The 127,323-nt window shown below is 37.6% G+C and overlaps 4 protein-coding genes across 4 annotated transcripts; 1 reads left to right on the plus strand and 3 right to left on the minus strand.

The window, feature by feature from the left end:
* Positions 1–156: 156 nt before the first annotated feature.
* Positions 157–6,499, minus strand: LOC117343230 (creatine transporter-like). Its single transcript, XM_033905569.1, has 4 exons — positions 6,264–6,499; positions 2,896–3,072; positions 2,438–2,569; positions 157–321 (listed from the first exon to the last, which is right to left on the minus strand). Exons 1-4 carry the CDS (start codon positions 6,283–6,285, stop codon positions 173–175), a joined length of 480 nt encoding a protein of 159 aa, XP_033761460.1. The 5' UTR covers positions 6,286–6,499; the 3' UTR covers positions 157–172.
* Positions 6,500–51,097: 44,598 nt separating this feature from the next.
* Positions 51,098–62,350, minus strand: LOC117343826 (guanine nucleotide-binding protein G(i) subunit alpha-like). The gene is made up of 8 exons (XM_033906346.1): positions 61,864–62,350; positions 59,430–59,472; positions 58,490–58,631; positions 55,683–55,834; positions 55,332–55,460; positions 54,495–54,624; positions 52,826–52,979; positions 51,098–52,089 (listed from the first exon to the last, which is right to left on the minus strand). The coding sequence occupies exons 1-8, from the start codon at positions 61,994–61,996 to the stop codon at positions 51,902–51,904; spliced, it is 1,071 nt and encodes a 356-aa protein (XP_033762237.1). The 5' UTR covers positions 61,997–62,350; the 3' UTR covers positions 51,098–51,901.
* A 15,172-nt stretch (positions 62,351–77,522) lies between these two features.
* Positions 77,523–86,422, minus strand: LOC117343142 (phospholipase A and acyltransferase 3-like). The gene is made up of 4 exons (XM_033905461.1): positions 85,159–86,422; positions 79,457–79,661; positions 78,945–79,056; positions 77,523–77,799 (listed from the first exon to the last, which is right to left on the minus strand). Exons 2-4 carry the CDS (start codon positions 79,659–79,661, stop codon positions 77,562–77,564), a joined length of 555 nt encoding a protein of 184 aa, XP_033761352.1. The 5' UTR covers positions 85,159–86,422; the 3' UTR covers positions 77,523–77,561.
* A 9,274-nt stretch (positions 86,423–95,696) lies between these two features.
* Positions 95,697–124,194, plus strand: LOC117343249. The gene is made up of 10 exons (XM_033905593.1): positions 95,697–96,316; positions 105,527–105,730; positions 111,399–111,574; positions 111,914–111,970; positions 114,742–114,863; positions 116,212–116,516; positions 117,749–117,834; positions 118,517–118,611; positions 121,287–121,375; positions 122,776–124,194. Exons 1-10 carry the CDS (start codon positions 95,975–95,977, stop codon positions 122,860–122,862), a joined length of 1,563 nt encoding a protein of 520 aa, XP_033761484.1. The 5' UTR covers positions 95,697–95,974; the 3' UTR covers positions 122,863–124,194.
* The last annotated feature ends 3,129 nt before the right edge of the window (positions 124,195–127,323 follow it).

Here is a 127,323-nt window from a genome sequence, read left to right on the forward strand (position 1 = left end):
CCGACACGAGTAGGGAGCGTTAAACAGCACATCCCAAATGTTTACTATGAGGTCACATGGGCGGATCTCTAACCGACTGAGCTATTATCGGCTAATGCTAGCAAATGTATATATAAAGTCTGTGCATTTATTCAAAATTCCAAAACAAGGCGGTTGGGTATACTAACGCTAGTTACCTGAGTGTATTCCAATCATTGTTGCAGCTAGACCAAGGAAGAATAGATGTTAAACTTAAAACGAAGTAGTAGGCAGCCCACGCTAGTACCATAATATAGTAGATGTTGCAGAAGGCAGTCGTGATCACATTTGCTATTCCAATGCCTAAAAAAAGCCATGTTGTGAGCTCTTGTTTCTCTAATATGCCACAAAAAGAAAATCTCTGACGCATGTAATTGAAGGAAAAACAAAGGAAAACACAGAACATATGATAATGAGACAGACAAACAAACAGAATATTATGAAAGTCTATTAGTGATACACGTTATAACACCAAAAATACCGTTATTGCGGAAATAAAGCCACTTGTTTGCGTTACAACGCAGCAAAACGAAGTTATAACGCAAAAAACCGGAAGCAATAACATAAAAAATATATCTTTCGAAACACGACGACGTGTTTCGAAAGATATATTTTGTATGTTATTGCTTCCGGTTTTTTGCGTGTCGACACTTTTTTCTGCACTTGTCCCTTCGGACAAGTGATAAGATAAATTCACTTGTCCGAATGACATAATCACTTGTCCTACATGTGTTTCTACTTTCCATCTGTTATGTGTAAACAGCGAGATGATTTAGAAATAGAGGTAAGCACTGCAAGCCATAATTTCGACTCATAATAATTACTAACAACAATAAAACAGCAAGAAAGTATTATTACAAGGTATTTAAGTTTTACTAAACCATCCTTTTTTTACCTAAAAGCAGATGAATGAAGTACTTTAAAATAATTAACTTTCATCAAGAACTGTTCGACTAAACTATAAACAAACTTGCTACTGTGAAAACATTAAAACATGTCACCATTTTCTAGGGCACGGCAGTCTGCTTCATCTGTAGCCTCCTTAATTATATCAAAACTGATTCATTTTTATTACGATTCCAGCAGACGGTATCTGTCGTAGTATCAATGCTCTCACATGTACAGCATTCGCATGCGTTTCAAACAATCTTACGATACCGATTATATGTTTTCGAGAGCCCTCGGAAGTCTACCATCATTTCTATGTAGTTCCGAATGAAGCTTTAATAAGCATGATCAACTAACTTCCGTTCGATGGTTAACACAATTTAAAGGAGTTTTTACTCATTTTACAGTGAGTATTGAATCAGTTTTGACTTCAGAATATAACATAAATAAAACACAAAGACAGATTTGTTACTTGTCCCGTCGGACAAGTACTTTAATGACTTCACTTGTCCGACATCAATTTCGTCTGGTACCTGACAATCGGACAAGCGTTAATGTCGACCCCTGTCACGTAGTAATGCAAATTATCTCGTAATGACATCAATCGAAACGCGTAACAACGCGAAAAAAATCACGTAATAAAGTAAATTAAAACACATTATAACGCAATAAATGCACGTAATAACGTTAAACGCAACACGTAATCACATTAATACGTGTTTTATTATTGTTATTGGTTATGTGTTTGATGCCTATATAAACTTACGAATAAGAGGCATTTACACATTCTGAGACGATAGATAAGATTAACCGAAACAGACGTGTACTATCAATTCTGATTTAGAAACAAAGAAATGTTATCTATACCAGCCAATTCAGACAAAGTTGTTATTAGCATTTTCAGAAGAACATAATATCATGTAGGTGATTTCGTACAAGGCTAATCAAAAACCATAACATGGACTCCTAATATGTGCGAAATAGCTCTTAAGTTCGTTTCAAATTTCGTTATTACGTGTTTTACCTACTTGTTAAAAACTTACGTTAAATATTGTAATACGGTTTTTTTCCGCGTTGTGACGTGTTCTTTCACGTTATTACGTGTTTTAATTAACGTTATTATGTGTATCAATTTACATTATTGCGTGTATTTTTATTTTCGCGTTATTACGAGTATACATTTATGTTATTATGTGCTTTTGCGTTATACCGTGTTTCAATTTACGTTATTTCGTGGCTTTTTCTTTGCGTTATTACGTTTTTTTTCTATGTTACGCCTTCTATGTAGCGTTATAACGGGTGTTTCGATTTTTCATGGCTTTAGCTACGTAATGATGTGCTTTTCGCGTTATAACGTGTATCAACAATATTTTATCTTATAGAAACTCATAGGCTTTCGTAGAATATCGACATGCAAAAGCAGCCGCACTTTTAATTTCCGACGAAATTGATTTCCCTTTCATTATCACCTACTATTTAAAACATAACATATAGTTTCAAATGTAATGAGTCTTAAACATTTATCATTTACCTTGGAATAGGGGACATATTTTCCACGCCTGAAAGCCCGACAAACTCATATATTGTCCGAGGCCCAACTCCAGCATAAACACTGGTACCCCTCCCATCACGATGAAGGTAAGGAATGGAATGAGGAAAGCACCTAAAACTCAAGTATCTTCATTAAACTGAAACCACAATTCTAACTCAAAATCAATAATACGAAACTAATATGATTAAAAAGGGCTTTAGTGCAAACCATCCTTACACTGAAGATATCACAGTTTATTTATCATCAACACAAATATGATTTTTTAAAAATCCGTTAAACTTTTATAATATTCTATCTAAAACAATTTAACTTTACATTAAAGGTAAAAAATGCCAATGAACATTTTATTAAAAAATAGTCAAGTAAAAGTGATTGTAGATTGACATTCAATATTAGAATATAAATGAAATGTGTGATAAAGTTTCGATTTCATTCACCTCCTCCATTTTTGTAGCACAGATATGGAAACCTCCACAGATTGCCCAGACCTACTGACATCCCAACACATGTAAGAATAAAGTCCAAATTATTTGACCATGTCTCCCGTGGGTGACTTCGCTTCAATTCAGTCCCTTCAATGAATTTCTCGACGATTGATTCTTTGTCGGTATCATCTGAGTAATGTCAAAAAAAACAATGCCGATTAGAAAGGAGGACCGAATGAAAGTTAGTTTCTATTTCACGGGAATTTCGCAATATAATATGAATTTTAGTTTAAGGAGAGTCAGATGAAAAAAAAATCCGGCTGTCATGGCTAGGATTATGGTTAGTTCATATTCAGATGAATTATCCATGAACAACAACATACCTAATTTCAGGAGGTCATTGTTTTTAATTTGTTCCAAATCGTATACAATTGTTAGCAGATACGCCAGAATAGCCAGTCAGATAAAACATCGCCGATATAACGCTTCAGTTTATCCACATCAGGGCATGAAGTGATGTATATTTCGTTTCCTCACATAATTGGCCTGTTAAATCATTATCACTGTTGCGCGTAGATTTCGTGATATTTATATCAATACCCATAATACGACAATTTGGGCGTAAGTTATCATTATAAACCGCGGATTTATCTAGTCGATTTGTATGATTAATCTAACATACAAATGTATCAAATTGATTAATTGTAATATTTTCATCTACCAGTAAACAACGAACTATTCGTTGGGGTCAATAAATGGCTAATAAAACATTAATGATAAACGAAAGCGTGTCGACGTCAACACAATAATCTCAGCAATGGTTCCAATCAAGGTGTTATTGATATAAAGTACAGCGCATACTTTCATAAAAATCTGTACCAAATAGTATAAGGACTTCGCGGTTTCCTCTTTGATGACATTTCATGATTGAACTAATTCCTCTGAGGTATCTCGAATGCTGTCTATTACATAATTGTCTTCTCTTTTTTAATGGCGGGATATGGGATATGAGATTCGAGAACCATGTATGGGATCTTTGTTACATAATACCTTGATAGCCGCAAGCTCAGATAGGACAGGGTTTTCGATCCATATTTACGTATTTGCACAATTTTGGGAATCCAGCGGAACGCGAACTTTAGTTACGGATATAAATAATACATTTGTAAAGCAGTATGGTCGTATTCCATTTACCCTTACCTAATCGAGGCACAGTAAAAGTCTGGGCTAAAATACAGATAAGATATCATGTTACACCAGTGATTCACAAAGTAAAGCAGATAGATCGCCATGGTCCATAGGCGCGCTGTGCGCTGTGAATGGATTATATATTCAACAAATACCACATTAAAAAAGTGAAATTGACATATTTAATATAAATTTACACTACGCATCCACGCATGTCTGTTGTCGAAACTGCAGTTCATTATCTTTCAAATAGGATCAAGAGAAATTATACCCCTAACCCTAACTTTCGGGTTGCTAAGCAGTGGTTCTAGCTTATGAGGTTTCCGGACTTATAACAATGTTAAGTTCGTGTTACCAGTGATAGTCAGCCTAGTAAATGCGAACTACTTTTTTTTCAATGCCCCGATACCAGCGCACCAGAATACCACTTTTAAAGAATATGAATTTAGTTGTTTTGGTATATCAAACAAAATTAGACCTTGTAAAAAAAATGGCTAGATAGATAGATACAAAAATAAACACGGGGATTCATTTCAATAAAAACATATGTCTCGTTTTACTATCATTTAGCATCATCAGGGATATTTCATTCCTGAATAAGACTTAAAGATTTTGAGATGTTTTTACAAAAACCCACCCCACCCCCTTTCATCAAAACCTTCAAATAAATAGGATATTGACCAGAATTCGTTTTTTCGTATTTGAAATATATATCTATTTTCGTAGTTTCTAAACATTAGTAGTGTTTTCACGAGTATAGTCAATATCTTTTCTCTATTTTCCTCATATCCATCAACTTTGTCGTCAAACTACCTTTCCATTATATGCAATATTACATGTACATTAAGCTAATTCATTTTATCTTACAGACTCTAAGTAAAATACCTTTGGATAGATATCCATCATATAACTTTCCTGATAATTACTGCGACTGACACTGAATCACAAGCATTGTATGATTTGAAAGTGAATTTTAGTTAATGTTAGTAAATATAATGGATTGTGTTTTGTATTTTTATAGATTCCTCGCTATTTTGAAGTCTGAATTAACAAAAGTGCGCTTGTTTTGTAGCCCAGCACAGATTAGTAACTGAATAAGGTATTATTCACTATATTTGTGCATTAACATGTGTTGATAAACTACTTCGTTACAAGAGAATAACTTGCCGTTTTGTTATAAAGTTATAAGCTTAGTGTATAAAACACTAATCAGTACAAATAGACATGACGTCTGCTCTTTTGCTGGATAACTCCGGTCGGCAAAACATCGCGAATTATCATGAGCTTGATGCAGAAAGATGCTCAAAGGAAGGACTGGTCCTACGGGTTCCATTTAAGGTCTCACACAACTAATTATTTCACTATATGTTATTACCAATGACTCCATCTCCTCAATCGCTCATTTGAAGTTCAAATGTTGTGAAACTTATAACAAATTAAAGTTTGAAGATTTCCCTACTAGAAAAAGATGTTGAATTGCATATAAGAGCATATCATCCTAACCCTAACCCCAACGTTGGCCCAACGTGAGCTTGCTGTCTGGGACTCGTTTTGCCAACAAAATATTATATGTTTTAGATTTAAGGTTCTTCTTAAAAATCTCGAGTTTTTAATATTTATTATCTGTTTTAATATTTATTATCTGTTTTATTTTGTTAAATGTCAAGAAGCGCCATACTTCTATGTATGTATTTTGTTAAATTTCATTAGAAAATTGTTCATTGTTATTAATATCTTTCGATACGAATTGGGAGTAGGATAGAAAAACAGAAGTGTCAAAATGTCAAAATGTCGATGAGGATGTGGAAGACAATCATACCTAGAAACTGAAAATCACATAAACGGTATGGCTTTGGCAAAGTTTATATGCGAAAATATATAGACTGATATATATGTGAAGCTGTAGTTGAATTAAGGACATATTTAGATATGTTTCAGTGCATAAGTGCAAATGTTTGAATTAAGCGTTTACTTACTTACCACGCTTCAGTTATGTTCATATGAATATGGTCACTGGTCTTATCCTCTTTGTACTTTTTATGATTATGTATACTAGGCTTGTTATAGTCGTATTGGAAATGAACATGGTACACCCTCACAGGCTGTCTATTGATAGCAAATGGCAAAACAAATAAACAAATGTTGTAAACAATATTATATGTGCTTATTATTAGTAAATATTACAGTCTTACCTGCTTTCTCTCCTCCCTCCATAATGAATTGTGAAGTAGAATGGTTTCTTCAGGACAAGATCAATTAGATGATGATCGTTTATGATGATACACTGCAGTTTGATGAACACCTCGAATGAGGGGATCTTAGTCAGACAAAACGTCTCGCTTTCCAGATTTAAAGGGAGAAACATTTATCAACTGGTCTATCAGACATCATAGTATACATTAATGTAAAATGTTTATTCAACATTAACACTAACGCGTATAAACTAGTGAACTCAGACATGTCTTTCAATATCTTATCTTGTGCGCACTTTGAGCAATCATTATTACAATAAACCTCCTTTTACGTCATATCTCTATTTGCAATCAGACGTATTTTATGATGCAAGACAGATTTACAAAAAGTAGGTTAATGTGTACCCAACGATTTAATAGTTAGCCCATCAAAACGTTCTACATGAAGCCAAATCAGCATGTGTCATCGAAATGACTCGGTCTGTATACCATTAATAAAACAAGTAGAGCTACAAAGCCGGATTTCCCCATCTAATTTACATGAAGCACCGTACAAGTTATTCTGCCAACAGGCAAATACGTTCAAGATAAAGGTTTATGATATACAGGGCGTCAGTATAGAACGCAATATCGATCTCCTTAACATCGTTAGTAGGAATTGGTAAATGCGTCATATGATTGTTCTTATTTTCATTTGTAAAACCGTTCTACTTTGCAACGAAATGAATACCCCTTATCGATCCCCTTAAGCCCAAGGTGTAATGTCATGCCGAATGCAGCTGAGTGCTTCACTTTGAATTTAACTTAAATTCGACCAAAATATCAAATGCACACAATTTTCAGTAACTTACATTGGTTTAACATCCTTATACATCAGTTCCTCATGTTATTCTTTTGTCGTGTGTTAATGGTTTAAAAATAAGAGACGGCCCAAAAGCGGTCGTGATAGCCAACCCAGAGGTGGAGGGCGAGTGATAAAGTGTCGAGACACCTTAACCACTCGGTCACCGCTGCCTTTGATTGTTCGACAACTCTCTCAGCAATACTAATTATAATCGTAGACCAGTTTGACATTCCGTTTTGAAACAGCTCTAAGGTAGATTGTCTTTTTCTGTTCCACGTCGATGAATCATCCCATTTTCTAGTGCTACACCTTGTTGATATACTAGGAATAGGGGCTAATATATTTCATTCTTGACGCACGTGGTTTAATTTTATACTATCTGAATTATAAATTAATGATTAAAACGTCATCCGATCAATATCATCCTTGGATTATGACCAGGTCGAAACTGATCACTTTTTCAAACTGATCCCACTCTAAACCGGCGAAATCTCCATGTTCCACTATGCTATATTCAAAGGCAAATTTCATTTAGGATCAGTTAAGATCAAAACACAGATGTGTTGTGCAAGATGACGGAATAGATATATAATATAATACATTGTACATATATAATATGCCGACAATGACAGGTGTAGTCTACGATCACGCGAGTGAGGTACGTAAATGCGTCCGTGTATAAGCTTGACAAGGTGTAGACTACGCCGATTGTGGTCACGCACGGCCGAAAACCAACTTCGGGACGAGGTGACATAAACACCTTCGCTTAGAGAAATCAGCTCGTCACGTACATTCACAACACTCCTCCTTGTTCCGATTCAGCTGCAGATGCTGATGCTAATATCACATTCCATATTAAACCGTTTTAATATGGAATGTAATATTAGCATCAGCATCTGCAGCTGAATCGGAACAATAAGGTCAACCCAAATGCCATTGCATAACAAACTTCAACGACTGCCCTCTGACGGCGCATCCGCCACGGGTGGGGAAAAGTACACACTGAAACATAGTCACCAATCTCAATCTATATGAGAACTACCGACAGGACCCCGATCCTCATTCAATAGAGCAAACCCTGCTCTCCGTCCTCCAGATGCACCTTCAATGATACCTTCACCATAGTCAACAGTGGCAATACGCATACAGCATTCGATTCCAGAAGGAGCCGACAATGACCCATGGTCCCTCTGGATAGGGACGTCTGGCGGAGCCCCAAGCACGCCAGCCATCATACTGCAGAGCAGTCTTTGAAGTAGGAGCAACCCCAGCGCAGCGCAGCTGCTCTGATCTACGCAAAAGGGCGCTGTATAGAACCGAACTTCGTATGAAGCCAAACTCGAACTATGATAGCATGCATTTGCTGCCTGGCCATGAATCATGATCATTAACGAGTGTGAGACAACTTTCTCTTTTCCTTTATCATTCAACGAATGTTCTCTCAAAGGTTGAGCCACATTAGACTGATAGGCGGGCACCACAAGCAGGACAGCACTAGATTCTAAAGCCAAACCCAATTGAACACCTATTGACTTTCAGATCATCTGGCAGGTCTGACCTGTTACTGTACTAACTACGTCGTTGGTAACAGTATCAAGAGGTTCAGAAATGACAAACTCGCGACAATGCCAAAGCCAAAATATACCCTTGTCAATAGCCTGGAGGGCCCATGTCACGACACAGACCTACAGTAGCGAGACCTAATACCCACAACGTCAAAGCGTATAGAAGTTATTCCTTCCAGCTGTTCATTTAAACAACTTGTTCCTGGCAGTTAGTCACTTCTATCAGTTAGCATCATCCCTATACATATTCCAGAAGGGATGTTATAATGAAACAAGGACCACCCACCAAACAACATAGGATTTACATCAACCTCAGCGGCAGCATCTTGGGAGTACATGTAGGGATCATCGGTGAAAAAAAAAGAAAAAAAAACCCCAACCTGGGCCTCCGAACACGAGTCGTCCAGGACATCATCACATGCGAAGCCCTTCTGCGATGCAACTATATAACAAAAGTCCCCTTCTCGGACCTTCTCAAAACAGGGATTCCGACAGGTAATCCCCTCCGGTGACTCTATGCAACATAGACTCACCTAAAACATCGGCATCCTTCGGAGCCTTTATCATGACGGGACTCTGCCCCCGCGCTATCCCAATCCAAATTACAGGGCATTTGTTTTGGTGAGGTCAGTGAACCGTCTGAGTTAGGGGAGATGTCCAAGGAGGATCTCCTGTGCTTAATCAATACTATAAGGGCGTCAATCTCGGCTATGATGTCTTCAAAATCTTCACCCGTGCGGAGAGCTATATGAACAATTTCGGCATTCATATTTATCCGATATGAATAAATGTACGAGCCCATGTTCAAAACAACACATCTAACCGTGTACTGGCTTTCGGCTATCACACAAACGTGCAGCTATAAATCGCTATCACTAAGTGGATCGCTGTAAAGGCACTGCTTATACAATGAAAAATACCCGTTTACTCTGACACTAATGTTGTGCAAGATGACGGAATAGATATATAATATACAACAATGTATAATATGCCGACAATTACAGGTGTAGTCTACGATCCCGCGAGTGAGGTACGTAAATGCGTCCGTGTTCAAGATTGACCAGGTGAAGACTACACCGATAGTGGTCACGCACGGCCGAACATAAACTTCGAGACGGGGTGACATAAACACCTTCGCTTAGAGAAGTCAGCTCGTCACGTACTTTCACAACAGTGAAGGTGTGATGTTGTTACAAGATTAACCAATCACAGTCATTCACTAATTACAAGGTTACGAATTAGGGTCCCGGGGTTGAGAGTATATTAAGAGCTAAGATACCCTAGGTTCTTCAGTCTACACCTGCCTCCTGAAGGTAGTAGTGACATTGATGGCATCTTTTATTCAGGCCATTTACCACATTTCAGTGATTGAGGTTCAGGCTAAGGGTGGTCGCCCAACCAGAGGGTCTCAGAGACAGGTTTCAAATCTTTCTGAATTTCTAATACCAGCTCAGGCTAACCGCTCCATTTTGGAGCGCTTCCAACAGATCCACATGTCTTGGGCTAAATTGACAGCTCAAGCCTTGCTGAAGCATTGCCGTGCCAGAGTTTCGGAACTTTTAGGTATAATTAGGGCCCACAACTTTAGTAAGAATATGATCAATTCTTTTTCGGACTCTTCTTTGGATTGGGCATGAACAAATTCCTCTAATCCCACTCCAGTCTCTACTTCTCCTCCATTCTTTTCTTCTCCTCGTCCACCTCCTTCCCACTCTAATCCTAACCAAACTGACACCTTCCAAACTCCTAATCGCAGCCGCACCCTGGCTTCCTGCAGCCAAACTGACAACCATAGCATCACCACGGGTAACCGTTTTACCTCCCTTTCACCTCCTCCCGCCCCGAGTACGCCTTAGCGTAAGCGGGACTCATCTTCTCCTTCGCCTACTAACACGTCCCACAAGTCTTGCTGGAATCCTAACGTTAAACCACTTCAAATCCCTATCAAAACCCGCACTCCTAACCCTCTAACCGCAGTGAGATGCAATTATGTCACAAATTCGTGGTTACATTTTTTAACATTAATAACTGTTTATTTTTTATTCATTACTATTTAAACACGATACATTTTTATTATTTAATGTTTGCTATTTACTTTTTTTCGTAATATTAAGACGATTTTACTCTAACCATAGTGAGATGCAATTATGTAACGAATTTGAATTCGTGACATAATTGCATTTAATGTGAATTCGTTACATAATTGCACATGGTCAGAGTTAGATTTTTAAACATTAATCACTGTGTTTTATTTGTTTAAAACACGATATATTACTTTTATTTAATGTTTGCTGTCGTTCGGTCTCTTTGCAATATCAAGACGATTTCACTCTTACTCGGTGAGATGGAATTATGTAACGAATTTGAATACGTTACATAATTGCATTTTACCGCGGTTAGAGTGAAAAAGGTTAAATATTGCAAAGAAAACGAATTCGAATTCGTTACATAATTGCACATGATCAGGGTTTGGCCAAAACAATTCATTTTAAGTATATATAGACAGTATTTCGTATTTACATTTTTATTTTATTTATTTATGGCAGATCTATGCAATATTAGCACTTATGGCAATAACCTATATAGTGCCGTTATATTGGTGTTGTGCAACCTGACGCCTATTTGGCGAAAATGATAATCGAGTTATCTCCCTTGTTAAATGAAGAAAACTTTGTGAAGATCAGACAGAGAGTTATCAGGCTAAGTTTATCAAAAATTTACTTGCTGAAATACTTTATTTCTTCAATATTCAGATGCAATACATTTCAATAATGTGTACCGGTTGATGGCACCGGATCGTTGTTCAATACATGAAATGGCGTGGTCGGCCATATTTCTTCATATCTCGCGATCGTATATTATATATTTGAGACCGCTGATGATAGTCAAACAAATCTTCAAGCCATCGGGATGAAATATCTGGCTAAACAATTTTGAGATTCAGTTCAACTGTAGCATATTTTGTCGCACCGTGCTTATATTTAAATCAAACGCCAATGGTCGATTCGTCCCAATCACACCATGTTGGGCCGAGTTGTCTTTTATTCAAATTGGGTCTTTGTCGGACTTGCCCGATGGTATCACGTAAAGGGTCGAGTTCTCTTTTATTGAAATTAGGTCAAGGAAATCGACCGCCTGATAAAAAACGACGACATTGATTTTGCGCACATCAACAAGTAAATATATGCTAATGCATTGGTATACTTACCACCAATTCAACTCACATACCATTTTTTCAAATACATACATGTACTTCGGACTTTTACATCAATTTCAAACATTTAAATCGGGCTTTGTGTAAAACTTTTTCGATATTTAGACCGAACGGAATGGAATATACATATAATGAATAAATATATTAGTGAAATTAATGTCATCAGCATTGTGTTTACAGTGTATGTCTTTCAAGTTCATTTGGATCAGATATATTTGTTAATGTCACATTCCCTCTGGGGAAGGGGTAACTTTTACTATAGTTTATATAGGAAATTCATATATTTTAGCATAATGAGTTTCATTTTCATTGGAAATTGGCTAGCATTTGGTCAGGGCTAACTTTCCTAAATGACATGTTATCAGAGAGTGTCGAGGTCAAGTATAAAAATCTCAAATTGAGTAAATTGTTTCATCTCATATGACGAACATGATACACTGAAATAGAATGTTCAAGTTTTATGATCATCAGATGAAAATTGATAGAGATATGGCACTGGTATACTTGTACCACTGGTATATGAAACACTTTCCAAGACAATCAATTACGTGTGTGTCCACCCCTGGCATCAGTCTCTTACTCTCCTTAACATTAACCCCATCAAGGTGTTTATTTGAATAATAATACCTTTGAATGATATTGTTCCGCTCCTGCATAAAGGTCTCCGTGAGTTGAGCGACGGGACGTTGACGCACGTTTTAGAGCTTTGCTCAAGTGACCTTTGTCGTCGTCTGTCTTGCGTAAACTTTTCATTCTTCTTCTGAATAACCAAAAATCCTAGAGTACTGACATTGGGCCTGTAGCATGCTGGGATTAAGGGTTGCCAAGTTTGATGAAATGGATGTCCTTGGCCTTCATTCACAGGTCTCAAATTTTCTAAAACCTTTAAATGACTTATTCCTGATAAACAAAAGGCCCTCAGACCCAAAAATAGGTATGTAGCATGCTGGGATAAAGGGCTACAAAGTTAGGTTCAAATGGACGACCTTGACCTTCATTCAATGTCATAAGGGTGAAATATGCCAAAATCTTTAAACAACTTTTTTCTTGATAACCAAGAGGCCCAGAGATCTGACATTGGGTTTGAAGCATTCATTGGTAAAGGGCTATAACGGTTGTTCAAATGATTGACATTGACCCTCATTCAAGTCCACAGGGGTCAAAAATGCTTAAGATTTAAAACAACTTCTTCTTCATAACCAACAGGCCCAGATACCTGATATTGGGTTTGTAGTATTGATGGTTAAGGGGATATGAGGATTGCTCAAATAAATGACCTTAACCTTCATTCAATGTCCTTTGATTAAAATATCCTAAAACATATCAAAACTTAGATGACCATTAAGGCACATGGGCCTGTTGTTAACCCTACTGTCTAGCTCGTCCCACAAATGCTTGATTGGGGACATATTTGGACTGTATGGTGGAAATCAAGAACTGCAACGTTGATGGATAAAAGGAAGAACGTGTGGTCTAAAGACCTGATCCCTATATCTTAGTGTTGTGAGATTACCATGGATAACCACGAGAGGTGTTTTCACGCCTTGGGATATCCCTCGCCATATCATAACAGACCGTCCGGGACTCCCCGAATCTGTCACTTTCCGCTACGCCAGCGTGAGAATATCGCTCGCAACGACATCGGTAGCATATGCTGATATTTTCACGTTGCGACGCAAAGCGCTGACATCAGCTCCTGGGCGGTCACCCTATCTTCCTGTGGCTCTGAGACACCCAACTAAATGAGATATTGTTGTCTCTTGCACACCAAATTGCTGGGCTACATGACCCTGTATTATCAGAGCGATGACCCCAGCCCCATCGAATACACTTAATCGGGGCATTTCGCTGTACAATCCCTTCATAAAGAAATGATTGTAACTTATCTGTAATGTTCAAATGTTCGATTTTTAGTAATTTACCAGCACAAATGACGCAAGAGTACTCCGGATGCACGCTTTCTTGAAAAAGCTGCTGAAAGCATGCAACGTTGAGTCAGGGTTGACTTAATTTTAACTTCATTTTCACGCAGGATGTAGCTCATTGTGAAATTAAATTGAATGAAGACCACCTGTTTAAAAGTTATATTAGAAAAACAGAACATGCGTTTCTTGTTTCCGCTAGTACAGTATATACATTTAAGAACAATGAGTCGTGAAAAAGCCATTTGTATATTGACACCAACTCCCTCTCAGTGCATCGTTTAAAAAGATGTTCCAATTGTCCTGTTCAAGTATCGGTGCATTGGCAGTCATGTTTAATTGGGGGAATTTAGGAGGCAACTGCCTGCTAGTTTTTTTCTGAATTCTATTAAAACTTGGATTATCATTGTTGTATTGTTCTTTTCAGCTTTGCAGAAAGTCCTCGATGAATGCCTGGCCAAAAGGGTGCCCGTCATTGCCGTCGTATGTGTTATTGGAACTACAGAGCATGGAGCCGTGGACTCAGTCGATGCTATTCTGAACCTTCGAGCAGAGTATCGGACCAAGGCGAGTAACAATTATGCTATTTCAATCATTAGTACAATCAAGTTATTGGTAATAAAGTACCACTAAATGACCTACTTAAATATCTACTGAAAGGATAAAGAAACGCAATCCGAAACTGAAAAAGAAAATATGTTTTATTATGTCTGATTAAACTTCATTTACATTACATCTTTATATAATTCAAAATCTCATAGTAGCAATTTCAAACATACTGAACACAACTTGCCATTTGGGATGAATAAAAGATTATGATCCGCATATCTGGTCATGGCATTAGAAAAATCATTAATTATAGTAGTGATAATCAAATAATTTTCGATGTTTTATAACAAACCAAAAATAACTAAATCGGTATTACTCAATCCGTATAGAATTAATCCTGGTATATTTCACCCGCTTTGCCACCCGTATCCATGGAAACTAATAAAGAATGAAGTGTAGTAAGGGGCGATAACGGAGTTATCGTTCCTTACGGAACGTAATGTATTACGAGCTAATTCGCCTATTTTGCCGGATATAATAGCGATTTGAGGACAGACAAATTGGCTCATACAATTCGGTTGATACTTTGAACGATTGTAAAACTCGGCTCGATCTAGGTCTGGACGATCTGGTATCCCTGTGGGAATCGTATTTATGAGATGTTTTGGGTCAAACATGCCATTCGTCATTTTGACCGGTAGCTTCTGTTTAACCGGTCTTTAAAGATCAGCGCTTTAATGAAAAATTCTGAAACTCAAAACATAACAAGTAGAGAGGATTCTAAAGAAAATGGAATCTTTAGTTTTTCTATATCTTTCATAGAACGGCCACAATAGGGTTTTGAAAAAGGGTCGTATTTTATCGAGAGTTGGCGGATGGTACGTCACCAGTGACGTAACCAAGTATGTGTGGAATGTAGTGTATTGAAGGACGGAACGTAATGTACATGCGGCTAATTCAGACCACTTTGCCGGAGCTAACTGAAAAGCGACTCTATACATTTTGATAAAACTTTCCACACTTATAAAACTCGGTGTGATCTACATGTATGTCCAGGCATATCCCGTATATCTGGGAATAATCTAGTTATGGAAATATTTTGGGTACAAACACGCCAAAATCGACACTTTGACTGCTGGTTTAAGTTATTTTTCTCTGTCGTGTCCGTGATGCAACAGTTTCCGCTTAGGTCACACGGGTACTGCACTGGGGAACCCCCGCCTGGGGAATTCCCGCCTTTTTACACCAGAATCCTACGTCATTCTATTTTCAGTAACAGTGTGTATTTGTGATTTTCTAAATCTCAACATACTACTATTTATCCTCGTATCATATATAAAGTACCCGTTTCATGTGTTACATGTATTTACTCGGGGAAAACAGCTACAAACGAGAGAAACGCATTCTCCAAAGGGACTTGGATCAGGTGAAACACAAGCTGATTGGCCGGTCGTGTTGCGCAAGTCGTTAACACACTTTTGGGTGTAGATTTGACCTCTACCCCTGAACCGGATGTATACAATCGGTATTTGTTGACATATGTTGACAGATATCTCCTGATAATGTCCAACATTATGTGTTGAACTTTTATATTTTGTTTCTCAGATTTTGGTCTTGACCAGGTGAAATAGAAAGTTGTAAATGCAATTTTGGGAATTTATTATGAATTTTAATATTACAATGAAACATATAGCGAAGCTAATTGTGAACTCGGTCCCAATATATGATGTTATAACCAGAAGTAATGTTTAGGATTTTGTGTACACTTGTGGAATTGTTTTTTTAGTATTAATACTCAAGAGGTATTTTAAACTTAGCAAAAGAAATACTTTATTAATTTTAAAATATAATGAATGGCAGTAAAAGCAACGAAATTCATTAATTATTTAATATTCTACCATGTTTGCTATGCAACGACAGTTTTAATTGGTTAAAAACCATGATTATTTTCCAGTAATACACGCACGTGTCAATAATAGACGTTTGTGAGTCACGGCTGTTACAATGTTATGTATCTAATATTCACCCAATGAGTAATACGGTTACTGTAGCCGAGTGGACTAATGGTTAGACTTCTTCTATTTTTTATCAAGACGCGAGTTCGAATCCTACGAAGGCCTATTTTTTTATCCTTTTTTTTTTAATTTTCAAAATCAATGCCATATGATAGATGTTTTTGATTGTAGTACTGTAGTGCCTGTAAAGAAATACAAATGTATATATTTTATCAACAAAATAATGCAATACTCAAGAAATAAATTACAAGGTTTTTCCGGGGTTTCTTTGCCGTTTTTCTATATAGATCTCAGAACTAAACAGTACATGGTAGGGGTTTCTTTGCCGTTTTTCTATATAGATCTCAGAACTAAACAGTACATGGTAGAATAGAAATAATCAACTTTGACCTGCGGCCTTCGTTATTAATTTAATTGCAAAATATCCTCGTCCTCGTTGTATATCCTGCAACAATACACGAATCATCGTTAATTATTTCTTAACTATCGTGGTAATGAGATCTCAGGATTCCGATGGATAAATTGACAATAGAATATTATAAAGAATGAAGTGTGGTAACGGAACTTATTAATTTTCGAAGATTTTAGTTATTGTCCAATTGCAATGAAATTTAAATTTGGTATGTAGGTACATCATGGGACACTGGTTACTCTTGTATAACCTCACTTAACAATAATCATATTTTACCGAAAAGGTCTCCATTTTCTAGCCTCTGATTGGTCCAAATCCTTTAGATATTGTTTGATTTTAATGAAATAGGGGTATTATGGGACAGCAAATTAAACTTAATGGGTTTCATTTTCTTGGCAACAACACAGTTTTACTTATTTTTTTAACGTCCTATAAAATGCCAGGATCATTTAAGGGCGTGCTTGGTTTTCGTGGTGGAGGAAAGCTGGAGTACCCGGAGAAAAACCACCGACCTAGAGTCAAAACAAGGTATCTGCCCCTTGTTTGTTTCGAACTCACAACCCAGAGGTGAAGGGCTAGTGATAAAGTGTCGGGACACCTTAACCACTCGGCTACGGCGGCCCACAACACAAGGTCTTATCTTATTGGTCGAAATGTAGATAGAGAGCGATTTTGATGAAAACTGCTGGAACAGAGTTATCGCCCCTCACTACACTTCATTCTTTCTGTGACATCCTTCAGGTGTCACCCCACTTGTAAAGGAAGCTTTTTTCTGCGATGAAACAACTATTTTAAATTGATTTTCACAAAAAAGGTATGTAAACATTGTAAATCAATTTGTTATAGCAGGACATTCATATTTTTTAATGAAATGGGATTAGCTGACAGTTTAAATCTTGACATGATATGTGACTATTTATTGATCAGCTGAATTTGTTGGTTTGTTTTCTTTGTTTGCTGTGTTTATCACCACATACTCATGAACAGTCATGATCATTTTGAGGCTGTAGTAGTAGTTGGTGACTAGATCAATGAACAATATACTGTAGCAAAACTCGATTGGGATGAACGGCGGCGACAAGGTAGATCAATTGTTAGAGCATCCAGCTAGTATTCGGGAGTACCGGTTCGAACAACGATCTGGCCGTGCATTTTCCCTCTCCTATTACAACACAGGCCATGAACTCATGCTTAGATGCCAATTGATGTATCATAATAAATTAAAGCGCCATATTCCAAGAAACTGTAAAATAATGAAAAGTATTATACACTGGTTACCTCAAAACCTTTAATTTCCTTGTGCCAGTATTAACTTTTAAGTTTTAGTGAGGGTTTTATATGTCGCATAAGTAAAATTTAAATGCAAGTGAGAAAATTAACATTAAAGTGGGGAAATTAAAGGTAATTTTAGGAAATTAAACGTTTCGGGGTTAGTAGTGTTATTAGATTACCATTACATAATTAAAGGGACATCACGGTAAACCCATTTTTATTTTGTATTTTTTTATATTATTGGGTATATCTTTAAAACAAATATCCTTATGAACAGTAACCATTCGAATTTGATGATATATGTACATAAAAAACATCAATTATTAATTATAAAAAGGTTATCACAATTCGTTGATCAATAGTCTGAATATGCTAATTTTGTGACATATACGATAAACGCATGCGCACAACAAACTAAAACACATGGAAACAAAAATGGCTTCCAATGTGAATCGACTGCGGTTGGAAACGATAACAGCTTCCGCAATGAAGAGAATAATGGGAAAATGGATCAAACATAATCCTAGAATTAAACTGGGGAAGCAGTACAATACAGTTCAAACATGAAAACAGCAGTAATACGGACGCTGCTAGTATTCTGCTTGATTGCTGAAGAGTAGGTCATGGCAATCTCGGTAATACACAAACTCGGTAGTAGTTCCACAAACTCTGTAATATTTATACAGTCTGTACCAGAACATCGCTACTGTCACTATACTATATGTACAGTGTTTACACTTATTTACACATAAATATGTGCGCCGGAATATATACAGAACGTGTTATTTAACATTTAAACCACTGTATAATATCGTTATCCCAGATGGAATATTTCGCCTTGTAAACTATCGAGTGTTTGTGTTGCCGCGATTTCAAAACAGTCACGTGATGATCTAAAAATAATTTCCGCGCTAAATTTAGAGGGGGATTCCCAACTAAATCAAGTGGTCAAGCTGGACATAGGGATCGACTGTAAACATTTGGACAGCACAGAAACATAACTGGAAAGGAACAAAACACGTATATTCAATGAAAATTACAACGTCTTTACCGTGATGTCCCTTTAAGGAACTTGACATGAGTGTTCATCAAGTTTATGGGGTAAGTACCCTAAGTCGCCATAGACGACTGAATGAAGTTCGGCAAGGAAAAAGCTGCGTATGGAGATGGTTTGGGTTTAGGGAAATAAACTTTGCTTAAAATTGATATCATTGGGTAATGGGAAATCAGTTCTGTATAACGACTGGGTCTGTCACGCCTAGGGGCCTGTTAAACTCCAAATACTGTGAATTAGCAAATTAGTTGAAATAGGACTCTTTTGTAGAAATATAGCGTTTGCAATAATAACGGAAATATACAGATTAGCTATACATGCCCTTTGGTGTTTTTATGTATTTTTTGTGTGTTTTGTTTTTATTATTTTTTGTTTGTTTTGTATTTATTTATTTTTTTCATGTTTGTGTTATATTTCAGACTTGAGTAATAGTACCAAATTGTGTTAATTTAAGGTCTGTGTATTCAATTAAAATATTTAACAAAAATGGTTCGTTGCATGCTGTACTCTGAGGCTGATGCGACGGCTTCAGTTAATAGAATTGAATAATGTTGAAATGGCCCTTCGTAGACGTTCCACCTTTTCTATGCGCCTTACTTTTTTTTACAGATTTTATGTTACAGGGCCTAAATTTTTACCTACTGGCAGACGCAGCGCGAGGTGGGTACTATACGACCATAATAAGAAATCCAGCTGAAGATGACCAGTTGCTACCATCAATTCCCATCAATGACTGAAAGACGTTGACACTGTGACCGTTGATCCACACAAAACATGATACTGTCCATATCCAGCAGGAGGTCTGTGTCATAGGTAATAATGTTTGAAGGATTTGGCCACTGTCACCGTTCCTATCCAGCTAGAAGTCTTTGTTATTAGAAAGGTGAAATTTGACGGCTTTAACCAACTCGGATTGTTCTCATACAGCAGGGAATCTGTTATAGATAAGGTAAAATTTGAATGACATGACCATTGAGACCGTTCTTATCCAGCCAGATATATGTTTTATACGTAAGCTTAAGTTTGAAAGAAATGGACACTGACACTTTTCAACGGGAAGTATTTGTTATAAGTAAGGTAAAGTTTAAAGAACGTCGGCGCTGTGACATGAGATGTGTGCTAAATATAAAGCAGAATCTCTTATCATCATATCGTATAACATCTTTTTCCTTTCTCTGTCTGTTTGTGTTTATTACTGCTTCCTTTACAATAACAAAACCCATAGTTCTAATAACTGCTATGTATGAATATCAATAATGTTGTGCTGGTCTGTACATTACATTGTACCCAGCAGCATATTATCAAATTGAACCATTTGCGTATCATTGATGGGCTAACGTGGTGATAGTTTGAAATAATTATGGCATCAGTTCTAGATATATTTTTGGGGTCTGCACCACATTTTCTACTGATAGATATGTTTACTACGTGACAGAGAGATAAAAAAAAGGGGGTCACCGGATACATTTAGGATAGTTTCAGAAAGGTTGAGAAATGGAAATATGAATATGGAGGCATTTTCTTATTTCATTCCTTTAATAGTTTTTTGAAGTCTTCTTGAAATCTAATTTTGTTCGCTACTATCCAGGCCAAAAAGAGTGGTGGATATACGTTTATATCACAATTGTTATAAAATAAATAAATTTACATTACAATTAAATATATTAGTATAGGTTGAGCACGATATTTTTTTCTAAATGCAATAATGATATTCCACTTCAAATCTAAAAGATACAACTAGAAGCTTAAACTTTTCAGGGTTGGTTATAGCATCAAGTAATTAACTTTTGGTTTTATTTAGAAATATACAACAACATACTCTGGTTTTAAATTAATCATAATTACTCTTTGTCGGCGCAGTAGTATCAAGTCAAGTAATGTTTGCTTTTGTTTTATTTAAGTCTCATTGACTTTCGTCCGCGCCTTCTATTGACTGCACCGGCCATTTGTTTCCTTCTCGAAACTTTTAATCTTTTCCTATAAGGAGCGACAATTTTCAGGTCAGATGTGGACCTATCTTCCTATTCATTTTGATTTGAATATTTATCGTTCAAGGCTGTTGACGCCTTTCGTCTTAAGGAAAAGTATTATATTGATGATATTAATGGTTGCTGTTGTCGATGAAGTAAACGACGAATATTTTGCGGTGGAATACTTATGTACACTATCATTTTCACAATTTCATACTCTTATTGTTTAATGAAGGATAGGAAAGATGAAATTGTCTCTGGCTTTCTCTACTGATATGCTGCATAGCGCATCTTACCTGAATACCAATTGTTTTGGACTTGAAACATCGAAGCCAGGAGCGGCATCCGCTGCCAAAAATGCTTCAAGATTAACCTTATGTAAACGTTTAACTACTGTTGAAAACAAAGCATAATCAATAAAAGCATCTGATGAAAAAACTCATGATGAAAGTATAAAAGATGTATGTCTGTTGTGATCAAAGAGAATGTAAAGAAGGGTTTTGATGAAAATTGATTTGCATGGCATCACATCATCACGCGGAAATCGACGTCGATAATAAAGGGTTTGAAACTTAAGGAAACAAGGAGATGGACACCTTAACTCGTTTTTCTCTAAGAAGTTTCCTATACAATGTTATTTACACAGTAATATTCCAATACCAACCAAAGTCTCATACTTTATTTTGTTTACTACGCATGTGGATTTATGTTGCGACACATTCTGTTGCTCATTAGTGTATTCATGTACAATATACAGTGTTGAACTTTGTTGCAATTTTAACATTCCGATGAATTCACTATGTTTACAGGCTACGCATTGTGTCTGCACTGCCTGGCGCGAAGGCTGCATTTAGTATTTTTCAGTGGTTTTGGTAGTTTTCATGTTTGAATTGATGAAATATAGTGCAACAACATCAACTAGTACTAGCTTTGAAAAGATTTTTACGAATAAGGTAAGTTACGCATATGTATTCTACATCTCTTTGTCACCGCATTCTTGATTGAAGCCGGGATGCGTTGGCATGGCAATGATGGAGGTCGTGGTTTCAATATATATATATTAAATCTACATGTTTCTGAATGTCTTTGAAAAGTATTTATATATCATATTGAGTAAATTGCGATGCGTTGCATTCTTGTAGTGATGTTCATTCGTTTCCATGCCGCCTTTGACACTAAAACACTGAATAATTGCAATATCGGGACATAACTATCAACACCGATCGTAGTTTTTCCAAAAGTGCAACCTTGTATCCAACTTATACAATGATAAAACGAGGCATTTGGGATAGGAAATCAACTCATTAATGTAGATTTTGCTGTGCGCCTGAGTGTTTTAGCGACAAATGAGGGAAAGTTCGATAATATGGTAAAAAAATCAGATGCATAAGAATTTTGGGTGAATATTGATATACACTTTCAATTGATTATAAATGCCCCGTTGAACAAAAAGTGATTTAGTGGTAGCACATATCTAACGGTGTTAATGTTGTTGCATTTACCAGTCACTTGACCTCAATAAATATGCAACTGCCCTGAAAGGCCCGTTGTTATACAGAAGGCGATGTGTACTTTTATTTCAAATTCTTATTGTGCACGTACAGCATTGTAAATCAGTGAATAAAGTAACTAGTAAAGTAGTAAAGGTACTGATATACCATGGCGACAATATTAACAGTGATGCGCTATTGGAATGGCATTTGCAATATCAAGAGACCTACATCAAATATTATACCATGACTTCGAATTCGAATCGTCAATGCGACAGTTACGGAATATAGAAGTCTCTGACAGATTCTTCTTATTTTAATCAACGGATATTTTCTGTTCGCATACATTTTGCAGGTCATAGGGCTTCACAGTTCTGGCTATGGGCGTATCCTAGGACAATCAGTGTTCGGTGCCAAGTTGTTCTACAGTGCTTGGCTAACAGTGGCCAAACCATATGACAACTTCGTGTGCATCCCTTTGATCCCCATTGATGAAGCATACGAGGAAGAAATAGGGAAACAGTTCATCCGAGAGAGAATTCTTGGAAAATCCTATGAAGACCTTTCGCTGGTATGTACTACTATGCATAATTCGTAATTGTTATAAAAATATACATCTTCAGTCGATTAAAAGATAATATAATTGGATAATCACTGTCAATTCAAATACTTATAGACAACCCACATTGATACATTATTACTGGTCTACGTTTCAACGTTAGTTGAACATTCTTACAACTGTGGAAATCGTTGAATTATATTATGGGAGCCTGAAGTTGGTTCCGAGTTCCGAGTTCCGAGTTCCGTTTAAGAAAAACTGAAATACTATGAATTAGCTTTATTGATTAAGGTCCCAGTTCCGAGTTCCGTTTAAGAAAAACTGAAATACTATGTATTAGCTTTATTGATTAAGGTCCCAGTTCCGAGTTCCATTTAAGAAAAACTGAAATACTATGAATTAGTTTTATTGATTAAGGTCCCAGTTCCGAGTTCCGTTTAAGAAAAACTGAAATACTATGTATTAGCTTTATTGATTAAGGTCCCAGTTCCGAGTTCCGTTTAAGAAAAACGGAACTGGGAACCAGTTCCGAGTTCCGTTTAACCAGTTCCGAGTTGCGTTTAAGAAAAACAGAACTCGGAACCAGTTCCGTTTAAGTTAAACTGAAATACTATGAATGAGCTTTATTGATGAAGGTCCCAGTTCCGAGTTCCGTTTAAGAAAAACTGAAATACTATGTATTAGATTTATTGATTAAGGTCCCAGTTCCGAGTTCCGTTTAAGATAAACGGAACTAGGAACCAGTTCCGAGTTCCGTTTAAGTAAAACGGAACGCGGAACCAGTTCCTAGTTCCGTTTAACCAATTCCGAGTTCCGTTTAAGGTAATGTAGGTATGTAGAAGAATTACGGGTTTTGGTCCCAGTTCCGAGTTCTGTTAAAGAAAAACTGAAATATTAAGTATTAGCTTTATTGGTTTTGGTCCCAGTTCCGAGTTCCGTTTAAGATAAACGGTACTAGGAACCAGCTCCTAGTTCCGTTTAAGAAAATATTGCATGCGTTGTAACTTCTGGGGAAAAGGATAACAACACGACTGGTGTTGTAAAATTACGAGACATTGTTGTGTTGTAACCTCCAAGAGAGAATGTTGCAACGCAGTTTTCGTTCATGGTACATTTCTTTTTATTTTTACCCTTTCCTAAATTACAAGTAGCTTGTTAAAGCAGCTTTCTAGATATCGCGAAATATGGGTCCATGGAGGGATATATGAGTTTTTATTTGTAGTTAATATATCTATATGTGTGAAGTTAAAGTACACAAACAAAGCAATAACTGAAAAGTGTATTTCATACACCATTTTGTTTATTCAATATGGCTTCTACTTGTTGAGGTGAAATGTCTATATGACGACTGGGAAAAAATCTATAATTGGTATTACTGAAGTTTTATTCAACACAAATAAAAAAAATACAATTTCATTGAATAATATTGAACAGTTTTTTCATTGGTACCTGGAAACATAGAAATACGCGGGGTAGCAGGAAACTTCTAAGGAGCTGTTGCCAAAGGCCTTCCTTGTTATTCGCTGTCAATGATTAGACTAAATGATTAGATTAAATCTACAATTTGTGATATCACTAATTCGAATATATGGTTTAACGATATCATGAATTCTAATTTATGATATCATTTAATGAATAAGTTCGTATTGATATCACTTTATTCCTTGAATTAATGATATCAGTAATGGAATTATTCATATAAATAAATCGAATAAATGATAACCATTAATTATGTCTCCCCCGTAAGTTTCGGAGAGACATATTGCTTTGTTCCCGCGAGGAGGGGATGCTTGGGCTTGCATTTGAGTTTTGTAAGTCAGAGCTCACATTATCTGCTACTGAAAATATTAAATTTATTCGTACGTTTGTTTCCGTGCGATAACTTGTATTCTTGTTAACAAATCGTCTCCATTTTTTTTTTTTTTTTTTTATTTATTTATTTTATTTTTCAAGTTTTTCAGCATAGTAAAATACAAAAATATAACCCATATACGTTTGTCTTAAACGGAACTGGGACCAAAGCCCGTAATTCTTCTACATACCTACATTACCTTAAACGAAACTCGGAATTGGTTCCGAGTTCCGTTTTACTTAAACGGAACTCAGAACTGGGACCAAGTCCCGTAAAGTTTATGCATAGTAGTTCGTTTGTCTTAAACGGAACTCGGAACTGGGACCAAAACCCGTAATTCTTCTACATACCTACATTACCTTAAACGGAACTCGGAATTGGTTAAACGAAACTAAGAACTGGTTCCGAGTTCCGTTTTACTTAAGCTAATACATAGTATTTCTGTTTTTCTTAAACGGAACTAGGAACTGGCACCAAAACCCGTAAAGCTTATCATTGATGTTCCATTTTTCTTAAACGGAACTCGGAACTGAGACTTTAATCAATAAAGCTAATACATAGTATTTCAGTTTTTCTTTAATGGAACTCGGAACTGGTTCCCAGTTCCGTTTTACTTAAACGGAACTCGAAACTGGTTCCTAGTTCTGTTTTTCTTAAACGGAACTCGGAACTGGTTCCCAGTTCCGTTTTACTTAAACGGAACTCGGAACTCGGAACTCGGAACCAACTTCAGGCTCCCAAAAAATTCATTTACCTTAAGGTTGAACAAATCTTTTGACCTTAAGGTAAATAAAATCTGTTGACCTTAACGTAAATAAACTTTTGACATTATCGCCATAATGGCAAAAAGGTAAATAAAATCATAATTGTTATATACACTTATATTTCTGAATATAAACAATTTAAGAAGTATGCACAGGGAAAATAAGGAAAGATTGGATTAGTCCATTATGTTCAGGGTACAGTTTGAATCGTGACTTTGGGTGTATTTTATCCTTAAGGTCAAGAGATTGACCTTAAGGTCAACTAATGTTTTTTTACCTTAAGGTCAAATCATTTGACCTTATGCACAAAATCACATAATGTCAAAACAATAGTTGACCTTAAGGTAAAAAGATGTGATCTTAAGTGTTTTGAGTATTTTATGATAGAATGGCGTTCCCTGAAGACTTGTCAGTGGTGTAAGGGTCATCATATATCTGTTTCATTCCCTTAAGACTTGTCAGTAATCCTACGGCCATCATATATCTGGTTCGTTCCCTAAAGACTGGTCAGTAATCCTAGGGCAATCATATATCTGTTTCGTTCCCTTAAGACTTGTCAGTGATGTTAGGGCCATCATAGATCTGGTTCGTTCCCTTAAGACTTGTCAGTAATCCTAGGGCCATTATATATCTGGTTCGTTCCCTTAAGACTTGTCAGTAATCCTAGGGCCATCATATATCTGTTTCGTTCCCTTAAGACTTGTCAGTGATGTTAGGGCTATCATAGATCTGGTTCGTTCCCTTAAGACTTGTCAGTAATCCAAGGGCCATCATATATCTGGTTCGTTCCCTTAAGACTTGTCAGTGATGTTAGGGCTATCATAGATCTGGTTCGTTCCTTTAGACTTGTCAGTAATCCTAGGACCATCATATATCTGGTTCGTTCCCTTAAGACTTGTCAGTGATGTTAGGGCTATCATATATCTGGTTCGTTCCTTTAGACTTGTCAGTAATCCTAGGGCATCATATATCTAGTTCGTTCCCTTAAGACTTGTCAGTAATCCTAGGGCAGTAATATATTTGTTTCGTTCCCTTAAGACTTGTCAGTTATCCTAGGACCATCATATATCTAGTTCGTTCCCTTAAGACTTGTCAGTAATCCTAGGACCATCATATATCTGTTTCGTTCCATTAAGGTTTGTCAGTAATCCTAGGACCATCATATATCTAGTTCGTTCCCTTAAGACTTGTCAGTAATCCTAGGACCATTATATATCTGTTTCATTCCCTTAAGACTTGTCAGTAATCCTACGGCCATCATATATCTGGTTCGTTCCCTAAAGACTGGTCAGTAATCCTAGGGCAATCATATATCTGTTTCGTTCCCTTAAGACTTGTCAGTGATGTTAGGGCCATCATAGATCTGGTTCGTTCCCTTAAGACTTGTCAGTAATCCTAGGGCCATTATATATCTGGTTCGTTCCCTTAAGACTTGTCAGTAATCCTAGGGCCATCATATATCTGTTTCGTTCCCTTAAGACTTGTCAGTGATGTTAGGGCTATCATAGATCTGGTTCGTTCCCTTAAGACTTGTCAGTAATCCAAGGGCCATCATATATCTGGTTCGTTCCCTTAAGACTTGTCAGTGATGTTAGGGCTATCATAGATCTGGTTCGTTCCTTTAGACTTGTCAGTAATCCTAGGACCATCATATATCTGGTTCGTTCCCTTAAGACTTGTCAGTGATGTTAGGGCTATCATATATCTGGTTCGTTCCTTTAGACTTGTCAGTAATCCTAGGGCATCATATATCTAGTTCGTTCCCTTAAGACTTGTCAGTAATCCTAGGGCAGTAATATATTTGTTTCGTTCCCTTAAGACTTGTCAGTTATCCTAGGACCATCATATATCTAGTTCGTTCCCTTAAGACTTGTCAGTAATCCTAGGACCATCATATATCTGTTTCGTTCCATTAAGGTTTGTCAGTAATCCTAGGACCATCATATATCTAGTTCGTTCCCTTAAGACTTGTCAGTAATCCTAGGACCATTATATATCTGTTTCATTCCCTTAAGACTTGTCAGTAATCCTACGGCCATCATATATCTGGTTCGTTCCCTAAAGACTGGTCAGTAATCCTAGGGCAATCATATATCTGTTTCGTTCCCTTAAGACTTGTCAGTGATGTTAGGGCCATCATAGATCTGGTTCGTTCCCTTAAGACTTGTCAGTGATCCTAGGACCATCATATATCTTGTTCGTTCTCTTTAGACTTATCAGTGATGTTAGGGCCATCATATATCTGGTTCGTTTCCTTAAGACTTGTCAGTAATGTAAGGGCCATCATATATCTGGTTCGTTCCCTTAAGACTTGTCAGTAATCCTAGGGCCATCATATATCTGGTTCGTTCCCTTAAGACTTGTCAGTGATGTTAGGGCTATCATAGATCTGGTTCGTTCCTTTAGACTTGTCAGTAATCCTAGGGCATCATATATCTAGTTCGTTCCCTTAAGACTTGTCAGTAATCCTAGGGCAGTAATATATTTGTTTCGTTCCCTTAAGACTTGTCAGTTATCCTAGGACCATCATATATCTAGTTCGTTCCCTTAAGACTTGTCAGTAATCCTAGGACCATCATATATCTGTTTCGTTCCATTAAGGTTTGTCAGTAATCCTAGGACCATCATATATCTAGTTCGTTCCCTTAAGACTTGTCAGTAATCCTAGGACCATCATATATCTAGTTCGTTCCCTTAAGACTTGTCAGTAATCCTAGGACCATCATATATCTAGTTCGTTCCCTTAAGACTTGTCTGTTATCCTAGGACCATCATATATCTAGTTCGTTCCCTTAAGACTTGTCAGTAATCCTAGGGCCATCATATATCTGGTTCGTTCCCTTAAGACTTGTCTGTTATCCTAGGACCATCATATATCTAGTTCGTTCCCTTAAGACTTGTCAGTAATCCTAGGACCATCATATATCTGGTTCGTTCCCTTAAGACTTGTCAGTAATCCTAGGGCCATCATATATCTGTTTCATTCCCTTAAGACTGATCATTAATCCTAGGGCCATCATATATCTGTTTCGTTCCCTTAAAACATGTCAGTAATCCTAGGGCGACCATATAGCTGTTTCGTTCCCTTAAGACTTGTCAGTAATCCTAGGACCATCATATATCTAGTTCGTTCCCTTAAGACTTGTCAGTAATCCTAGGACCATCATATATCTGTTTCGTTCCATTAAGGTTTGTCAGTAATCCTAGGACCATCATATATCTAGTTCGTTCCCTTAAGACTTGTCAGTAATCCTAGGACCATCATATATCTGGTTCGTTCCCTTAAGACTTGTCAGTAATCCTAGGACCATCATATATCTGGTTCGTTTCCTTAAGACTTGTCAGTAATCCTAGGACCATTATATATCTAGTTCGTTCCCTTAAGACTTGTCAGTAATCCTAGGACCATCATATATCTAGTTCGTTCCCTTAAGACTTGTCAGTAATCCTAGGACCATCATATATCTAGTTCGTTCCCTTAAGACTTGTCAGTAATCCTAGGACCATCATTTATCTAGTTCGTTCCCTTAAGGCTTGTCAGTAATCCTAGGGCCATTATATATCTGGTTCGTTCCCTTAAGACTTGTCTGTTATCCTAGGACCATCATATATCTGGTTCGTTCCCTTAAGACTTGTCAGTAATCCTAGGACCATCATATATCTGGTTCGTTCCCTTAAGACTTGTCAGTGATGTTAGGGCTATCATAGATCTGGTTCGTTCCCTTAAGACTTGTCAGTAATCCTAGGGCCATTATATATCTGGTTCGTTCCCTTAAGACTTGTCAGTGATCCTAGGGCCATCATATATCTGGTTCGTTCCCTTAAGACTTGTCAGTGATGTTAGGGCTATCATAGATCTGGTTCGTTCCTTTAGACTTGTCAGTAATCCTAGGACCATCATATATCTGCTTCGTTCCCTTAAGACTTGTCAGTGATGTTAGGGCTATCATATATCTGGTTCGTTCCTTTAGACTTGTCAGTAATCCTAGGGCATCATATATCTAGTTCGTTCCCTTAAGACTTGTCAGTAATCCTAGGGCAGTAATATATTTGTTTCGTTCCCTTAAGACTTGTCAGTTATCCTAGGACCATCATATATCTAGTTCGTTCCCTTAAGACTTGTCAGTAATCCTAGGACCATCATATATCTGTTTCGTTCCATTAAGGTTTGTCAGTAATCCTAGGACCATCATATATCTAGTTCGTTCCCTTAAGACTTGTCAGTAATCCTAGGACCATTATATATCTGTTTCATTCCCTTAAGACTTGTCAGTAATCCTACGGCCATCATATATCTGGTTCGTTCCCTAAAGACTGGTCAGTAATCCTAGGGCAATCATATATCTGTTTCGTTCCCTTAAGACTTGTCAGTGATGTTAGGGCCATCATAGATCTGGTTCGTTCCCTTAAGACTTGTCAGTGATCCTAGGGCCATCATATATCTTGTTCGTTCTCTTTAGACTTATCAGTGAAGTTAGGGCCATCATATATCTGGTTCGTTTCCTTAAGACTTGTCAGTAATGTAAGGGCCATCATATATCTGGTTCGTTCCCTTAAGACTTGTCAGTAATCCTAGGGCCATCATATATCTGTTTCGTTCCCTTAAGACTTGTCAGTAATCCAAGGGCCATCATATATCTGGTTCGTTCCCTTAAGACTTGTCAGTGATGTTAGGGCTATCATAGATCTGGTTCGTTCCTTTAGACTTGTCAGTAATCCTAGGGCATCATATATCTAGTTCGTTCCCTTAAGACTTGTCAGTAATCCTAGGGCAGTAATATATTTGTTTCGTTCCCTTAAGACTTGTCAGTAATCCTAGGGCCATCATATATCTGTTTCATTCCCTTAAGACTGATCATTAATCCTAGGGCCATCATATATCTGTTTCGTTCCCTTAAAACATGTCAGTAATCCTAGGGCGATCATATATCTGTTTCGTTCCCTTAAGACTTGTCAGTAATCCTAGGACCATCATATATCTAGTTCGTTCCCTTAAGACTTGTCAGTAATCCTAGGACCATCATATATCTGTTTCGTTCCATTAAGGTTTGTCAGTAATCCTAGGACCATCATATATCTAGTTCGTTCCCTTAAGACTTGTCAGTAATCCTAGGACCATCATATATCTGGTTCGTTCCCTTAAGACTTGTCAGTAATCCTAGGACCATCATATATCTGGTTCGTTCACTTAAGACTTGTCAGTAATCCTAGGACCATTATATATCTAGTTCGTTCCCTTAAGACTTGTCAGTAATCCTAGGACCATCATATATCTAGTTCGTTCCCTTAAGACTTGTCAGTAATCCTAGGACCATCATATATCTAGTTCGTTCCCTTAAGACTTGTCAGTAATCCTAGGACCATCATATATCTAGTTCGTTCCCTTAAGGCTTGTCAGTAATCCTAGGGCCATTATATATCTGGTTCGTTCCCTTAAGACTTGTCTGTTATCCTAGGACCATCATATATCTGGTTCGTTCCCTTAAGACTTGTCAGTAATCCTAGGACCATCATATATCTGGTTCGTTCCCTTAAGACTTGTCAGTGATGTTAGGGCTATCATAGATCTGGTTCGTTCCCTTAAGACTTGTCAGTAATCCTAGGGCCATTATATATCTGGTTCGTTCCCTTAAGACTTGTCAGTGATCCTAGGGCCATCATATATCTGGTTCGTTCCCTTAAGACTTGTCAGTGATGTTAGGGCTATCATAGATCTGGTTCGTTCCTTTAGACTTGTCAGTAATCCTAGGACCATCATATATCTGCTTCGTTCCCTTAAGACTTGTCAGTGATGTTAGGGCTATCATATATCTGGTTCGTTCCTTTAGACTTGTCAGTAATCCTAGGGCATCATATATCTAGTTCGTTCCCTTAAGACTTGTCAGTAATCCTAGGGCAGTAATATATTTGTTTCGTTCCCTTAAGACTTGTCAGTTATCCTAGGACCATCATATATCTAGTTCGTTCCCTTAAGACTTGTCAGTAATCCTAGGACCATCATATATCTGTTTCGTTCCATTAAGGTTTGTCAGTAATCCTAGGACCATCATATATCTAGTTCGTTCCCTTAAGACTTGTTAGTAATCCTAGGACCATTATATATCTGTTTCATTCCCTTAAGACTTGTCAGTAATCCTACGGCCATCATATATCTGGTTCGTTCCCTTAAGACTTGTCAGTAATCCTAGGACCATTATATATCTGTTTCATTCCCTTAAGACTTGTCAGTAATCCTACGGCCATCATATATCTGGTTCGTTCCCTAAAGACTGGTCAGTAATCCTAGGGCAATCATATATCTGTTTCGTTCCCTTAAGACTTGTCAGTGATGTTAGGGCCATCATATATCTGGTTCGTTCCCTTAAGACTTGTCAGTGATCCTAGGGCCATCATATATCTTGTTCGTTCTCTTTAGACTTATCAGTGATGTTAGGGCCATCATATATCTGGTTCGTTTCCTTAAGACTTGTCAGTAATGTAAGGGCCATCATATATCTGGTTCGTTCCCTTAAGACTTGTCAGTAATCCTAGGGCCATCATATATCTGTTTCGTTCCCTTAAGACTTGTCAGTAATCCAAGGGCCATCATATATCTGGTTCGTTCCCTTAAGACTTGTCAGTGATGTTAGGGCTATCATAGATCTGGTTCGTTCCTTTAGACTTGTCAGTAATCCTAGGGCATCATATATCTAGTTCGTTCCCTTAAGACTTGTCAGTAATCCTAGGGCAGTAATATATTTGTTTCGTTCCCTTAAGACTTGTCAGTTATCCTAGGACCATCATATATCTAGTTCGTTCCCTTAAGACTTGTCAGTAATCCTAGGACCATCATATATCTGTTTCGTTCCATTAAGGTTTGTCAGTAATCCTAGGACCATCATATATCTAGTTCGTTCCCTTAAGACTTGTCAGTAATCCTAGGACCATCATATATCTAGTTCGTTCCCTTAAGACTTGTCAGTAATCCTAGGACCATCATATATCTAGTTCGTTCCCTTAAGACTTGTCAGTAATCCTAGGGCCATCATATATCTGGTTCGTTCCCTTAAGACTTGTCTGTTATCCTAGGACCATCATATATCTAGTTCGTTCCCTTAAGACTTGTCTGTTATCCTAGGACCATCATATATCTAGTTCGTTCCCTTAAGACTTGTCAGTAATCCTAGGGCCATCATATATCTGGTTCGTTCCCTTAAGACTTGTCTGTTATCCTAGGACCATCATATATCTAGTTCGTTCCCTTAAGACTTGTCAGTAATCCTAGGACCATCATATATCTGGTTCGTTCCCTTAAGACTTGTCAGTAATCCTAGGGCCATCATATATCTGTTTCATTCCCTTAAGACTGATCATTAATCCTAGGGCCATCATATATCTGTTTCGTTCCCTTAAAACATGTCAGTAATCCTAGGGCGACCATATAGCTGTTTCGTTCCCTTAAGACTTGTCAGTAATCCTAGGACCATCATATATCTAGTTCGTTCCCTTAAGACTTGTCAGTAATCCTAGGACCATCATATATCTGTTTCGTTCCATTAAGGTTTGTCAGTAATCCTAGGACCATCATATATCTAGTTCGTTCCCTTAAGACTTGTCAGTAATCCTAGGACCATCATATATCTGGTTCGTTCCCTTAAGACTTGTCAGTAATCCTAGGACCATCATATATCTGGTTCGTTCCCTTAAGACTTGTCAGTAATCCTAGGACCATTATATATCTAGTTCGTTCCCTTAAGACTTGTCAGTAATCCTAGGACCATCATATATCTAGTTCGTTCCCTTAAGACTTGTCAGTAATCCTAGGACCATTATATATCTGTTTCATTCCCTTAAGACTTGTCAGTAATCCTACGGCCATCATATATCTGGTTCGTTCCCTAAAGACTGGTCAGTAATCCTAGGGCAATCATATATCTGTTTCGTTCCCTTAAGACTTGTCAGTGATGTTAGGGCCATCATAGATCTGGTTCGTTCCCTTAAGACTTGTCAGTGATCCTAGGGCCATCATATATCTTGTTCGTTCTCTTTAGACTTATCAGTGAAGTTAGGGCCATCATATATCTGGTTCGTTTCCTTAAGACTTGTCAGTAATGTAAGGGCCATCATATATCTGGTTCGTTCCCTTAAGACTTGTCAGTAATCCTAGGGCCATCATATATCTGTTTCGTTCCCTTAAGACTTGTCAGTAATCCAAGGGCCATCATATATCTGGTTCGTTCCCTTAAGACTTGTCAGTGATGTTAGGGCTATCATAGATCTGGTTCGTTCCTTTAGACTTGTCAGTAATCCTAGGGCATCATATATCTAGTTCGTTCCCTTAAGACTTGTCAGTAATCCTAGGGCAGTAATATATTTGTTTCGTTCCCTTAAGACTTGTCAGTAATCCTAGGGCCATCATATATCTGTTTCATTCCCTTAAGACTGATCATTAATCCTAGGGCCATCATATATCTGTTTCGTTCCCTTAAAACATGTCAGTAATCCTAGGGCGACCATATAGCTGTTTCGTTCTCTTAAGACTTGTCAGTAATCCTAGGACCATCATATATCTAGTTCGTTCCCTTAAGACTTGTCAGTAATCCTAGGACCATCATATATCTGTTTCGTTCCATTAAGGTTTGTCAGTAATCCTAGGACCATCATATATCTAGTTCGTTCCCTTAAGACTTGTCAGTAATCCTAGGACCATCATATATCTGGTTCGTTCCCTTAAGACTTGTCAGTAATCCTAGGACCATCATATATCTGGTTCGTTCACTTAAGACTTGTCAGTAATCCTAGGACCATTATATATCTAGTTCGTTCCCTTAAGACTTGTCAGTAATCCTAGGACCATCATATATCTAGTTCGTTCCCTTAAGACTTGTCAGTAATCCTAGGACCATCATATATCTAGTTCGTTCCCTTAAGACTTGTCAGTAATCCTAGGACCATCATATATCTAGTTCGTTCCCTTAAGGCTTGTCAGTGATGTTAGGGCTATCATAGATCTGGTTCGTTCCCTTAAGACTTGTCAGTAATCCTAGGGCCATTATATATCTGGTTCGTTCCCTTAAGACTTGTCAGTGATCCTAGGGCCATCATATATCTGGTTCGTTCCCTTAAGACTTGTCAGTGATGTTAGGGCTATCATAGATCTGGTTCGTTCCTTTAGACTTGTCAGTAATCCTAGGGGCCATTATATATCTGGTTCGTTCCCTTAAGACTTGTCTGTTATCCTAGGACCATCATATATCTGGTTCGTTCCCTTAAGACTTGTCAGTAATCCTAGGACCATCATATATCTGGTTCGTTCCCTTAAGACTTGTCAGTGATGTTAGGGCTATCATAGATCTGGTTCGTTCCCTTAAGACTTGTCAGTAATCCTAGGGCCATTATATATCTGGTTCGTTCCCTTAAGACTTGTCAGTGATCCTAGGGCCATCATATATCTGGTTCGTTCCCTTAAGACTTGTCAGTGATGTTAGGGCTATCATAGATCTGGTTCGTTCCTTTAGACTTGTCAGTAATCCTAGGACCATCATATATCTGCTTCGTTCCCTTAAGACTTGTCAGTGATGTTAGGGCTATCATATATCTGGTTCGTTCCTTTAGACTTGTCAGTAATCCTAGGGCATCATATATCTAGTTCGTTCCCTTAAGACTTGTCAGTAATCCTAGGGCAGTAATATATTTGTTTCGTTCCCTTAAGACTTGTCAGTTATCCTAGGACCATCATATATCTAGTTCGTTCCCTTAAGACTTGTCAGTAATCCTAGGACCATCATATATCTGTTTCGTTCCATTAAGGTTTGTCAGTAATCCTAGGACCATCATATATCTAGTTCGTTCCCTTAAGACTTGTTAGTAATCCTAGGACCATTATATATCTGTTTCATTCCCTTAAGACTTGTCAGTAATCCTACGGCCATCATATATCTGGTTCGTTCCCTTAAGACTTGTCAGTAATCCTAGGACCATTATATATCTGTTTCATTCCCTTAAGACTTGTCAGTAATCCTACGGCCATCATATATCTGGTTCGTTCCCTAAAGACTGGTCAGTAATCCTAGGGCAATCATATATCTGTTTCGTTCCCTTAAGACTTGTCAGTGATGTTAGGGCCATCATAGATCTGGTTCGTTCCCTTAAGACTTGTCAGTGATCCTAGGGCCATCATATATCTTGTTCGTTCTCTTTAGACTTATCAGTGATGTTAGGGCCATCATATATCTGGTTCGTTTCCTTAAGACTTGTCAGTAATGTAAGGGCCATCATATATCTGGTTCGTTCCCTTAAGACTTGTCAGTAATCCTAGGGCCATCATATATCTGTTTCGTTCCCTTAAGACTTGTCAGTAATCCAAGGGCCATCATATATCTGGTTCGTTCCCTTAAGACTTGTCAGTGATGTTAGGGCTATCATAGATCTGGTTCGTTCCTTTAGACTTGTCAGTAATCCTAGGGCATCATATATCTAGTTCGTTCCCTTAAGACTTGTCAGTAATCCTAGGGCAGTAATATATTTGTTTCGTTCCCTTAAGACTTGTCAGTTATCCTAGGACCATCATATATCTAGTTCGTTCCCTTAAGACTTGTCAGTAATCCTAGGACCATCATATATCTGTTTCGTTCCATTAAGGTTTGTCAGTAATCCTAGGACCATCATATATCTAGTTCGTTCCCTTAAGACTTGTCAGTAATCCTAGGACCATCATATATCTAGTTCGTTCCCTTAAGACTTGTCAGTAATCCTAGGACCATCATATATCTAGTTCGTTCCCTTAAGACTTGTCAGTAATCCTAGGGCCATCATATATCTGGTTCGTTCCCTTAAGACTTGTCTGTTATCCTAGGACCATCATATATCTAGTTCGTTCCCTTAAGACTTGTCTGTTATCCTAGGACCATCATATATCTAGTTCGTTCCCTTAAGACTTGTCAGTAATCCTAGGGCCATCATATATCTGGTTCGTTCCCTTAAGACTTGTCTGTTATCCTAGGACCATCATATATCTAGTTCGTTCCCTTAAGACTTGTCAGTAATCCTAGGACCATCATATATCTGGTTCGTTCCCTTAAGACTTGTCAGTAATCCTAGGGCCATCATATATCTGTTTCATTCCCTTAAGACTGATCATTAATCCTAGGGCCATCATATATCTGTTTCGTTCCCTTAAAACATGTCAGTAATCCTAGGGCGACCATATAGCTGTTTCGTTCCCTTAAGACTTGTCAGTAATCCTAGGACCATCATATATCTAGTTCGTTCCCTTAAGACTTGTCAGTAATCCTAGGACCATCATATATCTGTTTCGTTCCATTAAGGTTTGTCAGTAATCCTAGGACCATCATATATCTAGTTCGTTCCCTTAAGACTTGTCAGTAATCCTAGGACCATCATATATCTGGTTCGTTCCCTGAAGACTTGTCAGTAATCCTAGGACCATCATATATCTGGTTCGTTCCCTTAAGACTTGTCAGTAATCCTAGGACCATTATATATCTAGTTCGTTCCCTTAAGACTTGTCAGTAATCCTAGGACCATCATATATCTAGTTCGGTCCCTTAAGACTTGTCAGTAATCCTAAGACCATCATATATCTAGTTCGTTCCCTTAAGACTTGTCAGTAATCCTAGGACCATCATATATCTAGTTCGTTCCCTTAAGGCTTGTCAGTAATCCTAGGGCTATTATATATCTGGTTCGTTCCCTTAAGACTTGTCTGTTATCCTAGGACCATCATATATCTGGTTCGTTCCCTTAAGACTTGTCAGTAATCCTAGGACCATCATATATCTGGTTCGTTCCCTTAAGACTTGTCAGTAATCCTAGGACCATCATATATCTGGTTCGTTCCCTTAAGACTTGTCAGTAATCCTAGGACCATCATATATCTAGTTCGTTCCCTTAAGACTTGTCAGTAATCCTAGGGCCATCATATATCTGGTTCGTTCCCTTAAGACTTGTCAGTAATCCAAGGGCCATCATATATCTGGTTCGTTCCCTTAAGACTTGTCAGTAATCCTAGGACCATCATATATCTAGTTCGTTCCCTTAAGACTTGTCAGTGATGTTAGGGCCATCATATATCTAGTTCGTTCCCTTAAGACTTGTCAGTAATCCTAGGGCCATCATATATCTGGTTCGTTCCCTTAAGACTTGTCAGTAATCCTAGGACCATTATATATCTGGTTCGTTCCCTTAAGACTTGTCAGTAATCCTAGGACCATCATATATCTAGTTCGTTCCCTTAAGACTTGTCAGTAATCCTAGGGCCATCATATATCTGGTTCGTTCCCTTAAGACTTGTCAGTAATCCAAGGGCCATCATATATCTGGTTCGTTCCCTTAAGACTTGTCAGTAATGTTAGGGCCATCATATATCTGGTTCGTTCCCTTAAGACTTGTCAGTAATCCTAGGGCCATCATATATCTGGTTCGTTCCCTTAAGACTTGTCAGTAATCCTAGGACCATTATATATCTGGTTCGTTCCCTTAAGACTTGTCAGTAATCCTAGGGCCATCATATATCTGCTTCGTTCCCTTAAGACTTGTCAGTAATCCTAGGGCCATCATAGATCTGGTTCGTTCCCTTAAGACTTGTCAGTAATCCTAGGGCCATCATATATCTGGTTCGTTCCCTTAAGACTTGTCAGTAATCCTAGGGCAATCATATATCTGTTTCGTTCCCTTAAGACTTGTCAGTAATCCTAGGGCAATCATATATCTAGTTCGTTCCCTTAAGACTTGTCAGTAATCCTAGGGCCATCATATATCTAGTTCGTTCCCTTAAGACTTGTCAGTAATCCTAGGGCCATCATATATCTAGTTCGTTCCCTTAAGACTTGTCAGTAATCCTAGGGCTATTATATATCTGGTTCGTTCCCTTAAGACTTGTCAGTAATCCTAGGGCAATCATATATCTAGTTCGTTCCCTTAAGACTTGTCAGTAATCCTAGGGCCATCATATATCTGGTTCGTTCCCTTAAGACTTGTCAGTAATCCTAGGGCTATTATATATCTGGTTCGTTCCCTTAAGACTTGTCAGTAATCCTAGGGCAATCATATATCTAGTTCGTTCCCTTAAGACTTGTCAGTGATGTTAGGGCCATCATATATCTAGTTCGTTCCCTTAAGACTTGTCAGTAATCCTAGGGCCATCATATATCTGGTTCGTTCCCTTAAGACTTGTCAGTAATCCTAGGGCTATTATATATCTGGTTCGTTCCCTTAAGACTTGTCAGTAATCCTAGGGCAATCATATATCTAGTTCGTTCCCTTAAGACTTGTCAGTAATCCTAGGGCCATCATATATCTAGTTCGTTCCCTTAAGACTTGTCAGTAATCCTAGGGCATCATATATCTAGTTCGTTCCCTTAAGACTTGTCAGTAATCCTAGGGCCATCATATATCTGTTTCGTTCCCTTAAGACTTGTCTGTTATCCTAGGACCATCATATATCTGTTTCGTTCCCTTAAAACATGTCATTAATCCTATGACCATCATATATCTAGTTCGTTCCCTTAAGACTTGTCAGTAATCCTAGGGTCATCATATATCTAGTTCGTTCACTTAAGACTTGTCAGTAATCCTAGGACCATTATATATCTGTTTCGTTCCCTTAAGACTTGTCAGTAATCCTAGGACCATCATATATCTAGTTCGTTCCCTTAAGACTTGTCAGTAATCCTAGGACCATCATATATCTGTTTCGTTCCATTAAGGTTTGTCAGTAATCCTAGGACCATCATATATCTAGTTCGTTCCCTTAAGACTTGTCAGTAATCCTAGGACCATCATATATCTGGTTCGTTCCCTTAAGACTTGTCAGTAATCCTAGGACCATCATATATCTGGTTCGTTCCCTTAAGACTTGTCAGTAATCCTAGGACCATTATATATCTGGTTCGTTCCCTTAAGACTTGTCAGTAATCCTAGGACCATTATATATCTAGTTCGTTCCCTTAAGACTTGTCAGTAATCCTAGGACCATCATATATCTAGTTCGTTCCCTTAAGACTTGTCAGTAATCCTAGGACCATCATATATCTAGTTCGTTCCCTTAAGACTTGTCAGTAATCCTAGGACCATCATATATCTAGTTCGTTCCCTTAAGGCTTGTCAGTAATCCTAGGGCTATTATATATCTGGTTCGTTCCCTTAAGACTTGTCAGTAATCCTAGGACCATCATATATCTAGTTCGTTCCCTTAAGACTTGTCAGTAATCCTAGGACCATCATATATCTAGTTCGTTCCCTTAAGACTTGTCAGTAATCCTAGGACCATCATATATCTAGTTCGTTCCCTTAAGGCTTGTCAGTAATCCTAGGGCTATTATATATCTGGTTCGTTCCCTTAAGACTTGTCTGTTATCCTAGGACCATCATATATCTGGTTCGTTCCCTTAAGACTTGTCAGTAATCCTAGGACCATCATATATCTGGTTCGTTCCCTTAAGACTTGTCAGTAATCCTAGGACCATCATATATCTGGTTCGTTCCCTTAAGACTTGTCAGTAATCCTAGGACCATCATATATCTAGTTCGTTCCCTTAAGACTTGTCAGTAATCCTAGGGCCATCATATATCTGGTTCGTTCCCTTAAGACTTGTCAGTAATCCAAGGGCCATCATATATCTGGTTCGTTCCCTTAAGACTTGTCAGTAATCCTAGGACCATCATATATCTAGTTCGTTCCCTTAAGACTTGTCAGTGATGTTAGGGCCATCATATATCTAGTTCGTTCCCTTAAGACTTGTCAGTAATCCTAGGGCCATCATATATCTGGTTCGTTCCCTTAAGACTTGTCAGTAATCCTAGGACCATTATATATCTGGTTCGTTCCCTTAAGACTTGTCAGTAATCCTAGGACCATCATATATCTAGTTCGTTCCCTTAAGACTTGTCAGTAATCCTAGGGCCATCATATATCTGGTTCGTTCCCTTAAGACTTGTCAGTAATCCAAGGGCCATCATATATCTGGTTCGTTCCCTTAAGACTTGTCAGTAATGTTAGGGCCATCATATATCTGGTTCGTTCCCTTAAGACTTGTCAGTAATCCTAGGGCCATCATATATCTGGTTCGTTCCCTAAAGACTGGTCAGTAATCCTAGGGCAATCATATATCTGTTTCGTTCCCTTAAGACTTGTCAGTGATGTTAGGGCCATCATAGATCTGGTTCGTTCCCTTAAGACTTGTCAGTGATCCTAGGGCCATCATATATCTTGTTCGTTCTCTTTAGACTTATCAGTGATGTTAGGGCCATCATATATCTGGTTCGTTTCCTTAAGACTTGTCAGTAATGTAAGGGCCATCATATATCTGGTTCGTTCCCTTAAGACTTGTCAGTATTCCTAGGGCCATCATATATCTGTTTCGTTCCCTTAAGACTTGTCAGTAATCCAAGGGCCATCATATATCTGGTTCGTTCCCTTAAGACTTGTCAGTGATGTTAGGGCTATCATAGATCTGGTTCGTTCCTTTAGACTTGTCAGTAATCCTAGGGCATCATATATCTAGTTCGTTCCCTTAAGACTTGTCAGTAATCCTAGGGCAGTAATATATTTGTTTCGTTCCCTTAAGACTTGTCAGTTATCCTAGGACCATCATATATCTAGTTCGTTCCCTTAAGACTTGTCAGTAATCCTAGGACCATCATATATCTGTTTCGTTCCATTAAGGTTTGTCAGTAATCCTAGGACCATCATATATCTAGTTCGTTCCCTTAAGACTTGTCAGTAATCCTAGGACCATCATATATCTAGTTCGTTCCCTTAAGACTTGTCAGTAATCCTAGGACCATCATATATCTAGTTCGTTCCCTTAAGACTTGTCAGTAATCCTAGGGCCATCATATATCTGGTTCGTTCCCTTAAGACTTGTCTGTTATCCTAGGACCATCATATATCTAGTTCGTTCCCTTAAGACTTGTCTGTTATCCTAGGACCATCATATATCTAGTTCGTTCCCTTAAGACTTGTCAGTAATCCTAGGGCCATCATATATCTGGTTCGTTCCCTTAAGACTTGTCTGTTATCCTAGGACCATCATATATCTAGTTCGTTCCCTTAAGACTTGTCAGTAATCCTAGGGCGACCATATAGCTGTTTCGTTCCCTTAAGACTTGTCAGTAATCCTAGGACCATCATATATCTAGTTCGTTCCCTTAAGACTTGTCAGTAATCCTAGGACCATCATATATCTGTTTCGTTCCATTAAGGTTTGTCAGTAATCCTAGGACCATCATATTTCTAGTTCGTTCCCTTAAGACTTGTCAGTAATCCTAGGACCATCATATATCTGGTTCGTTCCCTTAAGACTTGTCAGTAATCCTAGGACCATCATATATCTGGTTCGTTCCCTTAAGACTTGTCAGTAATCCTAGGACCATTATATATCTAGTTCGTTCCCTTAAGACTTGTCAGTAATCCTAGGACCATCATATATCTAGTTCGGTCCCTTAAGACTTGTCAGTAATCCTAAGACCATCATATATCTAGTTCGTTCCCTTAAGACTTGTCAGTAATCCTAGGACCATCATATATCTAGTTCGTTCCCCTTAAGGCTTGTCAGTAATCCTAGGGCTATTATATATCTGGTTCGTTCCCTTAAGACTTGTCTGTTATCCTAGGACCATCATATATCTGGTTCGTTCCCTTAAGACTTGTCAGTAATCCTAGGACCATCATATATCTGGTTCGTTCCCTTAAGACTTGTCAGTAATCCTAGGACCATCATATATCTGGTTCGTTCCCTTAAGACTTGTCAGTAATCCTAGGACCATCATATATCTAGTTCGTTCCCTTAAGACTTGTCAGTAATCCTAGGGCCATCATATATCTGGTTCGTTCCCTTAAGACTTGTCAGTAATCCAAGGGCCATCATATATCTGGTTCGTTCCCTTAAGACTTGTCAGTAATCCTAGGACCATCATATATCTAGTTCGTTCCCTTAAGACTTGTCAGTGATGTTAGGGCCATCATATATCTAGTTCGTTCCTTTAAGACTTGTCAGTAATCCTAGGGCCATCATATATCTGGTTCGTTCCCTTAAGACTTGTCAGTAATCCTAGGACCATTATATATCTGGTTCGTTCCCTTAAGACTTGTCAGTAATCCTAGGACCATCATATATCTAGTTCGTTCCCTTAAGACTTGTCAGTAATCCTAGGGCCATCATATATCTGGTTCGTTCCCTTAAGACTTGTCAGTAATCCAAGGGCCATCATATATCTGGTTCGTTCCCTTAAGACTTGTCAGTAATGTTAGGGCCATCATATATCTGGTTCGTTCCCTTAAGACTTGTCAGTAATCCTAGGGCCATCATATATCTGGTTCGTTCCCTTAAGACTTGTCAGTAATCCTAGGACCATTATATATCTGGTTCGTTCCCTTAAGACTTGTCAGTAATCCTAGGGCCATCATATATCTGCTTCGTTCCCTTAAGACTTGTCAGTAATCCTAGGGCCATCATAGATCTGGTTCGTTCCCTTAAGACTTGTCAGTAATCCTAGGGCCATCATATATCTGGTTCGTTCCCTTAAGACTTGTCAGTAATCCTAGGGCAATCATATATCTGTTTCGTTCCCTTAAGACTTGTCAGTAATCCTAGGGCAATCATATATCTAGTTCGTTCCCTTAAGACTTGTCAGTAATCCTAGGGCCATCATATATCTAGTTCGTTCCCTTAAGACTTGTCAGTAATCCTAGGGCCATCATATATCTAGTTCGTTCCCTTAAGACTTGTCAGTAATCCTAGGGCTATTATATATCTGGTTCGTTCCCTTAAGACTTGTCAGTAATCCTAGGGCAATCATATATCTAGTTCGTTCCCTTAAGACTTGTCAGTAATCCTAGGGCCATCATATATCTGGTTCGTTCCCTTAAGACTTGTCAGTAATCCTAGGGCTATTATATATCTGGTTCGTTCCCTTAAGACTTGTCAGTAATCCTAGGGCAATCATATATCTAGTTCGTTCCCTTAAGACTTGTCAGTGATGTTAGGGCCATCATATATCTAGTTCGTTCCCTTAAGACTTGTCAGTAATCCTAGGGCCATCATATATCTGGTTCGTTCCCTTAAGACTTGTCAGTAATCCTAGGGCTATTATATATCTGGTTCGTTCCCTTAAGACTTGTCAGTAATCCTAGGGCAATCATATATCTAGTTCGTTCCCTTAAGACTTGTCAGTAATCCTAGGGCCATCATATATCTAGTTCGTTCCCTTAAGACTTGTCAGTAATCCTAGGGCATCATATATCTAGTTCGTTCCCTTAAGACTTGTCAGTAATCCTAGGGCCATCATATATCTGTTTCGTTCCCTTAAGACTTGTCTGTTATCCTAGGGCCATCATATATCTGGTTCGTTCCCTTAAGACTTGTCAGTAATCCTAGGGCCATCATATATCTGTTTCGTTCCCTTAAAACATGTCAGTAATCCTAGGGCGACCATATAGCTGTTTCGTTCCCTTAAGACTTGTCAGTAATCCTAGGACCATCATATATCTAGTTCGTTCCCTTAAGACTTGTCAGTAATCCTAGGACCATCATATATCTGTTTCGTTCCATTAAGGTTTGTCAGTAATCCTAGGACCATCATATATCTGGTTCGTTCCCTTAAGACTTGTCAGTAATCCTAGGGCCATCATAGATCTGGTTCGTTCCCTTAAGACTTGTCAGTAATCCTAGGGCCATCATAGATCTGGTTCGTTCCCTTAAGACTTGTCAGTAATCCTAGGGCCATCATATATCTGGTTCGTTCCCTTAAGACTTGTCAGTAATCCTAGGACCATCATATATCTGGTTCGTTCCCTTAAGACTTGTCAGTAATCCTAGGACCATCATATATCTAGTTCGTTCCCTTAAGACTTGTCAGTAATCCTAGGGCCATTATATATCTGGTTCGTTCCCTTAAGACTTGTCAGTAATCCTAGGGCCATCATATATCTGGTTCGTTCCCTTAAGACTTGTCAGTAATCCTAGGACCATTATATATCTGGTTCGTTCCCTTAAGACTTGTCAGTAATCCTAGGACCATCATATATCTAGTTCGTTCCCTTAAGACTTGTCAGTAATCCTAGGGCCATCATATATCTGGTTCGTTCCCTTAAGACTTGTCAGTAATCCAAGGGCCATCATATATCTGGTTCGTTCCCTTAAGACTTGTCAGTAATGTTAGGGCCATCATATATCTGGTTCGTTCCCTTAAGACTTGTCAGTAATCCTAGGGCCATCATATATCTGGTTCGTTCCCTTAAGACTTGTCAGTAATCCTAGGACCATTATATATCTGGTTCGTTCCCTTAAGACTTGTCAGTAATCCTAGGGCCATCATATATCTGGTTCGTTCCCTTAAGACTTGTCAGTAATCCTAGGGCCATCATAGATCTGGTTCGTTCCCTTAAGACTTGTCAGTAATCCTAGGGCCATCATATATCTGGTTCGTTCCCTTAAGACTTGTCAGTAATCCTAGGGCAATCATATATCTGTTTCGTTCCCTTAAGACTTGTCAGTAATCCTAGGGCAATCATATATCTAGTTCGTTCCCTTAAGACTTGTCAGTAATCCTAGGGCCATCATATATCTAGTTCGTTCCCTTAAGACTTGTCAGTAATCCTAGGGCCATCATATATCTAGTTCGTTCCCTTAAGACTTGTCAGTAATCCTAGGGCTATTATATATCTGGTTCGTTCCCTTAAGACTTGTCAGTAATCCTAGGGCAATCATATATCTAGTTCGTTCCCTTAAGACTTGTCAGTAATCCTAGGGCCATCATATATCTAGTTCGTTCCCTTAAGACTTGTCAGTAATCCTAGGGCCATCATATATCTAGTTCGTTCCCTTAAGACTTGTCAGTAATCCTAGGGCCATCATATATCTGGTTCGTTCCCTTAAGACTTGTCAGTAATCCTAGGGCTATTATATATCTGGTTCGTTCCCTTAAGACTTGTCAGTAATCCTAGGGCAATCATATATCTAGTTCGTTCCCTTAAGACTTGTCAGTGATGTTAGGGCCATCATAGATCTGGTTCGTTCTCTTTAGACTTGTCAGTGATTTTATGGCCATCATATATCTAGTTCGTTCACTTAAGACTTGTCAGTAATCCTAGAGCCATCATATATCTGGTTCGTTTCCTTAAGACTTGTCAGTAATCCTAGGACCATTATATATCTGTTTCGTTCCCTTAAGACTTGTCAGTGATGTTAGGGCCATCATATATCTGTTTTGTTTCCTTAAGACTTGTCAGTAATCCTAGGGTCATCATATATCTGGTTCGTTCCCTTAAGACTTGTCAGTAATCCAAGGGCCATCATATATCTGGTTCGTTCCCTTAAGACTTGTCAGTGATCCTAGGGCAATCATATATTTGTTTCGTTCCCTTAAGACTTGTCAGTGATCCTAGGGCCATCATATATCTTGTTCGTTCTCTTTAGACTTGTCAGTGATGTTAGGGCCATCATATATCTGTTTTGTTTCCTTAAGACTTGTCAGTAATCCAAGGGCCATCATATATCTGGTTCGTTCCCTTAAGACTTGTCAGTGATATTAGGGCTATCATAGATCTGGTTCGTTCCCTTTAGACTTGTCAGTGATATGAGGGCTATCATATATCTGGTTCGTTCCCTTAAGACTTGTTAGTAATCCTAGGGCATCATATATCTAGTTCGTTCCCTTAACACTTGTCAGTGATCCTAGGGCCATCATAGATCTGGTTCGTTCCCTTAAGACTTGTCAGTAATCCAAGGGCCATCATATATCTGGTTCGTTCCCTTAAGACTTGTCTGTTATCCTAGGGCCATCATATATCTAGTTCGTTCCCTTAAGACTTGTCAGTCATCCTAGGGCCATGATATATCTGTTTTGTTTCCTTAAGACTTGTCAGTAATCCTAGGGCCATCATATATCTGGTTCGTTCCCTTAAGACTTGTCAGTAATCCTAGGACCATCATATATCTGGTTCGTTCCCTTAAGACTTGTTAGTAATCCTAGGGCCATCATAGATCTGGTTCGTTCCCTTAAGACTTGTCAGTGATATTAGGGCAATCATAGATCTGGTTCGTTCCCTTAAGACTTGTCAGTGATGTTAGGGCCATCATATATCTGGTTCGTTCCCTTAAGACTTGTCAGTAATCCTAGGGCCATCATATATCTGTTTTGTTTCCTTAAGACTTGTCAGTAATCCTATGACCATCATATATCTGGTTCGTTCCCTTAAGACTTGTTAGTAATCCTAGGACCATTATATATCTGGTTCGTTCCCTTAAGACTTGTCAGTAATCCTATGACCATCATATATCTAGTTCGTTCCCTTAAGACTTGTCAGTAATCCTATGACCATCATAGATCTAGTTCGTTCCCTTAAGACTTGTTAGTAATCCTAGGACCATTATATATCTGGTTCGTTCCCTTAAGACTTGTCTGTTATCCTATGACCATCATATATCTAGTTCGTTCCCTTAAGACTTGTCAGTAATCCTAGGACCATCATATATCTGGTTCGTTCCCTTAAGACTTGTCAGTAATCCTAGGACCATCATATATCTGGTTCGTTCCCTTAAGACTTGTCAGTAATCCTAGGACCATCATATATCTAGTTCGTTCCCTTAAGACTTGTCAGTAATCCTAGGGCCATTATATATCTGGTTCGTTCCCTTAAGACTTGTCAGTAATCCTAGGGCCATCATATATCTGGTTCGTTCCCTTAAGACTTGTCAGTAATCCTAGGACCATTATATATCTGGTTCGTTCCCTTAAGACTTGTCAGTAATCCTAGGACCATCATATATCTAGTTCGTTCCCTTAAGACTTGTCAGTAATCCTAGGGCCATCATATATCTGGTTCGTTCCCTTAAGACTTGTCAGTAATCCAAGGGCCATCATATATCTGGTTCGTTCCCTTAAGACTTGTCAGTAATGTTAGGGCCATCATATATCTGGTTCGTTCCCTTAAGACTTGTCAGTAATCCTAGGGCCATCATATATCTGGTTCGTTCCCTTAAGACTTGTCAGTAATCCTAGGACCATTATATATCTGGTTCGTTCCCTTAAGACTTGTCAGTAATCCTAGGGCCATCATATATCTGGTTCGTTCCCTTAAGACTTGTCAGTAATCCTAGGGCCATCATATATCTGGTTCGTTCCCTTAAGACTTGTCAGTAATCCTAGGGCCATCATATATCTGGTTCGTTCCCTTAAGACTTGTCAGTAATCCTAGGGCAATCATATATCTGTTTCGTTCCCTTAAGACTTGTCAGTAATCCTAGGGCAATCATATATCTAGTTCGTTCCCTTAAGACTTGTCAGTAATCCTAGGGCCATCATATATCTAGTTCGTTCCCTTAAGACTTGTCAGTAATCCTAGGGCCATCATATATCTAGTTCGTTCCCTTAAGACTTGTCAGTAATCCTAGGGCTATTATATATCTGGTTCGTTCCCTTAAGACTTGTCAGTAATCCTAGGGCAATCATATATCTAGTTCGTTCCCTTAAGACTTGTCAGTAATCCTAGGGCCATCATATATCTAGTTCGTTCCCTTAAGACTTGTCAGTAATCCTAGGGCCATCATATATCTAGTTCGTTCCCTTAAGACTTGTCAGTAATCCTAGGGCCATCATATATCTGGTTCGTTCCCTTAAGACTTGTCAGTAATCCTAGGGCTATTATATATCTGGTTCGTTCCCTTAAGACTTGTCAGTAATCCTAGGGCAATCATATATCTAGTTCGTTCCCTTAAGACTTGTCAGTGATGTTAGGGCCATCATAGATCTGGTTCGTTCTCTTTAGACTTGTCAGTGATTTTATGGCCATCATATATCTAGTTCGTTCACTTAAGACTTGTCAGTAATCCTAGAGCCATCATATATCTGGTTCGTTTCCTTAAGACTTGTCAGTAATCCTAGGACCATTATATATCTGTTTCGTTCCCTTAAGACTTGTCAGTGATGTTAGGGCCATCATATATCTGTTTTGTTTCCTTAAGACTTGTCAGTAATCCTAGGGTCATCATATATCTGGTTCGTTCCCTTAAGACTTGTCAGTAATCCAAGGGCCATCATATATCTGGTTCGTTCCCTTAAGACTTGTCAGTGATCCTAGGGCAATCATATATTTGTTTCGTTCCCTTAAGACTTGTCAGTGATCCTAGGGCCATCATATATCTTGTTCGTTCTCTTTAGACTTGTCAGTGATGTTAGGGCCATCATATATCTGTTTTGTTTCCTTAAGACTTGTCAGTAATCCAAGGGCCATCATATATCTGGTTCGTTCCCTTAAGACTTGTCAGTGATATTAGGGCTATCATAGATCTGGTTCGTTCCCTTTAGACTTGTCAGTGATATGAGGGCTATCATATATCTGGTTCGTTCCCTTAAGACTTGTTAGTAATCCTAGGGCATCATATATCTAGTTCGTTCCCTAAAGACTTGTTAGTAATCCTAGGGCATCATATATCTAGTTCGTTCCCTTAACACTTGTCAGTGATCCTAGGGCCATCATAGATCTGGTTCGTTCCCTTAAGACTTGTCAGTAATCCAAGGGCCATCATATATCTGGTTCGTTCCCTTAAGACTTGTCTGTTATCCTAGGGCCATCATATATCTAGTTCGTTCCCTTAAGACTTGTCAGTAATCCTAGGGCCATGATATATCTGTTTTGTTTCCTTAAGACTTGTCAGTAATCCTAGGGCCATCATATATTTGGTTCGTTCCCTTAAGACTTGTCAGTAATCCTAGGACCATCATATATCTGGTTCGTTCCCTTAAGACTTGTTAGTAATCCTAGGGCCATCATAGATCTGGTTCGTTCCCTTAAGACTTGTCAGTGATATTAGGGCAATCATAGATCTGGTTCGTTCCCTTAAGACTTGTCAGTGATGTTAGGGCCATCATATATCTGGTTCGTTCCCTTAAGACTTGTCAGTAATCCTAGGGCCATCATATATCTGTTTTGTTTCCTTAAGACTTGTCAGTAATCCTATGACCATCATATATCTGGTTCGTTCCCTTAAGACTTGTTAGTAATCCTAGGACCATTATATATCTGGTTCGTTCCCTTAAGACTTGTCAGTAATCATATGACCATCATATATCTAGTTCGTTCCCTTAAGACTTGTCAGTAATCCTATGACCATCATAGATCTAGTTCGTTCCCTTAAGACTTGTTAGTAATCCTAGGACCATTATATATCTGGTTCGTTCCCTTAAGACTTGTCTGTTATCCTATGACCATCATATATCTAGTTCGTTCCCTTAAGACTTGTCAGTAATCCTAGGACCATTATATATCTGGTTCGTTCCCTTAAGACTTGTCAGTAATCCTAGGACCATTATATATCTGTTTCGTTCCATTAAGGTTTGTCAGTAATCCAAGGGCCATTATATATCTGGTTCGTTTCCTTAAGACTTGTCTGTTATCCTAGGACCATTATATATCTGTTTCGTTCCCTTAAGACTTGTCAGTAATCCTAGGGCCATCATATATCTGGTTCGTTCCCTTAAGACTTGTCTGTTATCCTAGGACCATCATATATCTAGTTCGTTCCCTTAAGACTTGTCAGTAATCCAAGGGCCATCATATATCTGTTTCGTTCCCTTAAGACTTGTCAGTAATCCTAGGGCCATCATATATCTGGTTCGTTCCCTAAAGACTTGTCAGTGATCCTAGGGCCATCATTGAGCTGTTGCGGTCTCTTTAGACTGGTCAGTGATGCTAGATGCACTATATAGTATTCAGTGTAAGTGACTGATCAGTAGGTCCAAGTTCTAGAAATGTCGAAATCAAAAGATGCAATGACGTCATTTGCACCATTTTGGAACCAACGAATATAATCAAAGAAAAAGAAAATTACAGTTTTAATATTTTACCTATCTATCATATCATTTTTGTTTACGATCACTATGATCACGAGAGGCTGTATTTGGTTATAGAACCTTACCTGTACATTACCTGATTGCCATTCACGAGCGAAGGTTGATGACCAAGTAATATTCACATTGTTCTGTAAATATCGTGAAAATTTAACCAATGGGAAAGAGTAGGACACACGAAACCAACGAATTACAATAGATACCACACAACAAACATAATTACCACGCGATATCAATGAATAATTATACTAAAACAATGACTCGTTTACATTATTAACGGTGTATTTTGATTGAATTTGGTTCTAAAGGACCAATACATGGCACAATAATACGTACACACAACATTTAGTTCATGTGTTATCGTTCATGATCAATTGATTCCTTTTATCTTCTACAAAGATAGAAGAACTATTTTTAGGATTTCTTACATGACAACTTCGAAACCCCTATTTCCCTGTTGAAGCTTATCGTATTTTAAACGAATGAAAACAATGAACTGATGATTTTACTCTAGACATGTCTGATGTCATGCCGAACAATTTATTTGGTACAGTTAAATATCATTAAAATAGACGTTTCTTCGGTACATCCTGTATACTCGTGTCTCTCCTAGACAGATGCTGGGAATACAAACTGAGAACAGCGTGTGAAATAGTTCCCTCGGAATTTCATTTCGTTTAATTACAATTTCCTCAATTCGAGTGAAAAGATACGAGAACAGTAATTGGTTATACATCACTCGGAACCCCTTCATCCATTTAACAGACTATATATAATTAAATAAATTTCTGTCGCATTAAAAAATGCCGAGTTACACTCTTCATTCACCAGTGCGACACCGCCGTTCTCGAATCACATGATAATGGATGCTCCCCGGCAGTACGTCAGATGCAGGATTATGTCACTCTTTCCCTTACATCAGAGAGCTCGAATTGTCCTCAAGTTACAAGTTTCAGTATATACAGTGGTGTCGCAACATGTTTTGAATGATACTACATTACTCAGACACACGGTGCCTAAGTCTTGTCGATAATCGTGGGTAATGACTTTGCTTGCATGACAGAAACGTCCATACTTTGTACGTCACACAAGTTCAGTACACTGCCCTCACATGAGAGTGACGTCTTTGATTCGTTGCTGTAGTATATCACATGAGATGAACATCTTTGATTCGTTAGTGTAGTATATCACATGAGATGAACGTCTTTGATTCGATGCTGTAGTGAATCACATGAGAGAGACATTTTTGATTCGATGCTGTAGTATATCACATGAGAGAGACATTTTTGATTCGTTGCTGTAGTATATCACATGAGAGAGACGTCTTTGAGTTGACTTTGTAGTATGATATCTATGGCTGCAGTGAAAACAACCTGAATATTGTTTGTGTCTGTGGCGCATGTGAAATGTGAGTACACCACTTTGTCTTTGTTTCTGTTCAATTTCTCGTATTTCTTCCTCACAAATCTAGCAGCCTGCTCGAACTCGTTTTCGCCTGTAGATTATAGTAATTAAAAGATGGTTAATGCAAAATTTCACCACAAAAAAAAAGACGGCAAATATATTGATGAAAGGGACTTCCCCTAAACCTCACTGTACGTTCTTGAACATAAATGTTCCTTAGTAAATTATTACAGAAATAACGGCAACCTCATTAATTAATTAACGCACGGTTGTTATCAACTTGTCATAAAACCTAACATTGATGTAGCCATAGTAACGAGCGGTTGTTATCAACTTGTCATAAAACCTAACATTGATGTAGCCATAGTAACGAGCGATTGTTAAGAACTTGTCATAAAACCTAATATTGATGTAACCATATAGTAACTGCCGGTTGTTTCAACATGGCATAGCCATAGTAACACCCATAAATGTATCCATACAAAATTATTGTGAATTAATGCAAATATTATTCCATTTTAAATATCTAACAACACTAACTAAATCCTAGTGAAAGCAGTCTGGCAATGAATAAATAGACTGTAAATATCATGCCTTTTAATAAATGCAATGCATGCACTATGAAATAGTCCAATCTACAACATTTACACGGAGTTTACGAAAACCTAGTTTTTCTTGTGTGGAAATCAAATTATTATTTTATAACAAATTACATTTACAATTAATGAGACATCTTTCAGATATCCGTGATATTCTTACAAATCAAACGAGAAATCATCCCACATTTTATCCCATTTACACCATCATAAAAGATAAGAAAATATAACCTGTGTATTCTGGGAAGAATGTGGAAAGGTGCGACGATTCCAACTTGTTCTCGAACAGATCTTTCTTGTTGAGGAAGAGGATGATAGAAGTGTCCGCGAACCACCTGTTGTTACAGATTGAATCAAATAGATTCATACTCTCAGCCATACGACTCTGCATAATAAAAATACACATGTCTTACTTCACAATGATCTGAAACCTGGTGTAAGCCATATGACTCCGCGTGTTATAGATTACAAATGTCTTATTGCGCAATAATCTAAAATCTGGGGTAAGCCGTGTAGCTGTGTGTGTAATACAATTACAAATGGCTTACTGCACAATGATTGAAAACATGGTGTAAGGCATACGGTTGTAAAACCATACTGTTAACGGTACACTTATTCGTGTATGATAAAGATATTCATTTTTTCATACAATGCGCAATACAATACTTCTTTCCATATCTAATTTATAATGTAAATTGACTGTACTATCTATCAGTCTATCTGAGAATATCTGTCTGCTTCATCATGTCAAAACCATACGACAAGCTCACCATGTCAGAACCACACGACAAATTCATCATGTCAAAACCATACGACAAATTCACCATGTCAAAACTATACGACCAACTCGCCTCGTCAAAACCATACGACAAACTCACCTCGTCAAAACAATAAGCTAACTCACCTCGTCAAAACCATACGACAAACTCACCATGCCAAAACCATACGACAAACTCACCATGTCAAAACCATACGACAAACTCACCTCGTCAAAACCAGACGACAAACTCACCTCGTCAAAACCATACGACAAACTCACCTCGTCAAAACCATACGACAAACTCACTATGTCAAAACAATAAGCTAGCTCATTATGTCAAAACAATAGGCTAACTCATTATGTCAAAACCACACGACAAACTCATGTCAAAACAATAGGCTAACTCATTATATCAAAAACATACGACCAACTCATCATGTCAAAACAATAGGCTAACTCATATCAAAAACATACGACAAACTCACCTCGTCAAAACCATACGACAAACTCATCATGTCAAAACAATACGACAAACTCATCATGTCAAAACAATAGGCTAACTCATTATATCAAAAACATACAACTAACTCCATATGTCAAAACAATAGGCTTACTCATTGTGTCAAAACCATACGACAGATTCTACATGTCAAAACAATAGGCTTATGTCAAAACCATACGAAAAAGTCATGCCAATACCATACGACGAACTCCTCATGCAAAACCAGAGCTAAGCTCAATTTTTAAAAACCATAAATTAACTCACCATGACAAAATCTTTCGACGAATTCCACATACAAAACCATATGACCATGTCGAGGTATAATCATTATGCGACCTTCAACACCCCACCCCCACTTCTCCCCCTCTTCACGGTCTTCATTGCATATTATTTGATTCGTAATAGGCAAAAAGGTTTGGGTTTCCACTTTTTGCCTTTGAGCGTTCGCCCTTGGTTCTGTCCCTTAGTGTGTTTGGCAATGTGCTTCAGTGAGGTAGCACTCTGAAGTTTTTTTCGCCTTATCTTTAACTAACACAAGCATACTGCATGCTCCCAAAACACAGATGATTACACACCAGACGCATTTAACTCACACATAGGGGAGGCCACCAATAAAAGTTCACTTCTCATGTACTTACGACAGATTCGTCCTCGCGCAGAGTAAGGTCGTATTCGTTCATAGCAACAATGAAAAATAAAGCAGTCACGTCCTCGAAACAGTTGATCCATTTTTTTCTTTCCGATCGCTGACCTCCAACATCGATCAAGCTGAAATAGTATTTCTTAAGTATATAGGACAAAACGACTTTATTATATAATTAACTTAAAATATTTCAGTATAAATCTGTTTGATGTGGCACTGTTTGGTGACTAGTACGATATTCTTTCCCGCAACTAGATAATTGCATGTGTCAATTATATTGCTTTTACAGCAAAATCCCAACGGTGGATTTAGAGAGATGTCAAAAGATCGCTATTACAGACCTTGTTTTACAGCAAAATCACATCCGTGGAAATAGATAGATGTCAATAAATCGCTATTACATACATTATTTTACAGAAAAATCACAATGGTGGAAATAGAGATGTCAATAACTCGCTATTACAGACATTATTTTACAGCAAAATCACAATGGTGTAAATAGAGAAACTACAGAATACACTGCGATATATATTAAGATGGAGACACTCGCATGCCATTGAAGTGTTAACACATAAGTCCACTTCTACCAACTGATGCTTTGTCTTAGAATTTGACAATGTCAGTATCCTACTATAGAAATACATACGCGTATCACATAAAAGTGTTTACTGTTGTGCTTCATCAATCTGTGTATTTTAACAGGGACGAATCCAGGAACTGATGTGCCGAAGGGGCAAAGATTTTTGTTTCTACTTCTAAGATTTCGTAGACTTTACAATGTTCCAACCTCCTTTATTTCCTTTAAAAGACAATCACATGACCTTATACTAACCGGAAGTTGAAGTGCCGGAAGCTGAATGCCGTCTCTACGATTCCGGTAGTGATGACCCTAGTCCGAAGGACATCCTGTTCTGTTGGGACGTAACCTGGCATTGTTATCCGGTCCAGAGCGTCCAGGTAACTTGTTACAAAAGAGACGTAAAACATATCAATAGTTGTCAGTTATGATAAAAAATTAACGCATTACCTCGTCAACAGTTAACAAAAAATCTTAAAAAGGGCAAAAAAGAAATCACTACCGAAATATGTTCAAACAGCTTCCTTCTCTTGATTCAGAGAACTATAACACAATATCATACATTGTAATATTTTTTTATAGATTTTTTAATGCACAAACACTTACTATTCCGCGGAATCGTTGAGTTGGTATTCCCTAGAGCGACTGAAACATTCCCGAACACCTGAATCATTCCAGAGTCTTTTGAAGGCCCCACTCAATTCCAGGAAATGATCTTCATCGTCTACCATGTACGTCATAACCTGTCTGGCGTCATCCTGTAGTAGACTTGACTTTTTTACAACAATTGCAAAACTTTAATTGACACGCTTGTTAGCCCGGACGGGATCGCGCGAGGGTCTTGCTGTGGGAGGAAACAGGAGTACCCGGGGAAAACCCACGCGGCCGTAAATTTGGATATAATTCCAACTTTATATATATATATATCGTTCATACCATCTTCTCGTCTGCTTATATTTAATGTTCGCCTTCAATACTAAAGAGTATAGAATGTCAAGTAGAATTCTGCATGGCGTGATTGATAGTGATCATTTCCTTTTATTGTAACAATAAAACAAAGTAGATCAACTTGTTAAATGATTTTTAAGGATAAACAAGAGCCAAGAATGATGATGGTGGTTTACAATTCTGGCTTATTGTGCTGGAAAGAGGCTTCCGTGGTATTAATGTGTTAGGAATGACAGAGTATGTATATTTGGATCATTTGAAATATCTGTAGTTGGGGATGAACGAACCAGTGACGTGTTCCTTGGTCTAGAGGGATGGGATATTTATATTTACAAATCCGCATGAAGGTTGTGAAGGTTGGCCATTGCAGTTTTTGTATCATGTCTGTTATGGCACTTGTTATTGACATACCTTGCTTCTTATCGTTAAACTTTCTTTAATTGCTTTTCGTAATGCGTTTTTGCGTGACTTTCAGTCTAAAGAGCACAATTTTAATTTGGTTTGACCATGGCTTTTTATCTTAACTTTCGGGTTGTGTTTCAAAACTCATACCTAACCGGTAAACATGTGTTTGGTATAATGAGGTCGTCTTGTTTATTCCATTTGAGGGTATTTTGCCGTGTGAGATCTTTGTTTTCTATTTCTTTGAGTTGGCAGACTATATTCTGATATCATCAATGATAGTGTTTGATTAGATTGTTAGTATTATTATTTATCCGGATGGAGCTTCATGAGTAAATCCATTTCCTAGTTCCAGCGTTGAAGTCTTTTCACCTACATTCTAGGTCACAGGGGTCAAATATGTTAAAATCTTTAAATGATTCCTCCTGAATAACCAAGAGGCCCCGAAACCTCATATTCTGTCTGTAGAATGCTGCGGTAATGGACTAGGAAGTTTGTTCAAAGGAATGTCCATTAATTGATTTCAAGGTCACTGGGGTCAAATATGCTAAAATCTTTAAATGGCTCTCTATAACCGAGAGACCCACGAACCTAATAAATGGTATATAGCATAGTGCAATGAAGACTACCAAGCCTGTCAAATGAATGACCTTCGCCTACACGCAAGATTACAAAGCTCAAATATGCTAGAATCTTTAACTGGCATAGTTTCAATAATCAAAACCCCCGGAGATCCGATATTGTGCCTACAGCATTCCCGGGAGAAGGGCTATTACGTCTGTTCAAATAAATGACACTGATCTACTTTCAAGGTCACAGGGATCATGTATGCTAAAATCATTAACTGGTTTTTTTTCCTGAAATAACCATGAAGTCAAGGGACCTGATAATGAGTGTGTAGCATTCCGGGGTAAAGGGCTACCAATTCTGTCAAATGAATGACCTTGGCCTTCAATCATTCAAGGTCTAAGGAGTTAAATATGTTAAAATGTTCAAACGAATACTCAATAAGCAATGCCAAAGCCCCGGGGACCTGATTTGGAATTTTTGGCAGGTTGGAGTCAAAAACTATCAATTAAGTATCATAATTGTCCGAATGACCTTGACATACATTCAAGTTCGGGGTGTGGAGTGGGTTCAAATATGCTAAAATCTTTTAATACCATTCTCAATAACTAAGAGGCTCAGAGACCTGATATGTGGTTTGCTGAATGCTTGGGTGAACAGCTACATACTTTGTTGTTATGAATGACCTTGATCGACTTTCAAGGTCACAGATGTCTAATGTGTCAAAATGTTTAAACGACGACTTCTTAAAAACCGATGGACCTGGAGATCTGATATTCGGCGATAATGTATGCTGTATTTAAGGTCCAAACAATAATTCTAAATGAATAAATCTAACCTTCTCATATCTTTCAATCAAGTAATTGTCAGGTTAGCATCTGCATTAATGCATTATGCATGTTTGTTGACCCTACACCAAGAAGGAAACTAGTCGAGGGATGATATCCTGTTGGTTCACAATAATATTTCCGTAAAGTAATTTAAACTTTCTATGATAAATGTAAAACTGGTTCATTTAAGATGTTGTTAAACCTAAGAAGATTAAATGAAAAATTCATAATTTTATATTTTATCATAGAATTTGGCACGAGTACTTGTTTCCAGAAATCGGAGACGTCATGTACACCGTACAGAGGTGTTTTCTTGTCATCGCATTGGACTATAGTATATACAGAGGTGGTCTCCATTCGGAATACCTTTTACAACAGTTTCTACGGAACCGACAGACGTAGGTGGGGTGTTCCGATTGTGAGAGTAGAGGGGTGGGAGGGGGTGGGGTTGGGATTTGGGTTGTAGTGATCGCAATGTAATCTGGGATACAATGACTACATTATTTATGACACTATACATCAACATGTACTACATATGATACAGAATCAAATCTATTACTACATTTAATGACTCAGAAATAATCACGCACCGGGTGTATCACCCGAAAATCTCAAATTGTTTAAACATATATTTCAATATATTTGTATCTTTGGGAAATCACGTACCTGCCTATTCGAGTCAGCAAAGTTGATGCCGAGTTCCCCCATAGCCCTGATTATAGCAATAAGAGAGACACACGTATTACTGTAGACAACGGATTTATATAGGAGACATTCCTCTTTGGAGTAGCCATCCTCGTGTATGATCCTGAAATGAGAAAATTTTGTAAAATTAAGCGGCAACCATAACTGTTTTCAATGATTATCACTATAATGCGAGCAAAGAGAAAACACCGATGCGTCAAAACTATTCATACATCCTTAAACTACTACAATGTACAGTACGTGACGGGTTATGTGTCCTTTATCACCATAAGTGACCATAAGGGTCACGGGCCTTTGAACTATCGAAAGTTACGTATCATTAGCCAACGATATGCTACAGAGAGAAGTATGTTAAATATACAAACAGAATATCTATCTGTATGTTACACGTGGCCTGAATGTTATAGAGCCCTACATATATGCTGGAATTGCATTAAAATGATAAAATACTGATGTCAGAAAAATAAAATAAATAAACAACTAGCTAATCATTCGTGTCGACCCGGGGTATTAATCTCAATTAATGGTATTTGTAAAGCAATCATGAATCGTGCCCCCCCCCCCACCGTCATATATGTTTCTCGGAAAAGTGTCATTGACAGCCTTCTTGTGATAAAGTGTTATACTTCTAAGCCTTGTGTGTTAACTGAAGCCATGAGCCCGTGACAACATACGCCAACCCCATTCGGCTAACCTCGGCCGATTCCGGTACCCTTCATCTAACAGATGGAGTTACGGAATCGGCCGAGATGTGACGAGTGACGCCAACCCATATCTGAAAACCACTCGGGCCTTTCCTCATATCACGGAAAGGCCCGAGTGCTTTTACGTGTTTTTCCGAAGATATGACGGAAAGGCCCGAGTGGTTTTCAGATTGACGCCCACCGGAAGCATTACTTACTTCATCTGCTTGACCACCGTGCTTTTCCCAGATTCCCCGGATCCTGTAGAAAAAAAAAGATCAAATCTTAAAGTAAACTTATTATGATTCTCCAGTCCATGAAGATATTCTTCCATCATTAATTATATATATATATTATTTACCATCAAACGAGTATCTGGATTCTGTCAATTCTGCGTGCTAGTGTATTGTATTAATCTGTGTCCGCCCATCACCGGACGTTGCTTTGATGTTTAGTTTAAAAAGAATAAAAGGATAAGTTGGACGTAATCAACACATTTTAATTTTAGAATTATGGATAGTTATAAAATGATTCATACTTCATTCGTGCCTTTGTCAAAAATTATTTCAAATCTAATTTAATTTGACACCTAGTACTAATGAACAGTTTTAGAACTAATCAAAATTATTGAAGATCTGAAAATATATCTTATTACAAAACACAAACTTAGCCTTGTTTTGATAATACAGAATACGTTCAACAATTATGACCTTATGCTTAAGAGAATCCAGTGCAACATGTTGCCCATTATCTGGAATATTTTGAAATACACACATGTACTTTATTTAATTCATTATTCCTGGATTAGTCATCCTATTCAGCTGTCGCGGAGTGTTCATGTAAAACAAAAGAGTTCTAAGAAATGACCGGTATATGTATGTTAACGAAATCGACTTTCAAAACGTGCTGTGTTGATAGAGCACCGGTGTATCTGTACGAACAATCTTAAAAAGTCAAATTTGCGCTATATCATCAATGTTCATGAAGTCTCGATAGTAACTTCTAACGGTCACGAGGACTCTTTAAACCGAATTTTCTGATAAAGTGTAACGCTGACACAGGCAGTCTATACGAAATAGTTAGGAACTGTGGGAGCTGATAGTGTAGAATCGCGAACATAACAGTGTATACGGTTCGCCTGCGGTTATGTTCATATGTCTATTGACTACGCGGCCCTGTCGTCTCTAATGAGTGAACAAAGACATAACACATTATTAGCATTAAAATACAGACGATGAGACATCCGGATACTGTAACATATATCTATTTTCTCTGATGTTAACAAAACCATAACATTGTTATATCGTCTGAAATTATAATGACTAAACTATAAATTTTCAGGGACATACATATTCGTTTTCATAAATTCATGTATTCTATTTGTAAATAAAGAAAGAATTAAGAAACTGGAATTAAATAATGTCTCATCATATCCACTCCACATCTGAAACACGAATTTTAAGTCTTGGTCAAGCCTGACTAACTACTGACCACGAGAACAACAACATAACGGTCAACTCCAATTAAGTACGCGTCAATTCTCGTTACCGTAGGGGGTTTTCCGGTTTATTTTCAGAATAAGTATTTACTTCCGGTGATGCTAAGCACGTTATGATACAGCTTCCGTTAGTGATGTACAGACCTTTGTAATATTTCAACAAAACTACGGTTGATATTTAACAGAGATGTGTAGTTAATGTAAAAATGAGGGAAGGTGGACAAAGCCGGAAGTTTTTTATAGCTTGAATTTCAATCTATATATTCACAATAAAATAAAGGTTTTGTGAAAGTTCATGGGTAAGCGTATTCAAAGTTTAAAAGGCTCCCTGATCAGTGAACAGATGAGCTGTAAGCAATTATCAATTCAGTGTACGGGCGCTAAAGTAACCATTGAATTGTTTATATTATGGTTGATTGTTGTTGTTTAATTTCATAGGCACAAACAAACTATTCAAACAATTCATATAGATGTAAACATAATATCGCCACCCAGAAGTGCCTTGCTCTTTAGAGTAAATAGTTTAAAATACAGTTAAGCTTTTTGACAAATAATTGAATATTGTAATTTCTGTCTGATAAATTTCGATTATGATACTTTCATAGCTAAACTATTCTTTCCCTCGCCCCTCGCTAAAACGTCATCGTCAGAAGAATTTATCTCCAAGAAATTACAAAGTTAAAGCTTCGGAGTTTCTGATGTACTGATAATATTTCAAGTTAAGGCATCTTATGTGCCCAATATTCAAAAGAGAAAGTAACCAATCCAGTGCAGTACATTTGGTTTAATTTGTTTAACGTCCTGTTAACAGCCAGGGTCATTTAAGGACGTGCCTGGATTTGGTGGTGGAGGAAAGCCGGAGTCCTCGGAGAAAACCGACCGACCTACGGTCAGTACCAGGCAGATGACAAAGTGTGGGGAGAACCTTAACCACCTAGCAGCCCCTATCAATCCAGTATATTCTATAATTATGCATAAAAGATAATGAAAAAGAAAAAAAAGAAGAAATTTCGACACATTATTTTTCATCTCCGATTCTTGTCTGGTAAGGTTATATTTGAATCACATTCTTCATATGACAATGTTGTTTTTGTATCCCGGCATGCCCTGCCGAGTTTGTCTATTTCGTGAGTATTAAATATTTAAAGTCTTACCCAGTAGCAGAAGTTTGATTTCCCGTTGAGTTCTGACGCCATCTTCCTGAAGTAGCTTGTCGATTTTACGGGACTCTTTCAAAGATTCTGTTTGCTGTGCAGACATTGTACAACCCATGGTGAAAGCGAGCATGGACGGAGTTCACCAAATAAGCTAGACCACAACCGAAAACGTCGAAAATGGACCAGGCGTGTGCTTGCCAAACCTCAAATCCAATGTAAGACCCTTGTATGACTGATTCCTTCAAATTTCTCTTACAAAACATCGAGATTCACACGTCCTAGGTATTCATAGTTGATTTTCTTAACCTGACACTTTTCTAATTAAATAAAACAATGAGTTTCTTCTTCAAATCCCTTCAAACTTGTCTTGGATCACAGTCACGTGCTTTTATCAACTTATAACACATTAGTTAATACACAAGGTTAAAGCTGTGAAATGGATTGTTACACATTATTTAAGCGCCGTCCACAAATCAGTGATAAATTTGACAAACGCTGGGATACTTCCGTTCGACCGGAACTGACGTCATTTTGAGAGGCTGTTTTCATTCCACCGGGATGAAGATCGTACTTAAGTGAAGTAGAATAGTTTTACATTTGTGGTAGATTAGTTTTATAGGTGTATAGAAGAAGAGCCGAAATTGTTTCATCGGCTAAATTTTAAGCTTTATAATATCATATACATGTACGATACATAGTACGTTTAGACATAGATAATCCTGTAGTACGTGATACATAAAAATAGTCTAGATTATACGTATATCGGGATATTCTACATATATCAGTCAACTATTTCTGCGATAGAACATCGATATATTATGCTGTTTTTTTTATATAATCAAGACAAGGGTTATGAAATGTGTATCAACTACTCCCAAATATAGGAAATACGTCGGGCAAATGAAACAATATCACAGTGTTAACACACACTATACCACAGTGTTAACATACATTGACACACTATACCACAGTGTTAACACACATTGACACACTATACCACAGTGCTGACACATACTATACCACGATGTAAACACACACTATACCACAGTGTTAACACACAATGACACACTATACCACAGTGTTAACACACACTATACCACAGTGTTAACACACAATATACCACAGTGTTAACACACATTGACACACTATACCACAGTGTTAACACACATTGACACACTACATCACAGTGTTAACACACATTGACACACTACATCACAGTGTTAACACACATTGACACATTATACCACAGTGTTAACACACACTATACCACAGTCTTAACACACACTATACCAATGTTAACACACACTATACCACAGTGTTAACACACATTGACACACTACACCACAGTGTTAACACACATTGACACATTATACCACAGTGTTAACACACACTATACCACAGTGTTAACACACATTGACACACTATACCACAGTGTTAACACACATTGACACACTATACCACAGTGTTAACACACACTATACCACAGTGTTAACACACATTGACACACTATACCACAGTGTTAACAAACACTATATACCACAGTGTTAACACACACTATACCACAGTGTTAACACACACTATACCACAGTGTTCACACACACTATACCACAGTGTTGACACACTATACCACAGTGTTAACACACACAATACCACAGTGATAACACACAGTGACACACTATACCACGATGTAAACACACACTATACCACAGTGTTAACACATACTATACCACGATGTAAACACACACTATACAACAGTGTTAACACACACAATACCAGTGTGAACACAGTGACACACTATACCACAATGTTAACACACAGTGACACACTATACCACAGTGTTAACACACACTATACCACAGTGTTAATATACATTGACACACTATACCACTGTGTTAACACACATTGACACACATACCACAGTGTTAACACATACTATACCACGATGTTAACACACACTATACCACAGTGTTAACACACATTGACACACTATACCACGATGTTAACACACACTATACCAGTGTTAACACACACTATACCACAGTGTTAACACACATTGACACACTACATCACAGTGTGAACACACACTATACCACAATGTTAACACACATTGACACACTACATCACAGTGTTAACACACACTATACCACAATGTTAACACACACTATACCAGTGTTAACACACATTGACACACTACACCAGTGTTAACACAAAGTATACCACAGTGTTAACACACATTGACAAACTATATCACAGTGTTAACACACATTGACACACTATACCAACGTGTTAAAACACACTATACCACAGTGTTAACACACACTATACCACAGTGTTAACACACACTATACCACAGTGTTAACACACACTATACCAGTGTTAACACACATTGACACACTATACCGCAGTGTTAACACACACTATACCACAGTGTTAACACACACTATACCACACTGTTAACACACACTATACCACAGTGTTAACACCCACTATACCAGTGTTAACACACACTATACCACAGTGTTAACACACACTATACCACAGTGTTAACACACATTGACACACTACACCACAGTGTTTACAAACACTATACCACTATGTTAACACACACTATACTACAGTGTTAACACACACTAAACCACAGTGTTAACACACACTATACCACAATGTTAACACACACTATACCACAGTGTTAACACACAATGACACACTATACCACAGTGTTAACACACATTTACACACTATACCACAGTGTTAACACACTATACCACAGTGTTAACATATTTTGACACACTACATCACAGTGTTAACACACACTATACCACAGTGTTAACACACATTGACACACTACACCATAGTGTTAACACACATTTACACACTATACCACAGTGTTAACACACTATACCACAGTGTTAACATATTTTGACACACTACATCACAGTGTTAACACACACTATACCACAGTGTTAACACATTTTGACACATTCTACCACAGTGTTAACACACACTATACCACAGTGTTAACACACACTATACCACAGTGTTAACACACATTGACACACTACACCACAGTGTTAATACACACTATACCACAATGTTAACACACACTATACCACAGTGTTAACACAAACTATACCAGTGTTAACACACACTATACCACAGTGTTAACACAAACTATACCACAGTGTTAACACACACTATACCACAGTGTTAACACACACTATACCAGTGTTAACACACACACTATACCACAGTGTTAACACACACTATACCACAGTGTTAACACACAGTGACACACTATACCACAGTGTTAACACACACTATACCACAGTGTTAACACACACTATACCACAGTGTTAACACACACTATACCAGTGTTAACACACATTGACAAACTATACCGCAGTGTTAACACACACTATACCACAGTGTTAACACAAACTATACCACAGTGTTAACACACACTATACCAGTGTTAACACACACTATACCACTATGTTAACACACACTATACCACAGTGTTAACACACACTATACCACAGTGTTAACACACACTATACCAGTGTTAACACACACTATACCAGTGTTAACACACACTATACCAGTGTTAACACCCACTATACCAGTGTTAACACACACTATACCAGTGTTAACACACACTATACCACAGTGTTAACACACACTATACCACAGTGTTAACACACACTATACCAGTGTTAACACCCACTATACCAGTGTTAACACACACTATACCACAATGTTAACACACACTATACCACAGTGTTAACACACACTATACCACAGTGTTAACACACACTATACCACTACGTTAACACCCACTATACCAGTGTTAACACACACTATACCACAGTGTTAACACACACTATACCACAGTGTTAACACATTGACACACTACACCACAGTGTTTACACACACTATACCACTATGTTAACACACACTATACTACAGTGTTAACACACACTATACCACAGTGTTCACACACACTATACCACACTGTTAACACACACTATACCACAGTGTTAACACACACTATACTACAGTGTTAACACACACTATACCACAGTGTTAACACACACTATACCACAATGTTAACACACACTATACCACAGTGTTAACACACACTATACCACAGTGTTAACACACACTATACCACTATGTTAACACACACTATACCACAGTGTTAACACAAACTATACCACAGTGTTAACACAAACTATACCACAGTGTTAACACACACTATACCAGTGTTAACACACACTATACCACAGTGTTAACACACACTATACCACAATGTTAACACACACTATACCACAGTGTTAACACACAATGACACAATATACCACAGTATTAACACACATTGACACACTATACCACAATGTTAACACACAATGACACACTATACCACAGTATTAACACACATTGACACACTATACCACAGTGTTAACACACATTGACACACTATACCACAGTGTTAAAACACATTGACACACTACATCAGTGTTAAAAACATTGACACACTATACCAGTGTTAACACACACTATACCACAGTGTTAACACATTTTGACACACTATACCACAGTGTTAACACACACTATACCACAGTGTTAACACACACTATACCACAGTGTTAACACACACTATACCACAGTGTTAACACACACTATACCACAGTGTTAACACACACTATACCACAGTGTTAACACACAATGACACACTATACCAGTATTAACACACAATGACACACTATACCACAGTGTTAACACACATTGACACACTATACCACAATGTTAACACACATTGACACACTATACCACAGTGTTAACACTCATTGACACACTATACCAGTGTTAACACAAACTATACCACAGTGTTAACACACATTTACACACTATACCACAGTGTTAACATATTTTGACACACTATACCAGTGTTAACACACACTATACCACAGTGTTAACACATTTAGACACACTATACCACAGTGTTAACACACACTATACCACAGTGTTAACACACACTATACCACAGTGTTAACACACATTGACACACTACACCACAGTGTTAACACACACTATACCACAATGTTAACACACACTATACCACAGTGTTAACACACATTGACACACTATACCACAGTGTTAACACACAGTGACACACTATACCAGTATTAACACACAATGACACACTATACCACAATGTTAACACACAGTGACACACTATACCAGTGTTAACACACATTGACACACTATACCACAATGTTAACACACAGTGACACACTATACCACAGTGTTAACACACATTGACACACTATACCACAGTGTTAACACTCATTGACACACTACATCACAGTGTTAAAAACATTGACACACTATACCAGTGTTAACACACAATGACACACTATACCACAGTGTTAACACACATTTACACACTATACCACAGTGTTAACACACTATACCACAGTGTTAACATATTTTGACACACTACATCACAGTGTTAACACACACTATACCACAGTGTTAACACATTTTGACACACTATACCACAGTGTTAACACACACTATACCAGTGTTAACACACACTATACCACAGTGTTAACACACATTGACACACTACACCAGTGTTAACACACACTATACCACAGTGTTAACACACACTATACCAGTGTTAACACACACTATACCAGTGTTAACACACATTGACACACTATACCGCAGTGTTAACACACACTATACCACAGTGTTAACACACACTATACCACAGTGTTAACACACTATACCACAGTGTTAACACACACTATACCAGTGTTAACACACACTATACCACAGTGTTAACACATATTGACACACTACACCACAGTGTTTACAAACACTATACCACTATGTTAACACACACTATACTACAGCGTTAACACACACTATACCACAGTGTTAACACACACTATACCACAATGTTAACACACACTATACCACAGTGTTAACACACAATGACACACTATACCACAGTATTAACACACATTGACACACTATACCAGTGTTAACACACATTGACACACTATACCACAGTGTTAAAACACATTGACACACTACATCACAGTGTTAACACACATTGACACACTATACCAGTGTTAACACACATTGACACACTATACCACAGTGTTAAAACACATTGACACACTACATCACAGTGTTAACACACATTGACACACTATACCACAGTGTTAACACACATTGACACACTATACCGCAGTGTTAAAACACATTGACACACTACATCACAGTGTTAAAAACATTGACACACTATACCAGTGTTAACACACATTGACACACTATACCACAGTGTTAACACACATTTACACACTATACCACAGTGTTAACATATTTTGACACACTATACCAGTGTTAACACACACTATACCACAGTGTTAACACATTTTGACACACTATACCACAGTGTTAACACACATTTACACACTATACCACAGTGTTAACACACATTGACACACTATACCGCAGTGTTAACACATTTTGACACACTATACCACAGTGTTAACACACACTATACCACAGTGTTAACACACACTATACCACAGTGTTAACACACAATGACACACTATACCAGTATTAACACACAATGACACACTATACCACAGTGTTAACACACATTGACACACTATACCACAGTGTTAACACACATTGACACACTATACCACAGTGTTAACACACATTGACACATTATACCACAGTGTTAACACACATTGACACACTATACCACAGTGTTAACACACATTGACACATTATACCACAGTGTTAACACTCATTGACACACTATACCAGTGTTAACACACATTGACACACTATACCAGTGTTAACACACATTGACACATTATACCACAATGTTAACACACACTATACCAGTGTTAACACACATTGACACACTATACCACAATGTTAACACACACTATACCAGTGTTAACACACATTGACACACTATACCACAATGTTAACACACATTGACACACTATACCAGTGTTAACACTCATTGACACACTATACCACAGTGTTAACACACATTGACACACTATACCACAATGTTAACACACATTGACACACTATACCACAGTGTTAACACTCATTGACACACTACATCACAGTGTTAAAAACATTGACACACTATACCAGTGTTAACACACAATGACACACTATACCACAGTGTTAACACACATTTACACACTATACCACAGTGTTAACACACTATACCACAGTGTTAACATATTTTGACACACTACATCACAGTGTTAACACACACTATACCACAGTGTTAACACATTTTGACACACTATACCACAGTGTTAACACACACTATACCACAGTGTTAACACACACTATACCACAGTGTTAACACACATTGACACACTACACCAGTGTTAACACACACTATACCACAGTGTTAACACACACTATACCACAGTGTTAACACACACTATACCAGTGTTAACACACATTGACACACTATACCGCAGTGTTAACACACACTATACCACAGTGTTAACACACACTATACCACAGTGTTAACACACTATACCACAGTGTTAACACACACTATACCAGTGTTAACACACACTATACCACAGTGTTAACACATATTGACACACTACACCACAGTGTTTACAAACACTATACCACTATGTTAACACACACTATACTACAGCGTTAACACACACTATACCACAGTGTTAACACACACTATACCACAATGTTAACACACACTATACCACAGTGTTAACACACAATGACACACTATACCACAGTATTAACACACATTGACACACTATACCAGTGTTAACACACATTGACACACTATACCAGTGTTAACACACATTGACACACTATACCACAGTGTTAACACACATTGACACACTATACCACAGTGTTAAAACACATTGACACACTACATCACAGTGTTAACACACATTGACACACTATACCACAGTGTTAACACACATTGACACACTATACCACAGTGTTAAAACACATTGACACACTACATCACAGTGTTAAAAACATTGACACACTATACCAGTGTTAACACACATTGACACACTATACCACAGTGTTAACACACAATGACACACTATACCACAGTGTTAACACACATTTACACACTATACCACAGTGTTAACACACTATACCACAGTGTTAACATATTTTGACACACTATACCACAGTGTTAACACACACTATACCACAGTGTTAACACACACTATACCACAGTGTTAACACAACCTATACCAGTGTTAACACACATTGACACACTACACCACAGTGTTAACACAACCTATACCACAATGTTAACACACACTATACCACAGTGTTAACACAAACTACACCACAGTGTTAACACACACTATACCACAGTGTTAACACACATTGACACACTATACCACAGTGTTAACACACACGATACCACTTTGTTAACACACACTATACCACAGTGTTAACACAAACTATACCACAGTGTTAACACACACTATACCACAGTGTTAACACAAACTATACCACAGTGTTAACACACACTATACCACAGTGTTAACACACACTATACCACAGTGTTAACACACATTGACACACTACACCACAGTGTTAACACACACGATACCGCTTTGTTAACACACACTATACCACAGTGTTAACACACACTATACCACAGTGTTAACACACACTATACCACAGTGTTAACACACAGTGACACACTATACCACAGTGTTAACACACACTATACCACAGTGTTAACACACACTTTACCACAGTGTTAACCGCACTATACCACAGTGTTAACACAAACTATACCACAGTGTTGACACACTATACCACAGTGATAACACACACAATACCACAGTGATAACACACAGTGTTAACACACACTATACCACAGTGTTAACACACACTATACCACAGTGTTAACACACACTATACCACAGTGTTAACACACACTATACCACTATGTTAACACACACTATACCACAGTGTTAACACAAACTATACCACAGTGTTAACACAAACTATACCACAGTGTTAACACACACTATACCAGTGTTAACACACACTATACCACAGTGTTAACACACACTATACCACAATGTTAACACACACTATACCACAGTGTTAACACACAATGACACAATATACCACAGTATTAACACACATTGACACACTATACCACAATGTTAACACACATTGACACACTATACCACAGTGTTAACACTCATTGACACACTATACCACAGTGTTAAAACACATTGACACACTACATCACAGTGTTAAAAACATTGACACACTATACCAGTGTTAACACACATTGACACACTATACCACAGTGTTAACACACATTTACACACTATACCACAGTGTTAAAAGACTATACCACAGTGTTAACACATTTGGACACACTACATCACAGTGTTAACACACACTATACCACAGTGTTAACACATTTTGACACATTATACCACAATGTTAACACACACTATACCAGTGTTAACACACATTGACACACTATACCACAATGTTAACACACACTATACCAGTGTTAACACACATTGACACACTATACCACAATGTTAACACACATTGACACACTATACCAGTGTTAACACTCATTGACACACTATACCACAGTGTTAACACACATTGACACACTATACCACAATGTTAACACACATTGACACACTATACCACAGTGTTAACACTCATTGACACACTACATCACAGTGTTAAAAACATTGACACACTATACCAGTGTTAACACACAATGACACACTATACCACAGTGTTAACACACATTTACACACTATACCACAGTGTTAACACACTATACCACAGTGTTAACATATTTTGACACACTACATCACAGTGTTAACACACACTATACCACAGTGTTAACACATTTTGACACACTATACCACAGTGTTAACACACACTATACCACAGTGTTAACACACACTATACCACAGTGTTAACACACATTGACACACTACACCAGTGTTAACACACACTATACCACAGTGTTAACACACACTATACCACAGTGTTAACACACACTATACCAGTGTTAACACACATTGACACACTATACCGCAGTGTTAACACACACTATACCACAGTGTTAACACACACTATACCACAGTGTTAACACACTATACCACAGTGTTAACACACACTATACCAGTGTTAACACACACTATACCACAGTGTTAACACATATTGACACACTACACCACAGTGTTTACAAACACTATACCACTATGTTAACACACACTATACTACAGCGTTAACACACACTATACCACAGTGTTAACACACACTATACCACAATGTTAACACACACTATACCACAGTGTTAACACACAATGACACACTATACCACAGTATTAACACACATTGACACACTATACCAGTGTTAACACACATTGACACACTATACCACAGTGTTAACACACATTGACACACTATACCACAGTGTTAACACACATTGACACACTATACCACAGTGTTAAAACACATTGACACACTACATCACAGTGTTAACACACATTGACACACTATACCACAGTGTTAACACACATTGACACACTATACCACAGTGTTAAAACACATTGACACACTACATCACAGTGTTAAAAACATTGACACACTATACCAGTGTTAACACACATTGACACACTATACCACAGTGTTAACACACAATGACACACTATACCACAGTGTTAACACACATTTACACACTATACCACAGTGTTAACACACTATACCACAGTGTTAACATATTTTGACACACTATACCACAGTGTTAACACACACTATACCACAGTGTTAACACACACTATACCACAGTGTTAACACAACCTATACCAGTGTTAACACACATTGACACACTACACCACAGTGTTAACACAACCTATACCACAATGTTAACACACACTATACCACAGTGTTAACACAAACTACACCACAGTGTTAACACACACTATACCACAGTGTTAACACACATTGACACACTATACCACAGTGTTAACACACACGATACCACTTTGTTAACACACACTATACCACAGTGTTAACACAAACTATACCACAGTGTTAACACACACTATACCACAGTGTTAACACAAACTATACCACAGTGTTAACACACACTATACCACAGTGTTAACACACACTATACCACAGTGTTAACACACATTGACACACTACACCACAGTGTTAACACACACGATACCGCTTTGTTAACACACACTATACCACAGTGTTAACACACACTATACCACAGTGTTAACACACACTATACCACAGTGTTAACACACAGTGACACACTATACCACAGTGTTAACACACACTATACCACAGTGTTAACACACACTTTACCACAGTGTTAACCGCACTATACCACAGTGTTAACACAAACTATACCACAGTGTTGACACACTATACCACAGTGATAACACACACAATACCACAGTGATAACACACAGTGTTAACACACACTATACCACAGTGTTAACACACACTATACCACAGTGTTAACACACACTATACCACAGTGTTAACACACACTATACCACTATGTTAACACACACTATACCACAGTGTTAACACAAACTATACCACAGTGTTAACACAAACTATACCACAGTGTTAACACACACTATACCAGTGTTAACACACACTATACCACAGTGTTAACACACACTATACCACAATGTTAACACACACTATACCACAGTGTTAACACACAATGACACAATATACCACAGTATTAACACACATTGACACACTATACCACAATGTTAACACACATTGACACACTATACCACAGTGTTAACACTCATTGACACACTATACCACAGTGTTAAAACACATTGACACACTACATCACAGTGTTAAAAACATTGACACACTATACCAGTGTTAACACACATTGACACACTATACCACAGTGTTAACACACATTTACACACTATACCACAGTGTTAAAAGACTATACCACAGTGTTAACACATTTGGACACACTACATCACAGTGTTAACACACACTATACCACAGTGTTAACACATTTTGACACACTATACCACAGTGTTAACATACACTATACCACAGTGTTAACACACACTATACCACAGTGTTAACACACACTATACCACAGTGTTAACACACATTGACACACTATACCAGTCTTAATACACATTGACACACTATACCACAGTTTCAAGGTCTCATACTCTCAAAAATCCTTAAATTCTAGCTGCACACATGTAATAATTGCAATCCAAGATGCTCATTCACGCTCTCCTAACATTAAAATGACAACTGGCCTGAACGCTTGACCGGGGAGTCCTCGAGACATCAGTGTATACAAATAAATCGCCGCATTTATATTTATCGCAAGATTTGTGAGGGAGTCGAGAACGAGGCTATAACAACGTGCGCTGCACATAAACTACACAAATGAACGTTGTTTACATATCGAGCATACGTGAACGTTGCCTAATAATGCTTTCATTTAAACACATTAACAGAATATTCGCGTAATAATTGAACAAAATAAACAAACAGATATAGTGTTTACATTTAAATACTTAATTTCAAAATGTAGCAATATGCATACAACAAAACATCGATAACTTAGATCGGTGAAGTTGACAGTGTTCAAAAGATAACCAGCAATCCAATAGACGTCCAGCAAAATCGGAATTCGAGTCTATTCCCTTTATTTCTCTCGCTAAGTTCAAATGAATCATTTCCTTTCCTGAGGAAATACTTAGGTTTTGCCGATTCCGCTCACTTTTGCGGGTTTTTTTGGCAGAATCTGTCTGCGTTTTCACAGGTCCACGCTTTCGGCGTTCCGCCATTTTCTATGGACTGTTAAACCCGCCGTTGCATTGTGGGACTTATTCTCAGAGAAACTTGGTACGGCAGTCACAGTTATTATTTTTGGGAATTCCCCGTATATTTTCATAAGTACAATTTTTTTTTCAGTTTCTGATTCACGATAGTCTGTTAGGTACATTGTATGTATCAAGTCCAAAAACTGTAAAACGCTCAAAATGTAAATATTGATATATGTTTCTACGTGAAACTAAGACAGGAACCATGAGAAAGGTCCATACAAATACTTTTATACTGTTGGTATAGACCAAAATAAATAATCGTACAGTTATCATACAGAAAGCAAAACATCTGTATCCTTGGTATGCATTTTCAGAGAAAAATGTTTTTGACTCGCATTACCCTGGAATTAGGGAAGGTTAATTAAAATTGGACTTACCTGATGTTCACACTCAAGCATAATATAATTTTAGGCATGGCCTATGTGAGAGCGCAGCAATCCCGGTGCCCATGGAATTCGAGAAACAAGCACACATAATCTAGTGTACTAGAATAGTAAATCCCACGTTACAAATTGAATATATTGCCAACAGATCTATACACTGGTTTGTAATTAAATATGTATTTATATAATAATCCGAATTTTTATGTTAATGACCGTAGCGACTAAACAACAACTGTTCTGAATACATAATGACAAAATTAGATGATCTGACAATACGGGAACATTGTACGATGTTTACTTGCCGAAGTATACGCAATTTAATTCCAATCCAAACCGCCTCCCAGCTTCAGGTCGCCATCTTTGTTAAAATCAAAGCATCTGTGCGTTTGGAAGAGTAAGTACTGCAAAGCTTCTAAATGATCTTGTGATACAAATTTTAAGATTATAATAGAAACGAAATATGGATTTTAAAATAATTTGATTTAAATTACTTATGCTTTAGGTTAGCAAATAGTAGCAATTATTTACAATGAACTTTAACGTTGTACTCAATACTGATCACGTTACTTTTACTTAGACGTTTTCTATTTCTTTCGCTTCATTTCATTTAAATAATTGTTTTAGATTTCCCAGTAATTTCGCGGGAAATGAATTTGATGACGTAGGAAGCCCACATGCTATAGAATCAGGCATCTATAGTCGATAAGTGGAGGTTTGGAGTGGATAACACTTTGGTCCATTAGCTGTATGACATTTCGTGGCGTCGGTTATTAGAACGTGACCCAGAAAACACGACGGTAATAAAAACAGAAGACCATTGAACACTACCGGATTATTTTCGCACTTTTTGAGACACCATTGTGCTAAATTACAATGGAAAGTAACAATGATTTAATTTATAGCTATCGTATCGTAATCTATATGAAGTTGGGCAAGACCTACTTTCGTTTTACAGTTTACGGATATGGTCATATAAATAATTCATCTTCTCAACCATAGTCGAATTACTTCACGGGATAGTTCTATCAAGTATATTTGTACTTCTCATTTACAGGGTGCATCTTTGTTTAAAATTGACTGGTCTGCAGGTGTGATCTGGCTAGTCTCAGCAGACCCTGACCCCAGGATCCCGTTACTATCGTATCCCTTTGTAAACACTTCATAATAAATGTAACTACAACTTTATACCTTCTGAAAGAGACGTGTATATGATATACCATATTTACGTGGATGGATACTTCAGCATTTTAAATACTTTGATATATAAATACTTATAACCGGTAAGCTTGTAAAGTATATATCAACAAGAATTATGATTTAGATAACTTACTACAAAAACTAATCGTAGAATAAGTCTTAAAATTGACTGATTAAGCGATGACAAGGTGACGGGACAGCAGATCTCGCAGATGAGCAGCAGACGACAACAAAAAAATTCGGAAGTCCTCTTTATTTTATGTGCTATATTTGGTAAACTTGTATGCAACTCGAAAGGACCGGAGCTGCACTCGTAAAACACCGGAAATATTTTCGTTGAAAATCATACCGTTACGCGTTTTGAATATAAAAAATTAAGAACTTGTTCGTGATAAATTTTATTAACAAATTCTAATTAGTGTGAAGTCAAACATTTGCATATTTTTAAAATCTTGATATTTTGTAATCTCCCGAGAATGTGACTTTGAATACAGTCTTGCGCAACACTGGATCTTGTCGTGACTTCCTGTTTCCGGTTACTGCGAAAGTTTTTGAACTCTAAGTATATTGGGGGAAAAGGGAGGGGTTTCCGAGACATCTCTACCATTAAGGTGTACTTTGATATCTACCGATTGGCGACTGAATAATCCTCTTTTTCTTTATAATCTACCCTTCTTGCTTCCCGTCATAATGACCCTCTTTTTAGATTAAAAACATTACTTTTATTAAATATTATCATCTCTCGGTGTCAATCATGCGAACGTAGCCAAGACTTTTTGTTGTGACATCTTATTATTTGTTATCAGAGCACCTGACCGTATACCATCCAATAATACCTACATGTATATGCATCTCTGAAAATAGTTCTCGCGTATCAAATGCAACCAAAATGTCGTGGTAGTATAATTATCCTCCCGAAGAGAATTTAAACGAAAGCAGTTGACATTAGTTGTAATGAAAATTGTTCTATAAGGTGCGAAATTGTGATCTAAAAATGCAAACATAAGAATTTCGCCAACAGAAAAGCACTTCATTTGGCAGAGAGGAGTACAAAAGCTAGGGATATCAGAAGTGGCTACAATCCACACGTTTCTAAAGAAACACCGAATCAGAATCACAATAAAAGAGGCATAGATTCCTCGTTTATTTACGTTCAATTGAAGCCTTGCTTAGCGATATTCGCCATCTTGGAAATAGTCTTTTTGACATCCCAGATAAAATAATAACATGTTACAAAAATATTCATCCAGCACGGCTGTCGACAAAATGCCACCCCGTATCTACATAACGTAGCAAAATGTTCACAGTTAAAAAAGAAAATACTATAACGGAATTCCTTTTCCTTGGCGATTCGCTTGACCTGGTCAGTTATAACTTCCGGTTGAAAATGACTGAAAACAAAGAAATAGTATTCACTTTTCATTTGTATCATTTTTTTTTCTACTGATTTTTTGATGATATATAGACATCAACGTATATACCCATTTTATCTTTAAACGTAAATTTGAATAGTTGGACGCTTCCAAGGATGACGAGCATATGATCCCTGAGAAGAAGTCACAAAATCGTGGAACAGTGTGACTACCGGCATTACTGACGGACAAACCTAGCACAGGAAGGACAACATTGAAGACATCAGAAGAATAGGGAAAAAACAGAAAGGACAACATTTTAGGACACGAAAAGAATAGGGAAACACCGAGGGAAACATTGCGGACAGGAAATAACAGGGGAAAAAACAGAAAGGACAACATTGAAGACACGAAAAGAATATGGAAAAAACAGAAAGGACAACATTGCGGACAGCAAATAACAGGAAAAACACAGAGTGGACAACATTGAAGACAACAAAAAAGAATAGGAAAAGCACAGAGGAAGCACTGCGGACAGGAAATAACAGGGGGGAAAACAGAAAGGACAACATTGAAGACACGAAAAGAATAGGAAAAACACAGAGAGGAAAATAATGAGGTCACAAAATGAATAGGGAAAACTGAGAGGATAGTTTGGAGAACAGCAACAGACTATGAAAAAACACAAGAACACAGAGAGGAAAACATTGAGGACATAGAAAAAACAGAGAAAATAAGAGAGAGAGGGAGAGAGAAGCATAGAGAACCCCAAAAATAAGGAAAGTAAGAGAGGGAAGAATAGCGGACCCATAGAAAAAATAGGTGTAACACAAAGAACATTTCCTTACTGCATGTAGCACACTTATTGTCGCCTATAAAATCTAGGATGCAGCGTCCTTGTATGTAAACGCTGATATCGCTCATCGGAAGTTACAAAGGTCACAAAAACATCTCAACTGATCAAGGAAGATATAGGCAGGGCTAGTTTTTCTAGCATTTACTACACACATAAAAATGAAATTCAGAAATGGCGTTTGAAAACAAGAATAAAATTGTATTCTCGATGAAGCGACGGCTGTGATTATGGCAAGTGAGCAATCAAACGCTAGGGAATTATGAGGAGCTGTTGGTCCAGAATAGTCGAGACCGTTTATTACAGTTAAAAACCCTTAGATTATACTTACCTATACATACCATCTAAATAATTGCATATGTAGCAATCATTCTTTCCTACTTTTTCGTAGAGATTCTGGTATAGTATCCCCGACTTTTGATTTCCGGCAATAATACCGTCACCTTGAACAACATAAAATATAAATCTCTTGATTTGAATGACTGAATGAAAAAAAAAACACGGAGAGAGGGGAGCAAGGATATATAAGTCTTTAAGCGGTAATTGTATTGCTCATTCAGACAAAAAGAAGTGATAATAAAGGATTTCTTTTAATTCACTAGACCAGGTATATGCTCTGTTCTTCAGGTACTACCTACGGATCCAGATACCATAGTGAACACACGGAAACAAAACAAAATATGACGTTTTCATGAAAGATATACGTTTACAACAACTAAAACGGCTTATATGTCTTTAGAAAATCGGCTGTCGATTTAAAAAAACAAAAAAACATTAAAACTATATAAATGAATACAAATATGTCTAGATTCTAGATTCGGGATAAGAAGTATCCATACGAACCCATATAAACCGTGAAATGTACAAAGAGGGTCTGTTCGATACAGATCAAATCACCCGTCTGAAGTCCCCGCAGCTGATTGTCGACTCTTTCTTGGCGCTGTCTTGCACTTTCCGTACATCGGAAACTTTTTGATCGGGTCATTACTTTCACAATCAAGCAGACCCAATGATACAGTCCTATAAGATCCATATAAAAGGCGTTCATCTATTAAAAAGGAAATGCATTCATACATATGATAAATAAACCACCTGAAAATCATCGAGTCAATATGAGTCATACAGGTAGTATTTAAAGATTATAATAGCTAATTACCTACGTTCCATAGCATATAAATATAATAATACATGTACCATCTATAATTTGCCAGAAAAAAAATAAAATCTACCCAACACCTCCATATACTGTATACATTGTACCTGGTAATTTTCGCCCCCTTTTAATTTTGGCCGTTTTCGCCCTTTGAAGATAGGGCGAATTTAAGATGAAGGCGGACATTTCGAGCTGAATTGGAGGATTTATAAACCCTAGTACTTGGGCCAAGTGTAGTCGGATCACAAACATACTCTCTTACTTTTCAACTGTAAAATCACGTACTAGGCTTAGTATTTGCAATTAAAAAACGATACATACTAAGTTATTTTAGAAATTCAGTCATTTTATTTTAAATTATGTAGTCCGGTCATGACAAAAATGAAATACAGAGTATTTCTTGTACGATTTAATACAAAAAATATCAACAACATCTAAAACGAGTCTAATTTGGATTCTGATGGAAAAAATACTGCATCAGCTGTCGAGATGTAGGTTAATTTAAACACAGTTATTGTCAAACTCTAGAAACAGGATTATGTGCATATTGAATACAAATGGATTATACAATTTATTATTAAACTAAAATATGCAAGATAGTGAGGAAAATGGAAATAAAATGGTTTCATGACGATCTAATCGCCTAATATCCCACTTTCTTGAGCAGTTTTTCATCGTCTAGAACACACAAGACTCAGCTCTGTCGGAGTGATCTGTCAACTAGACTCAGCTCTGTCGGAGTGATCTGTCGGAGTGATCTATCGACGAGACTAAGCTCTGTAAGAGTGATCTGTCGACGAGACTCAGCTCTGTCGGAGTGATCTGTCGGAGTGATCTGTCGACGAGACTCAGCTCTGTCGGAGTGATCTGTCGGAGTGATCTATCGACGAGACTAAGCTCTGTCGGAGTGATCTGTCGACGAGACTCAGATCTGTCAGAGTGATCTGTCGACGAGACTAAGCTCTGTCGGAGTGATATGTCGACTAGACTCAGCTCTGTCGGAGGGATCTGTCGACGAGACTAAGCTCTGTCAGAGTGATCTGTCGACGAGACTCATATCTGTCGGAGTGATCTGTCGACGAGACTAAGCTCTGTCGGAGTGATCTGTCGGAGTGATCTGTCGACGAGACTCAGATCTTTCGACGAGACTCAGCTCTGTCGGAGTGATCTGTCGACGAGACTCAGCTCTGTCGGGGTGATCTGTCGACGAGACTAAGCTCTGTCGGAGTGATCTGTCGACTAGACTCAGATCTGTCGGAGTGATCTGTCGACTAGACTCAGCTCTGTCGGAGTGATCTGTCGACGAGACTAAGCTCTGTCGGAGTGATCTGTCGACGAGACTCAGATCTGTCGGAGCGATCTGTCGACGAGACTAAGCTCTGTCGGAGTGATCTGTCGACGAGACTCAGCTCTGTCGGAGTGATCTATCGACGAGACTAAGCTCTGTCGGAGTGATTTGTAGACCAGACTCAGATCTGTCGGAGTGATCTGTCAGAGTGATTTGTCGACGAGACTAAGCTCTGTCGGAGTGATCTGTCGGAGTGATCTGTCGGAGTGATCTGTCGACGAGACTAAGCTCTGTCGGAGTGATCTGTCGACGAGACTCAGCTCTGTCGGAGTGATCTGTCGACGAGACTAAGCTCTGTCGGAGTGATCTGTCGACTAGACTCAAATTTGTCGGAGTGATCTGTCGACTAGACTAAGCTCTGTCGGAGTGATCTGTCGACGAGACTAAGCTCTGTCGGAGTGATCTGTCGACGAGACTCAGATCTGTCGGAGCAATCTGTCGACGAGACTAAGCTCTGTCGGAGTGATCTGTCGACGAGACTCAGCTCTGTCGGAGTGATCTATCGACGAGACTCAGCTCTGTCGGAGTGATCTGTCGACTAGACTAAGCTCTGTCAGAGTGATCTGTCGACGAGACTCATATCTGTCGGAGTGATCTGTCGACGAGACTAAGCTCTGTCGGAGTGATCTGTCGGAGTGATCTGTCGACGAGACTCAGATCTTTCGACGAGACTCAGCTCTGTCGGGGTGATCTGTCGACGAGACTAAGCTCTGTCGGAGTGATCTGTCGACTAGACTCAGATCTGTCGGAGTGATCTGTCGACTAGACTCAGCTCTGTCGGAGTGATCTGTCGACGAGACTAAGCTCTGTCGGAGTGATCTGTCGACGAGACTCAGATCTGTCGGAGCGATCTGTCGACGAGACTAAGCTCTGTCGGAGTGATCTGTCGACGAGACTCAGCTCTGTCGGAGTGATCTATCGACGAGACTAAGCTCTGTCGGAGTGATTTGTAGACCAGACTCAGATCTGTCGGAGTGATCTGTCAGAGTGATTTGTCGACGAGACTAAGCTCTGTCGGAGTGATCTGTCGGAGTGATCTGTCGGAGTGATCTGTCGACGAGACTCAGCTCTGTCGGAGTGATCTATCGACGAGACTAAGCTCTGTCGGAGTGATTTGTAGACCAGACTCAGATCTGTCGGAGTGATCTGTCAGAGTGATTTGTCGACGAGACTAAGCTCTGTCGGAGTGATCTGTCGGAGTGATCTGTCGGAGCGATCTGTCGACGAGACTAAGCTCTGTCGGAGTGATCTGTCGGAGTGATCTGTCGGAGTGATCTGTCGACGAGACTAAGCTCTGTCGGAGTGATCTGTCGACGAGACTCAGCTCTGTCGGAGTGATCTGTCGACGAGACTAAGCTCTGTCGGAGTGATCTGTCGACTAGACTCAAATTTGTCGGAGTGATCTGTCGACTAGACTCAGCTCTGTCGGAGTGATCTGTCGACGAGACTAAGCTCTGTCGGAGTGATCTGTCGACGAGACTCAGATCTGTCGGAGCAATCTGTCGACGAGACTAAGCTCTGTCGGAGTGATCTGTCGACGAGACTCAGCTCTGTCGGAGTGATCTATCGACGAGACTCAGCTCTGTCGGAGTGATCTGTCGACTAGACTAAGCTCTGTCGGAGTGATCTGTCGACTAGACTCAGCTCTGTCGGAGTGATCTGTCGACGAGACTCAGATCTGTCGGAGTGATCTGTCGACTAGACTAAGCTCTGTCGGAGTGATCTGTCGACGAGACTCAGTTCTGTCGGAGTGATCTATCGACGAGACTAAGCTCTGTCGGAGTGATCTGTCGACGAGACTAAGCTTTGTCGGAGTGATCTGTCGACGAGACTAAGCTCTGTTGGAGTGATCTGTCGATTAGACTCGATCAGATCTGTCGGAGTGATCTGTCGACGAGACTCAGATCTGTCGGAGTGATCTGTCGACGAGACTAAGCTCTGTCGGAGTGATCTGTCGACGAGACTAAGCTCTGTCGGAGTGATCTGTCGACGAGACTCAGATTTGTCGGAGTGATCTGTCGACGAGACTCAGATCTGTCGCAGTGATCTGTCGACGAGACTAAGCTCTGTCTGAGTGATATGTCGACGAGACTAAGCTCTTTCGGAGAGATCTGCCGAAGAGACTCAGCTCTGTCGGAGTGATCTGTCGACGAGACTAAGCTCTGTCGGAGTGATCTGTCGACTAGACTAAGCTCTGTCGGAGTGATCTGTCGACTAGACTCAGCTCTGTCGGAGTGATCTGTCAGCGAGACTAAGCTCTGTCGGAGTGATCTATCGACGAGACTAAGATCTGTCGGAGTGATCTGTCGACTAGACTAAGCTCTGTCAAAGTGATCTGTCGACGAGACTAAGCTCTGTCGGATTGATCTGTGGACGAGACTCAGATCTGTCGGAGGGATCTGTCGACTAGACTAAGCTCTGTCGGAGTGATCTGTGGACTAGACTCAGCTCTGTCGGAGTGATCTGTCGACGAGACTCAGATCTGTCGGAGTGATCTGTCGACTAGACTCAGCTCTGTCGGAGTGATCTGTCGACTAGACTAAGCTCTGTCGGAGTGATCTGTCGACGAGACTCAGTTCTGTCGGAGTGATCTATCGACGAGACTCAGATCTGTCGGAGTGATCTGTCGACGAGACTAAGCTCTGTCGGAGTGATCTGTCGACGAGACTAAGCTCTGTCGGAGTGATCTGTCGACGAGACTCAGATTTGTCGGAGTGATCTGTCGACGAGACTCAGATCTGTCGGAGTGATCTGTCGACGAGACTAAGCTCTGTCTGAGTGATATGTCGACGAGACTAAGCTCTGTCGGAGAGATCTGCTGAAGAGACTCAGCTCTGTCGGAGTGATCTGTCGACGAGACTAAGCTCTGTCGGAGTGATCTGTCGACTAGACTAAGCTCTGTCGGAGTGATCTGTCGACTAGACTCAGCTCTGTCGGAGTGATCTGTCAGCGAGACTAAGCTCTGTCGGAGTGATCTATCGACGAGACTAAGATCTGTCGGAGTGATCTGTCGACTAGACTAAGCTCTGTCAAAGTGATCTGTCGACGAGACTAAGCTCTGTCGGATTGATCTGTGGACGAGACTCAGATCTGTCGGAGGGATCTGTCGACTAGACTAAGCTCTGTCGGAGTGATCTGTGGACTAGACTCAGCTCTGTCGGAGTGATCTGTCGACGAGACTCAGATCTGTCGGAGTGATCTGTCGACGAGACTCAGATCTGTCGGAGTGATCTGTCGACTAGACTCAGCTCTGTCGGAGTGATCTGTCGACTAGACTAAGCTCTGTCGGAGTGATCTGTCGACGAGACTCAGTTCTGTCGGAGTGATCTATCGACGAGACTAAGCTCTGTCGGAGTGATCTGTCGACGAGACTAAGCTTTGTCGGAGTGATCTGTCGACGAGACTAAGCTCTGTTGGAGTGATCTGTCGATTAGACTCGATCAGATCTGTCGGAGTGATCTGTCGACGAGACTCAGATCTGTCGGAGTGATTTGTCGACGAGACTCAGATCTGTCGGAGTGATCTGTCGACGAGACTCAGATCTGTCGGATTGATCTGTCGACAAGACTCTGCTATGTCGTACTCATAACAGATCAGTACGACAGAACAGAGTATCATGGGTTTCCTACGATTGGCCCGGTTGCTATTTTGAGAACGTGACATCATCATCTGGAACCCCTCCCCCCCCCCCCCCAAAAAAAATAAAGAGACAGGAGGAAAATTAGGAGATACCGATTAGCCAGTCCTGATCAGTTTAGTATACTGTGTGAGTTGTAGGACATTGACAGTTTCTAAGTTAATTAACATTATACATGTATAAGTATTTGATTACGTAATGTAATTGGAATCAGACACTACGTATTTAAAAAAAAGTATCTCATTATATTATTACACAACGTATATAAAAAGCAGATCTCTCATCGCATTACGTGTTTAAAAAATCGGTCTTTCATTACACTACGTAATTACAAATCAGATGTCTCATTGTACTAGGTTATACGATGTGTAATGAGAGATCTTATATTAAATTAGATTGTCGCTTACCTTAGAAACAGCAGTCTCCCAGTCAATATACACTGTCGGTGATAAATATCGTGGAAACCGACAGTAGGTATGTTGTTACTGTTGAAAATAGCGATGGCGATCAATGAAATATGCTCAGTAAAATGCATAAAAGGTTAATATGGAAATGACATATATCTGTATTATATAGAGAATAAACTCGGTGTAATGTTTCGCGCCATATAAAATATCTTTATTACAATACATATTGTTTTATTGTCTTGTTTATAACAAACGGGACACTTCATACAATCATAACTTGTATAGAATACCAGATTCGTGACTATTTCTCGATAATGACTTGTATACGGAGCACCGTTTTAGGTACAAATGTATTTAAAATTGTGAATTGGTGAAAAGATGTGCATTTTTCTACAATCCTTGATATTCCTACGATATATTTTTTACGAGGATACGGTGTATATATGATGTAACAATCCAGTATTGTAAGTGCATGTATTTGATGTTCATTAAAATTCGTTAAAAATGAACACTGTATTAAATAAAATTATTTCTCTCATCAACTGTTGATATAAAATTAGAACAATAGAAAAATGTCGGGCCGATAACTGAACCTTGTGGAATCCTTGACAAGACATTCACATACTCGACTTTTCCCCTTCAACAAGGACAGATTGTAACCTTTCTGATAAGATTCTTCAATCCAGGTGGTATTCGAGTCATTTACACCATATAGGCCTAGTGTCTCAGCTTTTGGATAAGGAGGGAGTGAAAAAACTGGATCATGGAGGGGTTCATGGCGGGGTTCATGGCGGGAATGTCTGGGTGCCATTGTTCATGTCGTTGATGAATCATCCATAAAATCTACCAGCTGGCTTTCGCAGGATCTAGATTTACGAAAGTCGTGCTAAAGAGCGTCATAACTTTGCTGACGATAATATGCCCCTTTATTTTGCTGCGTAATTTCCAGGTGTAAAATTTGGGATATCTTTTATCAACAGTGGAGAGATAAGTCATTGTAAGAGACCGCTGACAGATAACAACAAGAATGTACAATACACATTGTACATGTGCTCTATTGGTTATTTTCAGTTTTGGTTGTCATGACCAGCTGTTGTCTTGCTGAAGCTCAGGTTTTTGAAACTTGGTAATACCTTAAAGCTTGTATCGTTATGGTGAAAGTAAGCATGACAGGATATTGCAGTTCAGAAGATTTTTTGCGTCTTTCTTCGAACTGGGAAGGATCGAGTTTCTCAGAAAATATAACGGAATCGAGAATTCGATACCTGGGCTTTGTTGAATGCAAGTTTTCCATTTTGTTAAAGAGAACATGTGACATCAAAATGAGTTTTCATACTCGACTCTCTTCATAAAATCATAAACGGAACAAGACTAAGAATATGAAGATATGCCTATTATGTGCAACCATTAAGCATGACATAGTAACTTCTGCATGTGCTGATTATACGTTCCTGAAATTTAGATCTCAAGTCAACATAACTAGATTTTTGCCTTTTCAGTTCTGTGGGGCTATTTATAACCCCGAAAACTATAGCAAGCGGTCGAAAAATTAGCTGCTTTGCACCTTGTAAACAGATTTTAGCCTAACTGTGCATAGGTATTGTGAAGTTGTTGTGTTGATAACAATAAGAATATTCGATATTAACTGGAATTCTTTTAATATAAAAAAAAAAAAATTTTAATGTCTATTTTTAGTAACAAAGCACATGTATACCAGTGTATGTACATGTATAAATACACCATACATAGCCTTACTTTTTCTCCCTTATCAACCACAATTAGGAACGTACGCAGTGCGACAGCTCAAATAGGGGTCGTTTTGACTGTTGTTCCTCCTAATCTGATTCTTTTCTATAAAAGTAGTAAATATGAACGTATTTTGAATAATTTTAATTCCCTCAAATGTAAACATGCAGATACTCAAAATGTCCACTATAACTATAGTTTATATAACGTACAAATATTGACAACATTGACGTCAATTGGACGACGACAGCTATAGAAATAGAAATAATCATAAATGGTCATCGGAAACTAATTTTAGATTGTAATGTATGATACTGTGATACATCATAATAACCTTTGTAGTAATCGTTCAAAACAGATCATTCGTTGGTGATCAATTATTGATTTTCTTCAGTTATCGATTTTTGATCGATGATCAAATGTAATCGGTTATTCGGTTACAGATTGATTGATGGTCGGTTGATTGTTGATTTACGGTTGCCGACTGAGCGGAAAGTTTGAAATTTTAGTTGAGAAAGTCGTAAGAGCTGCACTGTAAAAGATCGCTTGAGATGTTGGTTCTGACAAACAAATTACAATTACCGAATGCAAGCAAATTGACAACAATAAATAGAATAATAATACCATGCCCAGAGAACTACGTGGCCCTCGGCCTCGAGCTCTTGTTTATATATAGAGAGAGAGCCTACGTGTTTGTTTTTCTCATTTTTTTCTGATGTTTGGTATTAACCCGGTTTAGTTCAGTTCAGATTTAATCGTCTTGTGCGGAAATATTTATCGATAAAACTTGTAAGCCCCGATCTAAAAAGTTCACAGAAACATGGTCTGTATCTTCAGTTATCCTTTTTGTATAAATAAATTTTCCTTGGTGAAGTATTCGAGCCTTTTGTGGGCAATGTCAAATTCGATAAATGGTATGTCAAGCCAAACCAGAAATTCATATTCAGAAAGTCAAAACAGAAATCCTGGGAATTATCTCGGTCCGAGAAATCTGTTTCGGGTAATTGGTGATGATGAGATAAATGGTGTTCTCATTCCTATTGGTTTATTTAATAAGACCTTTAAAGGTCACTATTACCAAGGTTGATAAATTAAAAGTTACAGTATATATAGTGGTGGTTTGGAGTTGCTAGATTTAGGTTTCATGACATTACGTGTCCAACTCCAGTCTGGAAGATTGAAAAAATCCCACATAACGAGTGCCGCCTTGTTGGGGCTGATGTTGATGTCTACAGCAACACTTATCTCATTGGACGGTTTTACATAAATAGTTTTCTTATAGTTATAATTTCACTACATCTAGCCAACGATTAGCCCGAGTTTCCTCTGGCCTACACCAGAGAAAACTCGGGCTAGCCAACAGTGTAGGTGATAATTGAAATCATAGACCATCAATCAGTATGATTCTTTTTAACGTGGGTTAAATCATATAATTAGCCAGCTGTTTTCCCGTCATTGTGGGAAACCCTGAAGTCTTTCATCCTGTGTATACCAGGCCACAGGGACTTGAGAATTTGTTACAGATTTGTTACATGTATTTGGACATTCCCTAGCGTGTATAGCACATTTTCAGACGTTTTGGGGGGCTAGATTAAGATTCGGTAAAAATGACACCCCCGATGTTCATTATATATAAATGTATATACTTTAGCCGCATTTCTGTGCCGATAACGATGTCGGGTTTGGTACGTGTACAATTTTCTTGTTCAGAGGGTTTTAATTGCTTATTTTTTACCCATTAAATGTTAGTTTAAACAATATTTATTTGAGAATAAGTAATACAGTACAATAAATCAAAAGTATACAAGAGGATTTGGTAACAAGCTTAGAGCTTATGTAAAACCATCTCCTTATTAATGATAGACATAGATATAAAGTAGAGTGATCATGGGAATGCTGACGTTAAACAATAATATTACTGTCCGAGCACTGTTCCTGTTTTCATAATTACATACAAATAAATATACAACGCACAATAAGAGACTAATGTAGTAAAGTTACACTATAGGTACAATGTATTTTACATATGAGAAAACGACTGATCTAAGTAAATACTATATAATCACTTAGGAACTTTGTAAGCTTTGACTAAGCATATCTATATATATATATATATTTTGTAAGACATAACAATACACATGTTCGAGTGATGCGATACATACGTACGTACGTACATACATACATACATACATACATACATGCTTGCATGCATGCATGCATGCATACATACATACATACATACATACATACATACATACATACATACATACATACATACAATATGACTTGATTACACAAAACGCTCACTCTTCATTATAAATTCTTGTACTGCCAATATAATTTCTTCGTTTTTTTGTACTGTAAGGTCTGGACTTCCCCAGAGTAAACAATCCGTGTCTAAGTCATAGTTTAATGTATATATATATTGTTCTCTTATATCTGTATACTTTTCACATGCAAATAAGAAATGAAAGTTGTCCTCGATGTATCCACATGAACAAAAAGGATCATCATTAAGATTTTTTTCAAAAAGATGTGCTTTTAAGCTACTACATTTTAATCGGAGTCTGGTGTGATAAATTTGGGCTTTACGGTTTCCACAGGATAGATAACTTAGCAATTTATTTCTGTCTCTATCAAGATATTTTTTTAGGACTGACACGGATGCATTTTCTCTAATGGTGGAGGGTAAGTTGTTCCATAGATGAATAGTGGTTGGAAGGAATGAGTTTTTGTAGGAACTGGTATTAGTTTTGATGATGGATAATTGGTTTGATTGTCTAGTTCTTTGGCTATGTATTTCAGAATTTCTTCTTGGAAGTAAGTTAGAAAGGGAAGGAGGAGTATGATTATGAACCATGTTATGAAGCTTAATTATCTTATGTTTTTTCCTACGTTCTGCTAATGTGTCCCAACATGTATCTTTATATAATAGTTCACTACTTACCAGTTTTGTTGCTCCCGTAACTATTCTTGCAGATTCTTTGTGAATTAATTCTAGTTTATTTATAAGGAAAGCTGGTAAAGAATCCCATACAACGTCGGCGTATTCGAGTATAGGCATTATATATGAGAAATATATACGTTCCAAGGTATTACGGTCAAGAAGGAATTTAAGTTTGCGGAGAACTGCTAGCCTTTTTGATACTTTAGAAATAATACAATCTACATGGTTAGTCCAACTTAATTCAGAGTTGAAATATGAACCTAGGTGTTTATGTAATAAAACTTGTTTTATATTCGTATTGTCCATACTTAGTTGTGGAAGATTACATTTTGAAATTTTCTTACTGACTAATAACGACTCCGTTTTATTTGTATTAAACGTAACTAACCATTGAGTGGCCCATGTATGAATTTTAAAAAGATCGTTATTTATAATATTTGCTGAATTAATTGCATTATCTATTACGAGATAAAGAGTAGTGTCATCAGCGAATAATTTGATAATGCTGCCAATATCCGAAATTATATCATTTATAAATATCAAAAACAACAGGGGCCCTAATATAGAGCCCTGAGGAACGCCAGATTTAATAGTACTGTAGTTTGAAAATTCACCATTTACCACAACTCGTTGTTTCCTATCAGAAAGATAACTTTTGAACCACCCTAAAATATTTCCCTCAAAGCCTGCTTTCTGTATTTTATAGAGAAGACCCTTGTGCCAGACGCGATCAAACGCCTTACTTATGTCAAGAAACACAACCTGTACCTCCTTCCCACAATCTAAAGCTTTACCAATGTCATTTGTGATAATCAATAGCTGATTAATAGCAGAATCGCCACATCTAAAACCTGACTGGTGCTCAGTAAAAAAAGAAGAATCACGCAAAAAATTATAAACATGTTTAAAAATGCACCTTTCCATAACTTTGCCTATTATACTTATTAATGAAATAGGACGATAATTGGAAACAGCACTTGGGTCGTCTTTTTTAAATATTGGGATAACATTGGCATTTTTCCATATTGCAGGGTAATATTGATTATGTAACGATTTGTTAAAAATATTACAAAGAGGCACTATTAATTGTCTTTTCCCTTCTTTTATAAGTTTACCACTAATCTTATCCGGTCCAGAGGCTTTAGAAGCATCTAAAATATCAATGGCGTCAGACACGTCTTGATCTGTAATATTTATATTATCTAGCATTCTGGTGTTGTTGTCATTGATAATTGGTAGGTTATGATGTGAATCGTCAAGTACAGTCTGCTGGACAAAATAGTTATTAAGTACATTGGCTTTTTCTTTATCATTTGTGTATTCTATGTCATTGTAAATCAGTGTAGGTATGTCGGTTGATTTGCATGAAAACTGTGTAAGAGAGTTCAACATTTTCCACCATTTTCTAGACGAACTAGACGTAAATTGAAGATTAGAAGACATTTTTTTGTAAAAATTGTTTTTTGCATTGCGGATAGCACCAACACAAGTATTTCTTATTTTTCTGAATGTTTCCCAATGTAGGGGGTTTTGTGTGTGTTTAGCTTTAGCATGGATTCTTTTCCTATTTCTGATTAATCTGCGGATACTATTGTGCATCCAAGGGGGATCGCGCTTTCGTAATGTTATTACTTTATTTGGTATGGTGTCCGAGGCTATTTTCAAAATCGTCGTTGAAAGAAAATCTGCAGTATTATCAACTGATAGTGCTTCTGTATCGTTCCATATGACATTATTCAATTTATCCCGATAATCACTAAAATCACAATCTTTATATAACCATATACGTCGTTTAGTGCATTTATTATTTGGTGAACGTTTAAATTTCAAATAAGCATATATAGGACAATGGTATCTAAGATTACTATAGAGAAAAGGATCACCTACGTTAGCATATTCTACAATATTGTCATTATTAACGAGGATGACATCAAGTAAAGTACTCGAGGTTTCAGTATAATGTGTTGGCTCAGTAATTAACTGCTTTAAGTCAAATTGGTGCATGATATTTTTAAGGGGACAGTTACTCGTTATTAACATATTGTCATTCAAATCTCCAGTAATCAGGATGTTTGTAATACCTGTATTAAATGCAAGTTCTATAGAAAAGTGGATCATGTTCCAGTAGTGGTCGTTAGAGTTTGGTGGACGATAAAAAGTACCAAGTAACATTTTCTGTGATTTCAGTTTTAATTCCAGCCACACACTTTCAATATTCCTAATCTCGAGATCTTTACGCCGTTTAACTATTATTTTTTTCCGAACGTAAACCGCCACACCGCCTCCAACTCGATCTGGTCTACTATTACAAAAAGGTGGATAAAAATCGTCGTGAATTAAATCGTTCAAGGTCTCGTTAATGGGATTTAACCACGTTTCAGTGAATGCCAGCACGTCATACATATTAAGTTCCGTAAAAAGCACGTCAATTTTTGGTAAAATGCTCTGTACGTTATAATGTACAAGACTTATATGTTCGTCAGCTGTAGTCGGACCGGGATTACTTTCGACATCGCCACATTGTACAAGGAGATCGTACAGAAGTAAGAGGATGTCTAATAATAAAACAGTAATAAGTAAGACATGCCGATATTTACGTAATTCAGGGACATGTGCTTTGTTTGAATCTTTTATGATTACTCCATTGATATATAGAAAGATGCAGGTAATCACGGGTAAAGCTTTCCATCTATAGCGGAATATTAGGTATGCCGCCAGCACAGTCAGTGGATCTAGTCGTTTATGTAAAGGTACGGAAACGGATTTGTCGTAGAAGGCGCCGATTTTGATTCGATGACATATCGCATCAGACGGCATCAGGTAATACCAGAAACGTAGGAGAGGTAAGTATATTTAAAAATCGTGCCTTCTGCGGTATAGTGTTTATATAGACTTTGTGAGTAATAGAGAATTTTACAAAAAAAGTATTCATGATCAGTACTCGGAGGTAAAGCATTCCAACAACAACAACAACAAAAATATGTACATTTTGTATGTATAGAAAGAAGCAAAAAAGGGAACATATGGAAACATTTTGCACCACAGAGTGGTTTAAGGTAAGTATTATTAATGTGAATCATACTTTGCTAGAGCAAGCCACTAGTCTATTTGTTTCATATCAAATCATATTCAATTGTCAATCAGCAACTGACTGCAACACTCACATAACGCTGCCAGTATTCAGCGTGCGGGATGACTACTAGTTTCAACTCTCTTTCAAAGTCCGTTGAGAGCTGAAACAAGAATAAGTTAAGAACCAGGATAACATAAAGGGTAAGTGAAGACAATCAGTAGCAATACTACTTATTACAAGTTACATTTTATCTGTCATTCACTGGCATTTGTGTTTGAGACACCGCTCCTAATAAGGGTCATTGCTGGGACATGGCCGTAGGGTACAAGATCGCTCTCACGTTGAATTGAAACCTTTTCACCAGAGAGATTTTTTATAAAGATTTTCCCGTCAATCGACCAGGTTTGCAGGATCTTTTTGGACTTCACTAGGTGTCTGGCATGGAAACAGATGGAGTTTCTAATCTTAGTAAGATCCTCATTTACCATTATGTTCTTACAAGACGGAATTTCCTTGAAATGTTTCCTCGCCATCATAAGACCGCGTTTTGCCTCGCGACTAGCCAACCGAGCAATGATTTGTCGTGGTTTGTTATTCCTCCGCGGTCCAACACGATGAGACCTAACTATGTCCTCTGGTTTGAGAACAGCACCAGGAAGTTTGCTGACCGCGTCAAGAATCATCTCCGTTGTGTTTTCAACTCCATTGGACTCCTCGAACCCAGAAAATCTGACACATTCCTTACGGCTGTATTGCTCAAGGTCATCTAATTTATATTTAAGATCATCATTTTCAGATTTCAGTACATTGATTTCGGCTCTAAGGGGCACGATTTCGTTGTTGACCATAGCCTGTATATCGGGTAATATCAAATTTCGTACACTGAGAGCAATGCGTTGTATGTCAATGTCGGACAGGCTGAATGCGGGAGGCTGAGGGCCGGGGGTTGACATTAGTTGTGGTGCGAGGTTTTGGACCTGGGAAACACCTTGAGAGGAGGGCATCATGGGCGATCCCTGAAAATTGAGTTGCTGAGGCGGGATATAGTTCATAGCCATGACCGGACTTTGATTATTCGTAGTCAAATAACTACCATTTAAAATGGCACCGTTATTAATTAATGAGCTATCGTTTTTAATCTTTTTTGGTGATCTCGATTTAGACGACGATGTAGATTGGTGTGGACGTTCTCTTTTACCAGTGTTTATTATAATGCTCATGTTACATTAACAATAATCATACGGCAATACGCATGCAGTATAATTCAATGTACACACACTCAGGGAATCAGGGCCGCAGGTGAGTTGTTTATCGATCTATAAATAGACACCAAGACGTAATGGTAACAGGTAACGTGGACATAGCAGAAAGTCAGTGAACTGTGACACAAAACCAGTATAAGAAATGTTATAAGATATTGTAGCATCAAAATACAGACATTTTACCAACTTTCCTCCTCCTCACTGCTACCTCAGCGACGCCTGGTTCCCCCACCGTTTGAGTGACACTCCATGGTGCAGAAATGAGAGAAAACTTCACATATTTATCGGAGCTCTGTTTAGAGTGTCCACTCTACTTGCTGACCACGTGACTAAATGTTGATACCGGTCTGAGCAAATATCTAGGACTCACATTACAGAAAAATCTCAAATGGGATACACACATCAACAACATCACTGCAAACGCCAACAGATCACTATAGGCTTCCTAAAACGCAACCTGAAAATAAACTCACAACATATAAAAGAACACGCATACAAAGCCCTAGTGAGATCCAAACTGGAATACTGCTCTTCCATATGGGACCCGCACAACACAAACCAAATCAACCAGATAGAAAAAATACAACGCAGAGCAGCACGATACGTACAAAACAGATACCACAACACAAGTTCAGTACAAGACATGATGGACAAACTCAACTGGCCCACACTTCATACTACTATACAAAATCATTCAAAATCATGTCGCAATAGACCCACACGGCATCATGCACCGATCAGACCCTAGGACAAGGCAAACACACCCCTACACCTTCAGACACCTATCTGCCACCAATGGCACATACAAATACTCCTTTTTCCCACACACAATAACACAATGGAACCTCCTCCCGGTGGCAGCAGTACAATGCACTACACTAGAGATCTTCAAGGCACATATACACAATGCAGCCCTTGATGATCTCAAGCATACACCGTAAACACACCCTCATGTTTTTATCTTATAGTTTCCACTAAAAAAAAATAATAAAAAAAACCCCTCTCTCTGTACCTAAATTCCCTCACTTTTTTAACAGCATCATCGTACCAAGAAGAAGAAGAAGAAGAAGAAGAAGAAGAAATTAATTGTCTGTACAGTAGCTACATGTAGATCTAGATCTATACATCAATAAAAAATATAACATTGTTTGACGACCAACTTACAAGCAGCTTATCCGAGCTCTTCAGGTAAGATTTTAAGTTGGCCTTCGAACTTCGTTATTTTTTCTATCGACACAACCGTTTTTCTTACTCATGACGTACATGTTTTAATAATTTTATAAGATCTTTCACACATTATAATATTGTTAGTCAAAACAGTTTTTACATAACCTACTAATGATGTCTTTGCTACTGAAATTTAATGATGATGAATGTTGTAGCGCCGATAGGCCTATGATAAAATAAAAATAGAAATATATCAATATATATTCTGTACAAGTCTCTGGCTGTAGCTGTGAAATATGCCAATTACTCGCATCGAGTTGTCCCCCTTTATGGAAATCTCCACTTTGTTATGATGCGGAGATGAAGAAATCTAATAATCGTTTACATATAGGCCTATTTGGACTAGGCCTATTAGTTTCATTATCAACTTATAAAGTAGGGCCTATAGCAATTTGTCGGGCTGTGTGTAGATTCATGCACCAGAATATTATTTATCAAGATTGTTGACAGTATCATATTCCGGTTGCATGTTCGGACGTGAACTGAGACAACCGACGTCATGACACTCTTGCCAACTTAGCAAAAAGCAGTTCCCTCATAATCAAACATCAACAGATCAACATGGCTTCACCAGCTAAAAAAGCGAAAACCGATTCATCATTGCCCGTCTGTCCGTATGGTGCCAGATGTTATCGTAAGAATCCGCAGCATTTTAAAGAATTCATTCATGACTCCAAAGACGATGGCGCGACGGCCGGGAGCAGTCGATCAGGAGTGTCGGACTATCTAGATCTGTCAACCGACATGTCGAATCTTCCTGCATGTAAATATGGAGCGTCGTGCTACAGAAAAAATCTGTTACATTTTGCAGAATTCTCTCATCCTACAACCCTGATTTCAAAGATCACGGACGACGATGGCAGCGATACGGACGAACTTTCTGATTCCGAGGACGAAAAGAAAGTAATTGTTGATGACCTCATTATAAAAGTGAAAGTAGACGGAGATTTTGTTCCCACCTTATCCATTCCAGGTTTTACAGACTACTGTTGAAAGCATGACTACCTATTGTCAATTTTTTTTTTTTGCGTGTGTACATTTTACATACATGTACGTTAACTACATTTGTATATGTACAGCTGAAACTGTCATGTCTGTTAGAGAGCGAGCTACATGTACATTTGTAGACTACATATATTAGATAATTTGAGATCCTGTATTGCTAGATTAACACTTCGAAGATATGATGAAAAGTATGTCATTGACAGAGGAAAATATATTGTCAATGTCTTGAGATATGAACTTGTGACAGATGCCTTAATTATGAGTGTCTGATATATTATGATCTAATGACTACAATGTACATGAATGACAGCTGGCAGTCATACAGTTGAGTGTAAGCTAACTCCTAGTGCACTAAGTTTAAAGTAGTAGTGCACTACATTTAAGCTACAAGTAAACTAGTAGTGCACTACATCCAGTCAGCAAATACTTAGGACTCACATTACAGAAAAATCTCATCTGGGATACACACATCAACAACATCACTGCAAACGCCAACAGATCACTAGGCTTCCTAAAACCAAACCTGAAGATAAACTCACAACATATAAATTTAAAGAACATGCATACAAAGCCCTAGTGAGACCCAAACTGGAATACTGCTCTTCCATATGGGACCCCCACAACACAAACCAAATCAACCAAATAGAAAAAATTAAACGCAGAGCAGCACGATACGTACAAAACAGATACCACAACACAAGTTCAGTACAAGACATGATGGACAAACTCAACTGGCCCACACTTCAAACACGTAGACTCAAGACCAGACTCATACTATTATACAAAATCATTCACCATCATGTCGCAATAGACCCACACGGCATCATGCACCCAGCTGACCCTAGGACAAGGCAAACACACCCCTACACCTTCAGACACCTATCTGCCACCAATGACACATACAAATACTCCTTTTTCCCACACACAATAACACAATGGAACCTCCTCCCGGTGGCAGCAGTACAATGCACTACACTAGAGATCTTCAAGGCACATATACACAATGCAGCCCTTGATGATCTCAAACACACACCGTAAACACACCCTCATAATGTTTTTGTCTTATAGTTTCCCCTAAAAAAAAACACCCTCACTGTACCCAAATCCCTGCACTTTTTTACTTCTTTTGAAGAGCATATGCAACGATCCTACCATTGGCCGTAATCGTCATTTTTTGACGGAGGCTGAATAACGAAAGAAGAAGAAGGAGGTGTGACCACAAATCCCCCTATACAGGTAATGGACATGCAGTGCCACTGGACACCTGTGTTAGATACCTGTAGTTGTTACATATACAGACCTGTGTAAATTGACCGCCTTATTTCTGTCATCCTGACTTTACCAGGTATATTTAAATACTGATAAATTTTTTATCTAATATTAACTCAAAATAAAATTGGCTGCGGTTCTTAAATGATATATTGCACAAGAGGAATTAAAACTCTATCAATTGGATTTGTGGTGGGTTTTTTATCATTATTTTTTTTTAAAGATTTTATTACAGTGTATATGGTAAAATTAAGGTTTATCTTTCTGATTTCAAAATGTTGATGCTTTTCATTTATTTTTTAAATGTAATTAATATACATTTTATATTAATGATTAATTCTACCTTAGGCCTTGATGACTGTTTGTAGATTTTTTTTTCTCGTGTACATTGTATATGTACATATATTTTAATATTTATTATTTTATCAGACAAAAATGGTTTTAAATTCAGTGTATTGTTACTTCATTAATATCTGTTAATTCAACCATGAAATCATATCATAGTACATATTGATTCAAGAATCAGTAGTTTCATATATTCTCATTTATATTCTGTAAGAGACATATAATATCTAAATATCTGCACATCAAGTTATGTACATGTACCTGTATGTATAATTTGGTACTCCCAGGACTCCCATGACTGTTGTCATGGCCACCTGGGCCCCAGGGCCCAAACCCCACCCCAACACCACCTTATGGACCTCCATAACACCTTACCTATATATGTATGTATCAGATGAGGATCAGTCTTAAGGTGTGTCTGTTTTAACACCTGGCTATAGTTTTGTCAAGTCTCCAATTACCCCCAGGGGTCCATTTATAGCATGCTGTGCCAGGCTCCTCTGCCTTACCTACCTGTAATTAGCATCTAATGCTATCCATATATGATAATTATCTACCTGTGGATGTTTTTCAAAAAATTTGGTGGTTTTTTTTTGCGAATCATCAAAAAATAATTAATTTTTATAAAAAAAATTCTTCACAATTAAGCTATTCGATAAATATAGTGTATATGCTGATTTTCTTTAATTACAAGAAGAGGTAAAATCCCCATCAGTTATACATTTTAAAGTAAAGAACAATTAATCATTTTCTTAATGCAATAGAGAAACACCTAAATACTGATCAAAATGTATCTCAAAATTTGGTTTTTAAACAATATGGCAAAATACATGTTAGCATGAACTGTAAAAAAAAACACTTTGGCTTAAGGTCCACATGATTCACATGTGTATATAATATATTTGTTAGCAGGTAACTTTACAGAAGAAAATTATGAAATTAAAAATATAAGTGTTGCATAATTCAAGTGTTGTATGACAAGTACAGCTCCAGATACATGAACATGTATGTGTGTTATATAAGCTTAAAACTGTTGCCCTCCCCCTCCCCAAGTTTGACAGTATATGTATTTCATAACAAAAATGACATTAATTGTTCCCTCAGGCCATTATCTCATTCAGTGTTACCTGTAACTGATACATGTACCTGGAATCAGATTCAATATGTTAGATCTTCAAGATACCTGCACACAGGTATATGTACAGAAATTTCAACTATTTCAGTAAAGGAAGATGGAAAGTGTATTACAAGTAACATATACCTTTTATAAACTTAAAATTTTGAAATGTAGAACTGTTATAATCACTTAATTACCAGTATATTCAAAGAATCTCTTTCTTTACATGTTAAATCAATGTTTAATTAATTTCTTAATGTGTCAGAATTCTGACTTTAAGAATTGGATGTATATACATCGAATGTACAACATATATTATGGGCTGAATTAGGTTTTAATAAGCATATAAGAGATTCTTTGAATATACTGGTAATTAAGTGATTATAACAGTTCTACATTTCAAAATTTTAAGTTTATAAAAGGTATATGTTACTTGTAATACACTTTCCATCTTCCTTTACTGAAATAGTTGAAATTTCTGTACATATACCTGTGTGCAGGTATCTTGAAGATCTAACATATTGAATCTGATTCCAGGTACATGTATCAGTTACAGGTAACACTGAATGAGATAATGGCCTGAGGGAACAATTAATGTCATTTTTGTTATGAAATACATATACTGTCAAACTTGGGGAGGGGGAGGGCAACAGTTTTAAGCTTATATAACACACATACATGTTCATGTATCTGGAGCTGTACTTGTCATACAACACTTGAATTATGCAACACTTATATTTTTAATTTCATAATTTTCTTCTGTAAAGTTACCTGCTAACAAATATATTATATACACATGTGAATCATGTGGACCTTAAGCCAAAGTGTTTTTTTTTACAGTTCATGCTAACATGTATTTTGCCATATTGTTTAAAAACCAAATTTTGAGATACATTTTGATCAGTATTTAGGTGTTTCTCTATTGCATTAAGAAAATGATTAATTGTTCTTTACTTTAAAATGTATAACTGATGGGGATTTTACCTCTTCTTGTAATTAAAGAAAATCAGCATATACACTATATTTATCGAATAGCTTAATTGTGAAGAATTTTTTTTATAAAAATTAATTATTTTTTGATGATTCGCAAAAAAAAACCACCAAATTTTTTGAAAAACATCCACAGGTAGATAATTATCATATATGGATAGCATTAGATGCTAATTACAGGTAGGTAAGGCAGAGGAGCCTGGCACAGCATGCTATAAATGGACCCCTGGGGGTAATTGGAGACTTGACAAAACTATAGCCAGGTGTTAAAACAGACACACCTTAAGACTGATCCTCATCTGATACATACATATATAGGTAAGGTGTTATGGAGGTCCATAAGGTGGTGTTGGGGTGGGGTTTGGGCCCTGGGGCCCAGGTGGCCATGACAACAGTCATGGGAGTCCTGGGAGTACCAAATTATACATACAGGTACATGTACATAACTTGATGTGCAGATATTTAGATATTATATGTCTCTTACAGAATATAAATGAGAATATATGAAACTACTGATTCTTAATATATATAATGTCACATCAAAAAAATGAAATTATGAATATGCTGCTTAATCTAATCTGAAATTAAACTACAGTTTATATTAAATGTATCAAATTGAAAATCTTCAAATAACGATAATTATTTTCAAATGTTTTATATACTTTCATGTGATTAAAACAAAATTACTGGAATTAAACATGTGAAATTTATAACTGATCAATCAATACAAAATATTAAGTACCAAAAGGATTTATAAAGTAAACTTGTCTTAATTTAGTTACAGTGTATAATTAACAATAGAAAGGTTGAAATATAACATCAAACTAAACTTCCAAAACCTTTTTAATAACTCTTTGAATATAACTGCTAGATAGCCTTATATGTACAGTACAGGTAAAAATCACAGGTAGCCTTGGGTACTGCCCATTACCTGTATGGGGTTTTTGCTGTTCATCACCTCTCAGAGTGTAGTGCACTACTAGTTTACCTGTAGTTTAAATGTAGTGCACTACTAGTTTAAACGTAGTGCACCACTAGTGCACTAGGTGTAAAGGTTAGCTTACACTCAACTGTACGTTGAAGAAACGTTTCTTTAATGTACCAAGAATCGTTGCACACACGTTTCAAACAAAGGTTTGATTCACCTAAGTTTGTCCATTAGAATGACCTCGTCCTAACGTTACACAAACACATTACTTAAACGTTATCCCCACATATATACACATGTATCTGTAACATTGCATAAACATAGTTAAGTTTAAAGGGACGTTTCTCTAATTATTTCGTAACATAGTAAAACGTTTAGGCAACGTTTTTAATTTCCATGTGACGTTGATGTAACTTTTCTGCAACGTTTATCTAAAATTTATTCGACGTTTCATACAATGATTAATAACTTACATGCAAGGATTCTCTATAAGTGTAATATGATTGATTAGATAGTACAATTTCCATTTTAACTTCTGAAAAGGTTTAAAAGTAGCATAGTATTTGGTCTGTTACATTGTTAGCTCACCTGCCCGAAGGGCAAGTGAGCTTATGCCGTTGTGCGGCGTCCGTCGTCCGGCCGTCCGGCGTCAACTTTTTCATTCAAACAACTTCTTCTCAATAACCAAAAGGCCCAGGGACTTGATATTGGGCATGTAGCATCCTGGGGTGAAGGGCTACAAAGTTTGTTCAAATAAATGACCATGGCCTTCATTCAAGGTCACATGGGTCAAATAGGCTATAATCTTCAAACGACTTCTTCTCAATAACAAACAGGCCCAGGGACTTGATATTGGGCCTGTAGCATGCTTGGGTGAAGGGCTACAAAGTTTGTTCAAATAAATGACCTTGACCTTCATTCAAGGTCACATGGGTCAAATAGGCTATAATCTTCAAATGACTTCTTCTCAATAACCAAGAGGCCCAGGGACTTGATAATGGGCCTGTAGCATGCTGGGGTGAAGGGCTACAACGTTTGTTCAAATAAATGACCTTGACCTTCATTTAAGGTCACATGGGTCAAATAGGCTATAATCTTCAAATGACTTCTTCTCAATAACCAAGAGGCCCAGAGACTTGATATTGGGCCTGTAGCATGCTGGGGTGAAGGGCTACAAAGTTTGTTCAAATAAATGACATTGACCTTCATTCAAGGTCACATAGATCAAATAGGCTATAATTTTCAAATGACTTCTTCTCAATAACCAAGAGGCCCAGGGACTTGATATTAGGGTTGAAGCATGCTGGGTTGAAGGGCTACAAAGTTTGTTCAAATAAATGACCTTGACCGTCATTCAAGGTCACATGGGTCAAATAGGCTATAATCTTCAAACGACTTCTTCTCAATAACCAACAGGCCCAGAGACTTGATATTGGGCCTGTAGCATGCTTGGATGAAGGGCTACAAAGTTTGATCAAATAAATGACCTTGACCTTCATTCAAGGTCACACGGGTCAAATAGGCTATAATTTTCAAATGACTTCTTCTCAATAACCAAGAGGCCCAGGGACTTGATATTAGGGGTGAAGCATGCTGGGGTGAAGGGCTACAAAGTTTGTTCAAATAAATGACCTTGACCTTCATTCAAGGTCACATGGGTCAAATAGGCTATAATCTTCAAATGACTTCTTCTCAATAACCAAGAGGCCCAGGGACTTGATAATGGGCCTGTAGCATGCTGGGGTGAAGGGCTACAATGTTTGTTCAAATAAATGACCTTGACCTTCATTTAAGGTCACATGGGTCAAATAGGCTATAATCTTCAAACAACTTCTTCTCAATAACCAACAGGCCCAGGGACTTGATATTGGGCCTGTGGCATGCTTGGGTGAAGGGCTACAAAGTTTGTTCAAATAAATGACCTTGACCTTCATTCAAGGTCACATGGGTCAAATAGGCTATAATCTTCAAATGACTTCTTCTCAATAACCAAGAGGCCCAGGGACTTGATATTTGGCCTGTAGCATGCTGGGGTGAAGGGCTACAAAGTTTTTTCAAATAAATGACCTTGGCCTTCATTCAAGGTCACACGGGTCAAATAGGCTATAATCTTCAAACGACATCTTCTCAATAACCAAGAGGCCCAGGGACTTGATATTGGGCCTGTAGCATGCTGGGGTGAAGGGCTACAAAGTTTGTTCAAATAAATGACCTTGACCTTCATTCAAGGTCACATGGGTCAAATAGGCTATAATCTTCAAATGACTTCTTCTCAATAACCAAGAGGCCCAGGGACTTGATAATGGGCCTGTAGCATGCTGGGGTGAAGGGCTACAAAGTTTGTTCAAATAAATGACCTTGACCTTCATTCAAGGTCACATGGGTCAAATAGGCTATAATCTTCAAATGACTTCTTCTCAATAACCAAGAGGCCCAGGGACTTGATATTAGGGGTGAAGCATGCTTGGGTGAAGGGCTACGAAGTTTGTTCAAATAAATGACCTTGACCTTCATTCAAGGTCACATGGGTCAAATAGACTATAATCTTCAAACAACTTCTTCTCAATAACCAAGAGGCCCAGTGACTTGATATTAGACCTGTAGCATGCTGGGGTGAAGGGCTACCAATTTTGTTCAAATAAATGACCTTGACTTCCATTCAAGGTCACAGGGGTGAAATCGGCTTAAATCTGTAAACAATAAGTTTGCGATAGCCAAGAGCCTCCAAGACCTGATATTAGGCCAATAGAATGCTGGAATGAAGGACTAGAAAATTTTTAATATGAATAAAACTAGCTTACAATGATATTTGAATAAAGAGGTAATCAACATAGTATCTTTAGAAATGACCTCAATCAACTTCAAAGTTGCTGTAGAGCCAGGTGAGCGATACAGGCCCATTGGGCCTCTTGTTATATGTCCTTGGTTCTGCCCGTTTAGCCTATGGGAGCTATATTTCAGGCATTATTTTATAGTAATATATTTATTTAATCTAATTATATCTTACATTGGGGTATTCCTATGGACTTAGCTTGTCGAAATGTTCCACTAGAGAGATATTTTGAAGTAGACAATTGTTTTAAAACCATTAGAAAAGTGCCAGACATAAAGGTACAAAAACGATCAGAAAATTTGTAACTTGTTCGAAAAATTTCCCTTTAATATTTATTTGAATAAAGGAATAATGATGACATCCTCAGAAAAAATCCAAAAGCAAAATCAATATAAATTCTTTAAAATATCATAACTCAATCGCGTATTTTGTGAATACAAGTGAGGTATGCATTTGATGAGCACTGCTATTTTGTACTAATTTAGTCACATGATCTAATTTTAAGTCACATGCCTTAATTTTAGATTGAAATTTTGTTTAAAAGGAATGGATTTGTCACATTTTTAAATAATTCAATACACGGAAAGGATGTTTCGAAACACTAGACTAGGTATGTCATTTATTATAAAATAATCAATTTCAATGAACATGTATAAGTATTTTACAGTTCGAATAGCTACGGTAGAACATGTGTGTACACCCACACCAACTTCATCACAACTATTAGTAAGCCTTTTAGCAAAGTATCCAAATTAATAAGTTTAATACCAAAAATAACGTACATCAGTTACATACAGATATTACCATCATGCCAGGATGTTGAATGTATATCTTGATGTCTTGTATGATAAACAAAAACTTGATTGTAGAGTAGGAAATATATACGTTAGAGATAATATATATTAACTACACGAAAACTAGCTTAAACATATGTTAATTTGCAAAATCATGAATTAAACGATAGTGAAATTAACTTAACCATGAAGTGCATCAGTCATTGCTTATTTCGAAAACGATACATTTTAACAACGCCTGTGAAATGTTTTATCTTTTGAAACAAAATAATTGTAATGATTTTCTACGTTAAGAAAATGTTGTTAATATTACGACTTTTAGTGGAAAAACAATCGTTTCAGCAGTGTTTGAAAAACTTTGTTTTAACGTAAAACATGTTTGTATGCTAAAAGATTACACGTTGGACAAAAGTTTCATTAACTTGAAGAATTGGACTATTTACTAAAAAAAACGCTGGTGTTTCAATCCTGTTTATTGCACATTGCAGTTTCATCATTGGAAACTGCGTTTGTCATTACAGAAATGAAACATTAAACGAATGTTATAGAAACGTTGAAATCCAACTGCAACACTTGCAACCATCTGTATGTCTGCTAGCTGGAAAATCAGTAGCCTAGCTATATATAGTTAGGTAATATATAAACATGCATACTTGCCATACTTTTAGAGACCAATAAGGGAGAGGGATGATTATTTCAAGGGATTTTTGCCTAAAATATTGGAGATTTGTGCGCAACATGATTATCTAAATTTTTACTTCATTTTAAAGCAATACATTGATTTTCAAAGTTATAAAAGATGTATTATTAATTGATATGATGACATTCCTAGGGTAAGAAAGATGGAGTGAAGAGTGATGACATCCTCAAAAGAGGAATGTCGCTGGTGAAGAGTTACTCGAAGATGTCGGAGGAGGAAAGGAAAGAGCTCATAAAGAAGGCATTTGAAGCTAAGCTGAAGCTACAAAAAGAGCTTAAGGAAACTCTGGATGAAGTAAAAAGTAAAGACAAGGAACTTCAAAAGCTTCAGGATCAGGTAATATCAACTGGGTGGAATCCTTTATCATTTAAATAAGGGGATTTGACTCGGGCGGATGTCGACTCAAAGGGGAGGATTTTCTTTTTTGAAAAATGACAAACATATATAATTATTCTAATCTCCCTGTCTCACCATAATGGCAATGAAAGACTATTAGATGTAGTTTCACACCAGAAGGGGTGATAATTTTATGCCCAACACATAATTAATTTGGTTTAGATTAATAGACAAAAATACATACAACATCAGACACACATACATACAATATCTGACACACATACATACAACATCAGACACACATACATACAACATCAAACACACATACATACAACATCAGACACACACACATACATACAAGATCTGACACACATACATACTACAACATCAGACACACATACATACAACATCAGACACACACACATACAATATCTGACACACATACATACCACATCAGACACACATACATACAACATCTAACACACATACATACAATATCTGACACACATACATACTACAACATCAGACACACATACATACAACATCAGACACACACACATACAATATACATACATTATCAGACACACACATATACATACAACATCAGACACACACACATACATACAACATCTGACACACATACATACAACATCAGACACACATACATACAACATCAGAGACACATACAATATCAGACACTCATACATACAACATCAGACACACACATATACATACAATATCAGACACGCATACATACAACATCAGACACACACACATACAACATCAGACACACACATACATACAACATCAGACACACACACATACATAAAACATCAGACACACACACATACAACATCAGACACACATACATACAACATCAGACACACACACATACATAAAACATCAGACACACACACATACATACAATATCTGACACACATACATACAACATCAGACACACATACATACAACATCTGACACACATACATACAACATCAGACACACATACATACAACATCTGACACACATACATACAACATCTGACACACATACATACAATATCTGACACATACATACAACATCTGACACACATATATACAATATCTGACACACATACATACAACATCTGACACACATACATACAATATCTGACACACATACATACAACATCAGACACACACACATACATACAACATCAGGCACACATACATACAATATCAAACACACATACATACAACATCAGGCACACATACATACAACATCAGACACACATACATACAATATCTGACACACATACATACAACATCTGACACACATACATACAATATCTGACACACATACATACAACATCAGACACACATACATACAACATCTGACACACATACATACAACATCTGACACACATACATACAATATCTGACACATACATACAACATCTGACACACATATATACAATATCTGACACACATACATACAACATCTGACACACATACATACAATATCTGACACACATACATACAACATCAGACACACATACATACAACATCTGACACACATATATACAACATCTGACACACATACATACAATATCTGACACACATACATACAATATCTGACACACATACATACAACATCAGACACACATACATACAACATCTGACACACATATATACATACAATATCAGACATACATATATACATACAATATCAGACACACATACATACAACATCAGACACACACACATACATACAATATCTGACACACATACATTCTACAACATCAGACACACATACATACAACATCAGACACACACACATACATACAACATCAGACCCACATACATACAAAATCAGACACACACACATACATACAACATCAGACACACACACATACATACAATATCTGACACACATACATTCTACAACATCAGACACATACATACAACATCAGACACAAACACATACATACAACATCAGACACACACACACATACATACAACATCAGACACACATACATACAACATCAGACACACATACATACAACATCTGACACACATACATACAACATCTGACACACATACATACAACATCAGACACACATACATACAACATCTGACACACATACATACAACATCAGACACACATACAATATCAGACACACATACATACAACATCAAACACACATACATACAATATCTGACACACATACATACAACATCAGACACACATACATACAATATCAGACACACATACATTCATCAGACACACAGACATACAATATCAGACACACATACAACATCTGACACACATACATACAACATCAGACACACATACATACAACATCTGACACACATACATACAACATCAGACACACATACAATATCAGACACACATACATACAACATCAAACACACATACATACAATATCTGACACACTAACATACAACATCAGACACACATACATACAATATCAGACACACATACATTCATCAGACACACAGACATACAATATCAGACACACATACAACATCAGACACACATACATACAATATCAGACACACATACATTCATCAGACACACACACATACAATATCTGACACACATACATGCAACATCTGACACACATACATACAACATCTGACACACATACATACAACATCAGACACACATACATACAACATCAGACACACATACATTCATCAGACACACAGACATACAATATCAAACACAGACATACAACATCTTACACACATACATACAATATCTGACACACATACATACAATATCAAACACACATACATACAACATCAGACACATACAACATCTGACACACATACATACAACATCAGACACACAGACATACAATATCAAACACACAGACATACAACATCTTACAAACATACATACAATATCTGACACACATACATACAACATCTGACACACATACATACCACATCAGACACACATACATACAACATCTGACACACATACATACAATATCAAACACACAGACATACAACATCTGACACACATACATACAACATCTGACACACATACATACAATATCTGACACATACATACAACATCTAACACACATACATACAATATCAGACACATACATACAACATCTGACACACATACATACAACATCTGACACACACACACTAACATACAACATCAGACACACATACATACAATATCTGAAATACATACATACAACATCAGACACACATACATACAACATCAGACACACATACATACAATATCAAACACACATACATACAATATCAAACACACATACATACAACCTCTGACACACATACATACAACATCTGACACACATACATACAATATCTGACACACATACATACGATATGAGGCACACATACATACAACATCTGACAAATATACATACAACATCAGACACACAAACATACAATATCAAACACACACATACAATATCTAACACATATACATACAACATCAGACACACATACATACAACTTCTGAAACACATACATACAACATCTGACACACATACATACAATATCTGACACACATACATACAACATCTGACAAACATACATACAACATCTGACACAAATACATACAACATCAGACACACATACATACAACATCTGACAAACATACATACAACATCTGACACACATACATACAACATCAGACACACAGACATACAACATCAGACACACATACATACACTATCAAACACACATACATACAACATCAGACACACATGCATACAATATCTGACACACATACATACAACATCAGACACACATACATACACTATCAAACACACATACATACAACATCAGACACACATACATACAATATCAGACACACACATACATACAATATCTGACACACATACATACAACATCTAACACACATACATTCAACATCTGACACATACATACAACATCTAACACATACATACAATATCAAACACACATACATACAACATCAGACACATACAACATTTGACACACATACATACAAAATCTGACACATACATACAACATCTGACACATACATACAACATCATACACACATACATACAACATCAGACACACATACAATATCAGACACACATACATACAATATCTGACACACATACATACAACATCTGACACACATACATACAACATCAGACACATACATACAATATCAGACACACATACATACAACATTTGACACACATACATACAACATCAGACACACAGACAAACAACATCAGACACAGACATACAATATCAAACACACATACATACAACATCAAACACACATACATACAATATCTGACACACATACATACAACATTTGACACACATACATACAACATCAGACACACATACATACAATATCAGACACACATATATACAACATCAGACACACACATACATACAATATCAAACACATATACATACAATATCAAACACATATACATACAACATCAGACACACATATATACAACATCAGACACACATACATACAATATCTGACACACAGACATACAATATCAGACACACATACATACAACATCAGAAACACATACATACAACATCTGACACACATACATACAATATCTGACACACATACATACAATATCTGACACATACATACAATATCTGACACACATACATACAACATCAGACACACATACATACAACATCTGACACACATACATACAATATCTGACACACATACATACCACATCAGACACACATACATACAACATCTAACACACATACATACAATATCTGACACATACATACAACATCTGACACACATACATACAACATCTGACACACATACATACAATATCAAACACACATACATACAACATCTAACACACATACATACAACATCAGACACATCCAACATCTGACACACTACATACAACATTTGACACACATACATACAACATCTGACGCACATATATACAACATCTGACACACATACATACAACATCAGACACACATACATACAATATCAGACACACATACATACAATATATGACACACATACATACAACATCAGACACACACACATACATACAACATCAGGCACACATACATACAATATCAAACACACATACATACAACATCAGACACACATACATACAACATCTGACACACATACATACAACATCTGACACACATACATACAACATCAAACACGCATACATACAACATCAGACACACACATACATACAACATCAGACACACACATACATACAACATCAGACACACACACATACATACAACATCCGACACACATACATACAACATCAGACACACATACATACATACAACATCAGACACACACACATACATACAACATCAAACACGCATACATACAACATCAGACACACACACATACATACAACATCAGACACACACATACATACAACATCAGACACACACATACATACAACATCAGACACACATACATACAACATCAGACACACAGACATAGAAATTCACAAACAAATACATAGAATATGACACACATATTAGTTACATAATATACAACATTATCAAGAATAATATCAAATAGTGTTACTATATAATGTGTACACATTATTGTTGACATAAGAAATGTAATGTTGTTACCAGTAAGTTTATGTTTTCATTGACTCCAGGTCAGTACTGGATTGCTGCTGGTAGAGGGAGAGAAGGAAGCCTTAGAAGGGAGCAAGACTGTTCACTTCTCACTGCAGGCCGAGCGAGCATACAAAGAGGGGTCTGCAGACCAAACTCATTTCCGACTTGCTGAGTCTCAATTCTACCGACTCCTTAGTGGCCCTGGTGCCTCATCGTAAGCCTGACTCGTCATTACCTGCATACATCAATTTAACAGTTGTACACCAAATTGTGTTTGGTAGTGGCGTAATTTGTCAAACATATCAATAGATTGCATCATGATCCAGGAAAAATTATATCAATATGTGATATGCTCCAGAAAAATATACATCTCACCCTGCACATTTTTTTCTTAATCATCACTAAAGGATGAGTTACATAAATATGTAAATATTATGCCCTGTCATGAAATCCCTTTTATTAGTAATATTTGTTGAAAGTTGTGTGATTTTGATTCTTTTTCTTTGAACAAGTTTTCAACAAAGTAATTTCTGTGTTGTATTTCCTCTTTCAGATATCGTGTCACAAATGTCGAGTATGTGGTAAATCCTGTCCTAGTAAAAAAATTCAAGTAAGTAACTTATGATGACTGAACATGCATAATATTTTGGATTTCATTTTGCCTTTAGCTAGCTATGTAAATGTACTGTAACAGTGTTTTGATAATAGAGCAATAAAACTTGTCAATAGCTTGAGGTCCAACTGGATATATTACATTACTCCCTCTAATGTTGGTGCTGTGGACCATTCCAAATGTAAGCTTTAAGACATTGAGATAATGTTTCATTTAAGGTTAAAGAGAATCTAGTTTGTGGATCTCCAGACTAAAATTTTGTGAAGGAGGAAGTAGTGTAAAAGTGGGGAGAACAAGTCACTAGGCCAGGCTATAGTGGTAATTTCCCTTTACCGTAAGGGTCTTTCCTGAGAGTGAAAGAGCAAGAGTTGTTTTAGTTTTAGCCTTGAACCTGAGCTTGGGTAAGATACTCCTTCCTGTTATATACATACATTTAGATTTATTATTATTTCTTTTGTGTGTGTGTGTTTTTAGGTCATCTGACCCGAAGGGTCAGGATGACCTATAGCCATCGTGCTTCGTCCGTCGTCGTCCGCCGTCCGCCGTCCGTAAACTTTTCACATTTCAATCTTCTTCTCAAGTTCCACCAGTGGGATTCACATGAAACTTGCCAGAAATGATCCTGAGATGGTCCTGACCAAGTGTTGTTATGTTTCGGGTTGGTCCGAAATCCAAGATGGCCGCCATAGCCGCCATTTTGAAAAACACATTTTAAACTTCTTCTCAAGTTCCACCACTGCTGTTGGGCTGAAACTTGCCAGAAATGATCCTGAGATGATCCCGACAAAGTGTTGTTATTTTTCGGGTCGGTCTGAAATCCAAGATGGCCGCCATAGCCGCCATCTTGAAAAACACATTTAAAACTTCTTCTCAAGTTTCACCAGTGCTATTGAGCTGAAACTTGCCTGAAATGATCCTGATATGATCCCGACCAAGTGTTGTTATTTTTTAGATCAGTCCGACATCCAAGATGGCCGCCATAGCCGCCATCTTGAAAAACACATTTTAAACTTCTTCTCAAGTTTCACCAGTGCTATTGAGTTGAAACTTGCCTGAGATGATCCTGATATGATCTCGACCAAGTGTTGTTATGATTCGGGTCGGTCCGAAATCCAAGATGGCCGCCATAGCCGCCATCTTGAAAAACACATTTAAAGCTTCTTCTCAAGTTTCACCAGTGCTATTGAGCTGAAACTTGCCTCAAATAATCCTGATATGATCCCGACCAAGTGTTGTTATTTTTTAGATCAGTCCAAAATCCAAGATGGCCGCCATAGCCGCCATATTGAAAAACACATTTTAAACTTCTTCTCAACTTCCACCAGTGCTGTTGGGCTGAAACTTGCCAGAAATGATCCTGAGATGATCCCGACAAAGTGTTGTTATTTTTCGGGTCGGTCTGAAATCCAAGATGGCCGCCATAGCCGCCATCTTGAAAAACACATTTAAAACTTCTTCTCAAGTTTCACCAGTGCTATTGAGCTGAAACTTGCCTGAAATAACCTGATATGATCCCGACCAAGTGTTGTTATTTTTTAGATCAGTCCGAAATCCAAGATGGCCGCCATAGCCGCCATCTTGAAAAACACATTTTAAACTTCTTCTCAACTTCCACCAGTGCTATTGAGCTGAAACTTGCCTGAAATGATCCTGATATGATCCCGACCAAGTGTTGTTATTTTTTGGGTCGGTCCGAAATCCAAGATGGCCGCCATAGCCGCCATCTTGAAAAACACATTTAAAACTTCTTCTCCAGGTTCATTGGTGCCTTTGAGCTGGAAATGGATGAGGATGTCAAGGAAGGCGAGCCAACATAGTGTTATTTTTTTGGCCTCGTAAAAACTTTGACAATTGGCAGCAATATGGCGGCCATTTTGTAACATGATTGCGCAATCATGGTTTTCCTGAACAACACCTATTTCAAACTTCTTCTCAAATTCCACTGGTGGAATTCAGCTCTAACTTACCAGAAATGATCCTGAGATGGTCCTTACCAAGTGTAGCTATTTATCGGGTCGGCCAGAAATCCAAGATAGCTGCCATGACAGCCATCTTGAAAAACACATTTTATACTTCTTCTCCAGTTCCACTGGTGCCATTGAGCTGGAAATTGGTGAAGATGTTAAGGAAGCAGGGCCAACAAAGTGTTGTTATTTTTTTGGCCTCGTAAAAACTTTGACATGGCAGCAAAGGCGGCCATTTTGTAACATGATTGCGCAATCATGGTTTTCCTGAACAACACCTATTTCAAACTTTTTCTCAAATTCCACCAGTGGGATTCAGCTCTAACTAACCAGAAATGATCCTGAGATGGTCCACACCAAGTGTTGTTATTTATTGGGTTGTTCAGAAATCCAAGATGGCCACCATGGCCAACAGTGCCACTATATACTTGCTACAGAGAATGCATACTACAATAATATAAGGGTTTTAATTTAGAGTCAGATGACCGTTAAGGCCCCTGGGCCTCTTGTTTGTTTTTGTTTTTTGTTGTTGTTTTTTTTTTTTTTTGGGGGGGGGGTATTCATTTGATGGTAAGAAAAAGATTTGTTTTTCTCAATACCATAGCTTAGTGAGTGTTGTATGAATATATTGTATTCAAGTCCAGCTTTTACTTTTAGAATAAATAAAAATGTAAAATTGTTTTGACGGAAAGTGAAGTCATGAAAAGCTATTCTAGCAAATATATCAAATCAACCGTTTTTATTATCATCAATGTAAAGATAAATCATCCATATGTGTATTATTAAATTATCCTTGACCTTAAGAGCTGGCCGAGAAGATTTGAAAAAGCATCGAGGGGAAAACAAGTCCTACCCAGTCTTGGCTTTCCATGGAACGGACGAGAAAAACATTAACCCTATCTGCGAGACAGGATTTAAAGTTCCAGGTTGGTCATTTAATCTCCCCTTATTTAAACTCTTACTGAATAAGAAGAATATTGAGTCGGTGGGTATTTAATCAACCATATGAGTAAAATATTAAAATTAAGCATTTGATTGACACTGAATTTCGAAGCAGGTTATAATGTAACATCAAAAAATGTTGGTCTCGCAATTTTCTCAAACAAATAAGTTGATTAAGTCATTTAACCAGAGGGTCAGGATGACCTATAGCCATTGTGTTCCATCCGTCGGCGTCCACCATTCATAAATATTTTCAAAATTTTGAGTTTTTAGGTCACCCGAGACTAAGTCTCAAGTGACCTATTCTAATTGCCTTTTGTCCGTCCTCGTGCGTCATGCGTCTGTTAACAATTCACATTTCAACTTTTTCTCCAAAACAACAGAACCAAATTGAATGAAATTTGGCAGGGAGCTTCTATGGCTAAAGGTAAACTAAAATTGTGAATTATATGGTCCCCATCCCCAGGGGCCTTAAGGGCAGGGCCAAAAAGTGTCAAATTGACTAAAACCATAAAAAGATTCTTCTCTATACTCTTAGATAAGGTGGAATCAAACACTCTTCATAGATGGAAGGGTCTTAAGGTGTTTTACCAAAATTGTGAATTTCATGACCCTGGGGTCTCACGTTTGCCTCTGGGGAGGGGTTAAATTTTACAATAGTTCATATAGGGATATCACATTTTCGACAATGATTTGTTGGATTTCTATTGGAATTCATTCTAACTTTCTTAATATTATCACATGTTGGCCCTGACTGACCCCTTAGACTGATGGGTGAGGCCAAAAAGGGTCAATTGAATTTTTTGAAATATGTCAAATCTCAGGTGACTATTAAGGCCCATGGGCCTGTTGTTCTCATAAACTGCTGAACCCAATTTCAATGAAATTTTGCAGAAACCCCTCTTGGCCAAATGACAACCAAATTCGTGAATTATATGGTCCCCAACCCCAAGGGGTCTGAGGGGCAGGCCTTAAAGTGTCAAATTAACAGAAATTTCAAAAATCTTCTTAAGGTGCAGATTTAGTGGAATCAAATACGCTTTATAGATGGAAGATTATTAAGGTGCTTTACAAAAAATGGGAAATCCATGACCTAGCCTAGGAGCCTCACTCAGGGGATAAACTTTACTATTATATATTCTATATAGGGAAATCACATTTTTGAACATTATTTGTCTAATTTTCAATAGAAATAATTCTTAACTTGGTTAGAATTATCAATATTAGATTGTAGTTTGCTGGTATATGCATGTATCTGCCCCATCAATTGCATACTTCAATTGAAGATGGGTACATTCAGGAATCGCTTACCAGCTTGATTTTACCTGGCAGGAGACACAGGATTTAAACATAAGACTGATACCGGATGGTACGGAAAGGGAGTGTACTTCAGCGAGTTTCCAGCATATTCGATGGGATATATCCACGGTTCAACAAAACTGCTTCTGTGTCAGGTTCTACCAGGAAAAGTTTTCCAGTGCACCAAACTTATCCATGGGGCAGCCCTGGAAAAGGGTCACGATTCTCACACCTCGCCAGACAAAATGGAGTTGGTCATTTTCAACGGCAATCACATCCTTCCGTCGTACATTGTACATTATGAGCATGCCAGTACTAATTTCAAATACAAACCTGCTGTAAGTATAATGTTGTCTAGTCATAGAGTAATTTTCCCCGATACCTATAAAGCCTAAAGTGCTCCAATTAAGTTATACCTAAATTGCAGTATATGGGGTAGAACATTGTAAATCTGTATATCATAAATATCATATCCTAATTATGTTCGAGGTCATGTGGTGGGAGTAGCTCATAAACATCAATTTCACTTTTTCCTGAAGCTTCTTGCACATATACAGGTTTAAAATATAGACAATAGCTTTGTATACAATCCACTGTTGCAAGAAATTGTGTGTGAAGCTATTACTATGTTTGACAGCAAATAAAATAACCTCTAATTACTGAACAAATTGATATTTCCCAAAACCATGGATGCCCGGCCTTAATTGTGAACATGTTTCCTGTCCACAAATATCCTGCATGGTATTTTGCCATCTTGGATATATACCATTTTGAGCTTTCACCACAACATTGACTAAAATTTGAAGTGATTACAGTACAAATATGTACATAAAAATCTTATTATTTCATAACAACAGTAAGATCGATATTTATCTGAAATTTCACTTCCATTGTTAGGTGACCACTGCGATAGATTTTCATTGTTGTTATATTTACTGGCACTTTAATTCTTTACAGACTTTACCAGGCATTGCTTACTTGTACTCTGCCTGGTCGGATGGCACAGTGGTAACACACTTGCCTTTCACATAGGCTGCTGGGGTTTGATTTTCCAATTTGATGTGAAACAATATAGGGTCACCTGCTGGACCTGGGTTATCCCAGGGTACTCCTGTTTCCTTCTCTACTAGTCCCGAGCCATCCAGCATGATTTTATATAACTTGTTTCGCAACTGTTATGAAATACATATAGTTTAAATTTCACTTACATACTGTGACTTTATATCAAGTATTATGACTTGAGGTATTTTGAAGTTTTAATATAAAATGTCTTTAATTTGTGGTGAATAACTGAAGAGTAACAAACTTGTTACGATGCAGAAATGAAATCAGAAAGAGTTTTGTAAAATTAATTGCAGGACTGACAAGCAAGTAGGTTTAAATAGTACATAATGTAGCTATTCAATTGATGTATTTTCAAAGAAATACTACTAAAATAAAGGCAGATATTAAAGTCCTGTTTTACCGTTGTGTTCCCAATGTAATTGAACTTGTACTGGTGTAAAATATTCAAAGAAAATATCTTGGTTGATTCACTGTCTCTGTTATGCCATTCTGTCTTTATTTACAGGGCAGTGGTGTGTCTAATTCTGATAAGCTTGATAGTAAAAAGGTCGCTGCTGCTTACGCGGGCATAGCAAGTTCCAAGGCATCATCGTAAGTCAAGTTTTCCCGTATAAATTATCTTGTACCTTAAATTAAATGGTTTATACAAATGATGAAAAGTGCTGGAATTTCGAGTCAGTACTGGAAAAGTGATGGAAATCATACCTCCTTGCTGTAACCATGCTTTTTCAGATTCTTAAAAAAAAGTTATTTATCACATGAAATCATATTGATAAAAGATTTTTATTATCAACTTTATTTACTTTAATTTTTGATAATATCCAGATTACACTGTCTGGTTATTTATTTCAAGCATAGTCTTTTGAGCACTTAACTTGCGCAACATAATTTTTAGCTCACCTGGCCTGATTTAATCAAATGTTTAGAAAGAAGAATATTTGATTGTCAGCTAGGCTGTGCTGAAGTCAGGACCAAAATGGAGAGGAAATATCTACAAGAATTCTTTTGTTTAGAAATTACGTACCCAATGATTGTTTCCAGATGAGTGAAAAAGGCCCTTTAATTGGTTTATTGACAGATCATATGACAAAATTTCATGATTTGATTAATTTCCAAATTCCGAATTTACATTGAAAGCAAGTATGAGATATTTTGTGTGTCTTTGTGTGATACAAATTAAACATAAACATGAGTTTAGAGATAAACATTTTGCAGAGTGTAAAATAAACTTTCAAAAAATGTTTATTAATAATTTATTTCGTATCTTTTACAGCACCTTTAAAAATCAAAAGATCATGTTTTCTGGGACATTTCAACTAACACAAAACCAAATGCTGGAACTAGTAAAAAAGCATGGCTCAGACAAAGGTAAGGTTATCTTTAATTCAGAGTTGTATAGATGTAGTTTGATCTGTATGAATGGTTCAACACTTCCACAGATAAAGTACTTACAATGACATACATGAAGGTTACTATGGTGATACAGTTTTATATCTGGTGAAGGTTGCTATAGTGATACAGTCAGTTTTATATCTGGTGAAGGTTGCTATAGTGATACAGTCAGTTTTATATCTGGTGAAGGTTACTATGGTGATACAGTCAGTTTTATATCTGGTCAAGGTTGCTATGGTGATACAGTCAGTTTTATATCTGGTGAAGGTTACTATGGTGATACAGTCAGTTTTTAGCTCACCTGGTCCGAAGGACCAAGGTGAGCTTATGCCATACCGTGGCGTCAGACGTCCGTCCATCCGTCCGTCTGTCCGGCCGTCCGGCCATCAACACAATTGACTTCTTCTTCTGAACCACTGATCAGAATTCAACCAAATTTGGTAGGAAGCATCCCTAGGTTGGAGGGATTCAAATTTATACATATGATGGGGCTGACCCCCCAGGGGCCTTAGGGGCCGGGCCAAAAGGGGTGCATTTGGCAATATTGATATAAACGACTTCTTCTCTGGACCTAAGCAATGCATGACATTGCTATTTCAGCAGTAACATCCCTAGGTGGTTGGGATTCAAATTTTTACAAATGGAAGGGCTGACCCCCCAGGGGCCTTAGGGGTGGGGCCAAAAGGGGTCCATTTGGCAATATTGATATTAACGACTTCTTCTCTGGACCTAAGCAATGTATGGCATTGATATTGCAGCAGTAACATCCCTAGGTGTTTGGGATTCAAACTTATACATGATGGGGCTGACCCTCCAGGGGCCTTAGGGGTGGGGCCAAAAGGGGTCTATTTGGCAATATTGATATTAACGACTTCTTCTCTGGACCTAAGCAATGTATGGCATTGATATTTCAGCAGTAACATCCCTAGGTGGTTGGGATTCAAACTTATACATGATGGGCTGACCCCCCAGGGGCCTTATGGGTGGGGCCAAAAGGGGTCCATTTGGCAATATTGATATTAACGACTTCTTTTCTGGACCTAAGTAACATATGACATTGATATTTCAGTGGTAACATCCCTAGTTGGTTGGGATTCAAATTTATACAAATGAAAGGGCTGACCCCCCAGGGGTCTGAGGGGTGGGGCCAAAAGGGGTACATTTGGCAATATTGATATTAACGACTTCTTCTCTGGACCTAAGCAATGTATGACATTGATATTTCAGCAGTAACATCCCTAGGTGGTTGGGATTCAAATTTATACAATTGAAAGAGCTGACCCCCCCCCCCCAGGGGCTTAAGGGGTGGGGCCAAAAGGGGTCCATTTGGCAATATTGATATCAACGACTTCTTCTCTAGACCTAAGCAATGTATGGCATTGATATTGCAGCAGTAACATCCCTAGGTGGTTGGGATTCAAATTTATACATATGATTGGGCTAACCCCCCAGGGGCTTAGGGGCAGGGCCAAAAGGGATCCATTTGGCAATATTGATATTAACAACTTCTTTTCTGGACCTAAGCCATGTATGGCATTGATATTTCAACAGTAACATCCCTAGGCAGTTGGGATTCAAATTTATACATATGATGGGGCTGGCTACACAGGGGCCCGGGATGGAGCCAAAAGGGGTCAATTTGGCAATACTGATGTAAGCGACTTCTTCTCTAGACCTAAGCAATGTATGACATTGGTATTTCTGTGGTAGCATCCCTAGGTGGCAGGGATTCAAATTTATACAAATGAGAGGGCTGACCCACCAGGGGCCCCAGAGGTGGGCCAAAAGGGGTCCATTTGGCAATATTGATATTAACGACTTCTTCTCTAGACCTAAGCAATGTATGACATTGATATTTCAGCAGTAACATCCCTAAGTGGTTGGGATTTAAACTTACACATGATGGGGCTGACCCCCCCAGGGGCCTTAGGGGTGGGGCCAAAAGGGGTCCATTTGGCAATATTGATATTAACGACTTCTTTTCTGGACCTAAGTAACATATGACATTGATATTTCAGTGGTAACATCCGTAGATGGCTGGGATTCAAATGTATGCGATTGATTGGGCTGACCCCCCAGGGGTCTGTGGGGCGGGGCCAAAAGTGGTTCTTTTGGCAATATTTAAGATATAAACGACTTCTTCTCTGGACCTATGCAATGTTTGACATTTATATTTCAGTGGTAACATCTCTAGATGGCTGGGATTTGAATTAATACAAATGATGGACTGATCCCCCCGGGGGCTTCAAGGGCGGGGCAAAAGGGATCAGTTTGACTATATTGCTATAAAGGACTTATTGCATTTTTGAAACAAGTAAGATCAAGAGATGAACACAGTCCTGATGTAAAAAATAAACCCAGGGGTCATTCCCCACCCCTAAGGGACTTAATAGATAATAATAAATAAACCAGGTGAGCGATACAGGCCCTCTGGGCCTCTTGTTTATCTGGTGAAGGTTACTATCATGGTGTTACAGTTTTATATCTGGTGAAGGTTATCAGGGTCATTAAGTCAGAATCTGGTGAAAGTTATGATTGGGATAAACCCAGTGAAGTATTGTGATGTGAAAGGTACAGTAATGATCCATTATATCAAGTTCATTGCAATAGGACATATTTATTGTTTTAACTATTTATTAATTTTTCTGCAGCTACAGTGAAGGTTTTCAGCATACTTGTGGCATCATCCTCAGAATTTGCATTGAAAAGTAATAAAGTGCAGCAGGCAGCTTCGAAAGGGGTAAGAAAAAAACATTACATCCTTGATACTTCAAGGGTTATGCACCCCTGAAATATACCATGAAAATATCAAAGGCTTAGCCACTGAAATCTTGTGGATAAAAAAATATTAGTTTGATTCTTTGATGCACATCAAACAAACCTCAAGGTAGCTGTATGTTTATTTGACAGGTTTAAGATGCGGTTGTTTCTCCTTTGCTTTCTTCTGTTTGGAACTCTCGACCCATAACCCTCCACCTCTGGTTGCAAGTTTAAAACCCACCTGGGGCAGTTTCTGACAGTAATGACCGTAGGCCTGTGTTTTCTCTCTGGGTACTCCGGCTTTCCTCCAACTCCAAAACCTGGCATGTCCTCAAATGACCCTGGCTGTTAATAGGACATTGAATAAAACAAACCAAACCAAAATCTTCTGAAAAATGCATGAGCATAGCCATGTTGTTTTTCCTGACACAAATTAAGGAGTTAAACGGGTGCATTCGGTGACATATTCTTGGTGCTTAGAGAGGGAGCATAAAGACACCTATACAAATCTACGACAAATCCAGGTCAAGTCACATTTTATAAATGAGAAATATGGTTGTGCAAATGGTACCACTGGGCATACCAGCAAGCATAAAATACATTTGACTTCATAAGGAAAGAAATATTTTGGAATAAGGTATTAATGTAAACTGTAAATACTTTCCCATATGGTCTGATCTACCTGCAACTTGAAATTGTGTGGTTAATTTTCCTGTCAAAAGTCGACATCTCATTCTATATCGCAAGTTTGATAATCAAATTTTAAAATTAGAAATGGAAAATTAACAATTGGAAAATTGAAATCATCATGCTTATCATGCAGTTTAGTTGTAAGCTGTAATGCTAACTGGTTATGTTGTATGTACAGATCGAGGTGACATTCAGATTCTTTTATTCCTTTGTGTTTTTCAACACAGAGAGAAGACATTACAAAACAGTACGATGAAATATAGACACAATACACAATTACAAAACAATACAATGTAATATAGACACAATACACAAGTACATCACCCTGTAATGATAAGCTCTTCACTATAATAAGCCTTGACAGAGGGACACAGTTTCTTCCCATAGGTATACCAATAGTCTTTTGGAAGATTTTGTCACCAAACACAAAGATGTTGTTATCGATTAAAACTTGCATATATGCTTGACGTTCTTTTGAAAATCTGATATTAGAAATGATAAATTTATAGAATACCAATACTCTTACGCATCTCCATCTAGCGTTTGTCAATGTTGTTGACCTTTTTTTATATGTTCCTTTTGTGTCCCCTAGGAGGAATTCTTACAGACAATAGAAATATTAACGTTGTATTTCTCAACTGGTTGCCAAATGCGGTAACATGTTTTAACATAAACCTTTTTTTTTTCCAGCTACCCGTTGTTTGCGAGATGTTTGTTTACGACTGCATAAAGGCCCGCAAATTGAAAGCAACAGAACCTTACGAATTCTCTGATTAGTACAGTCTTTGGATTTTTTTAGGTCATAGTTACACAATGTAACACATGCTGTAAAACTATGTGATCATGTGATAGAGGTTTGTTAGTTGTTTGAAACTCTACAGAGCTGTTGGGTAAATGTGAAAAAACCTTTTGTCCTGACAGAGTATGGTGTCAGAGGCAGGAAAGGCTTGTTTAGCAGTGTTGTGAGGTACACATTGTATAGATGTTTTGGTGGCTGTTTTTATCTATGTTTATGTAGAAAAGGTTTGTAGTGATTTAATTGGAGTTAACGGACAAATTGAAAAAGGTTTTGTAAATTTTACAACAATTGCAAAACACATCTCAACTTTATATATTAATCACTCCTGTTGGTCAAAATTGAAGCGTGCTAGCTAGGGGTCTTGGTGGCAGGGCAGGTGACCTCATACCTTTTCACTTCAAATCGTGGAATTTAATCCTGACCGCCTTTGTAGCTTTTTAGTTGATTATACAGTGACTGCCGCGTAAACAATTGTTTCATTTTACCTAAAAATATAATCATTGTTATCTTACTAAGCAGATTGGTCATTAAATGGCTTCATTTTCTATTTACATTTGTATGTCTGATTCTTATATACAAAACCTACCTGTATGTATGTGTGTGGGCTGATGTGATAATGCACTGTACCGTATCCATTGTAGTTGTAGAATGGTCGTAAAACCAGAACAGTGTCGTTAAGGATCATGATCAATTGTCTGGTAAACTTAGGTTTGACACTTACTTGTATGGCTAGGTATCCTAGTTGTCTTAATGCATTCTGATAAAAATTAACTGTTAAGTGGTAAATAGATATTTGTATCATTCCCAGAATAGCAAGGAGCTTTACTGTTGTAATCGTAATCTTATTTAGAATTAAAATCAGCAGAATGAGATATTTAAGATTTGTTTCTGAAATTCTGTTAATCTATTGAGAGTAAATTCCAACAATGCAAGACATTGCTGTTAACATCATTGTGCACATCAGATAGTGGCCAGTAATTTCATTTACCGGGTACATTAAAAGTTTTATCCTGTGTGACACAGCCCTGAGGGATTTGATTTACCTTGTACATTAAAAAATGAATCCCTGCATCAGGTAAAGGTCAGTAATTTTATTTACCTGTAACATTAAAGGTTTTACCCTGCATCACATGGCCCTCAATGATCTGATTTACATGGTCCATTTATCCATCATTTTGCATTTAAAATATTATTAGTACCATTAATAGAAAAGATTACACTTTTTGGAATAATCTTCGGAAAATATTTCCTGACAGTGAATAATTATAGTAATTGTTTACAAAGTTTTATTTAATAAAGATTTTAAGAAAGTGGTATCAATTTATTTTTTACCAATGCCAATAGGTTTTTACATTTATTTAAGCATTGATGTCATAAAAAATAATTGACATCAACGCTTATAATTAATTTTTGAAAATTATTTTCTAATTTAAAAAATGTTTTATGTACAATTTTACTGGTTTTAAATGGGATTCTTTTTCTCAAATCAATACGCAACGCCAATTGTGGTATTGTGACGTCACATTTTTCGCGCCATTCTCGAAATTTCTTTCATAGAAGAATGAAAAGAATTTTTAGACCAATCAAATTTGAGTATTTACCATGAAAACAGAAAAATTTATTATATGATATTGTGCTATTTAATTATACATTTACACTTGTTTGAAATAACAAAAACTGCAATATATGTACATAGAAATGTGCACTTAATGATATATATAAATATATATATATATATATGTAATATTTATGATAATAGAAATGTGTTTTTGTGTGTATTTGTTTTACAATACAAATATACGAAGAACGAGTTATTATCACTGAAGTCTAAAAAACATGTCTTGTTGTATTGTGGTTTGTTACTACCGAATTAACCAGATAAATGATAATAAAAAGAACGTCTTTTCCGTTTGACAATTCAATTTAATATCAGCAAAACTTACAACGTAATGACGTCATAGAGAATGTGACGTCATGTAATCACAACAAATATATATCGCCAATTTCTATATACATAAAATGTCGGTAATTCTCGACATGCTGGGGCCGCCAAAAGTAAACAGAACATTTAAAATACATTATATAGATATTATAATTAAAGACGCGTAATTATAAAGTAAGTTTGTTCGCGTTGTGTAATTTTTTTATGAATTGGCAAGTCTTTCACTTCTCCTTAAATCATGAACGTTCAATTCCAGTGGGTAAAGTTTTGTAATGGGTCTATTGGTTCTGCCATTACTAGTCCTAACAACAGCACTTCTTGAATGACCGTCGCGACCAGTGATAAGTTCTTGAACTACGGCTAATTTCCAATAGATCCGTTTTGATTCATCGTGAATTTGAACTACATCGCCGATTTTGATATTTTCACTTAGCACTCCAGATACGCGTTGAAATTCTCGTAGTGCTTCTGATAAGACCTTCAGAATCTACATATAATTTTAGTTGTCGGATAATGTCGTTTCGTCCTCCGTTTCTAAGACATTCCAATACACCTCCGTAATCCTGTTGGGCTATACGTATCCAGTATTTAGATGCTTCGTTAATTTCACTAGGCGTTAAAATACCGTTTTCCGTCCCGTCGTTGTCACTTTGCAGATCGATATGAAGCGAAACACAAAAGCGGTGATTCTTAGTATCTTCTGAAAAGAGTTGTACTTATCTAAAGCGAAAATATGAGATACGTCTCGGTTATTCTCTGTGCGGTTTGGTAGATCTGTGTCCTCCTGTTCCGATTCCTGCTGACTTTGTGACATCAATGTGATATTTGTGTTCCATTCAGGCCAGTCTGATTGGTTTACTATCCAGTCAGGTCCATGTATCCAAAGTGTACTTTCCAGTAATTCACGTGCAGATATTCCTCTGGTTTGTAGATCATCTGGATTGCAATCCGTGGGAACATATCTCCATTCATGTGTTCCTATGAGTTCCTTTATCACCTTTATTTTGTTGGCAATAAATCTTTTCAGCATTTTTTCCGACTTCAGCCAGTGTAACACGATCTGACTATCGCACCAAAGTGTCACGGAGTAAACGTTCATTGTTTCCTGAAGATTGTTTGCGAGATGTACTCCAATTACAGCTCCCATAAGTTCCATTCGTGGCAGTGTTGAAGATTTTAATGGCGCAACGCGATTTTTTGACATCAAAAGTGTTGAATTTGATCCATTCACTTAGTAAGCGCATGCTCCATACGCATGTGGACTAGCGTCTGTGAAGATGTGTAGTGCGTTTTTACTGGTATCAAGTGATTTCATCACACATCTTTGAATATTGAGTTTTGTTGCCGACTGTAGATCCTGTGCAATACTGTTCCAACGGTTTGTAATATCCTTTGGTAATGGTATATCCCATTCGAAGTTTCCAAAGATCCTGTATGAACAATTTGGCTTTAATTGTGACAGGGCTTAGAAATCCGAGTGGATCAAAAATCCTCGATGACTTGCTGAGTACCTCCCTCTTCGTTACATTCTCGGAATCAGTCAGTTTTAGCTGTGGAAAACTCAATTTATCACTCTCGACGTTCCAACGCATGCCTAGAATTTTCACATTTTCTGAAGGATCTTCTACTTTGTCAGACGTTGCTTTATTCCTTAGTTTACTGCTGTTTGAATTCCATGTGCGGAAATTAAAACCGCCTTTTTGTAGAAGATGTCTAGCTTCCGTGTAGAATCTTAGCAAAGAAATTTCGTCATTAAAGCTTGTAAGAACGTTGTCTACATAAAGACTCCTTTCTAGTTCTAGTGATGTCCTGTTAGGGTTGTCCTTAAACAATTTCAGGAGAGTTGCGTTGAGAATAAATGGTGAGCATGTAGCGCCCAATAAGACTACTTTAAATCTGTACGTGATGATTTCGCTGTCAGGATCAGTGTAGTCTCGTAACCAGAAGAATCTGGTATAATCTCTGTCTTCCTCTTCTAATCCAATTTGAAGGAATGCCTTCTCTATGTCGGTTGTTACAGCATAATTGTTCATTCGGAATTTGGTCAGAAGAATTGGTAGATCATTCAACTGTGGCGCATTCGTTTCCAAGCAGTCGTTCAAACTTGCTGATCCATGTTTTTCTTTACAACTACAATCAAAGACGATCCTTATAGGCGTTGTAGGTGAATCCTTTTTAACAGGATGATGCGGTATATAGTGAGCTCTCTCGTTTTTGTCTTCTCCTTCCTGTACGCGTTCAATGAAATCTCTCTTCTCTTGGTCCTTTATAATGTTGTCATACATGTGTAATAGGTCCGGCTCTCTGTATAAACGTTTAACGACACTTACAAATCTTTGTTTTGCTACAGTTTTGTTTGATGGTAGTTCGTCACGTTCCTGTTTCCATGGTAGCTTTGCGGTGTATCTGTCTCCCTGATTTCGAATTGCGTTGTCTTGATATGTCTGCATTTTTGTATCGGTTTCCGAAGGTTCTTTGTCTGGTAAATCCTCAATTT

Source organism: Pecten maximus, chromosome 15 (assembly GCF_902652985.1).
Source record: "Pecten maximus chromosome 15, xPecMax1.1, whole genome shotgun sequence".
Lineage (NCBI taxonomy): Eukaryota > Metazoa > Mollusca > Bivalvia > Pectinida > Pectinidae > Pecten > Pecten maximus.

Excerpts from the sequence above, each read along its gene's own strand:
- LOC117343230 (XM_033905569.1), bottom strand. The coding sequence starts at position 6,285 with ATGGAGGGAGGAGAGAAAGCAG. Across the intron at positions 2,570-2,895 it reads GTGCTACAAAAATGGAGGAG|GTGCTTTCCTCATTCCATTC; the intron begins GTGAATGAAATC and ends CTTGAGTTTTAG. Across the intron at positions 322-2,437 it reads AATATGTCCCCTATTCCAAG|GCATTGGAATAGCAAATGTG; the intron begins GTAAATGATAAA and ends GGCTTTTTTTAG.
- LOC117343826 (XM_033906346.1), bottom strand. The coding sequence starts at position 61,996 with ATGCTCGCTTTCACCATGGGTTGTACAATGTCTGCACAGCAAACAGAA. Across the intron at positions 58,632-59,429 it reads ACGGTGGTCAAGCAGATGAA|GATCATACACGAGGATGGCT; the intron begins GTAAGTAATGCT and ends TTCTCATTTCAG. Across the intron at positions 52,090-52,825 it reads ATTCTTCCCAGAATACACAG|GCGAAAACGAGTTCGAGCAG; the intron begins GTTATATTTTCT and ends TATAATCTACAG.
- LOC117343142 (XM_033905461.1), bottom strand. The coding sequence starts at position 79,661 with ATGAACGCCTTTTATATGGATCTTATAGGACTGTATCATTGGGTCTGC. Across the intron at positions 79,057-79,456 it reads ACATTTCACGGTTTATATGG|GTGACGGTATTATTGCCGGA; the intron begins GTTCGTATGGAT and ends ATGTTGTTCAAG. Across the intron at positions 77,800-78,944 it reads TATTTAGATGGTATGTATAG|TCATTTTCAACCGGAAGTTA; the intron begins GTAAGTATAATC and ends CTTTGTTTTCAG.
- LOC117343249 (XM_033905593.1), top strand. The coding sequence starts at position 95,975 with ATGGCTTCACCAGCTAAAAAAGCGAAAACCGATTCATCATTGCCCGTC. Across the intron at positions 111,971-114,741 it reads GTCCTAGTAAAAAAATTCAA|AGCTGGCCGAGAAGATTTGA; the intron begins GTAAGTAACTTA and ends CTTGACCTTAAG. Across the intron at positions 121,376-122,775 it reads AGCAGGCAGCTTCGAAAGGG|CTACCCGTTGTTTGCGAGAT; the intron begins GTAAGAAAAAAA and ends TTTTTTTTCCAG.